This window comes from Pholcus phalangioides, unplaced genomic scaffold, assembly GCF_987345545.1.
Source record: "Pholcus phalangioides strain wild (caught in Gottingen) unplaced genomic scaffold, Ppha-v1.0 ptg000004l_1, whole genome shotgun sequence".
NCBI lineage: Eukaryota > Metazoa > Arthropoda > Arachnida > Araneae > Pholcidae > Pholcus > Pholcus phalangioides.
The window spans coordinates 41,622,760-41,766,938 of NW_028301597.1; the positions used below are offsets into that span (position 1 = coordinate 41,622,760).

Sequence of the window (144,179 nt, forward strand, 5' to 3'; positions counted from 1 at the left end):
CACGATTTATTAATATCTGAGCAACAAGTGTTTCCACTAATGTCATGTTGGAGGATGTAGAGCCTACATTGGCAAACAGATTGCATAAAAAAGTATTCCGTAGCACTTTTCCGCACTTCAACATTCTGCATAATCGCTTGGTAGCGAAACACTCCAAGTGTTTGAGTGAAACTTTCCGTTAAGGGGCTATTCAAGTACTACCTCAGCAGATTTTTAGTGATTTTTGACCCCCCTCCCCCCCTTTTCAGCAAAATTTCGTCAGCAGCTTAGAATATTCCATATCTTCAAAAAAGAGTGGTTGATGACATAAGCCAGCGGTTCTCACTAGGTACTCCGCGACCACAATAGGAAAATTTAAAAAATATTAAATTAAAAAAAAATATATTTTTAAATAGTAAAAATAAATAAGTGACCTTAATGAATAATTAAAAATGGGCCTACGAGCCATAGAATTTTTTTGCCAAAAAGGGCTCCACGAGTCAAAAAGGTTGAGAACCGCTGACATTAGCAACCTTCAACCCCCCCTAGAAGTTCAGCAGAGGAATATGGACGAGGTGCATGCGTGGTTTAGTAGTTTATCGCCACGAGCTATTTACGTAAGAAAACTGAGTAGTTTATAACTAGCTCACTAGTGGTTGTGCCTAGATGTATGTTTGATATGCTCATGCGAGTTATATGGTCCGCGATGTATATTTCCACTTGTGGGCCTCTGTGGTGTGCTGCTACTTTTCCAGCGGCGGTCGTTCAGTCGAATATTCTTGGAATATGAACTGGACCGTCGTTTGTTTCGCCAGATCTTGGGCAGTTATTGCAGCCGTGCAAAATTTTCGGAATTTTCTTCAATATTGAGACGGGATTTAATCCATCTCGGAATAAAAGACGCATACGCTGACATGTTCAGAAATAGATCGTTTTCATACGATATAAAAAAACAAGATGTAACATTATAAAAAAATAATAATACTATAAATGACAAGACAGACGAGAGAATACCAATTTTTTTTTATTAATTTTCATTTGATGTTCAGAAATACGACTAGGATTATCATTACCAAATAAGGCACACTAAACGCTCAAAAAAAGTGAGCTTCATTTTTCTTTTCTTTAAATTGTCGCGCAGTACCAAAGTTGCAGGTAGAAATACATAGGGAATTTCGAATTATAAATTTAGATCAATCTCATCTTATAGATCATTCAAAATGATAAAAATGGCAAGGGAAGATATTTCTACCTGCAACTTAACCGGTCCGCGCATCAATAGGAATAGTAAAGTGGAATGCTGCTCTCGAAAGCTCGAACACATACAACGAAAAATAAACATCAAAATATATGTAAAAACTGAAATCACGTGAAATTTAACATAAAAATGTAAAAAATAATAATAACCCCCTCATATCATTGCATTTTTTGCCCCCGTCACAAAACCACTTTATGGCAGTCATAACAGAAATTAATAGGAAATAAACCAGTACAGTTGCTAGCAAAAAAAGTAAAAAGGAAAAAAAAAAATCAATTTCATACACTGCTGCCATCTTGATTACACACAACTAAGTACCCAAAAAATTCCACAGGAACAAAAGATTTCAGCAACATAAAAACTGATCACTATCCATACATTCATTATTCCTTCTGCGAAAATATTATTCACAAAATGATTTCTTTTAACGCCATTTTTCTTTCACGATTTGGAAGCATAGAAAAATAAACTGTCGTGGTAGGATATAATAGCAAACGAGACGCACGTCCATATATATAATAACATATATATAACAATATTAAGTACTTTTTTTCTTCTGTTTTATCCTATAAAGTCCATACATGATTTGATTCTCAGTAGAATCATTTTGAACTTTTCTAAAATGTCCTTCATAATTCTCGGTGCCATCATATCCTGGAAAAAAGGCATGGAATGTGTCGAAAAAGACCCTTTTTTTTGGCAACATTTATAAGATAGGTAATTCCGTTTCCGCCACATACAGTGTGTTTTTCCCCCTCTCGATTTCCTCTTCCCATTTTAATTTTATACAGGGAAAACAAAATTAATCTTAAGGCACTTTTGATTTGATTCTCGCATCCGAAAAAAAAATAATAATACACACACGCTTGCATACAGGCTCATCCGCACACACTCACACACACAAAAAATCAGCTTTTCCCTGATTCTTATCTCTGGTCTCAGGCAGTGATCTCACACGATCAGAAAAATGGAGAAATAAGGAAGGATAGAGACATTTGGATGAGAGAAGCCAGGCTCACACACGCACGCACACACACACTTAATACGCATAAAAGCAAGACACACTGACACGGTTCTGTGATGAATAATGAGAAGATAACTGTCTGAGCAACAAAACAATACTGTTAAATATCTTATCAATGATCATTTGGTCATCAATACTGAATAAATAAAATATTTTCTAAGGATTCATGCACGTATTATGATACATTTATACTGATTTGTTCTGAAGAAAACGCCGTTGAGAGATGTTTAAAAACTTCAAAACTCAATTATATGATAGTTTAATGATTGATAAGTATTAAAAATTATATAAACGGTCTATGTTGTGTATAAAAAGAATACTCTGGAAGTGTGTGACTGGCTTTAACTCTCTCATGAAAGACAAAATTTGGGCAAAAAAAAAACACTGTCCTGGTGTGTTGAAAGGCTTCACCAATATATATATAAATTTTTCCAAGTTTATGAGATGAATGTTATCTTCCCGTGATTCCATGATTGAAATTTCAACCCGAAGCGCTAAGAGATCACAATGTTTGCCGCTTTCGCAGCGTCGTAGTTTTCAAACGTCCATTTCTGACGTTCTTCTCCCGTACAGTCCTCCATGAGCAAACGTTGCTTGTCTAGGGATATTGCTAGGCACCTTCGGCTACTGCCATGTTGCAATGAATGCGTCTGTAATCAAAAATAATATTATGCCAGTGAGTTCCATGCTAGGATTTTTCACTAGGCAAATAACATGTCAAATTCGGATTTATTGAAATTACATACATTTGGATCGTATAGCCATAACTGATTCCCTTTGGATCCATGACACGGATATAATATCACGTCTTGTCCGGCGTAATCTAGACAGGCTTCATCTCGTCGAATCTCGCCATCTTTGGTAAGCATCCAGAACTATGAGGAAAAAAGGAAACCAAAACATGCTATGAATTGATTGTTTCTTAAAATGTCCCGAGTCACGTCCCATTTACAAACGTTTAAATGACAAACTTCCGTTCAATAACGTAAGAAATCAATGTTCGTTGCTCGTCTACCACCATAAAGGCTAGTATAACATCAGCATGTTTGATCCTGGGGTTAGCAAAGAAAATTTTTTTTTACTCCTATCACATTTGGTGACCACCGATGATGGCGCCATCTCAATACAGTGTGCCCTTGCGAAATGCCTCATCTGTGCTCAAGAGAACGGAAGTATAGCATGGCTTTCTCTTGATAGTTTTTTCGACCTAACTCGATCGGTAGTAAATTGTATGACGATATGACCGGAAATGATGCGCGAATGAAAGAGACGGAGAATTTATGCATGAATCGAAAGGTTTGGCACCTTTAGGGCGGTATTCACAGACATGGTTTGAACTATAGTCACAATTTTTGGATGGGTGATCGACACGGATTGGTTAAAAACCTGAATTTAACCAATCTGTGTCGATCTCCTATCCGAAAATTGTGACTATACTTTAAACCATGTCGGTGAATACCACCCTTAGCGGATTGGCTTATGAAGACAATTCTTACCTTACTTGTCCGTTTCCGATCTCGAATTGACGCCTAACTGGCGCGATTATGATGACGGATGATGGGCTAGAACGGTTCCTGCTCGTAAATCAGAAAAGTCGTGGTGGTGGTCGTATTTGCACTTCTTATGAAATTTATATTAAATTACTGGCTCAGGATTGCAAAAAATGTCAAAAAATAGGCTTCCACAAAACTACGCTTTTTAAAACTTCGTGATGGTTACGAGGTAAGTAGAAGAGAAAAATGAAATTGGTTTGCAATTTTTTTTGGAAAATAATAACAGTGATAATTGATTTTTGAAGAACTCGAGTGTCCCGGCTATTATCCAATACTGTATGCCTTCATTCTAAACTCATTTACCATCCAAAGCATGCAAACTGACATGGTCAATATACAGAGTACTAACTTTTCACCTTATTAAACAACTTAAAAGCAATTTCGGTCGTGCAAACTACCTTACTGACTACAAAATTCTGCTTAAATTTAAAAGGACTCTCATGCAAATTCGTTTTGGTGCAAATAGGTCGTTCATAAATGGGAAAGACCTTGAAATCAACTCGCAGATATCTTGTGCATATTGTAACTCTAATGAACTTGAGACCTGGCTCACGTACTAATGGTATTCTAGGCCTACAATTCATTTACATGCAAATATTTCGGCACACCCAGGTATGCAATCTTTTTCTCAAAAATTGTGAACAAAATCAAAATCGCCTATTCCATTTGCTGTCTGATATAATTTCCTTTAGAGATCTTTTTGTGGATTTGAATCTCTCCGCATGATAAATATATATATTTACTTATTTACTAACATGTTGCAATAAATATAGTTTAAATAATAAAGACAACCATAAGTATTGCTTATGGGCATTGTATAATATTTTATCATGTGTATATATTGTTTGCAATTTTTGTTAATTGCATTTTTAATTGGGTTGCTATATTTTTCAAATATATTACATCGATATTTTTATGGGCATCTTTTTCTCAGCCACCTCGTTGGGCATTTTGCCTGTTGTGGCATTGTATTGGTATTTGTATTGTATTTATGGTTAGTAAAATATCTCGCAAACAGATGAGTAAAAAAAAAACTAATTAAATTAAACTAAAGTTATGAAAACTAATTTATTGTGTGCTTTTCATAAAATGATTATTTGTAATTTGCTCTTGTACTATCCTTGTCGTACTTTATTTGTTATTGTTGCCACCCATTACAGAGGCTTTTTTCCTAAATCAGTAAAACTTATGAATAAACGAATAGTGGTTGTATTTGTAAGTCAAGGAATTCATATAGAAAGATGCAATGAGAAAAGTTTACCTGATTCCCTCCTTGCTGATGACAAGGATAAAGACCGATGGGTTTATGGAGATCATCCTTCCTTGCAGGACTGTCTATACAAGTATCGCTTCCTAATCCTAGATTACGAATCTGCAAGAAAACCGAGTTTATATCATTTTTTTCGGTGAAAGAATAAAATTCAGTTCAATCAAATGAAAAAAAAAATGAAAATACAATAACTCTTTCAGACCATGAATGCACAAATATGCAGGTTGCTTCCCCCACTGTAGAAATTTAGTTTTTACCTCAAGGACTTGACTTTTAAAGGACCAAGTTTAGAGTTAGAAATATGGTGAATATAATCTTTGGGGGATTTCATCAGAGGGAAGCACTTAAAATTGAACTATCGGAGACAAGATGACTTCGAGGAGAAAAGATCTCCGTAAAAAGTGATTTATTACATAAAATTTAGAAATAAAATTCTGTAAAAAATTTTTTGTGAAGATGAATATACCTTGCAATACCTTGGCTAAACAAATTAAAAATTTGAAGGAAAAAAAAAAGATTTTTTGACATTTACATGTTTAATATATTTGAGTATGGAAAATACAAAAACATCTTGAAAATTCTAAAAAAAAAAAATGAATACTAGAGTACGAAAGATAAAGTAAAAGTGTGATTAATTGCACAAATGAATGAATTTCACAAAATTGCTTTCCAATTTTCTACTTTTAACTGATATTTGAAATGTAATCCGGAAAACACATAGATCTGGTTTATTTTGAAATTTCCTACATGAAGGCTAGACAGATAGACAGCATTAAAATTAATGCATATGCCAGTATTGTGGTCTAGTTCTCATGTTCGGACAAAAATAAAAGTCATTGGAATCATCGTATCTTCAAATACGAGAAAACGGTACATATCGAATGTCCAAAAGCATTAGCTTGGAAAATCCAAATTATGCATAAGCCATTCCAAACCGTGTTTCACTCGATGCTTTTCGATTAATGTGGATCCTATTACTTGCTTACCTATCGTCATTATAATCGATCGAATTATTGAAAAAAAAAAAACGACTTACTTCTCCCGAAGCTATAGCATCTCCAGGAATAAACTGTTCAGGATAAACATTCCTCAGGTACCAGTCGAAAGATTTACAGTTTAGTTTGCGTCGCAGTTCCTTCCTAGCTTCTACGTCACCGAAGTCGCCCTGGAAAGCAAACAAAAAAAAAAGGATCAGATCGGGACGCTATACTCACATTAGATTTCGTATCTGTCCTTATTTCATTCGACAAATGATAGAGAAGCAGCATCAAGCACTGCAGTTGAATATTTCTCAATTCCGTAGAAGAATGAGCACGAATATACGATTAAGTAGTAGTAGTTGAATGTTTTCTCTATGACCATAAGCGCGACAGAGTATACAAACGTGGATGTTCAGTCTGTCTGATGCAACTAATTAACCTTATGTGCACATTTTTTAATTAATTTCAATTGAATTAGTTCATACTAGAATATGTGTTCTGGGTGTACGTGTGGCCCTGACGTATTCATATAGTCAGAATTATGCCTTTTTTCATGTTTTACTGGTGATGCCATTTTCACTTCAAAATGTAGAAAATAGGTGGCAAGTATCTACATTTACATGTTATATTATTATAGTGTTGAACGTCTGTCTGCCAATCAGTTTGATACTGTGTAACTCTGCTCAAGAAAGGCGAGCCACTGGCCAACAGCTCGTACTGGGAAACCTAGAAGCGCGAAATAACTTCTGAAATTCTGAAACAAATAGTATACATACAGGGTTAACGTGACATGTTTTGCCAAACGAAAAGGAGGAAATAGACGAACCCAAGTTTGGCATACATCCCTACCAACTATGTTTTATCTCGAACCGTTTCCAAGTTATGGTGGATAATCGATATCGGAAAAAAATGCTCCAAGTCCGAAATAACCCGGATTAGTGAAGTTCTTAAAAAATCTACACACAAGCTAAGCACAAATTTGGAACAACAAGAAAACATCCTCTAAACTGATACCAATTTCACTGAAATATCTAGATTTAATGGCGAGCTACAAGGGCTAGAAGTTTGGCAAAATTGAAAATCGAATTGTCGCCATACTTTTTAATCGCCAATTCCTCAAACGCCCATCTAGCAAAAATCTAGCAAATTCACCAAAAACTTGTCCATTCAACCAGCTTTCAAAAGACCCTACTGTAAACCATATCGGTGTTCTGGTTCAAGAAAAAAGTAGCCTTTTGTTCGCAATACATCACTGAAATCGGCGATTGGCGAAGTAGACATTCAAGGAAAATTCGAAATTGGCGAGTACAAATTTCGGTGACAATTTGATTTTGCAGAAAAAAAGTCCTATAAGGTGGAATTACCTCCATGAAAATGATATCTGAGCTTTCTCGCTTCCGATACTCACCAAGTCGTTTCCTATCCTCTTGTAATAATACTGTTTATAATCGTCAAGCCAAACTTCCGCCAGTCTAATTGAGTTACGTTTCAACACGTTGACGTCTGACCTCCACTTGTAAGGACTTCGCTTGCGGAATATATGGCCGACATGAGAACATGGGACTATCTCGAGTGTACCACCACACATCCAGGTCTAAAAAAATAATGAAACGAAAAGAAATACGAATTTAATTACGAAATTAAATTCAAATCAGACTCATCATTGTAATACAACGATTTAAATATTCCATGGGTTGAGTAGACATTTAAATTGCTTTTTTACTTTTTCTGAGAGGCTTTCAGGCGATTCAAAGGTCTGCACAAAACTGTATATTAATTCTAGACATGGGTATTCCGAGTTATTTATGTACATCAAAAGTATCCAATACTATATATTTCAATGTCATACCATAAAATGGAAGATATTTAAATTTCTAGGAAAAATATAATTTCTTTGACTCCAACTTCATTATCCTCACAAACTTCACTCGAAAATGACAGAAAAATGAGCAATCTATAACCTAGAAATCACCAAAATCCACAGACTAGAATATTTATTTTAATGAAACATGCATGGAAGCACGAATCTTTCACACGTAGCTCAAATTCAATATTTCATAAAATGTCCATCAGAATGACTGGAAATTCTCATGTCCACATTCCATGCCTAAGATGCATTCTTATGGTATGGTTATAATATGGATTCGCCCGATTTTTTCCTAGCCGGCGTTGTTCAAACTTGAACGTATTGATGTTTAGGAAAGGAAAATTCATCTCTGACCTCACGGGGACTCGAACCCCTGTTGCTCATATGCCGGATGAGTGCTGCTGTGAAAGCAGATATCAGCTGAATATTCTATTAAAATATTCAACCTCTGAGCTATAAAAGCAGATAGAATACTCAACACTCGCCGTCGTCCATCACACGTAGCAATTTAGCATGTATACATGCTTCTAGGAGGGAATGTTCTATCAGCTTTCATAGCTTAGAGGTAGAGCACTCGTTCGGCATACGAGAGACGGGTCAGAGTCCACGTGAGGGCAAAAATCAATTTTGCTTTTCTAAACATCAATATCTCTTCAGACAGCCAGTTTAATGTATATACAGTGTATTGCCATTGGATTTGCCATTCATCTTTCACAGTTTCTCCTGGGCCCGTAACCTAATTGTTGGAATTAGGAAGAGAGATTTTTCCGAAAATTAAACTAATCACCATGGAATACGGAATATAAATTTAAATATCTAAACAGACGATGAAATTCAGAGAATACACACCGCATTTACTAAATATAAAGAGAAAGTATAAAAAAATCTAAACTCGGGATCAGTTGAAACAACAAGAACTTTTAACTGAGCTCGAGGCGGGAAAACTGCAAGTGGAAGATCTACGAAGAAGAGATAGATGACGTGGAAAAACAAACAAGAAATTTATATCTAAGAAATAGCGTTTTCTCACTTTGAACGAGAGTTCGAGGTTTTCTCCACCCCAGATGTCAAATCCACTGTCATATGTTCCTAATCTTTCGAAAAACTTTCTGTCGATCGCAAAAAGACCTCCGGCCATCGTTGGTGACCTGAGGGAGTAGTACAAAAACACATATATACATTAACAAAAATACTTCTTCACAAAAGACATGCCTCAACGAAAAGAATCAATTTTATCTGATAAAGAATGAGAAAATATGGTTTCTACAAATTCCAAGAGCAACCAGTTGGTCTCTTATAATATAGATTGCTTCGAAATAATTCGAGTCCGAATCACGCATCACAAAAAAAGATATCTCCATGGATTACAATCATTGAAAGGAATTTTTCCTATCATCAAAATCAATGGAAAATTGACAATGTCCCGTATTTACGCTATTTCAGATCCCAGTTTAGCTTATACAAATACAAATACCACGCCACAACAGGCAAATTGCCCAACGAGGTGGCTGACTTAAGAACATCATGGATCCCCGAGCCAATTGTCCTAATACGCTAAACATTGTTTGCGTTACTGACATGAATTGAAGACAAAACTTGTGATGGATTTTAACTATTTATATCCTACATTATGAAAAGTATAACAAGAAAAAAAATTAAAAATATGAATGTAATGATTAGTTATCATGTAAATCTGGTAGGTCATTTTAGTTCTAATTAAAGACAAAAAAAAATTTGGCGCAGTTTGACCAAATTGTTTCTTGCACCAATAAATCCAAAATTCAATCCAAAGACGACAAAAAAACAACGTTTTTGAAACAATTAGTTCAAAAGAAATTATCTAGACTGGTAAAATACCGTCGGGGTATAAAGGGTTAAACAAAGCATTTTTGAAACATCTTATAGAGCATCATTTGTACTGACCATGTACCACACATGCCCCTCGTCCATATTCCCCTGTGGAACCTCTACCGAATTGGTACATGTTGGAATGTGTGTGTACGTGTAGCGAACCTGACGTGAAGATTGTTTCGTTCCTGTTTAATGCTTATTCTGTGTAGTGCTTCCATCTGCCATCAATTTTTCCAACTATAAGTGAAGTGTAATATTTCAATAATTGCATTGTAGTAAGCCTCTTGCTCACTGGGGCGAGACTTTAACAGGGAGATCGACTACAGTGCTTACGGAAAGAACACTCGTAATCTGCTTGCATTACAGTGCTTATTGAAGAACTGAAGTGTTCAATGATTTTATTGGAGTTTCTAACCACGACGTATTAATCGTTATCGCGGAATTCCGAGATAAAAGGTTCCATTCAAGTGACATTCAAAAATTAGTGCTCAAGGTTAACGTTAAACTTTCCTGCTTTACATTCATTTCTTATGCAATTTTTTTAGCCCCATAAACTTGTAGTGTTTATACCCTAATTCAAGGCGTGGATGCAAGACTGTATCATATTTAAAAATGTCTCTTTGCAGAGAGCAAGTAGTCCTACTACACGATTCTGACATAACATGGAAATTCAAACACTTACCACTTTTACTTCAAATTATGGAACTAAGCACTAGCAAGTGCACGAAACAAGCAAAAGTCGGACAAAATACATACGTTTAGGACACACATATATATACACATACACCCACACAGCACGTTCCGACATGTACCGATTCGTTAGAAATTCCGTAGAGGAATGTGGACGAGGTGCATGTTCGATATAGTATTATCTATACCCAATTACCTCTCACAAACCAGTTCTAAAGTTTATATTATACTTGGTAATATACATGTATAAGCATAATGGCATCTCTCTATGTTGTAAACTAAATATTCATGAAGGACCATGCGTTCATAATTGTTTGCGGTTCCGCAAGCAATGAATGACATTGTATACTCAGGACAAGCTATTTCACGCTTCTATAACATATTCAGTACAGCTGAAAATTCAGAAATTCACAGCTTCGACATTTAACAATATTTCTAATATGTTCTACACCAGTGATGGCTTCACGGTGCCGTACAAACAAAAGATTTATGATGTAGCGGACTAAATTGAGCAGTTATAATTCCATGTACAATTTGGACAATTTAAAATAAAAATGTATTCAATCGGGTTTATTGGCTACTTGACGATGCTTTTGTTTAATTTGTCTCATTCAACCAGATTGCTCTAAGTCGAAATAAACTTCAATTAATCTAATTGAAGAATATCTCAGATATTTGACATGAATGTCGCTCTCCACTTGTTAATACAAGATATACAGTTGACTGGATGTTGTGAAGATATTTATTATTTTAGATGTTAATTTTTTAAGGAAGGAAAAAACTCATCTCTGCCTCTACCGGGAGTCGAACCCGGGTCCCTCGATTGCCGGACGAGTGCTCTGAACCACTAAGCTACAGAGGAGATTTTTTTTTTTTCCGTCCATGAGCTATTAGCTGATCGGTTTCACCGTCCATTGCACGGTTCCGTTCGGCATATATACGCTCTAGCGAAGGAAAATCTCTATCTCCTCTGTAGCTTAGTGGCCAGAGCACTCGTCCGGCAATCGAGGGACCCGGGTTCGACTTCCGGTAGAGGCAGAGATGAGTTTTTTCCTTCCTTAAAAAATTAACATCTAAAATAATAAATATCTTCACAACATCCAGTCAACTGTACATCTTGTATCTCAGATATTGTTGGTCATTGGCATATTTTCAGCCTTGAATAATCAAAAGGATTGAATTACTCTTAGTAATATAGGTCATCACGACAAACAGCTTGTGATCTCGATCCTTTTGTCAGTGTTTCCTACCCTTCAGTCATGGCCTACCTGTCTCAAGCCTGGCCCATTAATCAATCACAAATATTTGCTTCCATAATATTCGCCTTTCCCTATTGCAAAGAAGCAGCTACGACATATGCTAACTGCATACTGGTCCAGCAAGGCCTATAATGCCCTTTTTTCGAATATTTGTCAAGAACAGAACCAGTGCTATTACAGAACACTCTTCGTGTTGCGACTGTTGGTGTTCTCCGACCAACGTGTGGCAGACGGAACGGAAGGTCGGCGGCACCTTTGACGTAAGCTGGAAGGTTCTCGACCAGCCTTCCAATACCTTCCAGCCGCCAACATTTGACGATCATTACCAATGGTGGAGCGGTAGCATTACTTGCCCTTGGAACGTATTGGGCCGCGAGTGTAGGCATAGTAAAAGTCACGTGTAAATGTACCACGCTAGGAAAATATATGGTTAACAACAGCTATAATGGAACTACCAGCTATTTTTTTTTTTTTTTTCAAAGCGTCTGTTGTACACTTGTTTACTCTGTAAATTTTGCGTAACATGTCATTACCAGACCATTAATAAGAGTCACAAATGACTAAATCCTTCACGCTAAGCAAAACGGGAAAATCTCGTAATCTGTTGCTGCGAATCGAAATGATTCTACGATTAAAGAAAAAATTCGCGTAATTGCTGCTGAAAAATAATATAACAAATATACACGGAAAATATATGCGTGTGTAAAAGTGGAATTACTAAACTGAGCGACATGAAAATCAATTTTAAATACAAAACAAAAACGATACTCAAAAAAATTGATACTCATTTTCACGGAGCGATAGTCTTAATCGAGTGCTTGTTTGGCCATTACTTGGAAGCACCTTTCTGTAGATTTTATTTTCATTTTCAATTTCCAGGTTCCAAGAGAAATCACGAATTTCCAATATTAATCCCCAGGAGAATTTTTTCTACGAATATTTTCCCATGAAATTTTTTTCTTCTCGTCCATTGAAAGAAAATTAAAGCCATTCCCGGAAAAAAAAAAAAAGTATAGTTTCAAATTTCTTCAAAAAAAGCCGAAATTAGTTTCGTTTATATGAGAGTTTCGTCCGTGATCATGGCAAAAACAGTGTATTAAGGATGAATATAAGCAAGGGGGAAAAAACTAATCTATTCGTGTACGAAGGGGAAAAAAAGGAATTAAAAATGAAACATGTTCTAGTTGGATTCGAATACGGCTATTGGTACAGATTGGTATGTGATGAGTACGAAAAACGAAATCCTATCCGAAAAGTTTCCATATTTGAAATGCCGAAGAGGGGGGGGGGGAGGGAGCTTATCTTTTATTTTGATCTTTAAATTAAAAGATAACTATATTTTTGTTTTCAGTTAGCTATCCAGATTCGTGTAAATCCATATGTAAGCTTTGACTCTTGGGGTGGATTCACATCTACAGACACTCACCGTGTCGTTGTATTTATACATCATATGAAAACGATCAATTTCTTAACATGTCGTATGCGTCTCTTATTCCGAGATGGATTAAATCAACACCTCCTATAGATAGACGGCCTCCGCACGGGTTTCCATAAATGTCATTCAGACTACCCAGCAAGTGTGTCACGTTTTGAAACACGGCATCCTATTTCGTTTCTTCTTATTTTGGCATAGAATCTTCCCGATTGGCTCACAAATACTGCATAGTGATTGGATGCAGAGCATAGAAATCACCAATTCTGAGTCCGATCATTTCTTTCCCGCACAACGATGATACTGGCAGGAGCAGGGAATTTTTCTCCCTGAATATTCCGGGGGAAAATGGACTACTTACTCACTTCACAAGCACCGTGTAGAGGCCTTCTATCTAGGAATAGTATAGAGTGTGTATGTGAATAGTTTTCTAAGCTACGCTATTCCAAAGTGCAAAATGAATCACCACAAAGGATCCCAGGAATGAGCTCTCCTCTTCCTCTCTCTTTCCGGGGCCAGATGCCAGTTGAATTGAAGGTTCCAGTCGAAACCTCCAACATGAACACCTTCGGCGTCTTTATAGTGATATTCGAAAGTCTCGTCGTCTATCACATCGATCACAGGGCAAACTACTGTCGTCCAGTTGTTGTGTATCCTCTGCAAGAGCGGCTCTAACCACCCTGAAATGAGAAAAAAATATTAAAAAAATAAGTAAATACAATTTTCAGTGTGTGAATCAATGTGTGTGTGTGTGTGAAATCGATAGTTTATTATTTTTTCACAAATTATTAATCTGTCATACTCCAGAGAAAGCATGCTGCTGGTAATGACGTATGTCGAATGAATAATTTTTGATCTGGTTAGTTTGACAAAAGTGATTGAAATTTGCAGCCTCAAGGAAAATACACTGTGAACGAGAAAAATTAAATTATAGCATGATTGCATCATTTGAAATATTTTACACGAGTGAAAATTGTTTTTAAGACGAGTTTTGAGCGGTTTTTCCCCTTTTTTGAACTTTTTTTCTATTTGACTCACGAAAACGGAAAACCCCACGTACAATAATCACGTACGGACAGTAAGATACGGTAAGTTGAATAATGAATATCCCTAAAAGGTTCAAGGACGACAGAAAAACAACACACACACTAGCAACTTTTTTTTAATATTTCACAGTAAAGAGGAAGCGCTGCGTTTTCATTCAGTCTCGAGTAAAAAAGATTGTTTCCAACTAACATTTATCGTACATAAAAACGTCAAGCCTTTTACCTACAATATTCACCTCCTTAGAGACTTAACGTGTCATAATCTATCAGTGGGTACAGTTCATTCGACACATATTTTCCCTGGGAAAATCATGCAGCCTGCATATTACTACTAGACAACCAATAATAATTTAATTAGCACGGAAGAGTAGATGACTGCCTAATAATACTCAAACATCGTCAACGAATAAGGCAAATACCAGGAAATACTAAAAAAATTCCTTATGCATTTCGACACGCTATGGGTGCCGTCTTCAGAGGATAAGAATATCACGCTGACCGAGTTCCCCCACTTGGATTGAATAACAAATCTTCAATCTCGAAAAAAACATACGTCTGTTCAAGTCAAACCTCGTCATTCTTGCCACGACGTTCGACTTGAATTTGTTTTTTTTTTTGGTTCCGCTAAGCAACCGAGATTGAAGATTCGGTGCTCAATCCAAGTGGGGGAACTCGGGTGCAGCGCGATATTATCCTCTGAATACAACCCATATCGTGTCGAAATGCATAAGAATTTTTTTGTTTTTAGTATTTCCTGGTTTTAGTATGCCTTATTCGTTACGATTTTTCAGTATGCAATTTGTAGTCCGCATAAGACTACTAACGCCAACCAGATACTTGAAGCCAATAAGATATGCTACTTTACCTCACCCAACTCGGGTCATATCGCCATGTGGCAATTTCCTAAAGATAGAGTTGGATGGGAAATTGAAGTCGCCATCTATCGGTGGTCACTCCAGGCTCGGTAGGTTAAGAATTATTTTTGCTTTCTCCAGTTCGAACCCGTTCACCCTGATTTCGCAATGAAGACGAGTATCTTGCCATTGCACCACACGGACGGTAAAAAAGCAGTCGTTACATATGGGGGTTCGAACCATCAGCCTTCGGAAAGACAGTCTTATTTATATCCTGACCATTGCATCACGAGCCGAGAAAAATATGAAACGCTTCACAATGAGCAATATCAATATACTGACACTCGCTTTCTCGAGGAAGACTTCGTGGTAAATCCCTTCAGTGGCGGATAGGTAAGGGGCCGTTCAAGTATTAGGTAAACAAATTTTTAGCCATTTTTGACCCCCTCCTCAGCAAAAGTCAGCAAAACGCTGACCCCCTCCCCTGGTCAGCAAAATTTCGTCATCAGCTCTGCCCCTTTGAATCCTAACTCATGTTTTCATAAAGGGTGGTTGATGACGTAAGCATTATCCAAACCCCCCTCCCCCCCTTGTCATCAAAAGTCAACAAATCGGAAACCCCCTCTCCCCCATCGATGATGACGTAATGCTCGAACGGCCCCTAATGATCAGGACTGCACATGGTTTGAAAGAAAAGAATAGGAAGAACGCGCATAAAGCCATCTCGCAAAAATTTCACTCCAGATTCACGAACGGACGTCACTAGCAGCCTTCTTCAGTGGGAACGAATGTATTTAACTTCTGCATTGTGAGAATATAGGTTATGTTTTGAACGCCCGTCACAGCATAACATCCGTAAAATGAATCCGACATTGTGTGCTGCCTATACATAAATCATGTGTTCCGTGAGTGCTTTTTCGGGTTTTTTGACCAAACGCCATGGAACCTCTAAAAATCCCGGAGAGCTTTCATACAAGAACATTTTCTTGCTACTGATACCCACAAAGCTGTTCTTTATATTGAATTTTAACGACATCGTGTCTTCAACAAAAAAAATCAGCCGACTGATAGAATAACATAAATCAGGGACAGAAACGATGTTCATTAGTTTTTAAGCAGTATTTTTTAAAGCTTTCCCTCCGATTTTTAAATTCAAATACCTCATTCGAATATTGCAGTTGGACACGGGAATTTTGTTTTCTTGTTGGCCTCAGGACAGGCAGGGCAACCATTTTCTAATTGGAAGTTAGAGAACAGGGAGGCCGCATCAAAATTTCAATTTTGTAGAGAGTTCTTTTATTGACAATTTTTTTTTTTCATTTGAGCGACAGTAAAAATCATGGGCGACATCATTTGAAATTTTTTTTTCCCATTCGAAATTTGTCTCTATAACACCAACAGTACAGGAAATAGGCATTGGACAACCACAAAAATAGTGGACACCCTGTATATGTAAGAAACATCACCGAACTGGAACTTCTGCTGTCGCTTAGGGTCCGTTCAAGTATTACGTAAGCAAATTTTCTGCCATTTTTGACCCTCCCCCCCCCCCAGTCAGCAAAATTTCGTCAGCACTGCCTCCTAACACATATTGGTGGGATCAGAAACGTATTCGGGAGGGCTCATAGGAGGGGGGAGGTGCCTCTCCTAGACGAAAAAAAATTATATGTTACTATAATCGATTTTTGATTTCCAATGCTATTTGAGGGGTAAGAACTCAGAATTTCTGTAAGAAATTCATTGCGACCCACCCTTTAAGCCATATATGATAAACCCTTGATCCACGGACCAAATGTGGCCCTGAAGGTTATCTGATGTGGCTTGTCCCCTCAAACCCAATTTTGTAAAAATTAACTAAGCGGTACATTTACAGATCGCTTAAATGGCCCGTGGTGCAATTCCAGAGCATTTAAGTGGCCCGTGGCGCAATTCCAGAGCATTCAAGTGGCCCGTGGCACATTTACAGATCACTGAGTAGGCCCGTGGCACATTCATGCGAGTCGATCTCTGCTTTAAAAAGTCTCGCCACAGAGAGCAACAGACCTGTAGTAGGCAACTCTCTGAGATCGGAGAGATGCCCACCTCATCCTTTGCAAAAGAGTGGAAACTGTCCCAGGATGGTCTATCTGGGCAGTCCGCGGTCATGTCTGTCTGCAGTAGGGTCCCTATGTTGGGATCTTTCGCTGCTCCACCCCCGAGGTTTGAGTGTCCACGGGCAAATCTATTATGAATTTGCAGTGTGAAAAAGAAAATGAGAGAATAATCTAGGGCTTCCATGCTGGAGTCCCGCTGCACTCCCCCCCCCCACCTCCCCAATTAGGACCATCAGTTGCATAAGGGCTTCCACGATAAAACGTGGCACAATAATTTATGACAACAAATATGCTTTTCTAGAGTTGCTGTTCAAGTCGACTTTCATTTTGCTCTTGGGCCATGATGCTTTTGAAACGACAGTAGAGAAACCTTTTTATTCAAATATTAGTGTGAATTACGTAGAAATGCCTCGTTATCATTAACGGTTCAGCAGAATTGCCTAATAACTATCAAGGGTTCAGCGAAAAACTTTACATTGGCAAACCCTGACATAAATCAAATACGTGAATGTTACAGCTTGTTTTAGGAATGACTCCTAACTTTGAAATCACATAACTTGAAACAGTGATAGATAAAAAGAAGAAACTAGTGATACGTTTAATGCACAGGCCTTTCTTTTTTCTTTCAAACCGAGCGCAACTCATGTCTATCTCCATCTATGGGCGATTTACTACCTAGTGAGTTGTGCCGGAAGTGTAACTGTGTATACCTAACAGTCTGGCACTTGCATCTTGAAGCTGGGAACCACAGAAAACCAATTTCAGGTGACTGCCACTGTGGCGACGGTGACGTTCGAACCCGGGACCTCGAGACGCGAGTCCGTCACTATGACCACTCGACAACTACAGCGGCTAATGGGCCGGCCTGAAATTTTATATACACCGGTTCGGGAAATTATTTTTTATTCATAAAATGGTGCCACAATTGTTTTATCTCAATTCTTTCTGTGGCGCCATTGATAAGTCGTTATTTACAGTAATCGTTCTTTCTGAAAAGCTTAGGGAAGTCTTTCTGAAACACCCTGTAGGTAGATACGAATGTAATTAATGCTTTCCGATTCTCGCATTGACATAATATACGAGGTCTTACCATAAGCACATTCGCAGTGTGAATCTAGATAAGTCAACACAGCTCCCTTTGCAACGGAAGCTCCAAGCAGCCGGGCTCGGATCAGGCCTTCTCTTCTCTTAGCACGGACGATCCGCACTTTCTCCAAATGCAAAATGTAATCATCAAGCTGTTGTCCTAAATGAGCTGCAAAAAAAAAGAAGAAAATATATAAAAATATATGTATAATTATAACAAACAAGTTAATTTTCTTCCCTACACGCTTTGCAGAATGAGTTATAACTTTTAGTTCACTTACGCAACTGATATTGAGAGAAAAACGTCCGTTTTAATAATTCTGAGAAAATAGTACGTGCTAATTACATTACTCGGCCATGAACTAGTACTAGAATTAATAAATACGCCACTTTCCAAATAAATCATAAATAGTTAAAAATTTAACACTTACTTCAACTGAGTGAAATAAATTTAACACCTGATGAGCAACAAAATCTTAACTATTTAATCATAATAGAGTTTTCTCGAGAGACGTTAAATTAGAAAACCGTAATTTCTGAAATTCTAGCCTTGTTTTTAACGCACCCTAGATTTATGGTCTGAAATGTATTCCCATAATTGGTAGTTTGGCGGTAAGTTAACACATGCGTTCAAGTAACTTTTTCCACTATTTTCAGGTTAACCTTAAATGAGAGTAGCTAAGTTAGATGCTGGAGTTCGGGAGAAGATCGATCGATCGTGGACTACTCATGCGTGGTGTGGTACGCAGCGCTCTTTGCTCACCCCCTTCAGGTCTTTCATGTCCAGACGAAAAATGATCACCCAGGACACCCACCTCCATGAAAAGTGTTATTGTCAGGAAGTGGGGTTCCGAAATTATTTACGCTGTAGAAAGTCATTTGTTATTAACTTGGAAACTTTAAGGGTGGAAAGTTATGTTGTGTGCAGTCACGAGGTGGGACGCGTACGGGGTGTACCTGCAGTATATTGACATACGCAGTTGAGCAGAAAAATTAAATGACGAGGCTTTTGCTCTGTATGACTTCCCGATACGAATTTCGATCATCGGTGGTCGAGAAATTGATAGTTTCACTGGGAGGACATTCCTTTTTACTTGTCTACGTGGTTGAAAAAAAAAAACCTTTTAGTGGAATTGCGTATCAATAAAATGGAATGGTGAATTATAAATGCCCAAGTGATATTTTTTACTCAAATATTTCGTGTATATTTATTATAGATTGGCAATGTAGAAAAAAACTAGGGTTTGGCAGAAAATGAAAAAATAGGTTATTCCGAAAGTGTTATTCTCAAGAGAGAAATTTAAAACTTTAAAACTAAATACAGTAAATAATCACGAATTCTAAAAATATATAACGGAAAATATATGATCTTTCCCCATATACATCAACATACATTTATGGCTTTGACCAGAATGGTGGTTTTATAATTTTGTGACGTTCCTTGGAAGTTTAGGGGAGACCCAATTATTTGTTTTGGTTAATAAAAGCCGTAAAAATATCCATAATGGTACTAGAATATAGTGTAGTTCTTTCCTGCTTTTTATTGAATTTCTTATCTCTGTAATTGTAACACGCATAGAAAGGTGTGAATGAGTTAACATTCATTCTGTTAACATTAAAACTGTTCAAATTTTTGTCTTTCGAAAATGTTAAAATTTCTTTCTTTACCATCTAAACAGTTTGGTAAATTCTACAGAAGATCCGCCCAGAAGAGCATCTATTTTTTACTTCAGAAAATGAAGTTTTCTTCTATACAAATGCTTGTAAAAAAGGAACTCTTATTGTTCGAAATTATATCCTATCCATCGCTGCCCGGGTTTTCTCTTTATACTGATAGCATCGAAGCAGTGAAAAATCATTCCAGAAGTATATACATGTCTGAAACGCATTGTTACAGAACCACGGTAACCAAAGTAAACATTCCAAAAAACATTGCTGAAGCCCAAGAACCATTGTTGTCCGACAGTTTTTGCCCATTTCAGATACTCGCTTAGAACTTTTTAAGCAACCAATCGTTCAAGTCTGTTTTTATTCTTATCGTTCAAGCTGTTTGGTATACGCGCACAATTCAGCACCGATCGATCTAAAATTGTATATTTGCACACAGAGAGAAAAATAAATTTTATATATACATATATAAATATAAAATCAATAACATTATTTTTGAGGGAATTTTTTCCCATTTTTTTATGTATGTAAGAAAAGCCAACCATACAAGACTGATATAATTGTAAATAAGGTAATGAAATAACTTTCTCATTCAAGCACTCATCAATATTGCCCCTATGTGCGTGATGCGTAGCGCAATCCGTATTTTCACACGAAAATGTCAATGAAAATAGTTGTGAATAAGATATCAAAATTATGTCTTGCAATTTCAGCTTTTATGTATTTGAAAAAGGTAATGTTTTTAAAACATGCGTATTCGTAGTTTTGCATTTGCATATCAACATGTTTTTTATGTAATGTTACACAATTTTAAAATCGATTCGATTCATATACTGAGTTTTGAATTGCATATAAACATAATGATGAACATTTACTAATAATTGCATGTCAAAATTCCTTTAATACTACTTGTGGATCTTAAAAATTGTCGCATCTTGTATAAATGTATTGCGTTTCGGACAAAAAGTCATGTTTCGGCAAAATTGGTTCCACTGAAAAATCTGTTTACTGAGGAAACTGCCAGAATAACCATCGATATTAGTGCTTTTTAGAAAGCATGTCAGATGTTGTAGTTGAAAATTTTCATATCATTTCAATGCTTTATGTGTGATCTGAAGGAATGATTTTCAGGTTCCATAAAAATTATTGGTGAGATAGTTTTTATTCAAGTGCGTCTTAGGATGGGAGTCTAAAAGGAGGGATGTGTGACAGGGATTTATGCGTTCTTATAAGATAATTTTCGTAAATACATGAGATTGTTTAAAAACATCAGAAGAACGTGTGTATTATAATACCTAACCGAATTTTGAATATCTTTCTGTATCATATTTCTTTTTGCCAGGAAACAAATAACAGATTATTTTACGTATGAAAAAGCACACGGCCTACTCACATTTATACAAATACAAAGGCCAAAACAGGCAAATTGCCCAGTGACCTGGATGAAAAAATTATTCCCATAAAAATTATGGATGTTGAATATAACCCATATTACAGAAATTCAATATAAAAGCATACAGAACGGAAAAAAAACACTTAGTAATATATAATATGTAAGTAGTCCATGAAAAAGGTTATGTGGTCGTCTCATCTAAGTATGGATAGCTTCTCGATTTTTCCCACTATATCTGCCGTACTCCTTTTTAAAGGTATCAATTGTTGCAATTCATGACCTTCAGAAGTAAGTTGCTATTCTATTTATTTACAACCCTATTAAAGAAAAACAACCTTGGACACCACAAACTAGAATTTTCCTTTACTAAACGATGCTGGTGTCCCCTTGTCGAAGCAGTTGATTCACGGTGTATTACATATCCATGTCACATGGCCACAATAATAAACACTATATATGTGTAACATTCGAAAGTTGTTCGTTTCAAAATGATATTCGCTACATGACCTTTACTTGTAAAATATCCTTCGCTTATACATAACACCGAACGCTTATCAAACTACCACTTACCCATGTCTGAGAAATCGTCGACGAGGATAATCTCTTCCAGCAGATTAGGAGGCGATCTATCGATAATACTATGAACAGTCCTTAACAAAACACTCCAAGCTTCGTTATGAAAACAAACTATAACACTAGTTGATGGGAGCTCCTTGAAGTACTTCTCGTCTTGGCAACTAATATAAAAGCATGAAAATAAATTATTCAGCAAGTCATCGAAACAATTTATTTGTTATACATTCTTTATACATTATTCCTTCGTTTCGTTTCGTTTTTAGTAAAATCCTAATGAATGCATTAGACCGTTAATGTAGATTCAATGTTCTGAGATATCTAATGTATTATAAACATTGCAAACTCGTATTTCAAACGTATGCATTGCGATTTTAAAAGCATTCTTAATCCTCATATAAATAAATTATGATTTCTTATTTGAATGAATATTAATAAATAGAAATTTACCAGAAACACACAGATAGTATAAACTTCTAGAATTGCTTTTATTTTCTGCAATTATCTTATCAAGACTCCATCTAGTATACAACCAACTCCGGTCATATCACCATCGCTATTTACTATCAACAAAATTGGGTTGCAATTCTTTTTATCTACGGTATGCAACTCCGCCCGAGTGGCGGAATTACATTATACATTCGGCAGTCAATTTTTTCTAGACGATATGCCATGGCTATTGTCGGTGAATTGAGCCCGAGTGGCACAGTGGTAAGATATTTGTTTACCATCACAAAGGCCGATGTCAGGTCCACGGGCTCCATCCCGGGGAAGTGCATAGATAACAATTTCTTTCCCTACCGAACCAAATGTGGCCACTGATAGATGGGGGCCCTTCATTTCCAACTCAACTCGATCGGTAGTAAATTTTTCTATGGCTATCTGACCGGAATCGGTATGCGTTTGAGTTGTAGTATACAACTCTGATACTAGGATATTTTTACCCCTTTTTAATTCCATGGGGGGCAACGCCTGTTTATGTGTCGTATTTTACTTTTTCTTTATGCGACGGTGCCGGGTATTAGTGGTTGTATTAGGTTATAGAGAAAATTATCTACAGATTAGCGCTTGAGAGAAATTATGTATTGTTGGTGTAGTGTGAGCAGTTCCAAACATGCATTTATGAGGAAAAGTGCCTAAAATTTGTATGCTTCAGAAAACTATTCGAAATCGTTTGCAGCTATGGTGCTATCGTGATTCGAGAATTAACTCAGTATATTACTGAATACGTAGTGCTCATTAAAACTCAGCAATTGTCAAATTTTAATCAACATTGCATTTCAGAATTCATGAATCTCATGCTAGCAGGTGACTAAAACTCAGTAAACATTTCAAAACCAGAACCTCACTGAATGATAGTAAACGACGAAGTACTTTCAGATGATTGTTCAAAAAGAGCTGTAACTATGAAGTCAGAACATCCAAAGACCTGACCATGTTGACTCAGCGATTCCGTCTACGATATACCATACCATGGCTTTAAGTTTTGCTAACACATGACGGTCAACGCGTAGAATAATTGCGATGGACATTGTTTTGAGCAAACACTTGGGAAGTCAACACCACCCGAGAAGCGTTTCTGAAGCCATTTACGTTGCATGGAAATCTTTGAATGTGATTTGGAGCAATCGCAAACACATATAGTCATAAGTCAGTGGACACCTTGGAGCTTAGCTATTTTTTCGGATTTCTCAAGAAATACTGGACGAATCGCTCTAACTTCGGATAAGTAAACGTAATATACTTTTACTCACACTTTCCAGTGCAGATTTGATCGCAAATGTTTTAAGGCAGCGAAAACAAATTAAAGAAATGAATGTTTCCGATCAACCGTCTCATAAAATGATGCGATAGATATGTTATAAACTTCCACAGAATATTTTACTTGATTTGTGCATAACTTATATGATTTTTGCGAAAATATCTCGTTTATTCGTGAAGATATGTTTCCTATGAAATTAAAATTTCATTGCATGTTTTGGGCACTTGCGGAGTTTTCAACAATGTTTTACAAAATTTAGAGAAAATTTGGCAATATAAACGAGACGAAGTCAACAAATTTAAAATGGGACGTTCTTAAACTACATATGAACCTCGTCCACACTCCTATGCAGAACCTCTAACGGATTGGTACATGCTGGGATGTGCGTGTACGTGTTATAAACCTGACTTGAAAACGACGTTGTAACGTCCCTCTCCTTGTAAAGTTTCTGTGCAATGTTTCTTGTGTGTGGTGCCGCCATCTGCCATCAGCTTTTTAACTATGAGTGAAGTGTAGTAAGGAAATAATCAAATGACAGAAAGTAATCGAAATATAAATTTGTACAAAGTCTCTTATTGGTTACTATCAGCAAATAACTCAAAGTACAGCTAAGAGCATCGCCGATATTTTTCTGAATTTTTTCGATATTCAACGTGAGTATTTATATAAGTTGCACAATAAACCTGGCAACAAAATTATGAAAAATCACAGTTCTTGCTCATGCGTGATTAGAAATCATTCACATAAAATTACACATCTTATCGAATATTGAATTGTCACACTTTAAATTCCTGTACCCTACGTTTCACTAAACTATCAAAATCTTTATGCACGTTTCGTACATACAGGGTGATTCAGAAAAGATGGGAAAAACTTTAAGAGGTGATAGCACACACACCAATAAAAATAATTTTCATCAAAGAATGCATGGTCTGACATGAAACGCAAACGTGCTAACGCGTTTTGAAACGGCCGCTCCGCAAACGTAAAACAACATTCCTGTTGAAATTTTATGGGCAGAAAAAGAACATCACGCATGCAAATGTAACCTGGGGAAGAAAAAACCGTATGCAAATCTGCGTCAGTGAATAAAATGCGCGGACGCCAGCCCTGTGTAATTATTCTCGTCTAACAGTTGTAACATACGGGATAATAGTGCACTTTAGTAATACTGAAAAAAGCAGAAATGCGTTTCATTTGCGGAGCTGCAAGCGAAAGTACCACAGAGGCAGCACGAATGCTCGGTGTGCGTTTTCCCCACAGGCGGTTGCCCAATCCGAAAACATTTGGGCGCTTGCATCGGCAGCTGTACGAAACAGGATCCTCTCTTGCTTCCGGGTCTCATGCAGGTCGTACAAGGACTGCCAGAACAGCAGGCGTGGAAGACACGATTTTGGAGATGGTGGCAGATCAGCCAACTACAAGCACACGAGCTCTCGGGCTGAGCCTTGGTGCAACCATTCACGACATCTTGCGCCCTGTAGCACGCTTGCATTTCATTTTAGACCATGCATTCTTTGATGAAAATTGTTTGTTTTTGTGTGTACTTACCACCTCTTAAAGTTTTTCCCATCTTTTCTGAATCACCCTGTATATGTGTAGATAGATCTCTAGTAACACCAGAGCATAATCAAAATGAAATAATCGTCATATATAATGCGTGCGAATAATATCACAATGCATCGGGTGAAATACAATAATGCGGTAAATGAGTTCACACATCGTGCCACTATTGCGCAAACACTTCTGTCCATCTCAGGTAGATTAATGAACTAACGTTATATAATATAGAACACCAAAAATAGAAAATAATCATTTTTATTCCTTTAGTACAAAGCCCTATATCAATAGAAACAAGAGAATGAAATATATTAACACGTGCCTCTTTTCCATTCGTGTAAGTCATAAATGGATTTTTGATGGCATTTAGAAATTAACAGGCGAGGAGAGAAAAAAATAATGAAGTACCCAGACTATTTCCATCATCGAATGAATAAAGATGACGATTCCCAGACCATTTTGCTTTTAATAATCACGTTATTCCAATCAATTAACTAATGTACGAAATATCAAAAATGCTATTAATACATTATGTAATCATTGCGATTTCTTTTTTCTCTTGTATCTCTCACGCGCTTATGAAGAAATGATTTTTGTTCATTTTTTTTCTCTTTTTTTAGGAATGAAATGCATCCATTTTCTTTCATATTACATGGAAAAAAGAGCAGAACCATTTATTTTTGGATGACAGTATTCAGAAGGAGGGGAAAAAAAATGGCAGAGAAGAGAGAAAGAAAGAATCTTTTACTAATTAGCATCAGATTATGAGCTTCTTCCTATTCATTACACGTTGGAGTGATGAAGAATAATCCTCATTCGAGAATAGAAGTTCGGGGGGGTTTGAAGTGATCAATTAAAACGAGGAAGAACTTAATTACCGAAATATCACGAACTCGACGAAGGCCTTGCCTATTACCGTCAGTTTGGTTACTCTCTTATGGAAAGGAAAGCTCACTACGCCACTGGATAAGGGGGAGGGGGGGAGTCAGGAGGGGTAACGAGAAGATGGCGGTGGTTTCGGTGAAATTCGAAGACAAGCTGTCAACGAACATGAAGATGGCGCGGTACTTGTAAGCGTGTGACAAGTATTCGGTCACGAATCTTGCCGGAGCGTGTATGTGCGCTGCCTGTGTTCAATTACACATAGGTGGTGACACGGGTTCAAGTGTCATCTTACAGGGATACTGTGAATGGAAGAGGACACTGGTTGTTTCATTAAAGTTTTCGGATTAGTGAAATACGTTAAGAGAGGAAAAGTGCTCGTAAGTATCCACGCGAATGCCTGGATTAAGAAACCCGACTTAAGTATCGGGTTTTCCGGACTTTTATTTTTCTTCATTAAATGCATAACTGGTGGGAAAAAACAAACCAAAATCTGAATTTCTTGGAGTGAATTATCGACAGCTGCGTATCATATGCAGAGCTTATGAGGAAGGGAATACAGACGGTGTCGGTTAATCGGATATCAACGATTCCAGCACACAATATCCGACTAAGCGGAGCATCCGATTATTCGGTAAACATAATTCAATCGATATTATACAACATTAATATAGTTCGTATGTTGAAAACAGATTAAGGATCGGTATTAATAAACCTTCTAGAATAAATTAGACATCAGAAACGAAACGAAAATTATATTCGATTGCAATGATCACAATAACTAACATTTTCACTTTTCATTAGGAAAGTTAGCATCCTCTGTTGGCTTAACAGAGAAAAAAAAAAATTAAATGTACGCATTAAAGACAACTTTAATAGTTTGAGTAAAGTATTTTGACAACTAATACCAGTACTCCTAGTGTAGATGGATCTATAATTTATCTATAAAATGTGGCGAAGGTATTATCGGATGATATCAATGATATCGTCGTCAAGAAAGCATCATTGTTTTATCGAGTATATCATTGTAGCGAGGTCACACTGCATGTCAGACTAACATCCCTTCCCTATTCTCTTCACTGCAGAGCTTAACCGAGAACTCCAAACACACAATACTCATGGGACATTTTGATTATTGCTGTGGCATTTCTTTGAAAGTAAATAAAATACCTTAGTTATATCGTTTTTAGGAGAGGGTATTACACAACCTTGTCTTCCCGCGCCTTCCTATGGGGAAAATGTCCTGCTTCTATAAAGTCCAAAAAGGCCGAAGACTGCCCAGACAGGGACTATGGGTTTATTTTGGATTTTTACAGGGTGAGGAAGAAACAAAGATTTCGTCAGAGGCGTGAGAGGAGACATCTGAAAAAACAAGTCTAAAAGCCGAAACTCACTACACTGACGTGACGTGATAATCACGTCACGTCAGTGTAGTGAGTTTCGGCTTTAAGTCACATAGAAAGGTGCAAACAGGGAGAAAACGCGCGCGCGCACACACACCATCATCATCAACTATTTTCAATCCAGTGCTGAATAAAGGTCTCTAAATTTTTCCATATCGAGTGTCTGATGCTTCAGCCATCCAGTTGACTCCAGCCACTTCCTGATCTCGTCAATCCATTTTGCGTGGGGACGTGTTCTCGGACGTTTTTTGGCAGCCTGGTCCAACCCAGAGATCGAAGGAATCGAATTGGAGTCCTCATAATGAAGCAATTAATGGGTCTTCTAGTTAACAAGTAAATACTATTCAACATCCCACACACACATTAGTCAGAGGAAAAAGAGTAAAATTGGACGAGTCTACTTTCTCCAGAAAAAACCGGCTGTGAAAGAGTTTCAAGCAACATTTAAATATTCTCTCACTTTAGACACCTTAATGTTTTTCCTCAAATTCTGTGGATATTTTAATACAATTTGACGAGGGATTTTAGGATCTCACAGTTCCTGGTTTTTTTCCTTTAATAACATGCAAATTTTTTTAAAACAAAAAAAATTACGGTACAAAATATGCGAATATTTTAAGTCATTTCGAAGACAAATCATCTGAAATAATAATAATCTATAGAGAAATCAATCGATATATACAGATAAGAATGACGATAAAAAAAGTATCATGCGGGTTATACCGTATTATCACAATTTTGACCCCGCAAAAATCTATTGTGACACTGCTGGTAGTATTATAAAGCAAATGTGTTCTGAGGGTCTGTGCGACTTGGTGGCCGCATTGGACAACGAATTGGAGATTGTGCACCATCATGTAACACCAGTGCTGAGAGAAACTCCCAGAGCAAAGTTTCAAGACATTTTAACAAGTGAGGTATTTGAAAAAAAAAAAGTACTTAAAAAAAAAATTTAATTTCTATACGGTCGTCTTGTGCTATAACTGACAATTATAAATTTATTGCTGCCTCTGCTGAGGCTAACAGAAAAAAATCTATGCTTCCAAGTCCAATATTCGTTAATATATTTAAATTCAAAAACCGGGGAAAGGTTCTGAAAGAACAACAAAAACTAACGAACCTTTCTCCCATTTATGCTGCCCTTTCCCAACTTTCCTCCACTATTTGAATACCTCAACTAATTGCACTCAGAAACATTGATTTTCTTCCCCTTGGCGTCCGGAGAAACGGGGCAACAACTTTCCAATCGAAAGTTGAAGAACAAGGGAACAGTATAAAAATTTAGATTATTTTTACTTTGTTACACTCTGCATTAAAATCTCTCAAAACTGGTACACGGTAATTTTTGAACGCTTTTGAGAACATTTTCTAAATTGAAACTACAAATCTGCGACAGACGGTTGATGAGATTGAGGCCGCATTAGCACTCACAAGACACCCTGTATAATGCCTAGCAGTGATTTATATATTAAATTACTTGAGAATACATCTTTATCAAGTAAAACAAAAATTTGAGCTCGGAAAATTTTACAGAGAAAGAGAATTGAAAAAAAAAAGTTTTTGGAAAGCTTGCGTGCACCAACCCCTTAAGGATAATTTTGAAAGCAGCATAGATATTGCTTCAGGATAAGTGATAGTGGGAATCCAGATGTCTGAACAGCTCTAATACTCATATTTACTAATTATTACTCCAATACTCAGTTTACTCACCCTTTCGGTCGCACGTCAGGCAAACTCCTGTGCAACGATATGAGGTCGCTGATATACTGGTTGAAAGCGTTCTTCTCAAACCCTTGCTTCACTAACCTCTGCTGTTCCTCGGTGAGATTGCCCAACTTGTAGCCTTTACCCATCTCACCGGGCCCGTCATTGTTTCTCGGTGGCTGCAGCACAGCTGCCTGTTCTTGATCAAGTTGGTTGAGAATTCGGTTGCTGTCTTCGTGCGACTGTCGGGGCTGCCGACCAGCGGCGACGCCTTCCTTACCAGCTGCCTGGACGGCAGCGACAGCAGCAGCGTTGAGGGCAACTTCTAGCTGGGGTTCCTTAGGATCGTTTTGTTGTTGTTGTTCCACTTTTTCCATTTGCAGCCTCTCGTTGTAAGTGAATAACATGGACAAGGCAAACCACGTGAGAGGTACGAGGAGCAGCGCTTTCAGGAGCAGGGAGCGTCGCCTCGGTAAGGATAACAACATCCTGATGAAAACACTTGGAAGACTTCAATTTTAAGCTAACCTGGAAAGAAAAAACGTTTGTTTTTATAAAAGTGACCGCACATACAAAATTGAGGTCAAAAATAAATTGAGTATTGATGAAGCATTCATACTCTGGGTAAATAATTTCAACAAGCAGGCAAAATATGTTCAGTATCGCGAGTGTTTATTTTTAATGCTTTTCCTCCCACTCTGTGTTCGTTTTATCCAAACAAGGATTAATTCCGGCCATCATCAACAAATTACAGTCGTTTCCGAATAGCGTTTACTTCCTATCTTTGACACAGCATATTATCAAGGATATCACATTCTGTGGTACACACAGCGTTCGCGCAGTCAATCGCCATTGCCGCAAATAGAATGATTCGGATAACGAATTATTAAATAATAATAATTCTTCAGAAAATGATATTATTTCCGATTTGAGGCCATTTTGAAATTTGTGCGACAAGATCAATTTCTCTTCGTGATTAATAACAATGGCAATAAGAACCCTAGGTAGACTTATGTTTATGCGATCGTCTCGACGCAATCTCTTGCACAAGTTGGAGCGGTTGGTATCAGAGCTGGACAAATCACCGAAAATTTGCATGCCCGACCGGGTATGCATCTTGAAATAGATGCCCGAATCAATATTTCACACGAGTATATATTTCATATTTGTACTTTGAATTATAAATACGAAAAACTTTAAGCTGCCACTTATTGAGTAAAACAGAAGCTGTTATAGTTCTTAAAATTAAATGGTTTTGGGTCTAAAATCAATGTGCACAAAACAATGACCACTATATGGTCCGAAACTATATTTTACTATTGCTTTTCTGCATACTGATGTAAATTTTATGCGCGAAAATACTGGTTACTATATATATATATTGATATTTAAAAAATATGATAAACGGCTAATAGAAAAAAACGTATTAACCGATATTTTGGCATGAAATTTGAACCAGTATGTACCATACAGACAATATAAAGTATAACACACTTTGTTCGTTTTCATGCTGCATTCTCGTTTGAAGTCCACAACAAACTTCACTTAAGAAATTATAGCATAGTTTATCACCACCTTGATAAGTGACAGCAGAACTCCATCTGTTTTTTATGGATATTTTTGCGTAGGGTAGAAATACTGCAATAACATTATTTTACAATTTTGCAATCCCTTTTTCATCCCCTTCGGATACTTAATATACTTTATGATAGGTTCATGAAAAATATATTTTTATATTTTTTTAATATAAACTAGTATTTTCTCGTCTTTCGTGAATACCATCAGGATAAAGCGGAACTTCGGTTAACGAGTTTAATTTGTTCCGTTGTAGTACATGAAGGATTATTACTGCATCGAGATAACTTATTAGGACCGTGAACATATATCAAAGTACGGTGATTACACATTTGCATCACAGTCACCGCAGAAAGCATTTCTGAGGACTTCCGCGCATGTGTAAAGGGGCACTTGCATCATCGATGAATAAAAAATAAAGAAATGAAAGTGTTTCATGTTTTTGTTACTTTCCATATGCTTGCGTCGGGCAAGTGGTTGAAAAAAAAAAATGTCCTTTTGAATTTTTACGTCCGTTTATGCCCGGCAAAACATCGTCCAGCCCGGTTTTGGTACATCTGTTCATGATTCGGACGAGTACTGATCTGTTACAAAGCTACTAAATCCCAGAATATCCTTTAGTACGCTAGGTTGAAAGTGTTATTAAGGTAACCGTGCGTCAAAATCCACTGCACATACATCCCATGATTTTTTTTTTTTAAATCTAATTTCGCGAGTTCATTCTGAAGAAAATTGAATTCGGAAATTTCTGTAGAGGGCATTAGTAATTTGTTTACATCGCATCGAAAAATGAAAAACGAATTCAAAAATAACGTTAAGAAATGTTCGGACAAAAACCTTCTTCTCTTACGCAAACTTGAAATTAAAAACGAAACTCACAACCTGAAAACTTTTCATTCAGGAGCGATTTCCTGTCTCACACGCGCAAAAATTAATGTACCTCACACGATATTCTGACTAACTCATGCATCTCGATTCCCTTAATCATGGAGATCTTTACTCATTCGTAAGGGACAAAGAAAAAAAAAAGAATATTTTTATTTATCGACTTTTCGCCTCAAGAGAAGCTCACGAAACTCGCACGCAGTAATTTCAGCTCCGGGCAAAAGGTGACGAACGAAACAAATCATTTTCACTGGCGAAGTAAAACAGTCAGTCCTGTTGATTTATGTATACACCTACGAAAATGTAAGCATTCAATTTTCATACATTTTCGACCGAAAGAAAAGAGAAAATTCGCTCCTTGGGAGAAAACAAAAGCGCGTGATGTATGCCTCTGTCCAGATACAAAAGACGAAAAAGTGTTTTGTGTGTGTCATTCTCTCTCATCGATTCCGACCCAGGGACCCGCGGCAATTAATCCTTGTCGACTGTGAATCTACCCAAACCACCGGCGTAAGCATCGGAAATCAATAATGGCCCAGGGGCTTTGTTGTTCTGTATTTTGTCGCGAGGCTCGAACTTCCACGGGAATGAGGTATGTGCTTTCCACAACTGCTACACATGTACACGCACACATTTTCTCCCCCTCCCCCATTCATCTACCAATACAATACTATTAATACAACTTATATTGAAGTTCTGGTTCAGACTTTCGTACGACGAGAACATTACAAAAGGCCCTTGTCACTGAATAATCGATGGCGAAAAACTAGAAAAGGTAACCTTTTCTTTTCTGTGTCTTCCTATGACCTTTACCCTTATGAAATCATACGCTAAATATGGATTTGAAAATATTTAGGACGTATAACTTCATTAGAATCCACGGCTTTCTTTCAAGTTATCTAGGAATCGGAGAGAAACTTTTTATGAGGGCAAATCCGGAGACAAGATTTAATGTACAGGGTGTCTAATAAATTCGTAAATAAGACACTTCATAGAAATTGAAGGAGTTACTATACTTGAATGCGGTTTGCATAAAAGTTATTCTCACGAAAGTGAAATATTTTTCGTACATAAAAAAAAAGTTCAAATTTGTGTCCATAGAGGACGGTACACAAAAGCATATCGCTGGAAATATGCAAATCAGAGCCCTATAAAATGCAGGGTCCACGATCAACAGCTAACGTCTGAATTTTCTTGTTACTGGTGCTTGCATAAGGTTTCCAATGAGTTGTTGACATTGGTCTATAAAGAAATATTGGTGAAGTTATTTTACCTGAGCCACGAATCACCGACTGAATGAATGAATGAATGCCAGAACTTTGCCACTGGACTTATACCGTTGTCGAGATCTCTTCCAGCCCAGCTTCGTGGCAGAGTCTGGAACACTTTATTTAGTGTCAAAAAAACAAAAACATACACACTTTTTTACAACATATTTTCCCCGGACAATTGTGTACTGTCGCGATTAACAAATTTTGTGGTGATTACAGACGAGATGGGATGGGTTTAGTTAAGATGAATGTACACATATTAAGGTGGAGGTATGTTTTAAAAGCATTTGAGCGCCCCTCCCCCCCATGCCATCTCATCTGTTATCTTACACTTGTCATATTATATACGCAGAATACAAAAAGAAAAAGAAATGAGAATCTTATTGTGAAATAATATATATATATATATATATCCATCGGAGCGAGTCATCTCGCTTAACACCTTATTGGTGGGCAAATGGGTTTGATAAGTTGCGACTAGAAGCCAGCATCAGTTTTATTGGGTTGAGTTCACTCGCTCCGGCGGATTTAATGGAAATATACAAAATAGAAGTATTGTGTGGGGGAATATATACAATTAGGGAGCACCCGTGGCATCTCGCTTAGCACCTTCTTCGGTGAGCAACATGAATACGACAATACGAGTACGCACGTGTGTTGTGGACATGAAATGCATGGACAACTTGAATAGAGGAAAGAGAAATACACACATTTATATACGTATATATAACTGCCAGGTCGAGTCGTCTCGTCCTAAACCTATTTTGGTGAGCAATGTGGGATTGGTTTAAATGAGGGATTGTCTGGAGAGAGCCTTAGCTAAGGATCAGCTTCGGTCTTTGTTGACTCGCTCTGGCTGGTTATATTTATATTCAAGAAAATGAATATATATATAAAATATATAAACTACATGTAATGGTTATTATGAAACCATTCGTGTCGTCCCGCCTAGCACACTAGCTAGAATAGCGGCATGAAGGACACTTGTGGTTATCACATTTACATCATTACGACTGGAATCCTATCAATCACCGACTGGAATGTTTTGGACACGGATGTCGAAGAAAGTTTCAGGTTCAATCACGTCGATAGGGAATGTGATTAGCACCGTATATTGACACTAAAATTCTTTTAACCTAAAAAAATCTCCCTTTCGTGAAAATAACTTTTTTGTAAATCGCATTCAAATGCACCATTTGCTTCAATTTTCATGAATTTAACTTTACAAATGGGACATACACTTATGGGACAGCCTATAGATATGACAACGTTTCTGAATACGGACTTGATAAATCGGCTGGATCAAAATTATGACAAAATTATTTAACTTATACCAGTAATAGTCTTATGGGTTCACAGGAAAAAAATAGGCCTTCACGACCCAGAGTGACTATAGTTTATCTTAAAAAAATTTGGGAAAATTACTATCCTAAAGACAGAACATCGCTAATTGCCTCGAAAAAGCAATTTTAGGCAGAATCAAAATTATTACAAATAATAATCACCAGAAATGTATGGCCTTGGTGGCCATATTTCATTAAATAAAAATACGATGCGTCAAAAAGTTACTCCAGTAAAATATCAATTATTGCAGAAACTGCTAAAAATGCACGAATGGGTAGAAAATAAATTTCATTGTGAATCGAATTGTATTACAATATTACAAATACATACAAATACAACGCCACAACAGGCAAACTGCCCAACGAGGTGGCTGACTTAAGAACATCATGGATCCCCGAGCCATTTTTTGGAGGCCCTACCTACTACTGCTACACCATACAGGCACCCCACTATTTGCAAAATAAACGAATTTGGCTCGCCAGCAAAAGCGAAATATAAGTACAATCAATTACAAAGTAGTGTAGAATCGTCAGATAATGTAGCGACGCAAAGAAAAAGAAATGTAATGATAATCCTTTAGTCATGGGAAATGATTACGAATACATTTAATCGACAAAAAAAAACTTGTTGCGAGTGATTTGCTGACATAAAAGTAGCACAAAATAACAATAACGAATAGTTTAATAGACGATGCGTAGAGATGATTGTTTTACGATGTAACTGTGTCAGAAAAATTATTGTAATAATATGGTTGTGTGTTTTTGACTAGATGAATCCGTATTCATTTGTTTCCAGTGACTTACTGTGTTATTAGTATGCGTTTCCTCTGCTCCTTATATAGTGTCTATTCCTCATACTTATATGATGCTCTAACACAGGGATCTTCGACTTTTCATGAATATAGAGGGACAAATTAGAACTTATCAAAGTCCGCGGGCAACAAATTTTGTTGTGGTATTCACAACTGTAAAAAATGGTATATAGATTCAAAACATATATGTACACAGATTCAAAGTGTTCTAACACAACTGCCAGGTTTAAAAATGTGGGATAAGTCGAAAAGCTACAGATACTTAGATAAGACAATTTTTTTTATGGCAGTGATATATATTTTTCATATATGACCCAATATGATATTTTTCTTTCTTGATATATGTTCTCATATTGGGTTGCTGCATTTTGGTTATATTTGGAATCCATATTATTTATGGGCATTATTTTTCGGCAACCTCGGTGGGCATTTTACCTGTTGCGGCGTTAGTGTTTGTATAAAGACTTAGACCTGGAATACACATACTAATAAGTTGTACGAAACCACGCTACTTTCTAACAAACAGGGCCAATAAGAGAGATAAATGGTTTTTTCTCAGCCTCAGATATCACGGAAACATTTCATTTTCTGGTTATTATGATGAGGTAAACTCGGAAAGAAAAATCATCTTGCCCGGTATGCAAGAGTTCCTGGGTTCGATATTTCTGTAACCGATATTTCTCTATGAACCTTCCAATACGATACAAATATTTACTCTAATTGTGAAAACATGCACGTGTCTCGTAGCTATCCGCAATCGGTCGGGACATACAAATCTGCGCAAACCGTGAATGTGAAACAATTTCCGTGTGAGGGTGGTGGTACATAGAAATAAAGCAATAAATAAATACATATAAAAAAAGCGACCACATGTCGTGACAGAAAAGACGTAGCGTGACATAAGTGCACGGGACCCGCTTGCGTCCGTGTACGTGATGCGATATTCGGTCACGGGAAACTGGAAACGATATGTTTATGGCCACCTTCCGAAATGACTGGGTTTTGACTTTACCCCGTTGCGTTTCTAAAACCCATAAATCAGCTCGAGACAGAATCGGAAATGAGATTGAATGAATATACGTATATACTTAAGGTTGAAAGAAAAAAAAAATCAGTTCGATGTTTTCGTTCGAGTCGATGCTCGCTAACATATTACAAACTGCTAGGACACGCTGTCATGACATAAAAATTCTGCGCGGCGTAACTCATACACACCATCAGAAATCAAATGTGGAGTTTCTTTTTTTTTTTATGATCATTATTCCCGTTGAGTTTGCTTGCATCCGAACAACACCAGCACGCAACGATGGGTGGCAGAAAATATTACGTATTCAGAAATCATACGAAGTATTGAATAAGAATGGGTTGTTGCTGTCGTAAGGGGTTCATTGGTTCACAGATTTTTACTCGCCAATGACCGCTAATGTCAACACAGGCCCATGGATTGAAATGGATTTGAGGTGTAAGGATTATATTTGCTATGTAAATATCAAAATGAAAATTGTTAAATAATCAACTGTCCATTGAATTTTTAACAGTTGACTAGCCGCCAGAGGCCGCTTTCCGCAGAATCCGTCTATTAAGTGCTATTCGTCGGTGGAGGCGCGGCAATATTTGATATAACGTGTAGAACTCAGATGCGTCATTCATGTTGCAAGGGATTGTGTACTTGTTAAAGCAAAATAAAAATTGGACTTTTGAGAAGTGTCCGTCTAAAAAGTAATCACAAAGTTGTTGTCCTGTCTGTACTGAGAGAAAAAAATCCACGTATCTATAAGGGACTTTCATTTCATTTGAAATGGATTAAATTTGCCAAATTTGAATTTAAAAACCGGAGGAAAGTTGGGAAAGAACTGCAAAAACTGAGGTATATAACGCTTCTTACCCTTATTGACGTAAAAACAAAATCTTTTCAGTGCTACACCGCTTTTCACCCATCCGAGAAAACACTTGTTTTAGGTGAATTACTATACTCAACCACACATGCAGCTCGAACACATTCCTGCGCCGAATTTCCAACGAATCGGTACATGCCAGAATATGTATTGAGTGTATATAAAAAAAACAATGTTTTATATGTGTAGCCTCAAATGTATTCATTTTGTTCGAGTCGTGCTTGTTTCGTTTTGTAGCTGCAATCTTTCTTAAATTTTCCAAAATGACGATGCTTGAATTTTCATTTCATTTGGACTATGGCATTTCATGACCATGGCATATGATTATGCCATCATATATCTACCTGCTCTCTACGGAGACACTTTTCCAAATGAGGGGACCGGCTTCCACTCGCGCCTCGATGTTGGAAAAGTAACTTCAGCCGCCCACCACTTCGACGCAACGGGGCTATAATCTGAGTCCAGCACGATGCTCACATCGTTGCACAGCGGCTCGCGCCGATATAAATATACCCCAAATATTACTCTGAAATAGCCATGTACCACATCACCAAATGTAATAACATTTATTCAGCTAATGGATCAGTCTATAATACCCGATTCATTCCCTCAGCTTAATAGTGGTTCTACTGTAATTCCAGCTCGGAAAAGGAAATCGAATGACCGGCATTGAACGATTGGCTTGGTGGTACATAAGGTATACAGTTCAAATCCACACTTTTATTCATTTCGGTTTCGCCCCATTGACACTGTTAACTAACGTTTGAGGTCAGTTGGACCAGAATATTGAAGAGAATTAAAATCGATTGTACATCCTCATAACCATAAATTCAAATCTGACACATCTTTGGGATCATCGACGATCATCAAAATGTTGCTGCGATGTGCCAAGTGAGACTCTGAACCATTGCCAATGACGGCCAAATTAAATAGTAAAACGGAACCAAAAACATGAAAAAGAAACCTATTGTTGGAAGTGTTCAGGAGCCATTCAAGTATCACGTATGCATCGATGCGGGGGGGGGGCAGTTTCCGATTTCCTGATTTTTGTGGTCCTGATAGTTGTGGGCACTTGAAGTAACACACCCCCCCCCCCCAATTGATAAATGCCCTACAGAGCCACTTTAGTGATTTCTAAATGTTCACGGATCCAAGTGATCTGGAAATGTGTCCGGGCTGCTTAAGTGCTCTGGAACTGTACCACGCATCACTAAAGTGATCCGTAATTATAAGCCGCAGATCACTTAAAATAATCTAAGAATGTGCCGCGGGTAACTTGAGTGATGTAGAACCGCACTGGGGGCCGCTTAAGTGCTCTAAAACTATGCCTCATGCCCCTCAAGAGATCTCTAAATGTGTCACGGATCACTTAAATGTTCTGGAATTGTAGCACGGGACACTTAAGCGATCTGTAAATGTGCCGCTTAGTTCATTTTTACAAAATTAGGTTTGAGGAGGGCAGGCCGCATCAGATAACCCCCCCAGGGCCATATTTGGTCCGGGAGCCAAAGGCCTTTATGCGATTTATCATTATATGGCTTAGAGGGTGGGTCGCAAAGAATTTATAAGAGACAAATTTTGAAATTGATAACATCTAAAAGGTATTTTCTTCCCAAATTTCAATTTAAAAAAAATTATGCCTTATGCACAAACCCCCGTGAACGTCTCACGTACGATCGCACCAATATGTGTTAGGGTTCAGAGCTGATGACAAAATTTTGCTGACACGGGAGGAGGGGCTCAAAAATGGCTAAAAATTTGCTTACGTAATACTTGAACGGCCCCTTAGCAAGAGGTTTTATTTTCCTTTTCGGAAATTATGTCCCCCTTCATTTCTATTTTCTGAGATTGATGAGCTATTTAAAGGGCGTAAAAACGGTCCCGAACACGTACATGACCTTTAAGTATCAAATAAAGGCCGCCCCCGAAATAAGGATTAGAAGGGTAATGCTGGTGGCGATGTCAAATTAGTATAACTTTGGACATTGGGTCTAACGTTATTTATTAGTAACCATAAGGGTGGTGCATTGTATCTACGCTGTAATCATGGAGAATATCGCGAATTTCCGGCGCTCGGCGTTAACTAAATCGGTTGGCTGCATAGGAGGGGGTTCCGAACAACGACTGATGATGAATTCAGGCCGTTCGGCTCTGGCTGTGGCGTCTGGCCAGAAATCCGGGAGGAATATTATATTATATGCGTTATGCTAAGAAATCGTCGCGTCCAATACCAAGGATATAATAGATTCCTATCATAAGGATAATTTAATAACACAATAATATATACAATGAAGTATCGTATTCGTTAGTGTCTTTAACATTGTGCACTGCCTTGCCAAATAAATATCGCGTTCACCTCTTTATTCGACCCCCGGAAAGCCGCCCTTACCAGACCCGGGGCAAAAATAATGGCTTCTCCCGAGACGTCTTGATAATTTCAACCCCCCCCCCCCTTTTAGTCCCGAATTCGGTTGGAGAAGGGAATCGGAAATTCAGAAAATGAAATTCATAGGAATAAATAATTCACCAGAAACTGATGAAAATTCAGAATAAATGAAATAAATTATTTTATAATCAGAATAAATGAAAGAAATAATTACAGAAATGGATGAAAATTCAGAAAACTCCAGAATTCATCATGATAGGAATTATTACTATAAGTGCGGGGCCTGATGCGACCACGCCTGTCGCACACCCCCCTAAAGCAGCTCCGGACCCCCCTCCCCCACATTTTTTTTTTTAAATAACGTGATGCTCACGTATTCCCAAGGGATCAGCATGATCCGTCCAGGGAATTTGTCACAATTAATTACAACATTCATCCGCAATTACATTGCCTTTATGACGTCACGCAATATCGCGACCGCCAATTTTAACTTAATTTGCGTCGTTTTTTAGCAAAATCCTTGATAGAACCGGGAAGAAATGACTGGTTCATATTAGACTGGACATCTTTGTCTCAAGTGTCTTACAAAGAAGTGCCTCTTTTTTCATTTTAAAATCAGGGATGTTCGCACATTTTATAGTTCGCCGCTGTGGTGGTCGAGTGGTTATAGTGACGGACTCGCGATGCGAGGATCCGGGTTCGAACCCCACAGTGGTGGTCGGCTGAAGTTGGTTTTCTGTGGTTCCCAACTTCAAGGCGCAAATGCGAGCCGATCTCCCCGTTAAAAAGTCTCGCCACAGAGAGCAACAGCCCTACAACGAAAAATCATTCAATCATAACACTTCACTCATAGTTTGAAAAACTGGTGGCAGATGGCAGCACTACACATAACAAGCATTACAGAGAAACAAAAAAAAACTTCACGTCAGGTTTCACTACACGTACACGCACATTCCCGCATGTACCGATTCGTTGGGGGTTCCGCGGGGGGTTGTGGGCGGGGTGCATGTGTAGTGTAGCAGTAGTAGGTAGGGCTCGTAGGTAGGGTGAAAAAAGGGCTCGGGGATCCATGATGTTCTTAAGTCAGCCACCTCGTTGGGCAATTTGCCTGTTGTGGTGTTGTATTTGTATCACTTTGTATAGAAGTTTCAAAATGAGTTACAAACATTGTCTACAGTGCACAATGAAGCAGTGTTACGGAGTATGAGAAATAGGCTATAAAGTGTCCTTTGCAAGCAGTTGTGATCACATCGCAATTGGTTCCAAATGTGCAGCCTGCGCAGCACAGAGATGGCGCAAACGATCACTACTGAACGGTACGTTGCAGTTTTAGAGCAATTTGTCGCCTGGGTTGAAGGATCGACGAATCAGAGTTCAGGATGGAGCCAAACTACACGGTACCATAACGGTTTTTGCCTTTCTTGAGGAATACTTCGGAGATAGAATATTTCACATTTATTGCAGCGGGCATGGATTTTCCTCCAAACTAACCCGATCTCATCCCCCTCCGAATACTTTCTGTGGTTCAAATGGAAGGACACTGTTTTCCGGAAGCAATCCTACAGCACTAAGCGAGCTTCAAGATTCCGTCCGAGTCATGTGTGTCCATTTTCGTTGAAACACTACAGAGGGAGCGTCTGAAAAGTTCATTGTTCATTTGCGCCCTCTCTGTGCTGCGACAGGGTCACATTTTGAATCGAATGTGTCTTTGCAACGATCGCTTGCAAAAGATCACTTGCTTTATTCTATCGAGCACCGTTCCTGAGTTATTTCATTTTAAAATCAGAGTCCTTTTTGTCACACCCTGTATATATAAACAGTAAAACAAAGACCACCAGAAAAAAAAATATATAATACAGTCATTACAAATATAAGTTATCCGACGTGGTCGACGAGTTTTCCCCGACGTTTCACCAGCTCGGGTGTCAACATCAGGAGTAATGCCGAAAACAGATTTCATCAATTCCGGGGCATTTTATTCTTCTCTCACAACTAAGAATCACAAAATAAGAATCCTTATTTGATACAAACTACGTTCAACTTATAGCTATGCAATATGCTCTCAGTTACAGATTGAAAATAAACGATATCCTTTCTATCTAATATACTTACGCGTACTTAAGAAGCCATTAAGCATATCTTATAGAAAACGTTAATAGAGTTCCAGAGAACTTCCGTTGTGCAATGATCGACGAGGGGTTAAAAAAATAAATTGAAAACTTATCGAAACTGGGGGGAAGAGGAGGAAAAAAAAAATACACGAAACAAATTGATATATTTTTTATTTTAAGATTCCCGTAATCTACTTTTGGTAAGAAATACACATATATATCTACCGTATGATACTAAAAGATCTTCGAAGTTATACCAAATGGCATTCTTCCAGCAACGAGAATGGGGAGGAAAAAATTGGATTTGGTTCCAGAGGAGGGAGGAAAAAAAAAAAAGGAAACCTCTCCCGATATTCTCAAAAGTTTCTTTTATCCATCTTCCTGAATCAAGTGCATTTTATCACTTATCTCGACCGTATGTTCTTAGATAATAACGAAAAATGTTCCCAGGACTTGCCGGTATCAGAGGTAAAAGAAAAAATAGAAATGTGGGGAATTCAGGAAAAAAAATTAGAGGGTGGGGGGAGGGGAGAATAGTTCGAACTCTGAAAAGATAGTAATCTCTGAAAGCCAAAAAAAAAAAAAAAGAAGCAAGCAAGACAAGTGTTCGGCGTGAAGGGTGTGCACTTAGCTGATTACAAAAGGATGACCTGGCGCAGGACAAAAGCTTGGAAGCAGTTCTCATTAAAGAAAGTTCCTTCCCGATTCCTCTTTTGCTTCTTGCACAGTCTGTCCAAAATGGAGAAGAACAAAAAAAAAGGGGGAATGAAGAAAAGATGAAAGAATGAGGAAACCCCATTGCCATCACCAAGCTCTTATAACTTCAGGAGAATCAGGAACCCAAAAGTAAAAAGGCTTCAATCAAATCAAAGGTCTTCGGAATATAATTGGCCTCTAGGGATGTCCGATTTTTTTTTCTGGCCTTTCTTTCTGTCTTGTCACGATCTCGAGTGGGTTCCAGGCAGTAAGATTTGCTGAAACGAAATCAGAAACGACAGCTTTTTTGATCAAGTTAAGAGAGGGGAACGGAATGTTTCCACATTGCTTGTGACGGTTTTTTTCCGAACTTTCATCTGGAGATGAAAGAACTATGGAAAAAAAATTATATAAGAAATGACGTTTTTTTCCTTTTCGGTTCTTCTTTGAATTCCAACTGCTTGGTGGTTTTTTTTTTTATAGGATGGGCTGGGTCGATTTTGAGATTTCAAATGATATATTTGTTGTAAACGAGCATAGACGTTGCTGAATGAGAGACGGACTCAAATAGTATCTGAAGAAAATATTTGGAATTCTGTTCTGATTCAACTATCTTACGGTAAAACTTCTCGATAACAAACACCCACGGGACCAAACATTTTGTCCGCTAACGGGGAGCGTTCGCTATAGAGGAGGTTCTACCATATACACTAGAACCTCGTTTATAAGACACTATATTTTTCTTCGGTCGCAATTGGTTTCCATTACTGTGCAAAAGTGATACACCAATAATTATCGAGATGGTTGGTGATTATGCCTAAAGAAAATTTGATTAAATTTCACTGCGTTTTATCACTTTTACTGGAGATTATGTGTAATTCCCATATAATCTATAACCTTTTTCTTCTCTTCATTAAACCAATAAATAATTTAAGGGTTATCCGTGAATGCATCTAATAAAAATTCATCTCGGGAATTTCTAACGAATCTGTTACATGCAGTCTCTAGATCAGTGGTTCGTAACCATTTTTAGACCATGCCCCACAGAGGCATTTCTAACCTCCCGATGTTCCCCCGTACTTTTTTCTATAATTAAACTCATAAATTGACGTATAGATGGTTCGAAATTATGTTCTTTCATTATTTCTCAATTTTCTGAAATGTTTGCTTGCACATCTGAGTTTTATTGCTATCTAAATATTTCACAAAAGAAAATTTTGTTTTACTTGCACAGAGCGGGAGGCACGTCTCCGACTATTTGCGCAGCCAACATGTTAAGTAGCCGTAGTAGTAATTTTTTCACGGCTTTAACTAGTGAATTTCATACGGACCGAATTCATTGCTTTCATCTTCGTCCATGCAGATGACTACCTTCCAGGCATATTCGCTCAGTCTTAGAGATCTGATAATCGCATGCTTTCTGAATCGATTTTATTTCTCGTACAACCATTTCTTCAAGGAAAGTTTTATATATGTTACGGTAAATATGATAACCCGGTGATTGTACATAATAACCGCTTCATACTTGCTAATCGTCTTCGTAAGTTTCATAAATTTATCACTTTTTTACCGGTGTGGATATGCATAATTACTTAAGCGTTACTGTAAAAAAAGTTATAACTTTTACTGGTGGTTATGCATAATAACCAAGTGTCGTTCGTAAAATTTATAAATACGTACTTGAATTTTATCGCCTTTACTTGCGGTTATGCATAATACTAGTCTAATTGGTGAATTTGTTAAATATTAAAAAAAAAATCCAAATGAGAGGTATATGCGTGAGATTTTACTGCAGGTTGACAGTCCTCGTTATAAAGTGATAATCTTTATAATACACTCAAATATACGGGATGTTACTAAACATTGGAACCGGACACGGTTATAGTCCTAAAGGTGGGGCAACTTCTAAGCATTTGAAAAGCAATCAAACTAAGAAAAAAAAAACACGGAGAGTAAATAACACCAACCAATCTCTCATAGAAAATGCATTTCACAAATCGAAATTTATAATCTGTTTTAAAACATTTCACCACCAGAGTCTTAATTATGGATAGCACAATAGGAAAAATTCGGGAAAAAAATCATAATAGATCCATATAAGTTCATACCATATCCATTATTTAAATTTCCATTAAAAACGATTATATTTATACATATTATTTTGAAATTATTCAAGAAAAATATTTTAAAAGCTATTTAAAAACCCGCTTAGATAACAATGGCCCAGTCATTTGCGTAAGAAAAATAGAGCCGATTCCACACGGAGAAAAAAAAAACTTTCTCAAAACTAAAAAGAAAAGCTACCCCATAAAACACTTTCCATCTTCACACAAATAAGGTAAAAAAATATATATATATATTTCAGGATAAAATATATATTTTTTCTCCAGAAAAGTAAAGCGTTTGCTTATCGAAAAAGGATAAGAAGATATGACGAAACGAGCCGAAAAGGGTAAAAAGGGAAAATAAAATAACCGTAAGGAGGTAAAAAAAAAATATATTGAACGTTAATTTAAACCCATTTCAGTGGAAAATGTGTGAAAACAAGCTTTTCCCGATAGCTAGTAAAAAAGTCAATAAAACTGGTCCGAAAGTGCTTAGGCTTAATTTCTTGCTCAATATTCCCCGCCTTAATTACCTAATCGATATAAAATCCCTCTTATATCGATTCCGGGGAGGAAAAAAAAAAAAGGAAGAGATGCTTCCTATTTTTTTTTTTTTTTTCCTTTTTGATCCTGTCCCGTTCAATGGAGCAGCATCTCCGTGGGGTTCCACAAGTGAACACACAATGATGTTCCAAATACGAGAGATCAGGTGGAAGAAAGAAAAGAGAAAACGTCGAAGAAATGGAAAACACAGAGTAAAGAATCATGGCAAAGAAAATAAGGGTTTTTATGTGCGAAAAAATAAATAAAAATACTTACATAAGATAGAAACAAAGGGAATTGGATGGGGAAAGGGAAAGCGAAAAAATAACTTTCCTTTTATGCCTTTAGCTACGGTATGTCGTTTGTTTTCTGAAGGAGTGTTCCGGTAGATACCGAATAAAGGTATTACTTTGTATCTGGAATAATACATGTATCGATATAACTATATATTCTGCATGAGGTAAAATGACACTTTAATGAATGTATTTTTAAATTAGTTTTTATCAGATTGGGGGAATATTCCAACAATTAAATCTGATGTTAAATATGGAAAAGTAAATGTGTTTTCTTTACTGAACTTCTATAAACTAAATGAAATGAGCCGCGTAATTTCAAAACCAGATGAATAATTTTTTTATATTTTCAGATTGTGGCATTTATTTCTAGTTTCTGTGCAGATCTATCAGCAGGCGAAGTAATAATATTGAAAATGTATATACATTAAAAAGCTATGTGTCATTGATTTTGCAGTGTGAAAGTAGCGGTTGGTTGCGAAACCAGATAAGGAAAGAATCAGTTTCAAAAGCAGATGGATCAAAATGCGCGTTGGCATAGATAAATCCAGTTTTTTTTTTCCCTTCGGAGTAATTTCAATGTTCCCACAACAATTTCATTGAATGATATATCAATTGCATCATATATATTTCATTGAATACGTTTTAAAACAGATATTTGCTGTTGCAAAAAGACACTACGTTCTGTACTTACAACTACCTTTCAGTGGCGAACTAGTTAACCATTTAGATGCATTAATCCCCCCCCCCCACCTGTAAGACAGAATATCTTTTTATAATCAAGTAGGCTTCCTTCCGATTTTCAGGAAGGGGTTATTCAAGTACAGTATTACGTCAGCATCGAGGGGGGGGGGAGGGTTTTCGGATTTGCTGTCTTTTGATGACAAGGGGAAAGGGTTGAAGGTTGCTTACGTCATCAACCACCCTTTTTGAAGATATGAAATATTCTAAGCTGCTGACGAAATTTTGCTGACAAGGGGGGGGGGGTCAAAAATGGCTAAAAATCTGCTTACGTAATACTTGAATGACCCCCAAGTGCGAAGTAAGGGAGGTATAGAAAAGTGTTCGATTGAGAAATCTGGGCATGTCAAAACTGAAATAAGAGATTTTTCAAATAGGCGAGATATCTCGTCAATGCCAATTAAAAGGTTAATGAATGAGTTCTAATTAATGAAGAAAAAATAATTCAAGTGACTCACTCATCCCAGATTTCCCCTGCCTTATCAAATCACTGAATTTTGTTTTTTCAAACATTACAAAATGTCTGGACTTATCAATGCTACAATAGGAGGCAAGAGATTTTCCGAGATCTCGTCAATGCCGCCAAAATGGTTAAATATGTTGCGTTAATTATCATCATCTGTGTATAATTCATTATTTATAATCATCATCTGTGTATAATTCATTATTTATAATCATCATCTGTGTATTATTCATTTATAATCATCATCTGTGTATTATTCATTTATAATCATCATCTGTGTATAATTCATTAATTATAATCATCATCTGTGTATAATTCATTAATTATAATCATCATCTGTGTATAGTCATTTATCTATTAATTTCATTCGAAATTGATAGATTGCAGCTTCCAAAACGCGTGACTCTAGTGATAAAAGTTTCTTAGGCATGTCTAATCCATAACAGAAATGTGATCTAATTCACCAAACATCAACTCTGGCCATATAGCTATATTGCAATTTACTGCCATTTACGAGATGAGTTGGAAATGAAGGCGCTGTCTATCGGTGGTCTCACCTCAAGTTCGTTAGGGAATATATCTTATCTATATCGGGACCGTGACGGCAATCTTCACGGTGGTAGACGAGCATCTTACCACCACACCACTCGCTGTGATCTGGCTCCACCTCTTTCTTCTTACGGGATCACGGAAAATTCCCGACTACATTTTAGGTACGGGATCCCTTTAGAGGATACCCTATTGGTACGTCTGGGAACACCAGAAAAGTTCCAAAGATTAATTACTTCTAAATTTCCAAACGGGTGGACATTCATATCATTTCGATAACTTATTTCCAGATATACGGACGATCGATGTGCCCTTTAAATTCCTAGTTTTAGATTGACGGAAATTCTATGAAATCGACTTTCCATAAACAGACTCCGTCTAAATTGCACTCAAGGAAAACGGACAGTTTTCAATCTATATTATAATATGCCACCAGGTAAAGTGATAATAGCATCGAAATAAAGGAGCCTGACGATCACCAACGTCGTATAAATTAAGGCACCGGCCACATTACGAGCAGTTTCGCGTATCGCCAGTATTCCGCCGCGGTGGACCCGTCGGTCAGAACCATTTGATGAGTTCCATTTCCCGGACAGGCGATGGCGAGTTCGTTATTTCAGTCCAGTGATTCCCCTCGGTTCGTGTTTTCCCGTATTCTCCCCCCGCCCTTAACTGCAGGCACTTCGCAAGAGATATATTTCCTATCTCTGTTCCAGTCTTTCCTCTCTTATCCATAATCCGAGTCTATAGGCGTACATTTATTTGCTAGGCCATATAGGAAATCACTGCGCGTCTCCTTCCTTTTCTACCTTCTTTCTCTCCATGAACTCTTTTACGATACATAAATATAAGTGTGTATAGATAGATCAGTAAGATATGAGATGATACCCGAGCTTCTTGTTCCCTTCGGACGTTCAAAGTAAGCTAATCCTATCAACGGTGAAGAAATCAGCTCGGTGGAATGAATGCGATCGTCGGAATTGGCGGATGGAAATGGAATATTATGGATGATGCATTTATTATGCGATTATTCTTTTTATTTTCCTGATCGAAGCAAGTATATCGCCATTAACCCAGACTGTTATCTGCGATATCTCAGTTCAGTAAAACGTGTCAGATGTATGAAAAATCTCACCCCTTCTGTTCTAATTACATAAATTAGCGTTAGAATTGAAAAATGAAAGCCACTGGTCCCACGGACCAGGTGAATATGAGAACCTTTTGGTCCGCAGACATCATGACTGGTTCGCTAAACAAAATATGTCCGAAATATTAATTAATTTTCCTAAATTTATTAGCACTTAGATGAATGATATGCCCCCAGGAGGGTGCAAAATGCCATAAAAAATTGCATCACTCGCGATCAGTGTATCGCCCGCAGAAAAGGGGGGGGGGGAGAAGTCCGATTGTTTAATCAGTGGTCTCGGGCCACCAATGATTTCGAACGCTGCATAAATACAAAAACAAAATAAATAAATCGGCTCAGTTCCATATACACAGAGGCAGATTTGTGGAATTGCAACATGTGAGCTACACAAGGGGGTTTCTTAACCTATGGGTCCTAACCCATATTTTAGTCGCACGGGCTTCTGAGAATGGTCGTAAAAATCACCCAGTGATTATTAAGCTATGAGTCAAGACCGAAAGTGATTCGTTTATTCTCACGGGGTTCTGAGATGGGTCGTACCAATACACACATAGCCAGAGATTCTTGAGCTCACGGCCTAAATTTGATTCACAGAAGGTTCCGAGACGGGTCGTCCAAAAACTACAACCAGAGATTCTCAAGAAACAAGTCACGATCCAAATTGGCTTCACAGGGAGTTCCGAGATAGGTTGTACAAATCCACTTACAGTTATAAATAAACGTATTACGTAGTGTTTTTACTGATTTTGGGTAGCGGCTGGAAAAAAGTTAAGAACCCCTGGACTACACAAATATGCAGCCTTTCTCTCATTTTACTGTAATATTTTTTTACCATGTATTACTCAAATTTACCGCATTAAAATGCAACTCAGCGCAACCCTCTCCTGCCCCCCCCCCCCACCTCGTCTTCGCTCCTGAAAATAGTTACATATCGATTTTGAAGAATTTTGACGAACAACAATTGGATGCAATCAAATACTTGCCATGAAACTGCTTTATTTCAATTCAAGTGAGCATATTTGATCGATAGAAATACAGGAAATTGGGGTCAATTAATATGGGTCATCGCCAATTCCCGCCAAAAATATTGCCACGATTGTCAGCAAAGTTTCCTAATATTTCTTGTCAAATACGGTGTGCTACAGCAAGTCTGCAGCGACTGAAATTGTATATATATTCCGCAAGAAAAAAAATTATGAAAATGGCAAATATGTGAGATTGCTATAACCAATATGACTATAAATATTAGTGCGTGAATTATGTAAATTACTTTCACCTCCGATTCTAGTAGGGATTACGAATTACAATAAGTTTCGTTGGAAAAACAGACGTATTTATAAAAGAAAAAGTCTGAAATGCAAAATTACGGAGAAATACGCGAATGTTTCGTGCGTGGATAATATAAATAAGCAAGTCAGAACGTCCCACACTTATATTATGTTTTTTCTCATTCGATAAATATCCAATACAATAAAAGAAACATTTACATTCTGTGGAAAAAAACACCATTAAAACGGAATTAGAAACAAAAAATTCGTTATATTCGAGGTCATTGAATTTTCATCGACTTTCGTAAGTAAGGTTCATTAACATTATCCTCTATGGGAATATACAGGGTGTCCTGTAAGTGCCAGATGACCTTTATCTCATCAACCGTCCCGCTTAGAGTGCCCCCCCCCCCCCAATGTAAATGATGTTCAGCAGGCATTCAATAATTACCGTGTCAGTTTTGAGAGCGAAAATTTTCATACGTCCCCTTGTGCTATAACTTCCATTTAGAAAGTTATTGCCGTATCTCTCCTGACGCCAACAAAAAAAAAAATCCATGTTTTTAAGTGCCATATTCTCAGAGATATTCGAATTCGAAAAACGAAGGAAATTTGGGAACGAGCAGCGTTAAATGCGGGTGAAGCGGTTTTCTCGTATTTAACGCTGCTCTTTCCCAAATTCCCTCCATTTTTAGAATTTGAGCATCTATGAATATTGCACATAGCAACATGGATCTTTTTGTTGGCATCAGGAGAGACACGGCAACAACTTTCTAATTGAAGTTAGAACACGGGGGGAAGTATAAAAACTTAGATTTTTGTTATTTTGTTACACACTGTATTTTCACTCTCAAAACTGGTTCAGGGTAATTTTTTAACCCCTATTCAACATTTTTAAAACTGTAATCATAACTGTACGACGGACGGTTGATGAGAAAGAGGCCGTGTTGGCACTTACAGGACACCTTGTATAGAATTCATATCAATAATTATTGACGTTACAGCCGAAATCGTCAAAAGAATTTGACTGCATCTCAGTTCAGTAAAACATGCGAGGTGTAGGGAAAAAAAGCTTACAACTTCTGCTGTAAGTACATAAATAAAAATCAAATCAGCTAACCGCCATGCTGTGCACACAAAGGCGGATTTATATCCTGGCTGCCAGTCAGACGCACAAATTTTGCCACCCTTCTCCTGTTCTATAATCATCTCCTGTAAATACGCCTCTAAGATGCTATTCTTGTCACTCACATGGTTTCACGCTTTATTGGTCTCTTTTTTTGTTCAGTCACTGACCCCATCCCACTGTTGTTTAGTTCACATGCTTGGAAAATCCTTAGTTTACTATCGATCACTTTTTGACCAAGTCGTTCATTTGCTTCCGAATTGTTTCGATCACACACACATGCCTTTAATTTATTTTGGTCACCCGCATGCTTTTACATTTTTGTCCCGAAATCTAGGTTGATAACTGATCTGCTGCCTTGAGCACTTTGTCACATACTTTCAAGCTCTCTGACTAACTCGTTTAATCACTGACTGGCCTAATCGCTAGCAGAGGCGAATTTATGGTTTCATAAGCCAGTCGCAAAAAAAATTTCACCCTCCTCTCAGTGTATTAATTTTTTTTGGCCACTCACTACTACAAATTTGCAGCCCCCCGAACTTGCCGTCATAGGCTATAACTCGCCAAGTTCCTCCTGTAATTACGCATCTGCATATACACCGTAAATTATTTCGACAGTAGTTGAAAATGATGCAATTGCACGAGATAGCTTTATCACAAAATGCTATAAAACTTATTTGCACGTAATTAATGTCTGTGAATGGTTAGTACATATATCCGATCGGGGATTGGATACAGTGACACAAAAGGACCCTTATTAAATGTTTTGTTACGAATTGTTTACACAGCTGTCTTTACATTTGCATATTGGTTTTCAGTTCGCGACTATGTAAAAAAACAAAAACGCAAGGTAAGCGATACGTTTGCGTGACCGGCAAAAAAAGGAAGAAAAAAAATACTAATTAACAAACGTGCATAGTTTCTCTGGACACATTATTTGCACGCTACCTCTTCAAATGCAACTTTAATTGCAGGTTTGGCAATGGAATTGGCGAACACGAAAAATAAAAGAAACATGAAAGCTGATTACACCCACCAAGAAGTCAATGACGACAACGAGAGAAGAAAGTGTCAGTGTTAATATGATTAATTTTTTATACCTTTCCACGCACTTGACATTTTTGTCCCTGATTTTCAGTTATTCATAATTATATCAAGAATTTGATTTTCTAAGTGACAGTCAACCAAGTGTACAGATATTTATGTAAATTGAAGAATGACAAGCAAAGAACATCAATATAATGGGCAGGGAAGCTTTCACATCAGATTTGAATGAAAATTGAAATCTTTCAGTCCCTACTTTGGACCGATTTGAATGAAAATTTCGCTGAAATATCGAAATTCAAAAGCCTTGGCAATCGTTTTTCTTTATCGAACCTATGCGGAAATAATCGCCAAAAGTCGGGGGGGGGGGGAAGAAAGTAATTTCAATTATCGATACCACGGATTTCCATCGAAACGTTAGGACCGTTTACAAATAAGCCGGGATTACACTATTAAAAAGTTCGATAAATGATCTTTTACAAAACTGGAAAAAAACCAATCAACCAGTATGCCTTCTGATTGCATTCGCTCGAATGTAACCGATACGCTTATCGGTGTATTTTTCAAATTTTATAAGAAAAACTTTTCTAAAACTTCTATTGTGTGTAATCCCGACCCAATTCTTATATCTTTGTCAATTATCACTTGACGGAGGTGAATGTGTATAGAGGAGCTTATTTTCAAAATGGAACATTTCCAATTTTGGCAAATTTACAATAGAAATGGAAAAAAAAAACGTTTGTTTTACAAAAGTCGAAAATAGCTCAACGTGTAGCATTTGGGAATGAAAGTAGAATATATAAATAAAATACTGTAACGAATCTATTTTATTCAGTATGAACCAAACCTGTATTAAAGATTGACTTGATTAATCTTGAGCCGCTTTCATATGGACATTTTTACTAACTCTCTGTGGCATTACACCATTTAATGCGTTTTGTTTGTTTATACGGTGTTCAGCGGTGGTGAGAAGAGAAAATCTATCTCACCGCATTCCTTGTATAAGCCTCGGCCAACCAATATTGAAAATCTATCTTCCAAGAGAAGAGCGTGAGTTGGAATGTTGCTTCCGACCTGGAAGGTTGTAGGGTTTGTGTGAGTGTGCTTTGAAATAAAGCCCTCTTCGTTAAGTTCCGTAGTTTCGGGAGTTAATTAGAAACCCAATATCAAATGTCTAGGAATAATCCGCCACCTCACGGAAAAGAGACGCACCTCCACCCAACGCCGGTTCAAATACTACGTTTCTTGACCATCATTCAGGACAATTGTCCATGTATAAATTTTGGAAATATTCCGTTTCGAAATAAAATTAATTGAAATTTCACCTTTCGATTGAATTTGGAAATTTTCAATTCTGAAAAAATTGGAAATTTCTATGTCAGCTGCTGATTTCGAAAATTTTTACTAGCCCAGGATGGTGTCATTGCACTGCCCTCGCGTCAGTTACATAAGGAACACGATCAGTCTAGAGCGGAATCCCCCATAACGGACACTCCCGTTATATTGCAGACATCTCCATTGTCGGACGCAATTTTGAATTGCATCGACGAGACAACACATCTTTTTATCCATCGATCCCATGGGTGTCAGTTCTCAAAGATTAAAAATATAGAAGTGTATGAAAAGAGGTGGATGTGTTGCCTTTTTATAGACATTACTAATTTCACACATTGTAATTTCAACCAAAAATATTAGCGGTTGAATAAACACCGTTGCATGATCCGACAGAACAAATCCCAAACATTCAGAAAGCGGAAATGTTCCCTTTTGAAAATAAGCTCCTCATATAAGAAGTGAATTCCCCCCGTTGTTTTTGCTAATCATTTTCCATATTTTCTTGGAAACAATATAAATTTTCATTTGTTCCACCTTTGTATATAAGAACGCACCCCTGTGCAGTCATTTAGTAGAGTTCAATGATTATAACTGCAGGTGTTATAGCATATCCGGTCCAAAAAGTTAAATTTTATCACTTATTTCACGGAATAATTTCGCATTATAATATTATGTATACAGTATGGAAGCAATTATCAATGTAGAACTGCAGAATCGTATATCGTCGAAACTGTTTCACGTCTAGACACGATCACTGTTTATTTTCCTAAATATTACCATACATAGCAACACTGGTGGCTTCTATAGGCAATAGATTCCTATTGATGCTTTGATTTCCGTGTCTGTAGTGAACAAGAGCGATTGTGAAATGTACCATTCAGTCCCTGCATTTGTCATCACTTCAATCTCTGTCGGCAGACAATTGTTTCAGTTCTCCCAGAGAGAATTGTGTTTCGATTTTTGAAAAAAGAAAATTAAATTCTGATGAAACAAAAACAAACCAAATTCTGTTTGGATCCTGATGAAAATAATATTCTGTTTGATTCTGACAGTAAAGACAATCAATTTCATGCTGGCAAAATAAAGATATTTCTGTTCGGATTCTCGCCATAAAAATATTGATCACTTTCGATTCTCAACTTTTGGTGACAGAATAATTCTTCAATGCTTGAACCAAATCTGCGTTTCTTCAATTCTGAACAAATGAACGTCTTATTTTTGAAGTATTTTCAAAAATACTTGAAATTTCACACATAAACGTTTTTTCTTGACTTCAAGTAAAAACATCCTGCATTATTAGGCGGAAATAACACATCATGCACATCGTTTGATATTACTTGGTTATGTTTTTCATGCCAACATCAAAAAACTTCCGCATCGATATCACCACCATTTTCACGATCGTTGATAATTCCGATATAGCGGATTTTTATAAGTTATGGAATTCTTACCGATTTCATTTCTCCCTAAACTTCGATTCACAACATGTTTTTGTTGCATGTAAAAAACAAGATCCCTGATCTTTAAAAGTGATTTTAGCCGGAAAAAAACGCAGTTTATGTTTTTGTTTCATCGTGACGTAGATTCCGTTTCTTTATCGTATTTGCCCAGCGGTTCTTGGCAACATCCGCCGCGAATGAATCTCTGAAGGCGTTTAACCTTTTCTTATAAAGATAATTTTTTTGTGCGTGTTTTTTCCACGATCCGACAGTCATTATTACCTATAGCGTAAGGTCAATATTCGTGATCACATACTTACCGTGACTGCAGAAAAATTGCGATTGGGGACGTAAGCAAATACCGATGTGTAATCCTGTTCAAATTATTCTTTAGTGGAATTTCTCTAGGAAAATTCCACCGAAATATTTTTTATTGCTCTCAGTGAAAACACCGCGTTATTTAACTTTAAATACGTGTGAAGGACAGTGATAAATTCTGATGGGATCGGCTTTTTTTTTTATGTGCAATGTCGTAATTGACGTTCCGAAAAATAGCAGCTGTTAAATACCGCATGAGGAAAAATTACCAGTATTGCATAGCAGTTAATCAATATGAATACAAATCATTTCAGAAGATCAGACATCAGCAATTCCGTATGCTCAAGAATTTAACAACGAAATTTTAATATTAAATTAGATTGGAACCTAGCGCCTGGGGCTATTCCAGCTCCTCGCCCTAATAAGTTTTGCTTGGGGGGGGGGGGGTTCAGCCCTCTATCCCCCAATATACAATGAAAAGCACTCCACCCCTCCTGCGTACAGGTCAGAGTCCCGCATATATGGGACGACTGACAACTTTTAACAAATCCTTCCCCCCTCCTCAAAATTTATTTTCTTCCTCTCGGCCGGAGGCCAAAAATTGCCGAACGGTGCCAGTATGAATCCTTTAAGCGGCAATGACGAAACATCTCGCCTCCATAAAAGCCTTTTATTTCAGCATTGACAAGCCAAGGTGTTATGTAAAGCTGATTTGTCGATGACAATTTTTTCTTTGTACCCCTTAGTTTGAAATGCTCAAAATCGGAAGAAAACCTACTTAATTAAAAAAAGGTATGACATTTTGAAAGAGGGTTTAATGAATTCTAATTGCCGGTAAAAGGGTTATGAACATCTTTCATATTCGATACAATCCTTGAAAAATGAAAATGCAGATTATACGTCTCTCTTAAGGGATATAGTGAATCCTATCCATCTTTCGTGTTTATCTTCTTGTTTTCACATAAAAACGCTCGTTTTATCACCTTTTTGAGCGAGTTTTTTGGTTATGTTTTACTTTAAAATTGTGTACATGCATCGACAGAACCTGATTTTATGTTCAATATGTTGCACATAGACATATAAATATGAAGGCTCAGGGTAATGCCATCGCAATAATTCATGAATATACAATCGATGAATGAGGGAAGCCTTGAATTTCGTACTTATGACACGTCCAGCAAAACATAGCCTTCCCTTCCGATTTTTAATTCATTCTTTATGCTTTTGCTACAAATTAAAATCGAAACTCATCCGCTGGTTCAATAAATGCAGTCTAATGAAAAATCGAAACCAAAAACGCGATACTTGCTCCGCTACATTTTATGATATTAAATATATGATTTTATTTTCCTTGATTCAAAAAAGATGGCTTCCAGGTGTAACCTGGAATAAATTGTGAACTTTTGAAGTTTGGAAAATAAATCATTTTTTCAATCTCCACGTAGAACCAAGAAATCGTTGGTGGAGCACGGTTTGGGCACATCGGCCGTAGAGTATGGTTAATCAAGCAAGTTTTAACGGCATTCCCTAATTATTCCCACCCATTTACAAGCCTTGCCAACACGGATTCAAGTCAAACATTACGCAGATGTAGATACTATGAATAACTCGGTCACAAATGGTGTGAAGCTAGAGATTTTCTTAAGCATTGCGTAAAACTATGCGTGCATATGCTATCATTTTCGGTGGCATTTATTAGTGTGTAAATAGCACTGGAGGGCATAGCGCATGGGCGAAATTGTGTATGAATATTTGTTTTCATATACTCTGTGAAATTCACGTTACCTAAAAAATATTCCTTGCGCATACAGTTAAAATCCATAACGTTCATCGAGATGGAGCTAATGTTGGTTTCGTGCTACTCGAAACGTAATTGAGCTTTTCTGAATTACACCCGAGTGCATTTGTTATAACTGTACGAAAACAATAAAGATTTACAGTCGAATTTAACGAATCGAATTCTAATCTCGCGATATGCAAGAGACGTAGAGAGTTGTGCGTGTGTGAAGGAGGATTCGAGCTTTACGGTGTGGTGGTTACGGAGCTCTACACCTCAGCGTGCTGTGCCATAAAGGGCGTTAAAGTGCCTGGTGAAAACGTGCCGTTAACACAGCCGCATAATTGTCGACATTTATGTTACGGCTGTACATGAACCTCCCTATCTCTCTTTCGCCCCCGTTCGTTCTCGCCTTAATTTGATAGCAATTACGGATCTTGTCGGGAACGTCGGTTTTATCTTCCCACTAATTTGTCGGTTGGAAATCAGACGGACTGTAAACGAGACGGCGACTGATAACAGAGGTATGGCAAGTTTAAAGGCTGATTAACTATTCCGGAACTGAATGTTGGAACTTCAAATAATACGGAGCTTTAAACAAGAACGCAGACAACGAAGATTTCTGATTACGAGCTTAGCGATATTTTCGCACGTCGGGAAGACTTCTTAATCATGATTTGATACGAGATGATTGAAATATTGAAGGATCGGAACATGATATTGCTCTTAGATAGAGAAGCGTATTACGAGCAAAGCCATGCTCGTTCTATCTAACCGACATACTACACCACTTAAAATGTCAATTGCACTTGATATTCACATATATGCTATCTCAGACATTTACAGATCTACAAAAAGTTTGATTTGAAAGTATACTCTTTTACTACTAGAAATTAGACACTTCCTGTTTTCGGAGATGCACAACATAGAAAACTACTTTGATGAGTAATTTTTCGATCAAACGTTGTTTTAGATTCTGCTTGATTTAGCAACCATCGAACGTCAAACACCTCGCATAAATGGAATTATTTAGAGAAAGATGCATTTTCTACTTATTAATATAAGATAGGTTTTTGGAAAAATTCATAGATTTTTGAAGAATCAATATTTGTAAAAAAGTAGTCAGTTTTTCATTTCCTCTCATTTTTTCATCACGCAAAACATTAATAGTGAATCGAAAAAGTCTTATGGTTTTTGGCTTAGTGCCGTCAATTACGCTGCAATTAAACAGGTTATATGAGTAATAAATGAAGGTAACTGGCATAAAGTTGCAGATATTTTCCTTTCTCTCAATGATCCGTGATTGAGATAGTTATTTGTTCGTCGATGTTGCAGATGTTCCGAGATTTTTTATTGCAAGCATTACTTAGGCAAGTTGCCCACTGGACTGATACGATAGGCGATACAACCTGCAACTCGAAACGGAATGGTTAAAAGGCATGAAATCAAGGTACTTAACCAAACCATGCCGAGTCCAAATTTGATCACTATTTCCAAAACAAAAGCGTCGAGAATAAATATATTTTTACACATTTAAATTCGGCTATAACGACATCAGTAATAACATCAATGATTGGTGGTTCCGAACGATTTCCATAGACGATAATATTAATGGACCTTGTTATAACGTCGAGGGGAATTCAACAGCTTGGAATATTACGATAAGTATTTGATTAATGTATTAATCATAATTAGGTGGATATGGCACGTATACAGAAATTTTCCTAATTTTACCCTTTCCGACTTTCCTTTGTAGAAATTAAATATATTTTCAACGACAAACGTACTCTACTTCATAACCTTTTTCTAAAATCAGGGATAAAGATAGGTAAAATAGTTTATAAATTATATTATAGTTATGAATATAAATAGGTTAAAATCAATCTCATTATATCTGATAAGTTAAATATTTATCCCGGGAAATACATTTTAAGCAGACTTGCTGTATAGCACTGCATTTCTCGCCAAGACTTATTTCTAAAAGTACAATTGACAATTTTGCCGACATTTGGATCATGTCCCGTATTTTTCCTGACCAAAATTTGCTTACCTTAATCAGGGCTAGACAAATCCTAGTTGCCCGGTCGTCATTGCGACTAAAAAATAGGTATTTACGCCTAAAATATAGTTTGCAGAGTTACTAAATTATCGGCTGAGAGCAGCAGAATGTTTGGAATTTCTGGCAACATATCTGCCAACATGTAAGAGGGTCACCGCGCGCTGAAAGAATCAAAAGAAGCCTTATTTGGATCTTTTTCTCAAAGTAAAAACTTTTTACTAGCACATGTTTTTTTTTTTTTCTTTTTCTGGCGTCTAGATTTTTTTGCGATTTGTCCAGCCCTGACCCTAATCTCGCAATAAAACTTCATACAATATTTAATTGCATCCGATTATATTTCCCATGCCTAAAAACCAACTTGAAAACGTCAATCTTGGTTGAAAGACATCGATTATAACGTCGAAATTTCGCAGAATCTTTGATGTCGTTATAACCAAGTATGACTGTACATTATATAAGTTTAAATCCATATAAGTTAATACGATAAAATCCCTACTTATAGCGCGAATATGCAAGTTGTCAACAAGTTGAGGCCAAACTGAAATCATCTTTTTCCGAATGGTTCTTTTCAATCATATCCTAACCTTAATTAATCTAATTACCGTCATCCAAACTTCAAACGAACAGGAAAGAAATAGCTAACATTTTATGGTTAATGACTACGAATCCATAATATATTACTTTGGAAAGAATCCTCAATATATTTCTATCGATTTCTCTTTCTCGGATACATTTAAATTTTTAAAACTCTACTTTTCATACATATCGTTTAAAAAAAAATGGCTTTTGATAACGGGCATTCATTAGTTCATAACTCGGACTTCAATCTCTTTTATTAAAGCATTCCACTATTGGAAACAGTTTACATCATTGATAAGGTGCATGAAAAAATAGCAAAAGTAGAGGAAGATGGTTCAATATCCCGAGTTGATGACGGTCCTTTTTTTGGGAAAAAGAGAGATATTTTCGTTCAACGACGACAGGAAAGCCATTGCTTTTCCATCAACATTCCTCTCGGTAAGAAAAAGTATTTCATCATTAGGTGAGCCTTCTGTCTCTATCCGAGAGAAGGATATACATCCCTTAAATATAGTACCATAAAAGAAAAAAAAAAAACATATTACGGACATCTCTAGATGATGACACCAGAGACATTCCGATTCGAAACAAACGGTGTAAAACGACGGACCATGCAATTTTCCTCGAGTTTCCTTTTTTTTTTTTCCTCGGAGAAACGTGTCCTTTTTCAGAAAAGAAGTTGCAAAGTCAATTATTACGCTTAAAGCGTTCCATATCAAAAAAAGAATGGGACTTTTCCGTGACAATCCACGTGAAAAATGTGATTCTCGGTCGAAGAATAATTTAAGAGCCGCGTTGAAACAATGACATCACACTCGTTGAACGATGTGTCCTTTATTTTTTTTAAACAAATATATAAGATTTCAGTCACATCGCTGAAAGTTCTTTTCCGTGAGGAAACAGGCAGGAGAAGAAAAAAAAAAACTACATCCAAGGAGGCTAATGTCTGACAAGACAAATGGTTCCGTTTTCCCCAGAGCTTTTCCTTTTTCCATATTGGACTCGTCGGGATGCGGTCAAGACAAAGAGGGGAGTCGAGCATCGGAATGATTTATCCGTAAAGGAAATATGAAGTGTCATTGTACACACTGGGGTATATCAACGGGAGTTTTCCCTCGCTTTACCAAATGTCTTATTGCGAAATCATCTGATCAATATACCCACTGGAATGAATACGTGGAAAGTTAATGGCACAGGAAGCATCTGCGATCTCCCGCTGAAATTTATTGAGTTGCGTCTGAAACCAAGGCGTCTGAAACGAATCCATCTGGACGCCGACCACGTCTATTCCACATAGAAAACATTTCACAGAACTTAATTCTGTATTTTCTCGAATGAAGTGTTTATTTCTTTATTAACGAAGTTATTGCAGTCTCCACGTTTGCAGGTGATAGACATCTCATCTGGTTACCACTTGACGTGGCATCATATTGACTTAAAAACAAAAGCTGTTCCTTTCAACTGTTATGGAAGAAAACTAAAGAGCTTTATTCTCAGGTAGAATTTTTGAAAATTTCATTATGCAGAGTAATGTTTATTCTAGTCTTGAAACCGAATATTTTTTGTCTACACAATGGGTTGAATAATTAAAGAGAATACTTTTTCCTAGAATTCAAGTACAATCTAACATTACAATGTTGTTTCTGCTATGATGTAAAATATTGAATCGGTAGGATTGACGAATTGAATTCGTCTAAAACGTCAGAACTGTGGCTAAAACAGATTTTTTCAGTATTAAAATGAGATATTGTCTGTCTAGGACTGAAGTGAAACATTTAAGATTAAAGTGAAACATTTGGGATTAAAGTGAAACATTTGGGATTAAAGTGAAACATTTGGGATTAAAGTGAAACATTTGGGATTAAAGTGAAACATTTGGGATTAAAGTGAAACATTTGGGATTAAAGTGAAACATTTGGGATTAAAGTGAAACATTTGGGATTAAAGTAAAGTATTGTTTCTGTCGAAGCTGAAGCACAAACATTCGGTTGTTCAAACATTGAAATAATATTCCGTTATAGGAAGAAAATGAAAATCGATATTTTTATTGCCAGAATCCAAATAGAATATTGTTATTGTCATATGTCTAATATAGAAATCTAGAATACTGTTATTGCTAGAACCAATAAAAAAAAACAAAACAGAATGCGGCTTCTGTCAGAACTGAAGCAACTGCCTGCCAACATGAATAACTGCAATCAGGTAAATTAATGAAATATAAGAATTACCGATAAAGAAATTAAAATATTGGTAGTTATTCCCGCAATAATAGTAACTACATTCAAAGAAACCTTCTGATTGAACGACTCCATCTTTAGTTCATCAATATACCTATATTTACGAACATTTCAATACACTGAATCCACACGATACAGGTGGTTGTTTATCCTGAACATTTTTAATTTTGGGACATCACGTGATATAATTAGGATACTTAATCATTAAACAAATTGCAATCATCACATTGGATAATCCGCATAATAAATTTTCACCCGCTTTCTATTTACTAATACCGTTGTCTCCATTCACGCGAATATAATCATCAGAAATAATTACAATTTAAAACTTTTTCGAACCACCATTTAAAGGATAATGAATAACCCTCATTTATCGAGAAATTCTATTCAAAATAAATCACTACACGCAACTCACTTAAACGGTTACATTATGGCACTTAAGGTAATTTTAATTACAATAACCATAAATTTGAAGTGAGAAGAAAAAAAAAATTGAAAAAAAAAAATCCGTGCTAATAATTCCCACGGGTAAATAATCGAAAGGAGGGTGGGTATACATATCCCCCCCCCCTGGGAATACAAATACATAACATAACCCGTCGGTAAAGTTTGTTTAAATGCTTGTCTCAATCTTCAAAAAGACCTTATATCTTGGTTACGGGGCATCGCTTTTCATGGGATCCAACAGCTGCGTTATTCGTGTTAAGCATCCGCATCCATAAACGAAACGAACCGTACCGAAAACCCGCCTAAAAGATAAGAAATTTTTCCTCATTACACACACATATACATGGGAAAAAGAGATGGAAGGGTATGATGATGGAGGAAAGAGAGAGATAATATAGAGAAGGCATAGGATTCTTATAAATATATGGCACAAGGAACAGCATCTTCTCTCGGAAAAGCCCCTTCCCTCACTCCTTTTTAACGCTTGCTACTGCTGCCGCGATCAATAAGATGGGAATTCGGCGCGTCCTCCGCCTCTTCAAGTACTACGTACTGTGTATTGCGTTTCAAAAGGAGAGATTTTTTCGCAGAAAATGCTTCAGTCGTCGTTATACGGTTGTTGATTTTGTGAGAGCACATTCTTCTCTTAGATAGCACACACTCCTATTCCCTCTCTGCACCACTTTCCAAAAGGATACAGAGTATTACGGTATTATAGACTTTTACTTATGCAACGAGTTTTGTTTGCAGTGGAGTTAAAGGAAAGCGTGAAATATTTGTATGTTTGCGCTAAAAATATTTTATAGACTGGAAAGATTTTTACGGAAATTCACTCGGATAAGACCCCTTTTGGATTTATCGGATACGATTAGCTTCAAATTCATTTTAAAAGAGCATAAGGGGAAAGAATAATCTTTAAAATATGAATTTTTAAAGATTTTGTTATGTGCAAAAGGATTAACCTAAAATGTAAATGCTTTTGCATATGTGACTGTAATTAATTTTAGATATTTTTGCATTCCCTTTGCTTTTATTTATGAACTTGTATAAAGAATATGTAGAAAAGTACTATTGATGCGGAATACATAGGGGACGGAGAGAGATACCGCTATGCAACTTGGGTAATTTCTATAGTAAATTGAGTATGTCCGATTAGATGCAAAGCTGAGCGGTGCATACGAAAATATTTATGGTAGAAGGGTATACATTTAAAATTTGGGTACTGTCAACCCCCATCCAACAAAAAGTTTATCTTTGTTATACTGAAGCTCTCTCCACAATATTTATATGGAAATTCATAGATGTTTTTTTTAGTAATTTCATTTAGTTTTTGCTACTTTTAAAATACTAAACACAAAAATTTGAAAGTGGCGAAAATCTAGAATTTCCATTATCAGTTTTTCGGTGAATTTTGATTCGTATTGTGATGTATAAGGGCGCGGTAACCCCATGTAGATAAGATACCCGCCTGGAGTATCAAAGGATGTTTAGAGGTATTACGCGTTCGATAACCGGTTCGTCCTTGTCAGAAGCTTTCCTGACGGCGATAACAAAAAGGATACCGTGCGGGATCGGCAATAAATTGTAGGTCCCGGTCTGAGGTCTCGAGTACAGAAAATGACCATGGTGACAAAATTGTTTGATGGATAATATCTGTTATTGATAGGATGGGACGCATAACTTATTCTTGTGATCGGTTGACGTATACAAATTATTGAGTTATATACATTCTTGTGAATTACTTTATGCGCTCCTCTTTGTTTTCGCAACATTTTGAAAATTGCATGGCTGCAGCCTTTTTCATTCGCAAGTTATTGCAGGTCAGAATGATTTCTCTTTGCAACATGTATAATAATATATTGTAGTAACATCTGGTACAGCATCAAAATTTATTAAGATTAAAGTTTCATTAAAATTAAAGATTCAGTGATTGAGATATATTAGGCATGATGTATTATGTATAGTAGCATGCCGCCTTTAAAATTTGATTAAAGATCGAAATACATAACGTAGAAAAATGCTAATCCTCAGCCCCTCGAGTAAATTATTATAAAAGTTTGAAAAAATTATAATATTATGATCAAACCATCTTATCAACGATATTCCTCTTTATGACACAAAAATTAGCGAATAAAATTTCAATCTGAATAATTAACGATCATATTTGTCAGAAATAAAATTCAATTATATAAACATTACAGTAAATTCAATATTTGTGATAAATGACATTAGTTTTTATGTAGAAACTAAGTATAGTATAAAATTATACCAATTTAATGACTAAAATCAGAACCAACATTCAACTATAAGTATAACGTAATACAGAAATTACGATCACAAATATGTACATTTTTGTTTATAAAATTAAATATAAGAATCAACAAATAAATTTCTTTAGAAAATGACAGAAAAACAAATTTCTATACGAGAAAAATTGGTAGATTGAAGCAATTATAAAAATTGAAAAAAAAAATAGGTGAAGCAGAAAAAAAAAGGATGAATTATATAAAAATAAGTGAACGAAATGCAGAAAACATAATGGAAGAAACTAAAAAAATATGTAATGAATGGATTAAGTTAAATTAAATGAATCAAAATATACTAAACGCATATCAAATTTTTTAACCTATTTTGTATTCTTTTGTGTCATCAAAGCTGCCACAATTCGAAACATTTGACTATTATATTCGAGAAATAATTGAATAATGATTCTTTTAAACAAATTTTTCAATTACTTTGTTTCTCTTCCTAAAATATTTTTATCGAGTTGCTGAAAAAACAAATTAGACAATTTTAAAGACACTAAAACAAATTTTTAATCAATTCAAACATCGTTCATCGCCGCTTAAGAAAAACTCCGATTGTATTCGATCGACTGATTAATTAATCTCGTTCCATTATTTATCATATGAATTTCCATAAGGAATCGACATTACTTGCATATACGTGACAAAATTAATGTAAAAAAAAGTAAATTGGGAAAAAGAATCAAGTTGGATTCAACTACAGAATTGTCATGGGATGTAACAAGAAAAGTACTGACACACACACGTGCCTTTTTATATAATTACCGGAATAGACATGAAAGGCCGGGAAACAAAGGCAAACAGATGTGGGATATTCAAATTGATGTAAGATATGAATTATTCATACACAGCGTATTTCTATTTTTATTGTAGTAAATACTGAAAAAAAAGGAAGGGACTCTGGCCTTACACCTGAGAATACACAGCTGTTGTTTTAGTTGATTCCGGAAAGAAATGGTGGTCCTTTTTTTTTTAAGGAATATTTCTATTTCTTTCTGGATAAACTCAGAAATGAATGTTGAATGAATGAATTTCTTAAATATATATAAAAAAGGCAAATGAGGGATGAATCGTAGTTAGAAAAGAAACACAATAAACAACACGCAGCCAAATTTTCCCTACAATATACATATGAACAATTCATGAGTTCAAGATTAGCATGGGGAAAAAAATCTGGAGAAACGTGAAGATGAATACTGAATGAAATGCTAATCACTTTTTTTTCCCCCTGTACGTGAGCGAAAGCATTTTACCGTAAACGTTTAAGGAAAATATGTGGAGACATACTGAGGAAATTATGTACAAACTCTGGAAATTAAATCTGGATATACTTCAGTGATTCCTCATGTTTCCAAATAGATCGTGCGTTTTTCATGAAAAACACAAATCGTTTTCAGATATATTTGTACATAGTTTTGGGTGCTAGAGTTTCATTTTGCGTCGTCATTTTTGAATAAACTGAAGCTATGTCTGTGTAGATTTATAACATTACTATAAGTGTAATACTCGGGGTTTTCTTCAATTATTGGGTGGATTAAAAAAGTGACAAATTATAAAATGAATAAATTATTGAACATTATACTGGCAGCATTAAAGAAGTGACAAACCATTGTAAAGACATATGCATGTCTGAAACACATTACTTTGATTACCGTGGTTCCCTTGCGAACATTCAGAAAGTGGTTGTTGAGACACGGAAACAATTGTAGTCCGACGGCTTTCCGCCCATTTGCCCTGCTCCGAAAAACTTCCAAAGCAGCCTATAGTTCAATCCGGGCTCTGTTTGGTATATATGCAAAATTTAGCGTAGATAGATCTAAAATTGTAGATTTGTACAGAGAAAACACACAATATCAATTTTATATATAAAGATGTTCACATGACAGTCTAATTTATCTCGATCATTTAATGATTCTCAATAAATGCTTGTTTTCACCATTTGGATTTCTTAATATCATTATCAAGTAATTTTCCAGGAGTTGCATTTCCATTCTTTAGTTTCATTGATGCATTTTCCAGTTTGTGTGGTTGCGGTTTTCAAACTTGGAGCAACTAATGCGAGCCAGTCTCTCACTTATGAAAGTCTCTCCGCAGAGAGTAGGCAGACTTTCAACACGATACTTACATAAAATGAAAATGCAAACATATAACCGACGTTGGGAAGGAGTGCGCCACTTTTCCGTGAGGTGGCGGAATATTCCTAGACACTTGATATTGGAGGGGTTTCCAATTAACGCACGAAACAACGGAACTTAACGAAGACTTCATTTCAAAGCACACTCAAAACAGACAACCTTCCAGGAAGGAAACCACATTTCAACTTACGTTCTCTTCACTTGGAAGATAGATTTTTCTTTCATGACCTTCTTTTAACAACGTACAAACAACACATTATGTGGTATAAGGCCACAGAGAGTTAGTAAAAATGTCCATACTGAATAAAATAGATTCGTTACAAACATATATTTGCCATTTCCACTATAATATTTAAATGTTAGGACCACGCAAAAACAATATAGCACCTTCAGCATGTATTGATTCGTTAGAAATTCAGCAGAGATGGTGTAACACGTGCATGTGCGGTGAGTAGTTTGTATGTTTAAGATTTTTTTTTATAGAGACTACGTAACACACAAAGTATGAGTGAAAATGTGGAAAGTAGAATGTTTCTCAACATTATATAATTTTATAGCGTATGAGAATGTAACTTGAAAAATATAATATAGTGGATAGACTGCTATTACTCAAGCATGCACCTCGTATGCATTTTTATGCGGAATTTCTAATTGGTGCATTTCGAATTGCACGTTCTACGTGTATGTGTGGCCCTGATCGTATTTATGTGTCAAAGTTGTGCATGTTTCGCAGATGTTTAATAAAATATATTTTGTTCATTCGTTTTGAAAAGTATTTCCTTGGTCAGAGTCAAAGCTCAGTATTACTTATAAGTTCTGCCTTTCTTCTCGTCCAAGCGGATGCACATCCGAATATATAAAGAGACGTCACTCGTTTTGTGGGCTCGAAACCCAATCTGTATCCGAGATAAAACATCGCTTTAGCAGAATGAGAAGAAACAGGGAAAGATTCTCTTGAACAACATACATGACGTTGACACATGATATCAGCCAAAATTGCCCTGAGTTTTCGCTCCAGAAGTAAGTTTCTGCCCTCGCAGAAGGGAGGGGGCGCCAAGTATAGATCCCGTGAGGACATGTCTATTACGGTACGAACAAATTTCAATCCTTAACTAACAACATAATAGAACTCAAATCCCGTGTAACTTGGCATGTGTCTTTTTCCGTCTATGAAGTATATTTTCTTCCGATTTTCAGTAGGTGCAAAGTGAACGGGGAAATGCGTTGCATTGAGAAATCAGCTTTACAAAATAACCTGGCTTGTCATCGCTAAAATTGAAGTTTTAATAAGGTGACATCAATGCCGCCAAGAGGGTTCTGCGCAATCATAACATTTTGGGAGCACAGCTCTACGCTTATTGCTAATTGTTCGATCAATAAAATTTGGATACTTTCTCCCTTGTCAAGAAGGGAAGCGTCTAAATGCATCGAGATAAATGCACACCCATCTTTGAATGGTTTCTTTCAGACAGACAATAAAATAAGCAACATTGAGTTCATTTCATGGTGTTTTTTGCCTTTAGTGCTTCCCCTATGTATCGAAAAGAAAAACTAGGCTCTGAAAATAATTAGTATCGCCAGCAATTTGAAGCAATTGCTCAACTTAGCATCCTAGCATTTCCAGTCGTAGAAATGCAAATGAAGGAGAATTAACCAGAAAGAGAGAGAAAAAAAAATTGAGGAAAAGAGATAAGGAATAGGAGATGAGGGGGCAAAAAAAGGAAACTAAATTTGTGCCCGAACTTGATGAAGATGAGAAGGAACAGCTGGATAATGTTCCGACAGAAACGCGTACATGATTCGCACTCATTTAGGTCCAGTCTCGACACGAGAATCGATAAAACTACTCGCATTCGAAGAAATTAAGCATGTAATGCAATTAGCAGGAAGCTAAATTATGCAGATTATGTCGGCTCGTTGAAGATGTGATCAAACTGCCAATTATCGCGGACAGAGAAGGGGAAAAGGAATTAGAAATTTTATGCCGAGTTGTTTCCCCCCATCAAACCATCAGTAAATGCCTTGTTTTCACAAGTTTCGGAAATACAGGTTATTTGACCGAACAATTCCATTCGAGAAAATGTTTACTTCGTTGAAATTCTTCTATTTCACCGGTATCAAGACATTTACGACATTCCTTAAGGAATCATCTTCCCGAATCATGTTGAAATAAAGTAAAATAATCATGTATTGTTTCGTTTCAATCATTCCACAACACTCCCACAATTTTTTTATACACAAGATAGCAAAACTAAAATTTAAAACTAATTTAGAACCGCTCTACTCCTATCTTACTTAAAGGCATTTAAAGTGGAAATTGTTGTGTTAAGCACACACACAAAGCTAGTAGGTGGCTTGAGTTCTTTGTTGTCATAGAACCTAGTTTTATTTATCTTCAATCGATACGAAATCCACCAAACGAGGAATTTTTAAACATAGATTTTATAATATGCCTGATATTCGAGTTTGTGCAATGTTCGTTCATGGAATTAAATATGTTACTAAATGAAAATATTCGTTAAATGATGACGCATGCAAACGTTGATGGTTCGAGTTATTGTAAATTGTTGAGGATTTTTCTAGACCAGGGGTTTTCAACGTAGAGTTGCTCACAGAACCCTTGTTGGTTACAAGGCAGTGGAATCCTCAATAATGAGGCTATTCTGCAGAACCAATTTTTGAATATTCATCCAAAAAAAAAAATTGTCTCCACTGCCGTCTACAGCATCGTAGCATCAGGGCAAATTATAGAGAACGTAAGCACCACCTCTTGATCAGTGGCCTAGGCAGGATCGAGAAAAAATTGGGTGGGGGGCATGCAGAGTGTTACCTGAGAGCCTACCAAAAATCTCAGCTCAGGGGTCCTACTACAGAATGGTTGGGGGCATCGGTCTCTGTGCCTGATTGAGCTCATGGTTGGAGACCTGCCATCCTATTGGGAGGCATATTACCGAATCAAGAGCTCTGATTATAACCATCACCAGAGATTCCGTGCAAGAACCCTGGCATGTGCTTAAAATAATCATTATGCTAATCATCGAATCATAGGGTGTTTATCCGAGTTGTCGGATTTTTTACACTATAAATTAGGCTCCATTAACGATCTAAGTCTACGGGGCCTGGCTCCAGGATGTGGAGGGTCATGATGAGATCCGAAATGCTCGCGGGAAAAGGAAAAATTTTATTCCTACATGAAATGCGCCCTCTAACTTTGTTTTCTTCCAGATTTGGGGATATTTTCTTTTATTTTACCTGCACTGACGTGATCCACTGCGGATAATGAATTAGTTTTCTAGTCTTAGCTGGTGCCTTTTCCTTTTGTCCATAACCAACAAACGGGTAGATAAAATTTTATCAACGTTAAAGGAGAGACAAGCCTTTCAGAAAATAACTAATGTATTGTATTGGGAAACATTATTAAACTGAAACCGGTTCTGCCACCTATCAAACAAAAAAACACGGCTGTTTGTGTAGAATTGGGCGATTTATTTTTCATTAATGCTCCGCATCGAAAATACATAGAATGATGCACTTATCACCACCAACAACAGAAAATCTGATAAATGCAGAGAAAATCTTCAGGAGACTCTAAAGGAGGTTGAAGACTGGTGTGAGGATAATGCTGTCGAGCTTAATCATTCCAAGTGTCAGTTCATCTGGATAACAAGAAGAACCAAATTCACTAGAGCAGCAATCTGCCTGGGCAGAGAAGCCATAAGACCTGTGAAGGAAGTGAACTATTTGGGATGTATTCTAAACCAATCATTATACTTCGTTCCGCAAATAAATAACGTAAGAACTAAGGCTACCCAAACCATGGGAATGATGTCACGCATTACATTTCCAAGTGCAAGACTAACTCTTAAAAACAAAGTCATATTGTTTAAATCAATCATTAGACCTATCATGACATTTGCTTTTTACCCATTTGTTGGTTATTCGGAAATATAACTAAAAAATGCACCATTTTTTCATGGTTAATAAGTTTACAACATATGAACGTTCAGAGTCTGAGAATGGCTAAGAATGAGAGCACTTCCGTGTACATTGTTTTTGAAAAAAAAAAATCCTATGAGGTAGAATGATATTTTTTTCATTCCTCACAGATATCGAAATTCTGCGCGTAGAGAAACGGGTCTGTGGAAATGAAATTGAAGAGTGTCCGCTACATGAAAGAAGTGATTCCTTGGTACCACCGCAACAAAATAACTTCATTCATCTCAGGATTTTTCTTTCCCCCATTTCAGCCTCATTTTTCCACGAAATCCGAGCACTTGACAAGGACCACATAATCCCCCCCCCCGGATTTATCGTCTTGTGGCCAATACAAATTATTTTGCCACTATTCATTCACTCATTCTAGTTTGGTTTTTTTTGACTACTCATTCCTCCAAATTAGCTGCCCTGGATTATGGTGGCGAGATGTCTCGGTTTTTCGATATTTTTCGGGACACAAGGTAATAAATAAAATAATTTATTATTTGACTTATATTTTTCCATGTTAATATTCTAAGTAACCAAAAGACGCTGAATCCATTTTGAACCACAGAAGCCCGTTTACATGAGCAGTATTGTGGTATGAATAAAATAATTTGGTGAATATAAACCTGCGCGGCACTGTGATTATAGATATTAAAGAAACCAGACATGGCCTCGGCTTTGCTGCGATATGGGATATAAGCCCGTTATCTCATAAGGATGGGATAGTCTTTTCTAGGAAAAGAGTTTTCAGCGTTAATCTAATGATTTCTTCTGCTGTGAAAGTTCGCACTAAAAATATTTGGAGTCCTTGGAACGAATTAATCAATTTTACAGTGAAAGTGTCCGTATGTCACCATCTTTCGGTCACTGATATGCTTTCACACCCTCTAGGTCACTGTTTTCGATCCTTACCAGGTTATTCTTTTAATCACTCACATACTTGCACATTGTTTTGGTCACTCACATGCTTCCACTGTCTCTAAATTAGTGGTCCGAGTAATCTGAATATGTTCTAAGTGTGACACTATCTCGTTAAAAATCAAAACAAAGAAGAGCTTTGCGCATATCAGCAACACCAAAGTTTTCTTCTTTGAAACCTCTCCGGGATTTTTAAGAGTTCCGTGTTGTTTGATCATGCGGAACCCCAAAGAAACTCACGGAACACCAGTTGGAAACCCTGTTCTAGGCTGTAGTTTTCCATAATCCAACATTGGGATCGAAACCAGACGGTCGAATTAATGTTAAACACACTCAAACCTAAAAAAAGTATTTTTTTAAAAAGTCGAAACGTTGTAAACTCATTATTGGATCCGGCGCAGATATAAATGAACTCTATAATATTATTTTTGGATAATATCGCAGATGCAAACGAAGCGTTGTTTCAAAAAAGACATTTTCTGGGTTTTATGCCCGGATTTTATAACTCGGAAAGGAAAGTCACCTGGTCTCCACCGGGACTTGAACCTAGGCCCGCTTGCATACTAGACAAGTATGCTACCATCTACACCACTAAAGACACGAGCCTGCCTTCCTTATTTCACGCACTGCGAGCACCTCACGCCGCAGTTGAGTGAATGAAGGAAGGAAAATATATCCCGAAAATACATGTGTCTTTGACATATTGGGCTGAGAAGCCCATTATTTTCATTTTTCGGTTATGCCACACATACAAACGAAACACGATATCCTCATTTTTAATGAGCAGATGCAGTTGGATCATGCCACAAATTTAAACAATGATTATAGCATTAATGTTTAGATCATCTCGTAGATGCAGACGAGAGATCTTGTATTCTAACTTTCCAGGCCATTTCACAAACGTAGACAAAGCATCTCATTCCTGGGAAAACGACCGTAGACCAGCTACCCAGATGAGCATTAATACATTCAAAAAATTATATGTTCTATTGAAAACAATATCAAGGTTACTCCAAGCATCTATTAAATAGCGATTACGCTACGTAATCCTCGATCAGAGACATTAGTACAGACGAATATCACAAACACTAAAAATAAATACCAGATCGCGAGAAAAAAAAATCTTGAAATGATTGAAAACGGTATAAGAAAGAGAGTAAAAACTAATCATGGGCTGAAGGATAACAGTTATTGAGCTCATGGAAGATACGTACAAGGAAAAAGAGAACTTCCGATGTACTTTGAGGAAGAAAATACAGGTAAGAAAAAGACCAGGAAGAAACTTCAAGATTCACTTTACCAGAGTGTAAAAGGTGAAGTTTTCAAGACCGAACGTAGCGTGCATGACAAGAGAAAAAAAAAAAACAAGTTGCGAAAGTTGGCACGTCAAGTCTTCCTTTTCCGCTTCCAGGCATGGAAAAAGTTCAAGAAGAGAGAGAGAGAGAGACTCGATTTGCCAGGGTTGCCGGCCAATCACAAAAGATAAACAAGGTTCCAGGGTCATGGGCAAACTTGATTGAGAATAATTAGATAATTACACATAAACTTCTATCGATCATATAATTAAACGCGAGAATTGACTCGTCGAAGTTTCAAAACACAATTCGTTTAGAATCTTCCGTCCATTAATAACGCCGAGCTCAAGTAAGAACTCATAACTTAAGAGGAAAAATTTCGCAATTGGTTTCCCGTTAACGTGTGATTGATGATCGGGACGCGCGCGTTGATACAAAAGCGTCACCAAATATAAAAGCGAAATATTTTTAGATTTTCTTTTCAGAGATATACCGAGAACTATGATAGTTCTAGAGAGAAATTAGACTGTAATAAAAGAAATGCAATACTCGAGAAATGAAGATAAGCGCGAGAGAAGCGTGTATTTTTTTTCCTTTAAGAAAAGAGCCAACTCACCAAATTGTAACAAGCCGGAAAGTAAGATAAGTGTTTTATCTCGGAGTGAAACGATTTCCCGGTAAATACAGATAACGAGACGTAAGGAGTGACAAATGACAGTGTATCTTTTGTACATATGCATTTTCACTATCTTCAATACCGTTACGACGAAAGAAACTGTCGAGATGATTTCAACCTATTTTAGCATTTATTGTGCCGTCCCGAAAAGTTTTGAGAGTTTTCCTTTTCCCGTTTTCGGGTTATTAAGTTTGAAACTTTAGCTGTGAATGCGCTTTATTTCCCCCCCCCCCAATTCAACTTGAAACTATTAGTTAGGTACAATAAAATTTCAAAAATTGCTTCCTTCTTGCATTATCTGGTCTTAAAGTTAAAAAATTCGTTTAAGTGGCTTTTAAACCGACTAAGTAAATGATTTTCCTCGAAGTATGTCAGTGTGGGATCTTCTACTACTAAACCGAACATTCTTCTCGTAAACCAGACATCTTCACCACGGTGCTTGCTACCTGAAGCATCCAGAGTGCTCGATGCTCGCGAGCACTTGGTCAACGTTCCAATTGAACACTTTGTGCTGATTGCATTCAAGGACTGAAAACCATACTGATTTCATGCATCCGTATGTCAACCTTGCCGTAAGCGTGCTCATCTTTTGATGATGGGTAAAAGCAGCGCTCGCGACTGCAAAAAAGGTTGAAGATCTCTGCCGTACACAGTTCTTTGCGGAATTTCTAACGAATCGGTGCATTCGCAGAAAACCAAATTCAGCCGGCAAATACTGTGCCATCAACAGGGTTCGAAGCTGGTCCTTACAGTGAGATATATTAAAATGCAGGTCGAACTTGGTTTTTCTTTTCGAAATCTGAAATCACTGGAAAAAAGTTCGAATTATCTGAAAATTTAATTACCTAATTAATCTATGCTGGATCTGTTAAATAACTACTACTACACCACATACGCACCTCATCCACATCCCTCTGCAGAATTTCTAATGGATTGGTGCATGTTCGAATGTGCGCGTGTGTGTGTTGTGAACCTAACGTGAAGTGCGTTACTGTGTAATGTTTGTTATGTGTAGTGCTGCCATCGATTTTTCTAAATATGAGTGAAATGCAGTGATTGAATAAGAGTTCCGTTGTAGGCCTGTTGCTCTCTGTGGCGAGACTTTTTTTAAGGAGATCGGTTCGCATTTGAGCCTGTAAAATGACTACAAGTTGCAACTTAATCATCAACGTTCACGTAGGATAATAATCAGCATCCATTACAATTTTATCGTCAATTGCGAAACTGTTTCCCAAATTTTAATAATTTATAGTTATAAAATATAAATTTGATCTTAGCTGCTACATTATTCCACTGTTCTAGAATGACTATCACTGCAGAATGTCTTAACGCGCTCTAAACGCAATTTACGGAAACAGTTCATGCGATCATCTGTTACAAAACTATTTTTTAAATGTTGCTAATCATTCTTGTTTACTGTCAAGGAAATATATTTTCATCAACGCATTACATTCTGAATCGGGTGCACCTGGATCTCGTAGGTTGAAAAAAATTAATGAACATCAGTGAATATTGATCCACGCATATATTTGCACGGACTTTAGAGAAATTTTTAAAATCGTATCTGTCTCGCAACTTCAAATGCATAATTTCATGTCTTCGGTTTTGCATTTGCGGCATCGTCATCCGCTCGAAACTCATTTTCTACACGGAAATACCCGGTTTAGAAACTATACGAACAGCTTCAATGAGTCATTTCCTCAAACTTCATAAATATTTCTAAAAGTTTCAGGAAACGTCCCAACATTGCATTTATTAAAAATATCAAGTGAGTAAAATTAAAATTGTTATCAGTCATATTGAGACACCTGTAAGAATAAAATAAAAACACCGATGAATGATAATCACTGATATAGTTTAAAAAAAATCTGTGTGTGTTTGTGACACAAACACACTGAACATTTCAGAACACTTTTCCATTTTTGTTAAAATGTTAGTTTTTTTTACGATATAAATGTATAGGAGCTGAAGTAAACACCTTCAAAGCAGTCCTGGATTTGTTAAGACTACTATAATCTGCAGGGCGTTTCTACCAACAGAACATATATCAACCTATAGAAAGAACACCACCTATATATCCAACACCACTTGCCTTCTATAGGTGGTGTTGGTTATACACGACGACGGGAATCAAGGATGTTCAAAGATTAGGAGAGTGGGGGGCACTTTGATGATTTGAAAACGTGATTCGGGCTACTTAAGTCATCTGCAACGGCGCTTACTTAAGCCACCTGCAGAATGCTGCGGGTCACTTAAATGATCTAGAACTGCTCCGCGGGTCACATGAGTTATCTGAGAATATCGCTTATGCCACTAAGAGATCTATAAATATACCACGGGACGCTTAAGTGCACTGGAACTGTGCCGCTGTGATCTGTAACTATTCTGCAGTCACTTGAGTGATCTTGGGCTGTGGCATGGATCACTTAATGAGAAACGTGTCACATGTCGCTAAAATGTTCAGGAACTGCGCCGAGGTGATCTGCAAATGTGTTGTGGGTCACTTGAGTGATCTATAGATGTGTCACCGGTCACTCTAGTGATCTAGGAATGTGATGCTTACAAAATTATGTTTCACATCGCGGACCACATCGGATAACTCCAAGAGCCACATATGGAACTGTCATGAATTCAGCATGTATGATGCAAATCATTGCTATAAAAATAATAAAAACTTACATTGGATCAGCAAAACTTCAGAAAATGTATTTTTCCGATCTGAAAGTCTTTTTCATGTGCAGAAATAAAATAATTCACACGAAGAATTTGGGGAACTTTTCCAATTTGTCTTCCATCTCAAGGAAAAATCAGTGTAACGAGAGTTCGATTAACAGATACACGTATCCTTAAAGAAAATACAGATGCAATCCCTTCATTTCGGCGCAACGTATGGAGAAACAGGTGGATGAATCCCTAGAAAGTCTATTGTTAATGACGGTTAATGTCGAAACTATCCTCCGGAAACCTCAATTCATCATGAATTTACTAACAGATATTAATTCAATTGGTATAATGCGTTTATAATTTAGGGAGGATTACATTACAGAGATATAAATGGCGTGGCCCCCCATTCACATACATAATTTCTTTGTCATAGTCAACGGCTTGAGAGAATTTGTTGCTCATGCTAATAGTTATGGCACGGAAAATAATTTCCATATTTCCGTGGAATTGTACTCCAAGGCAAAAGGAAGATCGATGCGTACGACGTTTTCGTGGCTGTTGATGTAAACGGGGGGGGGGGGCAAAACGAGGTATAGCTCCCGTCATCCTTTGTCCTCTCCTACCACCAACAAATTACCATACTAAAGCCCACCATCACACACAAACACACAACTTCAACTATTCAAGGGAACCGTGGAATATATTAAAGTAAATAAACTGCCGGTGGAAAAGGACGGAGGGAACGAGAGTAAATCCACTATATTCCCGACCATAAACTACTTCCCCCCTATTTAATCGCAACTTCCGCTGGTGGGGTATAATGGTAAGGGCACGAATTAATTCCAATAAATCCGTACGGGGTCCCGGTGACACGAACGGGGCCAAACTGACAACAAATAACCTGTGGGAAAAGAGACAGAGGGTGTCGGAATGGGTGAAAGGGCTTTTGCGTCATAACAGGATCAATGAATCATTTGAATATCTTTTAACGACCGGTATTTGCATGAAATTTAAATATTGAATCGAGAGAGAGAGATTCTCTGCGCTTTCGGGCCGTGGCGTTAACTAAAGTCTCATGGAAATGAAGACAACACTGGTTTGTGCGTATTAATTTCGCGCCAGTACGTAAGGACGTATGTTAGAGATATGGTATTGTTAGGATAATTATAGCGAGTGCTGGATGTAAATTCTGTGTTTTAAGAATACATAATAGTCTTCATTTGAAAATCAGTGAACTCTGGATCCCTTAGAATACATACAAAATAAGTTTAGGTTAATAGTTGATAGTTAGTTTTAGCGGCCATTCATTTGGTGAAAATTGTTCGGGTTCGAAAACAGTCGTCCGTTTCAGTTAAGACTTTGGGTTTGAGACCCAGTTTTATGAATTCTCCTGATGATGCCAAGCACTTGTTGGGGGGCACGTTGAGAACTCAAACGCACGATGGTCTTCGATCCCGAACGAACAATTTTAATTAAGTTTAGGTTATTATTGTCTTCGAACAATTTTTCGAACTATGAGAGACGTGCAATCTATATATATAAAATTACAAGATATACAGAAGACTGGATGTTGTGAAGATATTTATTATTTGAGATGTTAATTTTTTAAGGAAGGAAAAAACTCATCTCTGCCTCTACCGGGAGTCGAACCCGGGTCCCTCGATTGCCGGACGAGTGCTCTGACCACTAAGCTACAGAGGAGATAGAGATTTTCCTTCGCTAGAGCGTATATATGCCGAACGGAACCGTGCAATGGACGGTGAAACCGATCAGGTAATAGCTCATGGACGACGAGCCACCAGAGGGCTATATATATATGACATGAATGTCGCTCTCCACTTGTTAATACAAGATATACAGAAGACTGGATGTTGTGAAGATATTTATTATTTGAGATGTTAATTCGGCAATCGAGGGACCCGGGTTCGACTCCCGGTAGAGGCAGAGATGAGTTTTTTCCTTCCTTAAAAAAAAAAAAAAATTAACATCTCAAATAATAAATATCTTCACAACATCCAGTCTTCTGTATATCTTGTATTAACAAGTGGAGAGCGACATTCATGTCATATATATAAAATTGATTTTCTGTCTGTCTGTGTGTGTGTATATTCTCTATACAAATCTACAATTTTAGATCGATCGTCGCCAAATTTTGCATATATACCAAATGGGACCCGACTTGAACGATAGGCTACTTTAAAATTTCGTCAGCCCAGGGCAAATGCCCCAAATGGGCAAAAAACTGTCCGGCAACAATGGTTTTTGGGCCTCAACAATCACTTTCCGAACGTTTACTTTGGTTACCGTGGTTCCCTAGCAATGCGTTTCAGACGTGTATATGCCTTTACAACGGTTTGTCACTTCTTTAATCCTGTTAGTATATGTATAATAGTTTATGCCTTTATAATGGTTTGCCATATTTTCAATATACTCTCAGTAATGAGGCTTTTTGAATAGACGTCATAATCATCATCAGCATCGCTTCGAGAGTCAGGAAAAGGGTGATCCTCATAGAAATCAGTGCTAAAATTGTCAATTTTACTGTAGAAATGCGGAAATTAGTGGGATTTTCCGCCCCATCAATAATTTTAAAAATTGTATTTTATCCTCGATTTTTGAAATATTGAGTTCGCTTAGAGATATACGAAGCCCAGGAGATTAAATATGAAGTAATTAGTCAAACCTATACTTTTGAGTTGGATATTCGAGCAATATCATTGATTTCATTTATATCTTCTCAAGTATGAAAATTAATGCCTCCATATTGTCTCTTTTGATATTTATTTGCATAAATTCATGTGGGTTAGGATATTTTAAAATTAGTTATGAGCCCGTGAAAAGTGCATCGAAAAAATTCCACAGCTTTAACTAAGGATTTTTGGAAGCTCGAACAGACAGATGGATAACTTGAAGTTCAGGGGGGGGGGGGTCGAAATACCTAGCGCCCCTTAAAAAAAGAAAAATATATATTCATTTCTACCTTTCTGTGTAAATCTAGATTTGTTTATTTCATGAGTCGCGCAGGTCGCTATATTGGTTAACTTGGACACGGTTTGTATGTCCCTGAAAAAAAAGAGAGGGAGATATCACGTGATCCAAAAAAGCCTCATTGAAGAAAACCCGGGCAGCGCCGGGTACTATAGCTAGTAATTGAATAAAAATGTAAACAAAACACTCCAAATGACGTCTAATTATAAAGGTGTGTCTACTTTCACGTAGTAGGCACACATCGTCCTTTGACTATTTTGCTGAGACTTTCCATCCATGTGTTGGGATGTATCGAAATATTTCATTTGCGAGCCAAGCAAACGTCAAACTTGGGAGGACCACGGACGGAAGAAACACTTGAGTTCAGACAGACGTACGCAGAGAGGGGCGCTGGGGGGTAGCCCGTGTTTTCTTCTAAGATAATCAAATATTATTTTTAATTTGAAAGAAATACACGCTATCTAAATCAATTTTAGTTTAAAAGATTTTTGAAGGTCAATACGGGAAAATGCTCAGGAAGAAATTATTTGTGCCACCAGAGCAAAAGTCAATCCTAAGCAGCCGTCTTGAACATGCTGCTCGCGAACACCATGGTGGCCACGAAGTGCCAAGAGTGCTCAATTCTCGTGATATCCGATTTAGTGAGCACTGGTTCAACGCTTTAATTAAAAGCCCTGCAAAAATATCTCTCCCCCCCCCCCTCAATTAATGCAGACTTCAGGCATAAGTCTATCAAAGTTGCCGTAGAGGGATGTTTTCCGTTTGGTAATGTTATAGGCATTGCTCGCACGTCGAGAAAGATTGAAGATCCCCCGCTCCTGAGTTTAGTCTTTTTGAATTTTGTACGGCGAAGGCTGAGGTGCTGCGATCGCAGGAAGATTTGCGGAGAGAGGGGGCAAAAACATGTCCAGGGAATTTATTGCTCTACGATAGAAGTACGAGTGATATATGGACGTACCTTTTATAAGAAAGCAGGTTGGGGCAACAGTGCTTGGCTATAGCGGTAATATTAACGTCACACTCGCGAGTCAGTCAGCGGTTTCGAGGCCTGGTGTGTATTTTTTCACACTTTGGACATTTTATGCACATGGTCACTTATTATACTGACAGCAAGTTTGGCTATGATTGAGTGAGTATTTTAATCTATGTGATTGGTCAAATCGAATGTTTTTTCAACTACTATATGTCAGTCAATCAATTCATGAAATGTGAATAAAAAAACCGTATGGTTCACCATCACAAGTTATTTGAAATAGCTATTGAAAATTGTGACATCTTATCTAAAAACACTAATTTTCCATGATATTTGATAGATTGGATTTAGCTCCGACTAAGTTGTTGAAAAATAATGAAATAAATCTAATGGAATGTGCAAAAAGATTTCAAAAGATGGTATCCGTTATCTAAGGAACGCTAGTTGACAGTGTCGTCTTAACGCATGCCCCCCGGAGCCCTCACAAAAATGAGATACGGTTGAAATTTTAAAGGATTTACCAGGTAGGGCCTCCGAAAAATCACTTGGCCCAGGGAACCACGATACTCTTAAGAAGGCCCTGCTAGTTGACTACAAATGTAACATAAGATGTCGCTGGTGCCGTTCAACTCATGTCAGGACTAGTCTGACATACCTCACTATATGTTCTCCTGCCCAGAGAAAAGTAGCAAGGCATTAATTCAAGAAAACAGTTGAATTCACTCAGAACACCATGGCACCGACGTGATTTCGAAACTAGCAAATCGCGATACTGTCACTAAGCCATCATTATTTCACCGACTTCAGGCAACCCAACGACTTCAGGTAACGGAAACGGCGAGACCCAATTTTAGATTATCTACCTCATTTCATCTTCACCGTCTAAATTCATCATATGTGCTTTGAGGTACATGTGCAAAAGCATCTGGCAAGTCCTGAAGGGAGAATCCAGGGACGGGATCACACGATCTGTCAAAACTCTCATGTTTCATATATTTTTCTCTAAAAATAATCAATTCTGCATTTTTGTTCAGCATGAATGGCGGATTGTTTGTACATTATAAGTACTAGTACGGCCTCAAAAAAAAGTCTTTTTTTTGGGATTCCATTAAGTGAAGAAAAAATGTATTATTTTCTTATTAGCCTTAAGTAAGAACTTTTAAATTTTTTATTCTCCTCGATCGCTCTATCAATTATTAATGACCTTTTAATACACATATCATATTCAACCACCTTTGAAACCCCATAACAGACCATAATTAGCTGATATCTGCGATTAAATGATTACCATATCTTAACACTTATATGTAACCCCCTGATGTTTTTGACTTAAAATTCGGAAAAAAAAAAGAAAGATGACGGTATATCTATAATATTATCCATGTATAAGAAACCCCTCGGTTTCGGAACCCAATTTTTGGCAGAAAGGGATTCCTTACACACGTTAAAATGCGATAAATATTTTATTAGATGCAGTTGAATGCCATGCATGAAAACAGTTAACGCGGGTATAGCATTTTCTGAAATATTATTATAATAAGCTTTTTCATAGACAAAATTACACAAACTTGTCACATTATCAAAAGCTACCTTACGTTATTGTAGATGACTTTCACGACTTGCGGCTAAAGACAATCTGAATTTCAATATCCACTCGATATATTTTTTATAGTATCCGTATTTACTGTTGGAAAATTTCACAGACATGGAGATTACTGCTAGGATTATAAGCAAACAAGTGAAACGAAACTTGTGACACATAACTTGAGACATGGTAAGAATCAGTATGTATTTATCCAGATATTAGATGAAATTTAATTAGGAAATAAATAGAAATTTAATCAAGATCCTTTTAATCTAAGATAAATTTAATTTAAAAATTAAATCCTAGACAGAGAATAAATCGCATGAATACAATTTTCAAAATTATATTTATTACAACATCATAACGCATTTCATAACAAAGAACGTGGTACATTCTTCAACATTATGGAAATGCTCTCAGTCGCATCCAATATGTAAAGATAGATTATTAGAAAATGTTTCAAGAGCAAAATTCAATAAATTGATACTGACGAAATTTTCGAAAGTCTAGCGTAAAAGTATTAAAGTATTGTATATTACCCATTTTATTACCTTCCTACATACTATGAAATGCCTCTATAGTAGCATGAAAATAATTTTATATTTTAGTTGCAAGAAAGTGCAGTAGAGTATATAAGATCCTAGCAACGAAGCATACACGGAAAAACGAATAAAGCTCGTCTGAAAAGGAAAGAAGAAAGCCTCGGAGAGAACCGATGTGGTGGCGGCATTACACCAACTCATTCTCCTCAGATCGATAGTAAAAAGCCGCTTTCAGACTTTACAAGATCTCTGAATTGATCTCAAGGGCGCAATTACATCCTATACAGCCTCAAGAATTTCGGTAATGCGTATATATTGGTTCCATGAGACACTGGATGTAAACAAATTTATATGGAAGCCTAAAACTGCATTGTCTTATTTCCACGAATGTGGGGGGGGGGGGTATTCCAAATTTGTGTGGACGAATATGGAATACTAAACGTTGTTGTAGCCTTCAGTTGATGAAAAAATTAATCGCACGTTATTAAAATATTCCTTTATATATTTCATTACTTCATAACATGGTAAAAGAATATTCACATACCGAGAACATGTACGAACTCCTACGTAACGAAATTACTCTCGTGTTCGGTATGCTTCCCATAGCGTTGATACATAGCATCTGTGAATCCTGTACAACAACACTTTCCTCTGATTCCCCCCCCTTAATATCGTTGTAAATAATGTTGTATACATGTCGTATGTTGTAAATATGTTGTATCCCCTTAATATGCATGTATACAGCTTCTTTCCCTTTATGGAGTTTTAATGGAGATTGTTTTTCCATTATTAGGTAAACTGATTTCGCTATTTTCGATGGTCATACTCTATGCACTTTTGTTAAATAGAGGTATAGTCTGCCCCGCTATCGGATATCTACGATTCCAGCACACAATACCCGATTAAGCGAGGAACAAGTCATTTCATAACGTTAGTATAGTTGGTGCAGTATATTCAAAACTGATGAAGGATCAATGCTAATAAAGGCTCCCGAATAAATATATACGCGTATATTTAATTACAATGATGAATATCAATACTTAAGATTTTTTTTGTTTCATTAGAAAAGTCAGCGCCCCTTTTGGCTCAACAGAAAACAAAATAAAAATAAATAAATGTACGTATTGAAGACTGCTTGAATACTTAGAGGCCAGTGCCTACTTCCAAATATTATTTTTTAATCTTTACACTCAGAAAAATATTTTCCATTATAATTCCAAATGCTTTATTTAATAAAAACGTTAGGTTTATCGTGGTTGTGATGTGTATTAACACTTGTGAAGTGTGTGAAGTGTGATATTTGATTAAGCGGGGAACATTGTCTCTATGGGATAAATTTTGGTGCCAGAGGATTTTATCCGTTTAACCTTATCTGTCAACCGATTAAGCGTGCCGACTCTATCCTCGTATTTTTCAAAACTATATATACTACATCACGAACGTCATCAAAGAGATAGTCATATCGAACATTTGAAAACAAATGAGGTCTTTAAGAGAATTTATACATGAACAGAATAAATTGTATTATTTAAGTGAAATGCATCAAGTTAGAAAATAATAAAGTTTTAATAACTAATAGCATGTAAACACTCGTGAAAAAAATTCTCCAATATCAAGGGCAATATCGTCAAACGAACGCTTACTTGGTGCATTTCATTGCAAAAAAAAAACGAGGCAGGGCAGAGCAAACACCTTCTATAGCAGAAAGCCTCTGCTGCGAAGCATTGTTACTGAAGTCGGTGATTTCATCTGTAGCCACTGGATATAGCAGTCCGACGTATGCGAAATCTATACTTTGTTTAGTAGTATATTTATTCAATGACTATATGTGAAATGGATGGCTTCACGCAGAGGCTTTCTGCAATAGGTATTGGCAGAGTCGAGTTCAGACGTTGTATTGGATTTAATGAACTTCGTGTGTCCTTATATTGGGTGAAAAGATTACATGGAATGAATAGAGGAAAAAACATTAGGACTTGTACATTATGATAGACCGGTCGCACGAAAACATAGTCGTGTTAACGAGCATCTATTGCGTAACATCACAGAAAGCATGAAATGTTGAGAAAAATTGTACCTTGTCACAGATTAACATGCACCGAATTTCGATAACATGGCTATGCTATGTTTTACTATGTCAATCCAAGTAATTTTACTTATTGGCGGACGCCAGTTGGCTAGATGTCCCACTTTGATAACGAATAAATAATGTCAAGACTACAGTTGACGCTCGTTATGACGGATCTGCGCTATAGCAACTATACCGTCGCAACAACCAGTACGAAAAAACTCCCAAACGTTCCCCTTTAACGACTATCTTCTATCTTTTCCTTCCAATATAACGTTCACTTTTGACGGAAAGATGGGAGTTGGTTATAACAAGCGTGGACTGAATATTGGCATATACAATCACAATGAAACATCTAATTTCCGCTGTAGAAATATTTTTCGAAAAATAAAAATATTTTGAAGCCTGCACATTGTGACTTAGAAATCTGCTGTTACTCTAATTTCAATTAATTTTAAATTAAAAATTCAATTTCGCTCAAACCATTCACGTAACGTACAGAAAACTCATATTCCTCAAGCTAGATGTATCCTATAAAATACAAAAACTAATTAAAAAAACTAAAATGAACACGGACAATTCGTTAATATAATTTTTAAAATTTTAATCCAATTATTGTAATAATTAAATTTTCTTTCTTGCTATTGAATTCTTCGTGTTTGATTAAATTATAATTGTTTCGAGCAAATTTTCATTCACAATACAATCTCATTTGAATACTTATAATTGCATCGTTACGATTTCAATGTTCATTATTATATATTTTTTTGTTCTCTTATGAAAAAGCTTCAGTTTTCAGTCTTCCTTTTTTCTGTAAAAGTTCTCAGCGCACATTAATCATAGTTCACTCTGACAACCATCTCATGTGTTCTAATGTTTCAGTAGCGTAAAATGGGGAGGGAGGGAGGAGAAAAACTGGTAGAAAATGACTTTCGTTGGACAGAAAAGTAGAAGAAAAAAAAAGAAACCGACACTGCCTACTCTACTTCCAGGGAAAAATAATGAAAAAAAAGAGGAATTCCGGGAAAAAATATATTCATAAGACAGGAAGAGATTCTTTCCCAGTATTATAGAGAAGGGAAAAGTGAAAATACTAGGGAATCTCCATCATATATCTTGTTCTGAGAAAAATAAGGAAAAACTAAAAGTTAAAAATCTTTAGAAAAATATCGAAAAAAAAGGAAAAAAAAAAATCAGTGCCAGGAAAATAAAATTCCATTTTTAAGAGTTTTTTTTTTCCTACCGATTTCCTAATTATGTTAAGCTTCCTGATTATTCAAGAGAGACTTGGACATTAAACATGGGGGAAAAAAATAGTTTGTTGCTGTGTTGGTAAAAAGAGGATTTAATTCCGTGATTCTATTTGATTGAAGTTTTTTTTCGAATTTTTTTTCGTTATTTTCATTAATTTTCACACAACATGCAACTGAGAGAGAGAGAAACTAATCAAAATTCTTTGGATGAAAAAAAACGAAAATATTAGTTCTTTTTTTCTACGAAATAAAAACTCAATGTTTCGTGAAAATTTCAGAAGTAAAGAAAAAAATGAATATATGATGCTTTTTGAAGAAGCAATTTTATCGTAATTGGCTTTTATGGAAATCGATTAACACGAATGGGAAGTAAATATTGATATTTTTTTGTGAATATTATGGAAAAATCCTCGTTCGCATTATTCAGCTATTCAGAGGAAAATATTTTTCTTCTGTAAAAATGCATCTTTTTTTTTTTTTTTAATGCAAAATTAGTAATTTGGGGATGGTAATACGGGGATGATATTTTTAAGGTGTTTTGTATGGATATCATTTTTTTTGTGAAACAATAATTTGTATATTTTTAGTGTAAATTTATAATTGGGTGATGGAAAATACTTTATAGCTAGGGTTGCCATCTAACAACTCTTATTTATGGGACAATACAGTTTTATCATTTTTTGGTATTCCATCGTTTTCATAAAGATTCCTTCAATAAAAACGCCTCTGTCAATAATTGGTATAACTTTATGTAAATAAAATATTTAACTTCGCATATTTGTCATGGTCAACATACATTTGGTTATGATTAGCAAATCCGGCAATGTTTAGTAGTTTTGATAAAAGTGGTATTTTTCGCAATGATCTGAAAATTCTTTCGAAAATCATTTCATTTGAGATGAATTATGCCAGTTACCAAAAATCACCTATAACGAGATACTTATACGTATAACAACACGAAAAAAAAAAAAACCTCAGGCATTCCATCACTTTCAATTCAAAATATGGAATTCAGAAGGCAGTACTAAAATACTACCAACACATAATTCTGACAATATAAATAAGTCAGAGAATGACACAAATATACACGCACAACACGCTCCGGCCAGCAGCAAATAGTTAGAAATTGATGCGAGGAATGTTTACACGGTGCATGTATATAGTTTAGTGGTTTCCAAAGATACCTGAGCTCATGGATGATGCTTGCGTAGTTAATTTTCCTACAAAATGTCCGTTAGCTCATGAAATCCTAATCCTCACGCCACCATTTCAATTTCATATAAATTTAAAGCAATTACTCCCAATTAATTCTGATTTTTGAATCTTTTGATTTGCATGTTTTTGAAATGAAGGAATATTCCCTTCGTTATGAATTATATCTACTGCTCTTTTCCTTACACAAACATCGCAATAATCAAACTCAATATCCTTTTCCTTATCACATAATATTCGATTCAAAAACATGATTTTAAAATTGCTATGCGGAGAGCAATAAAAAAGACGCCAAAAAACTCTGAGGAAAACCTAAAGGGAATGAAAATCCACTTCTGTATTTAGGAATACTGTATGAATCAAATATATCGACGATAAAGAGAATGCGACGTAAAAAATGTCTTTGTTCCGATCTCTAGCATCTCTTAGACGAGATATCTCGTCTTAATGAGGGCGGCTCCTAAATCAAGAAATATTCATGACGATATATAACGCTGTAAAATTGCTACGATGCCAAAAAATGTCTGGTTTCATGGAAAGTAATCAGAGGTTTGAATATCCAATCACCAAATTGTTAGATTCATGGTAAAGGATCTTTTTTAAATAATCGTTTGTCAGACGGAAGCATAATCAAATAACGACTTCAAATGCCGGAAAATTATTATTAGTAAACAGTTCCAATTGAATACATATTCGTACTCAGAATTCTAACTATTCAATATAAATGCATTTCCTCAACGTTATAATGCCGTAAATGTGTATTTGCAGATACAAAAACTTTTCTAATCAAAATACGAGTTGTATAAAAACTTCAATACAATTATCCAAAAATTGAAACAAATAAAAACAGTTCTGAAATTACTTCCAAGACTTTTATTAGAAATTAAGATGAAGGGGTAAAAGAAATAACTTTTCAATTAAAATTTCAATTAAAGTTAAAAAGTAATCATCGAGTCTAGAATCCACCTCCACATATTCTTTTGGAATTTAAGGAATCCATCCCAATTCCCCCCACCCAGATCTTTCAAAACAAGGAAAAATGCTTAAAATCTCGTTAAAAGTGGGGGGAAAAGTGAAAAATTTTTTTTTCTTTCACCATTTTCCTTTTCTAAAAAGGGGAAAAAAGTGGGAAAATTAAATGGGAAAAGTTATTTTCTTCTGTTATGGGCAAGAGAGAGAAAGGGTGTAATAAGGATAAGTTTTCAAAAGAATAACCATCGGGGAATACTTAGCACAGAGAAGCGAATATTCATTAAGACTGCAGCCGCTTCCGATCATTTACGATATCGGGTTATCGGTTAGCGGAATTATAAAAAAAAAATACTTAAAAATTCCTGGAAAGAGATAGCCGTAGGAATTATATTGAAAAAAAATATCGCGATGGACCTTCCCATTTTCTTATGTTTTTTCGTACTTTTATTGCATTCACTTTAGAATTGAACGATATTTTCGAATACAAGAGGGGAAAAAATTTCTATTTTTTATTTAAATAATTATTTTCTTTTGTATGATCGATACAGGGTTGTATAGTTTTATCAAGGAATCATTCTCATTTTTTCAACATGGTCAAAAGCTCTAAAACACTATGCTTTAGTGCAGGGATTTTCAACGCGAGGCCCTCAAAGCTTTTCACAGAGGATCTCTAACGAAAAGGATTATATTGTTGCAGAATTCATAGGAATGCTCGAAAAAACGAACCTCAATGGAAAAAGCAATTTCAAATTTACTTTTAGTAAATATTTCAGAAATAATGCGAAATAATTTCACAATTGATGAAAGTAATGATTTCAGAATTGTTGAAAGGAATGATTTCGTAAATAAACTTCTGAACTAAATTCAAAGAGAAAAAAAGGGAGTACGTAATTTGCGAATTCATAACTTATACAAAAAACTTAGAACTTAGAATTAATGAAATAATGTTTCCATCACTTAAACATTTTTCAGATAGTATTGAAAATTATTTTTAGAAATAATGGGAAATATTTTTGGAATTATTGAAATGAGTGATTTCGGAATTAAAGAATGGAATGATTTCATATAACTGTACAAAAGGAATTCGCGACTCATGAAAAATTCATATTTGATAAAAAAAATATACTTTAAGAAAATAGTTTTTCTATTTGAAATTCTGAAACTATCAGAAGTCCCAATGCAAATACCTTCAGAATTTCTAATGGAAATGATTTCAGAATTATCTAATGGAAATGATTTCAGAATTTCTAATGGAAATTATTTCTGAATTTCTAATGGAAATTATTTCAGAAATTCTAGTAGTCATATTTTTTCCAGAATTTTTACTAGAAATATTTTCAGAACTAATGAAAGATATATTTTTAGAATTATTGAAAAATACTATGCTAAGCCGATGCAGTGTTGTCCATATTTTTCTTATTTTATTTTATTTTTTTTTTTTTGAATTTTCAAACAAAATACATCATTAACACTTCACACGTGATAAAAAAAAGCACGAGATCAATTTAATTGAATACAAATTTATTCAAAAATTAGGAAATGGTTCAGTCCATAAAACGAGGCGGTAAATCTGAACTAAATTAATACATACTTCATTGAAATAAAAATATATCAATTTTTAAAATAATTAGATAAAACAAAAGGATTGAAATTTCACTCATTTTTTGAAAAACAAAAAAAAACTAAATGGTTTCTTTATTTTAAACCAACTTTTATTGAATTACGAAATTATATTGATTTCATTTCATCTGCGCAAGGTAATAATGCATTCGTTTTCTTAAATGTCTGAAAATTAACAAAAAAAAAAATAGTATTGCAGAAATTATCGACTAAAAAAGAACAAGACAGATATGCAACACATTTTTTCAGAATAGCATATACAGGGTGGGCAAAAAGTCCGTAGAAACTTTAGAAATGAATAAAAACCGGAAAAATAACCGAAATAAAAAAAACGGTTTGCAGGGTTATCATCGCAATGTCACGGGATTTTTTTTAAGACAAATAAAACAGCCGACAGGTGACGCTGGTACGATCGACTTCGGTGGAAATATGCAAATGAGACTGTTATAAGAACTTAATCCACAATCAGTTCACCGTTGTAAACCGTATACGTGGACCTGCTGCACTCTGCCGTTGCTGGATTTGTGACTCGCCTGCAATGTGCAATCCCCTGCGTTGGTGGTGGTCACGTGGAACACATACTGCTGTAATAAACGATTTCGAGGCATTCTGTTCGTTATTTGCGTATCTTTTCTTTGACTTGTGTACGTCAGCGCCAACTAGCGGGGGTTTTTTTTGTTATTTTTTACCGTTCTTGGAAAAATTCCCATGACCAAGCGATGCTAACACTCCAAACCATTTTTTATTTCGGTTATTTTTCCGGCTTTTATGAATTTTTAAAGTTTCTACGGACTTTTTTTCCCCACTCTGAACAAGACGATTCAATAATTCCCGTAAAAAATCCCCATTTCTATGTACCGAGATATTTGGATATAAAAAAAAAAAAACGGAGGGAATTTGTTAAAGAACAGCGTGAACCAACTACCAACGTTCCTTCCCTACGCTGTTCGTTCCCAACTTTTCTCCCATTTTTGAATTCAAATACCACGACGAATATTGCACTTTGAAATGTGCAATATTTTTGTTGGCATCAGGAGAGACAATGTGACATTTCTTGAATTGTGTTTTTTAGGACAGGGCGCTTGTATAAAAAGTTCATTTTCATATTTTAATAACTATACAATTCCTTACAACATTAATGGCTCATATATACGCGTTTTACACGTTATTTGGATACTTTCTTCTAGTTGAATCACGCCGCTTGGATGAACGGTTCTACAGAAAAATTCAAAAAGGGAAATTATGGAATCATCCTGCATAATCCGTAATACGTGCGAAAATTTGAAATAAATCAATGTTTAAAATATATCTTTAAATGATATATTTCTACTAGAGCACAGGTTTTTGAAGCGTTCGACCATTTTAAGTGTCATAAGACCTCTTGAAAGAGAGTACAATATTTATGTCAGTAGGAAAAAAAATAATGAACACCCCCCCCCCCCCCACAATGAAGACCTCTATAGATAAAATTACGTGTTTTAGGTCATTTAGTGGTAAAAGAGGGCAAATCCGAGATTCTCCCAAGACGGACCTCAAATATTTCTTTTCTTAGACATACGACCGTCTTTGTGTTCATGGTATTACTTTGGAACCGCCTAGGAAAACTTATAAATTTAATGCATTGTTACAAAATCAGTACACTTTTTGTGTAATACGAGGCTCCTGTCAGGGAAGTCGAGAATATTGTGAAAAGATTCTATATGGTGTTGGTATTCGTTTTGAGACGCGATTCAACGCCCTAGGTCCGGTTTTTTTTATTTGAAAATTGCAACTTCCTTGACGAGACTTCCACTATATTAACCTGTAGAGCCGAACAATGCACCTATTTCCTTTGGCCTGAAAAATTATCCGTGTGATTTCTAATACTAAAAAACTGTCATCTGGTATATACTCAAGTCATCCACCCTTATAGAGCATGAGAGAATTGTCAAATTGTTAGATATGAGAGTCTATACAAATACAACGCCACAACCGGCAAAATACCAAAAGATGTGGCTGAGAAAATGTTGTTTGCCCATAACAAATACAAATACACAAATACAAATACAACGCCACAACAGGCAAAATGCCCAACGAGGTGGCTGATAAAAAGATGCCCATAAAAATATGGTTGTCATATGTTTCAAAAATACAGCAACCCAATTAAAAATGCAATTAACACGAATTACAAACAATATATACACCTGATAAAATATTATACGATGCCCATAAAGATTACTTATGGTTGTCTTATTCTAAGAATGGATAGCTTCTCGATTTACCCCAACATGTTTATCGTATTTCTTTTTAAACGTGTCAATTTTGTTACAATTTACTACCTCCGGGGGTAAGCTATTCCATTTATTAACAACCCTATTGGAGAAAAATTCCCTGCGACACCATAACCTTGCATTGTCCCTCACCAATCGATACTGGTGTCCCCTTGTAAAAGCAGTCGATTGGCGGTGTACTAAAAGTTCATGGTCCATCCTATCCATCCCATTGAAAATTTTGAACACTTCGATCATATCTCCTCGACACCTGCGTTCATCCAATGTAAACATATTCAAAAAATGAAGTCTTTCTTCATAACTCAAGCCCTGTGTGCCAATAAGGACACGCGTAGCTCTTCTCTGCACCCCTTCAACCAAGTCTATGTCCCTCTGTAGGTATGGTCTCCAAAACCTTACAGCATACTCCAGTCCAGGACGAACTAAGCCTCGAAAAAGAGGAAGAATGACTTTAGGAGAACGCGAAGAGACCTTTTTGAAAATGAGACCAAGCATTCTATTCGATTTTTTGACAACCGCTGAACAATGTTCAGAAAACTTAAGTCGCTCGTCAATGAGAATTCCCAAATCGGTGACTCTAGTTGCATCCGGGATAGTGACACCATTCAACTCGTAAGAGAACCGTGGGTTGTTCGAACCAAAATGAGCGACCATGCACTTATCTACGCTAAACGTCATGCTCCATTCATTTGCCCATGCTGCAATCTTGTTTAAGTTGGTCTGGAGCAACTCCCTATCGCTTTCATTCCCGATTACCCCCATTAGCTTCACATCATCTGCGAATTTGCTAGTAATTCCATCGATACCCTGATCGAGTTTATCGATAAAAAGTGAAAAAAGTATGGGGCCAAGGACACTTCCCTGAGGAACTCCACTTGTGACGTCTGTCCAACCAGAGAATTCCCCGTTCACCATAACTCGTTGCGACCTATCTCTTAACCACGATTCTATCCAATTCAGCAAGTTGCCCCCTATTCCAATCTCGTGTAAACGCTTCAAGAGTTTGCCATGTTGGACCCGATCGAATGCCTTCTGGAAATCAAGGTAAACAACGTCGACATTTTTGCTCTTACCCAAAGCCTTAGTCACGTAATCATAGAAGCAAAGGAGGTTAGTTACACATGACTTCCCCTTCCTGAACCCATGCTGATTATCCGACAATACATTATTCTCGTCTATCCACTTCACAAACTGCCTTTTGATGATAATTTCCAAAATTTTCGAGAGGGAGCTCGTCAAACTCACTGGACGATAATTAGACACCACTTCTCTACTACCCTTCTTAAATATCGGAACAACGTTAGCCAGTTTCCAATCTCTCGGGACGATACCCTCAGCAACACTACTCCTGTATATCTGTGCGACTGGCCCCAACAATTCATTAGCACCTTCCCTGAGAACCCTGGGATAGATATCATCTGGTCCTGGTGCTTTGCTTGCACATACATTTCTTAGAAGATTTAGGACCTCCACGTCTTCCACTTGAATATCGTTGAGCGTTTTATTACCCCAAACATGGGGATTAACAAATATGGATGTCACCTAGTTTTAAAATACAGCAACTCACTTAAAAATGCAACTGCATTGTCTAGCTACATAAAAACAAGTAGTGCGTATTCATATTTAAACAAAGGTATAAATGCACAATTAAGGGTGAAACATAAAAGTAAAACTAAACACACAAAAAAAAAAAAAAAAAAAAAAAAAATCAACAAAACACAAAATTGTCGGATATTTATTTAAATTTTTTAAATTCTAATAAGAAAATCAATTAAAAACTTTTAAAATGTAAAGCTCAAAATTGAAACAGAAATCAAAATACATTCGAGATCGGTTATAAAAGTCTTTCTCCTCTCCAATAAACTTTGTGAGAGGCTTAGCTCCCCTCTCCCAACAATTTAATTCATTGATACACAATGTAATTTTACTCTACAGATTATTTCCCTCATGTGGAGGATCAGCTACTATGCCCAAAGATGCAAAACCGAACATAAACACATTGAATAGAAAGTCACCAAATAATTTTTTTTTTAAGAACGCCTACCATACTAAATATAGGTTTGGCAGCCTACAAGACCATCATTCATAAGAAAACGATTGTTAAAAAGTTCGAGAGTATTTGATTGAAAAATAGAAAACAAAGATACTTTTTTTTTAAAATCGTCCACGTGTCACTCCTTATACCATGGCGTGCCGTGGCTGTCCTTGTTGTATTCAAAAACGGGCGGCGTGTAACTGAAAATGAAGACTTCTATTTACAAAATCAAGGTCTAACAACCCGGTTAATCTTTATTTGATTTATACATTTAATGTACAAACTGTCTTCATAAACATGGGCCTCGGAATTAACGACATCATTTCGTGGAATATTCAATGTCGTTATAACTGTATTTGACGAAATGCCATAGTTCAGGGGTGGCCAACTTCTTTCTGTTCGCTGACCAACATAATAGTCAGCTATAGCGTCGTGGACAGCATCATTTGTGCAACTTCGGTGTATAAGCCGCTCCATTATTAATTGAATGAACTAGTTATTACATTAATTTCGTCACTATTAATAAGCAGTTTGTTAATCAAAAAATCTGCTGTTGGAACCGATGATTCAAATCATGATCGCAAATTTAATTTTTTCAAGGTACTTTTACTTTGTCGGGGGCCGCACAAAATCACTTCACGGGCCACATGCGGCCCAGCTGTTGACCACCCCGGCCATAGTTCATTGGCAAAAAAATAAACCGCGATAGATGAGATATAAATCAACATAATGATTATGATTACGTGTTTTTTTTTCTTCTTTAATCGGGTGAAAACGAAACTAAACCAAATTCGGAAAATTCATGTAATTAAAGAAGAGCAGCGTATGCATATTACATAGAACTGATTATTTTATGCCTGGATGAACATAGAGACGTTTTTGACAACCTGATGGAGAAATCATAGCATCAAACCGGAACGTTCGGCATCTCATAAATCAATCGACGACCCGTGAAGATGAATATTTCGCTTTTTTTGACGTGATTTGACCAATTATGTCACGTGCGTTAACTTCGTTATCAACAACACCATCATGGGTCATGATTTTTCTCCGAAGAAAACTTCCACGTTCCACTTTTCCACCTCGTTGAGTACGACTCGCGAAGTGAAAGTTTTGCTCCGGAATAGCCAACGACATTCTCCGTTATTGTCGAGAAACACATTGAGGACCATAGGGTGAATGGAAGGAAAACTTCCATAACATCATAAATCCTTGTTATCGCTTACTGATACGTGAATATTTCTCATATACATGCCAGTGAAAATTTCATACCGTATGAGACTTCACAGGGTAAAATAGGTCAATCTCATACTCATCGGAAATGGCTAGCAGATAACGTCCTTGTCCTAAATTTATTTGTTGTAGTAATTCGTCCTATTATCAAAGATTCTCTCTCATCAGAACATTTGCGATTTCTTTCCCATGCGAGTTATTAAAATGGGAAATCTTATTCTTTCTGAATGTAAATGAAATTTTCATATTTCCTTTTCATTCCAGAGCAATTATATTTTTAATATTAGAGTCACAACGAGTCCTTATTCCATATGGAAAATCCATTCTTTGAACGAACGGTGTGCGTCCATGCCACATTTTTATGAAATAAACGAGCAGGGTATTTAAAAAAATCACATCAATATATATTTCATGTAGAAAAATAAATTAAAGCTCAATTCAAATAATTACTCTGTATAGCAAACAGCTGAAGAAAAACCCGAGATGTTTTCTTCTTTATACGGTAATACCTGTCAGGTTGATATCCTAAGCTCAACAATTTTTCCAAGAAAAGCTATACCTTTTTTGAGCTGGCCACTTACTTGATTTGAACAAAGAATTGGTGCACCGTAAGTGTCAACAAACTTAGGTTTAAATTTATTTAGATTGTACATTCATCTCGCTTTTGGTCCTAGATTTTAACTATTCGCTTGGCGAATTCTATCTTGTTTTTTGAGATGACAGGCGATTTGCCAAATTGCTATGAGCTGATTCATCGTAGCTAGAAGTCTTGAGCTGTTGCTGTCAGTAAAATTGCCAGCCGTGCATCTTCTAACATTGAAAGTCAATAATTCTGTACAAAACTAGTAATATTCACCAATCAACGACTCATTCAATTACATTATGTGAAACAGGTTTTCAGCGAAATTTAAAAATTACATGAAGGATAAAAAAGACGATATTTGATATAGTTCAAGTTTGACGAATTGAAGTTTGGTAAATTGTTTTGGGTTGAATCAAAATGAAAAATTCCATATTTCCCTATATATCCACAGGACTTTGTGTAGGTATGTTCATAATTACACGGCACAATTATCTTCCCTAATATTATGTTCACCAGCCCTTGTTTTTAGGAGAAAAAAAGAACTTTTGAACGTCCATTTTGCTTCCAAATCGTATTAAATCAACGAACGGACCATGTTTTTTGAAATTATGCAGCAATCGATTTCAAAATGATGAAAAAAAAAACCCCTTCAGTTACAAGAATTTCCTGTATGACAAAAAGCAAAAGAAAAGCCTAATAAACTGATCTTGATCTGCAAGTCATTTACCATGATTCCATCTCGATCAAAGTAATGAGGCAATTAATATCGTTGCCTATTTTGCATATTACGATGATTGGCGACAGTAACTAGATGCCCTCGTATATCAAGAAAATATACGGTCAGTCATTTATCTATTTTTTACGAGCATAGAATCCCATTCAACTCCACCAATATACAACACGCAGCAGCCGTTTAAATTGCATTGTGCAAAAACAGATTTGCAAGTAAAATTTTCTAAAGTTAAATTAACGATAGAAAGAGGATAATATAGGCTGAATTAACTCATAAAAAACCGAATTGAAATTTAATACGAAATATTTTTGAATTAAATCATAATAGCTTAATAAAACGAGATGTTGATGAAAATGCATAAAATGCAGTCAAGAGAATGTTTCTAATACATGTTTTATATCCTATCCTTTTAGTTGAATAAAAACGTTTCCCTTAAAAAGAAAAAAAAAGTTTTTAAAAAAATGCATACACGTCATAAAAAGACTTTCACAGTACGACCTCTTTCCTTGAGGCTGTTGATATCTCAGGAAATTAGATACCGCTTCACAGTCATACCGATGATGCATTTATGGCTACTTTTTCCCCCCAAGTAAGGAGAAAAAAAAAATATTTACTCCATCCAAAACCATCATGAAAGGATGCTTTTCTTCTCTTTCAAAAACCACTTCCAGCAGATGACGGAGAAACGCGTTTCACAGAGGTTCTAAAAATAAAAACCTACATTAAATCCCACTAAAAAAAAAGGGAGTTCGTGGATCTGGTCTCTTCAAAAATAAGATTTTTTCCCCTCTTTTACTATATAAAAAAAAAATGAAAAAAAAATCTAATTTTTCCCTCTCACAACACAATCCTAAAATGAGAAGAAAAATAAGAAAAACAAATCTGCTAGACCTTCTAGACCAGAACAGAGATGATTAGTTATAAAAATGACGTGTTCGAAGGAAAAAGTAACTTGTTATTTCTTTAAGAGGAGGAATGAATCTCATGAATTTAAAAGGGGAAAGCATTCTCGTTATCGAAAGCTGTATTATGTATTCGGTGGTTTGTTATTTCGTTTTATTTGAATATTTTTATTATATATATATGTTTTTTTTTTTTTTTTTGGATATAACAACGACAATGTTGAAACTACATTCGATTTCGCTCTCGCGACTCCCACCATTTCCCCCGATACGGAGAGAACTTCTTTCTACTTTAATGGGATTTGCATAATTTCTAAAAAATAAAAACACGTGTATAAGGACAATGTCGTATTTTATAGAAATCGAAATGGAGTAAAATTCTCATGGAATGGTTTCATTTCATGTTACTCTCAACACAAATGTAACAATATTTTTCTTTGAAGTGGGGAGAGGAAAAAAGGTTTTGTTTTTCTGTCTGATTTAGTGGATTTTAAGATGTCTACTGCTATCGATTTTGTATGAAGCTTGTAATGGCGAGAAAAAAAAACCACTGAATTTAGGAAAGGAAACTTTTTTTTTTTTTCTTCTCGAGGAAAACTCGGAAAGAAGTCACTTTTTTTCCTCCGAAGGGAATCGAACCCAGTCTTCTTGCAAACGAAAAAAGAACGCATTTAGAGAAAGTTGTACTCTCCGCTTGTTAATAAAAGATATGCAGGAAAACTGACTAATTTTGTAGAGATAATGATTTTTAGAAAAATTTCATGTCTGCCCTTACCGGGACTCGAACCGTCACCGATCATGCACGGTACCTTTCAGCATGTATACGTGCTTCATTGGTTAAATATTCTATCTGAAATTATAGCTTAGCTCGTAGAGCACTCGACAGACATTCCAGGGACCCGGGTTTGAGTCCCGGTAGGGGGCAGAGATGAAATTTCTTCCAAAAAAAATCAGTATCTCTACAAAGTTAGCCAGTTTTTCTGTTTATCTTGAAGAATGGTCGCGTCTCCAGTGGTGTAAGTGGGTAGCATGCCCTGTTTACAAGAGGAGTGGGTTTGATTCCCCCTTCCGAGGCAAAATGAATTTCATTTCCGAGTTCACTTCGGCATAATATCCAGAAGAAAAAATGTATTTACTTCATCTGTTCGGCTGAAAAACATCTCACTATTGCCAAATTTAGTTCTTTTTTTTTTTTGTTTTTGTTTTTTCGTGGAGAAAAATTGAAGAAAAAACAGGAATTATTAGAGAAAAATTTTGAGCTCAAATTATTTATTTGATGTATCAGGACATGTTTTTCTGTTTTGATTGGACACTAACGTTTTTATCACTTGAAGCGGTGTTGAAATCCGATATAAATATATTTTGTGATTGCTTAAATAATCTTATTCTTTCGATATGATCTGGAGATTTCCGGAATCGGTTCTCGGTATTTTTTAGAAAAAATATTAATCTTTAGGAACTTATTTCTCCCCATCGCACACACACACACAGGAAAATACATAAATCGAAAGAACTTCAGGGATGCATTTTCTTAATCACTATTTACATTATATTTCATACCGATATTTCTTCTATTAAAAACCAGATTCCCTCAATCTATTTCTTTTGTTCTTTTCATAGGAATATTTGTTAGCGATATTTTGTTCTACTATTCAATTCAAATTGTATTAAAAATCGGTTTAAACTAGATTATACCAATATTATTATTCAAATTACCTTCGTTATAATATGGTAATAACTTGTATATTGAATGCTTTATACGATAGAAAATAAACGGCTTCTTATAGGAATTAAAAATAACGAAAAACTCCAGATGTAGGTAGTTTCAAATTCCGCATTAAAAAAAAAAAAACAAAACGTCATTCACTTCGTTATAATGTGCGGAAATCAGTTATAACAAAAATATCTTATTGTAATAGAATATATACAAAGTTTATCACGGAGAGTCCGGAAAATCAAACGTTATACATCCAAATCAAAAATATGAAAAATGAATAGGAAATCGCAAGGTGATTCAGCTGCGATATATTTTTGAGGGCAACAAGCTCAATTTTTTTTAAGAATGAAAGCTATCACAGCTGAATTTGCTCACATAATTAAATAATAGCCATATATAATTAACATTAAATATATGCATTTTTATATTTACATACAGGAATACATAAAAAAATTTAAATTAGAAACAAAGTAGTAATTTTTATAAAGAAAATTAGAACATTCTTCGTCTAACGAAATGAATTTACTCATTAGAATTTCCGAAGCAAAATTCAGCTATCGATCGTTGAAATTTGGGATTTTGGTAGCTTTCAAACGAGTAATGAATAAACATCTACAACAAAGGAAATTGTTGCAAAAAATCGGCAAAAATAAAGGTGTCACACCGTTGATATATCGGCGAATATTTTCTTCAAAGGATACGACATAAAAGTAGTAAAGACATATCTTTCGCTAATTGATATTCCAACATTTTAGAAAGACGTATAAAAATTTAAAATTTCATATCTTGGCCTCTTTTATTGAATGCGAAACTATCGCATCTAAACTTCCATTTTTGGTAATAATTTTCTTTCATATTCCATTTCAATTATAGAGAGTCAACATTAGAACTTTTGCACACACTCTTCACAGAGCTTTTTAAAGTATACATAGGAATGGGGACGATACTCCTTCTAAACTCCTCATGGTAAGTAAAGCTTCTTCTCAAAACATTGCAAGCAATCGCTTTATCGAAGCTTTAACTCCGGAGTTCGATACTCGCAACTATAACTAAATACTGTATACACCATTCTATTGGTATTGCACACTGTTTGAATCCTATATGCAGACTATCTTAAGAAAGGAATCAAAGATGCCGGAACCTATAATATTGAGAAACTACTGACTTACCTCTCAAAGAGTCTTATAGATTTATTTCCGGCTCAGCAATTTTTTTTTGAAATATTCTATTCCGAAGTATATTTATTTATTTTTTCTGTTTTAAATTCGACGATTCACAAAGGAAATCCATGCAGTAAAGAAAAAATATGTATAAAAATGAAAGCTTTTCGTTGGAAGTCGCGCTGAATTTTTTTGTCAAGAGAGAGATACATTTCTGCTCAAAAGATGAATGGAAATTCGAACAGGTGTTGTTGCAGTTGTCCTTCGAAAACTTACGAACAAATCGTATTCTTTGTTTCAGCATGTACCATCATGGATTGCAAAATATATGGTGTGTTGGAAGTTTTTTTTTGCGAAATCCGTATTGTGAGGATTATGGAAATACATCCTGTGAAAAGTTTCTTTTATGCACTAGGTGTATTACGAGTAACAAAAAGCTTACATCGATTCTTGATTCGCCCAAGATTTTGTTTGAGAGGTGGGAAAAACTTCTATAGAAATATCACGTATAGTCGTCGTCTTAATATTTTAGACTATTTTACTTTATTTGGAAGTATACAAGTACTTTGTGTATGTAATTACTTCATTTTCCTGCTCGTAACTTGCGGATTATACGTGAAAAACATTGCAATATTTCGGTGCGGAATGTTTACTTCTCCAAATTGGTTTTTTATGAGTATTTCAGTTTTTTTAAATATCTTTACTGATTTATAGATCACATACAAGCAGGTAATTTTTTTTTTTTTTTTTACAAAAAAGACAAGAAATCCTCTAATTCCTTAAGATTTCATTATTTATCACTAAATTTTACTCATGCTGGTTATCCGTCGCTGCGGATTATGCAATTTCATTTCTCTTCAAAGTAGCAAAATATGTCTCAGGAAATGCAATGTCTCTATTTGATATGTATCAGAAAAGAGAAAAAAATGTTTTCTACACTGTTAACTAAAAAAAAAAAGAAAGTATTTTAAAAAAATATTTTCCTCTCAATAGCTTAGTAATACAAATGTGAATTTTTCCATAATATTCATAAAAAAAAATCAATATTTACTTCCCATTCGTGTTAATCGATTTCCATAAAAGCCAATTACGATAAAATTGCTTCTTCAAAAAGCATCATATATTCATTTTTTTCTTTACTTCTGAAATTTTCACGAAACATTGAGTTTTTATTTCGTAGAAAAAAAGAACTAATATTTTCGTTTTTTTTCATCCAAAGAATTTTGATTAGTTTCTTTCTCTCTCAGTTGCATGTTGTGTGAAAATTAATGAAAATAACGAAAAAAAATTCGAAAAAAAACTTCAATCAAATAGAATCACGGAATTAAATCCTCTTTTTACCATCACAGCAACAAACTATTTTTTTTCCATGTTTAATGTCCAAGTCTCTCTTGAATAATCAGGAAGCTTAACATAATTAGGAAATCGGTAGGAAAAAAAAAACTCTTAAAAATGGAATTTTATTTTCTCTCATGGCACTGATTTTAAAAATTTTGTTTTTTGATAGATATTTTTTTTTCTAAAGATTTTTAACTTCTTTTAGTTTTTCCCTATTTTTCTCAGAACAAGATATATGATGGAGATTCCCTAGCATTTTCACTTCTCTGTAATACTGGAAAAGAATCTCTTCCTGTCTTATGAATATATTTTTTCCCGGAATTCCTCTTTTTTTTCATTATTTTTCCCTGGAAGTAGAGTAGGCAGTGTCGGTTTCTTTTCTTCTACTTTTCTCTCCAACGAACGGAAAGTCATTTTCTACCAGTTTTTCTCCTCCCTCCTTCCATTTTACGCTACTGAAACATTAGAACACATGAGGTGGTTGTCAGAGTGAACTATGATTAATGTGCGCTGAGAACTTTTACAAAAAAAAAGGAAAATTGAAGCTTTTTCGTGAGAACAAAAAATATATAATAATGAACATCGAAATCGGAAGCGAAAAAGATCTGCAATTATAAGTATTCAAATGAGATTCTGTATTGTGGATAAAAATTTGTTCGAAACAATTATAATTTAATCAAACGCAAGGAATTCAATAGCAAGAAAGAAAATTTAATTATTACAATAATAGGATTAGAATTTTAAAAATTATATTTTAATGAATTGTCCGCGTCCTTTTCGTTTTTTCAATTACTTTTTGGAGTTTATAGCATACATCTAGCATGAGTTTTCGGTATGTTACTTGAATGGTTTGGGGAAATTCGCTATTTTAGTTCATCCACAATTAACTAATATTAGAGTAACCGGATTCCCTGCTTACAATGTGCAGGCTTCAGATTTTTTTCTTACTTTTCGAAAAACATTTCTCCAGCGAAAATTAGTGCTAGTCCTTAGAATTAAATGCAGTCCATGCTTGTTATAACGAACTCCCATCGTTCCGTCGAACGTGGACATTATATTGAAAAAAAAGATACAAGATAGTCGTTAAAGGAGAACGTTTGGGAGTTGTTGCAACAAGATAGTTGCTATAGCGCAAATCCGTTATAACAAATACAAATACGACGCCACAACAGGCAAATTGCCCAACGAGGTGGCTGACTTAGAACATCATGGATCCCCGAGCCATTTTTTGGAGGCCCTACCTACTACTGCTACACCACACATGCACCCCCCCCTCCCCGCGGAACCCCCCAACGAACCGGTACATGCGGGAATGTGCGTGTACGTGTGGTGCAACCTGACGTAAAGTTTGTTTTTGTGTAATGCTTGTTATGTGTAGTGCTGTCATCTGCCCCCAGTTTTTCTAACTATGAGTGAAGTGTTATGGTTGAATGATTTACCGTTGTAGGACTGTTGCTCTCTGTGGCGAGACTTTTTAACGGGGAGATCGGCTCGCATTTGCGCCTTGAAGTTGGGAACCACAGAAAACCAACTTCAGCCAACCACCACTGTGGGGTTCGAACCCGGATCCTCGCATCACGAGTCCGGCACTATAACCACTCGACCACCACAGCGGCAACGAGTTAAAATTGTTAACTAAAAAAAAGGAAAAAAAAATTCAAATGGGACCGACTCGCATTCACTAGCATTCGTGTAAAATAAATGAAAATTACTGTCGTAATGAATGGCTGTTTTATAGTTCACAATATTTCTCCCATCCCTAACGGAAAAAAAATCTAGCGAAACAAAAACAAGCGTATGAATTTGAATTCGAATAGCAAGAGATGCATACCGTATATTGATCAATGCAATAATGATAGCTAAAGTGAAGTATTTCAATGAGACTGACAAGCAGACTTATCACATGAGTGGAATGAGATCGATCAATGTCAAATGGAAAGCGAATCGAATGATCAATCACCGATGTCATTTTCGAGTGATTTCACTTCACTGATCGGAGAATTTGATGATTAAGACGCTAAGATATCCCGAAACACATGAAATTCTTCAAGAACATTCTGTTGCAGGGGAATTTACAGGAACTCGGGATGTCTGTAACGAAAGTGGTTTCACGGGAATTTTCTATCTTTTCTAAAAATAGTTATAAAACACCGATTATTTACACTCTAATTCATGCGTGTAATAAAGTAAAATATTTACGTAATTCTTTAGATACTTTGTCTGTTCCTGACTTGATCTAAAGAAAAAATGTGTAATGTTAGATTTCAAACAAATTGGAGAGACCTCAATGGTAACGAGTCTCTCTTAATAACGACTGCCACACAAAAATGCGTTGGTACCAGTGATAGTGTGTAGCTGCCCATAATTCAATTGGTTTGATGACATAACATGCATCCACATGCACACTCTTTCTCATCACTCTAACCCTGCTCAATAACGTTCAAGTCTGGTATTCTAGGTGACCAATTCATCAGATGGAGCTTTGGTTCCCGAAGTCTATAAGGGTTGGCGTTTTACGGCCCGTCTACCGACTGAATAATCTTATTCAGCTGGATTGTATACCGAGACTATGTCAGTCCTTCATAATAACTCACGACACGACTGAACCATCTCTTACCATGCAATGCGAAGTGCCTTTTGTCATTCACTCTATTACTTGGCCTTCTCCACCATCCGTGTTAGTCACATGAAAAGTAACAAAAAATTTTCGATCTGCGAAAAATCATGTATTGCAATGGTTTAGGGATTGAATGGATCACGAAGCCGGCTCTAATATTTATCCACCAATAAAAGCTCTGAAGCTTCTAGGGTATCTAAGGCCGGTATTACACTATAAAAGTTTGGTAAAAGTAATTTTATAAAACTTGAAAAATGCAGCCAATAAGTTCATCGGTTGCATTTTCTAGAATGTAACCAATAACCTTATTGGTTAGATTTTTCAAGTTTTATAAAAGGGATTTTACCAAACGTTTATAGTGTAATACTGGCCTAAATCAGGCTACGTTTATTCTGTTGTTAAAAGTAGCGTCTTGCTACTGTCTATAATGCATATATTTATGCATATACAGGGTGGTTACTATTGACTTAACAATAATTACAGGCATGATTGTTTGTGGAAAAGTATGGGAAAGTATTAAGTTTTTTTCGATTTGACAAATAATTTTGCAGTTATAACGCATTAAAGATTAATGACGTTACTTCCGAATCCTGCCAGATTCACCGAACGTGCAGCAAACTTATAACTTGGCGTTTTTAAGCTGATAGCAATGCTACGCTAGAACCCTGGGCGCAATCAATAAATCTAAATCTGTGCAAACCAGCTTTTGTCCTTGTCCTTTCTCTGAAAAAAATTCACTTAACAGTGAAAGAAAAAAAAAAAAAAAATCACATTTTGTCAAAAATGTGTTGATTCTGGGAAAACAAATTTTCAACAGTTTAGCTAACGCTTTAGAAATCTGGTGATAAATTTGCCAATATAATGGGGCGAAGGTAACAAGTAATAACAAGGTAAACATCACGAAGAAGAAAGAGCGCCAATCGTGAAAGAAAATAACTGAGCTTGGCTTCTAACAGGGATGAATATTTCAGTTTTCATTTAGCTGTTTCCCCATGCAACTGGTTATGTGGTGAAGTTTATTTCGTTGGATATTTGGCGCATAACTAACCGTTAGAGAACTGACGTCACAAAATATCACAGAACGTTATAACTCCCTTAATGTTCATCCGATCCTGAAATGGAAAACGTTTTTCCACATTAGTTTTTCGTAAGAAACCGCGAGAGATTATTTGGCGGCCCACATTATCCATCCTGTATTTATCTAAGTACAAGAAAGTGACAACATTTTCTCCATGGGCACTGACATGGATTAATAGCATTAACAGATTTGCATCATTGCCTATCATTAATTTCAGATCGTTTCAGCACTACAAATAATAATTTAGCAAAAATATCACAGATATTAAACTTGTTTGAATACTTCTGATTATAGATTGACCATATTCCCTCGAAAAGAATACGGGGAATATTGGATTCGCAAATAGGGGAAAATACAGGGCATTGCCCCAATTCAAACTGTTGCCAAATCATGACGAAATCGCAAATTGTAAAAAAAAAACTGACAAAAACTTTCTAAAATACCAAAAAGTAGCTATTTTAAAGAAATTCCCAGGTTTGAAAATATTTTCAGAACAAGTTAGATTCGGGCAATTGGAGAATTCCGAATATTTTGTTTTCTCATTAGTTAATTCAGATTGTTTTCCATCTCGTTCACTCAACCTCGTCTCTTCAAGTGAAGGAAACACACTACCACCAGAACATTTCGGTGAAAATCATAGGCTATGCAAACGTTTTATTTAAAAAAAAATCAAAGTGTTACTTTCAACGTGCAAGATGTTGTCTGTTGAATGACTTTGATCGTTCACAGCTGCCTGCCAAATGGGGAAAGCAGAAAGTGTTTTGCTTTCAATAAATGAGAATACTCTGCATGGTTTATTTTATATTGAGAAATACCGCATCACTTAATATTTAAAAATGCTTCAACTCGATCTTTATCGATGTACAATGCAACAACATAGGAGAAACGGAAATTAATGTAATGTTAAACAGGTCTGACCGATTTCAAAGTTGATAATTCCAAATAAATATGCTGTATATAGAAATGTCCTCTCCACTTGTTAATACAGGATTCATTGAAAGACTGGTTATTTGTGGAGATGAAGATTACAAGAAAAATTCTTCACTGTTCATAGCTTAGATGGTAGAGACCAGGGTTCGTGTCCCTGTGAGGGCAGTGATGAATTTTTCTTCCTTTCTTGTAATCTTCTCTCTCTCTCATCTCCACAAATAACCAGTCTTTCAATGAATCTTGTAATTGACGCTGTGTCGGAATAAATACAAAATCTGTCTGGGGTGTTATACCAATACATATAATATTCAGAGAAAATACAGGTATATATCTCCGAAAATGTCAACTCGACAACCCAAGTTTGAGTTTTGAAATATACCTGTACCAAAGTTTTTGATGAAAATAACAAATGCAAGAAATCCAACTAAAAACAGATCATTTTTGCAAAAAATGTCGTGACGGCTAAACAAAAAGAAGAAAAAACCGGGAATGTCCCGGGAAATAGGGTCACCATACCTTTAATTTATACGTAACCAAATGTCACGAGATCAACTGAAAGAGAAGGTGTTTAATAATCTATTCATCACTATCCTATTGATGATTGCACAAACAATTATTTTTGCTGAGATAGAACATTTCCTGGGTAGGTTTCAAGAAAACAGGAATTATGGGAAAAAAATAATACATAATGGGAGGAAAAAAAAACCGCATCATTCGTTTGGAAGTGGGCCAGTGGCACGATCTTTGGGAGGTGAAAAGATTCTCCTTTGAAGCGAAAACAAGTCTCGAACATTTATTTAATAAAGAAAAGATAAGAAATGAAATAAAATAAAAGTAGAAAAACTCAGAAAAAAGATAAATAATGATGATTCGAAGTCACAGCAGGGACGTTGATAAGAGAGCTTTAAGAGAAATCCCAGAGAAGAAAACACTCAGGATCAAAGGCCGTGGCAGGGTCATTCCGAGGAAGCGCTCGTCCAGGGGCATCACCATCATCATCGCCACGGATATTAGCATATATTTTAAATCACGTGTTGCAATACTGGTAATACGGGAATTATGTAATGTTTTGAGGACGTCTGGCGATTAGTGTTCCACTTAGTTTGGAAACAAAACGGGTCGATAAAAATAACACCGTTTCACAAAAGCTTGTCTTCATTTTTCTCTCGCGGTTGTTTTCTTTGGGTGGAGAACACCGGTGAAATGATTTTGGCGGTTTACATTGGGTATATCATGAATAAGATATCTATATATAGCATGGGAAAACAGCAGAGATGTCTGAAATATAGAGTTCGAAAATAGAAGGTTCTGAATGCCACGGTTTTTGAAGGATCTGAGTGGTTTCCGTGATTTCAGACACGGACTGATTATTTATCTCGGGAATTTAATTCAGAGTGAATTCGGAAATTGAATTAGAGGATCAAATGGATTTTTCAAATGAATTTATATGCGAGATGATTCATGAAGATACCTCCCAACCCTCTTTTTACTCTTCAAACATCCATACGATATAGCTAAAAAGACAAAACAGAAATAACAATTTGTTGAAAATCTCGCATCATCCAGTTACTTTCAGCAAATAACGCAATTACGGCTCACTCTATCACCGATATCTTTTTGCATTTTCAAGACATTGAATTTTTGTGTTGTGCTTTATATATGGGGGGTCACCAAATTGTGAAAAAATAAAATGAATATTTCCTGCGTACGATTGATTAAAAATCATTCATTTGAAATGATGATATATATCTCACTGAATATTTGAATATCACATTAAATTTTTTTTAGAGTCTGTCTATGAATAGTGTCAAATTTTCTGTAAGTTTCGTAGAAATTGGTTGCAATCTTTGTATGTTATAAGAAAAAAGATGCGATAGAAAGAATATTGTTATTTTTATGAAAAGAACATATCTTTTGAGAATACACATGCTATTTTCACAAAAATGCATACAGCTATTGCACAAAGCTGTTAAAATATTTTGCAAGAGCTACTAGTTATTTGAAGCTTTTTTATTACAAAATTGATCAAAAATATTTTTTAGTTAATTTTCTGATGGCCCCTAAATGCAATCATAATTAAATATTCACTGGGAATTGTGAATACTAACATAGGATTTGCCAATGACCAAATTTCAGGAGGATTCATCTGGTATTTTTCCTGGAGATTCGATAAAATGTCTAAATTAAAAAATTAAACACGGAATTTTGGTTATACGAATTGCATGGGTAACTGGACATATGGAGTTTTACTGGTGTAGTACTCAGATATTCCATTCATGTTTCAAGTTATAAACCAGATTATTATCAAAATAAAATATTTTTATACCATCTCGGGTGGCCGACAACCCAGTTAGAGAGTTACCCTGATTCCAACTAAAAAAAATCCCACGTTTCCAAGTGCGATGTTCACTGAGACATTCGAATTCGAAAAACGGAGGACAAAAAGTTGGGAAAAAACAGCATTAGGTGCGGGTAAAACAGTTTATCCGCGTTTAATGTTGATTCTCTCTAAATTTCCTCGGGGGACGGTATATATATTTTTTTATATTTTCATAACTACAAAACCTTGCAACATGAATGACGTATCTGAGTACGACACGTTATTCAAGTACTTTTCTAATTAGAAGTATGCGTCTAGGGTCAACAGTTCGGCAGTAAAACGACACGCTATACAGTGTGCAGGGGTAACAGGGTATTAAGTAGAGGACGTTTCATCTAAAAAGGACTAATCTTTTTCTCGGTATAATTTTTTGAGAGCTGATGAAATTTTACGTGATCAGAAACTTATAAAATCACACCAAATTGAGCAAATCTGATATAAAATTCAAGAAAACTATTCAACCTTGTCACACGCAAAAAAAACAAGGTTTTATCTATTAATAGATAACAGTAAAATAAAGAAAAACTCATATTTACCCTCAAATTCGCAATTGTAACTAATTACAAAAATCAGCTGTAACTAATTAAATTCCTGTGTTGATACATCGTTTCAATTAATATAGTGACGGTCGATCTTTTATGCATGCTGAACGAGATCACACAAGGAGTTCAAGTCCTTGATGTGATCTCGTAGAAATGTATTGCTTTCCTTCAATAGTATTGCAAAATATCATCAAAATAACGTACTTAAACCTCTTCCGATGCGAAATTGCGAGACATCGTAATGAATTAATTTCACACTCTGGGCCTCCACAATGTTCTTACCGCGAATTTACACTGAAAATTGAGTCGGCAGCTTTACCATGCCTATATTATAATTCACATACCAGTATTCCATCCACGAAAATTGTGTGATAGATCGACTACCCATATATTTTGATGGTTGTTTAATACCGATCACGTAAACATTCAACGTGTTGTAAACGACGAACGTATTCTGCAGTGGAATGTATGAGTTCAGTCATCTTTTTGATTGACACACCTGCAAGGAGATGTTTAAAAAGCTGGAAGAATACGCGCCAACGTAGTATTTTCGCTTTGACACGCATTTAAGTCGTTTTATGTCTCATTTCAGGATTACTTTTTTAGATGCAAATTTATACAGTTATAATCTTTTATTCCGTGCTTGGAAAATGACGAAAGCATTGCACGACAACATAAAACTCAAATGGGATATAATACATAGAAACGAGAAAAATATAAATTATATTTTCTTTTGTTTCGCAGCTTGTCTAATAAATAACAAAAATGTAAGAAACCAGGACCGTTTAAAAACGTACAAGAAACATTCATTGCAATGAAATACAGTAAAATTTGACGAGCAGATGAAATTTTATGGAGATGCCTTGGCGATCTGAAATTCCCCCTACAATGTTCAGTCCCTCTTTTATATATTGGTTACCTGCAGAACTGGCATGATACAATCGAACTGGGTTAAATTAAAGTCCAAAATCATTGGAAATGAATTCGAATTATCCAATCAATTTTATCTGGATCTGTGAAACTACAAATTGCAACTTAATCATCAACATCCACAAAAGATAATTGTCAATTACTAAAATTTTATCATCAATTACGAAAATATTTCCTAAATTTCAATAATTTGTGATTGTAATAATTGATCTTAGCTGCTACATTATTCCGCTGCTCTGAAATCAGCATCACTGCAGAATTTCTTGCCCATGCTCAAAGCTTGATTTGCGGAACCATGATCATACGATAACAAACTGCTTCTCAAATTTTGCTTATCATTTTTATGCTATCAAGGGAATGGACCTTCATTAACGTATTACAATTTGTACTTCCCGGCACTTTTCTATACTCTCCATGACGATAGAAGGATTTAGAATGATACACCTTGATTCACAAGGTTGAAAAGCATGCTCGGTATCAAGTAATGCACATTCTCTATGCACTCCAGTTGAACAATGCTAAAATTAGCACTCAATTATCGAAGAAAGAGAAACAAATTTATGTGCCCCCAAAGATTTGTTGTTTAACTTAGTCGATGAAAACAAAATATGACTTCTTGTAGATTATTTTCGAACTAAATGTTCTCATACAAAAACCATAATATTTTACCCTAACTTCGAAGTATAAACAAAATCGGGTTAAAAGAGAAATTTCATCATTGCATTTGTATGAATTCCCTTTCTTTTAGTTTCCTAATAAGTTCGAATTATTCAAAATTCGCATTAGCCACGTTCGAACTGACCAAGTTCTACTGTACTATCATGGCTCAGCTATGCTCTAGGCTGGGACTTTTAGTGAACTATTCTATAGTGAATTTACATTGTGAAAGACAGGAAATGCTGAGAATTATTTGGGTCCCCTGGCTAGAGCCCAGTTAGACCCACCTTAAGTAAAGCTATATATGGTAAACTCTTAAATTTTAATGTTATGTAAGTATCATGTAGTACGTAAACTTTCTCTCAACGGAGGAACGTCTTCTGAAACACTGCTTGCAGTATCCCTAGAAAGTAAGTATCCCCCAGTAAATGAAGAAAACCCGGGCAGTGCTAGCTATTTTTACTATTATAACGTAAAAATTGTGAAATCATAATCAAAGCATAAAATCAAGGATAAAGTTAAAACCTCTTAACATGGCCAGTTTATGTCAGCTACCAAAATACCGATAAAAAACATCGCACAAAAAATTGTTATTGCAGTGTTATCAGTTTTTTACCTCGGGGAGAATCGATGTTTATTTTTTTCTCGCACGTGCAGAACAAAATAGATAAGTGTTTCGGAAAAAATATTTATAAATCTGGTCATTCATTATTATGATCATATCCATATGATCTGCTAGTACGCATTATTAACGAGCGACATCGAAACGATATAGTCGATCAAATTTAAATGAAGATAATGTTTGAAAAATTTAATAAAATCACTTCTATTTACCCCTCCCCCCCAATGTCATTAAACACATACCAATATCTTCACATATGTGAATCCTCATATTACATGAAATAGTATCCTAAATAGGATGCCTTATAATTATTATTATAACGCGAATATAATTTCTAATTAAACTTAAAATGGCATAATTGCATTAAAAAGTGCAAACAAAGTCACTTTATAAGAGTGAATTACCATAATATGACGTCATTAGCATGCCAATATGCTTTCAAGAATTCCAACGAGTACTAAAGGCACCATTGAAGAACACGCAGTATTCAAATCAAGAGACTACCTGGATGTTATATCGAGGTGTGAACTCGGGAATGAAAGTTTGTTGTCTCCAACACAGGAACTGAAACACGGACCTCAGAGAAATGATTTTTCTTCGCTTAAAGCACGATCACTAGCGTGACTTGCTGAGCAAAGACATTGCAACATCACTTAACTTCAGCAATTGACCTCCAAGTGGCGGCAGTAGAGATTAATGAGTTTTTCAATGTTCACTGGACATCGGAACATGCACAGTATCGGGATATAAATTTTTTTTAAATAATTTTCACTCAAATTTTTGTATGAAATGAACATTTTTAAGAACTAAAAGGTTTAGTGATTTTTTTTAAATTTGTTTACAGTCAAGTGCGATTTTTTTAGTGATTTGTCAAAAATGAAATTTTCAGAAATTTATTCCGATTTTCCGATTTTTTTTCTGACCAAGAGTGGAAATAATTTTTTTTTTTCAAAATAGAAAAAAAAATTCCCAATTTTTTTTGCCACATGGTACATGAGGTTTCTCAAACTAATAATTATTATTTTGACAATTACTTGAAGTAAGGTAATTTCCGTTAATTAGAAAGTTAATTTATTAGAAATTTACATTAATTACAAAGAAAAGCATGCTAAGTAGAGGTCCAACTTTTTGAGAGAAACTTCAAAAATGTTACTTTAGTAGCCAATCATTACATGCAGGCTATAAAAAAATTGTGCGATTTGGTCGCGAATGGTAATACGTCAAAAATGGGTCAAGGGAAGAAACGTCATGTGTTTTATAATATGGTCAGTGCTCTTGCCCGGTTTGCAAAAGAGGGTCTAGGTACAATTCCAAGGTGGAGACAACAAACTGCCTTTCCCAAGTTCAACTCGGCATATTACCCAGAAAATCTCGATTCAATAAATCTTGGCCGACAAAATAAAAATCATTCATCTCTAAGGCCGGGATTACACTATAAAAGTTTGATGAAATTCCTTTTATAAAATTTGAAAAATCCTACAAATAAGATCATTGGTTGCATTTTATAGAATGTAACCAATAATGATCTTATATATATATAGGTTAGATTTTTCAAGTTTTATAAAACGGATTTTATCGATCTTTTATAGTGTAATACCGAATACCGGCCTTAAATACAGTAGCATCTCACACGTCATACATAATGTACAATGATAATATGTAACATAAATAGACCCATCAGTGTACCGAGAATGAATCAAAACATCAATAACATTGAAATTCAAACCAGGAAGTAGTAAACTACCAAATAAAATAAAAAAATTACATGCATTGTAGAGCTCGGAACAATGAAAAAACAACGCTAAACAAACATGTAGCGTTCCCACCGTGAAATTGATAAAAATTGAAAGAGAAAAATAAAATTAACAAGCACATGAACTTCAAGACACCGCAAGAACATGATATCAAACTCGGCAGTAAAAATAGAAAAATAAATAAATACTGAAACATAAGACGAACTTCCTACAAAATTCAAAAAACGAAGGATCAGATCACTTTTGAGACGATTTCCCAACTTGCTCGAGTTCAAGGACCGGTTAAACGAGCACATTTTTTTTTTCTCCCTTCTTATACGGAGTCCTTGGTTGTGTTGTGCTTTTCTTTTTTACGTCATCTTGAAGATGGAGCAAGTTTAGGGTCCATTACCTTCCGTGAGAGAATGTTTGAATTCCCGTTTCGTATGCCAAGAGATCATATCATTATGCGCGACCATGAGGCAATGGCAATTGTTAGCCTAAACAAAGACGTGACACTACTTGGAGACAAGTGATTCTTGAGAAGCAATTCACGAGCCCTTGAAAATTCCGACTCACTTCAATTAAGTATCACTTCCGGACAATAAATGTAGAAATGACCATTATTTGGATGAAAAAAATGGGAGTGTTAATAACCAACTTTCTGGCTAAAAAATCCCCGGAACCTTCTTGACGTTGTACCTTTGGAGAGAGAGATCTTCGCAAATACCTACAGAATTGTCGTGCGTACGTAGCCACGGCCAGACTAACACTACTACTACTACCACTTATCCGTGCATGCACCTCGTGCGAACGAATTGGCACATGCCGGAATATGTGTGAACGTGTTGTGAAGTTTGTTTCTGTGTAATGCTTGTTATGTGTAGTGTTTTTCCTAACCAATTAGTGAAGTGTGATAATTTATTAATTGCGCCGTTGTAGACCTGTTGCTCTCCGTGGCGAGGCTTTTTTAAGGAGAGATCGGCTCTCAGATTTGCGCCTCGAAGTTGGGAACATGAAAACCAACTTCAGCTGAGCACCACTGTGGTAACGATATGGTTCAAACCCTTGTCGCTCCGATGAGAGTCCGTCGCTATGACTATTCGACGACCTCAGTTGATTTTCTCTCAATATATGGATAACATAAAGGCACAACTGTTGATGAATCCATATATGTTACGGTAATTGTGATAATTCGATCATTAATTAATTATGCATACCAAGCAGTATGGCAAGTTTGATGAATTTATCACTTTTATCAATGAATATGGATAATACCGAAGCGTCGTTGGTAAATTTGATAACTAAAAATGATTTCTTCCGGTTATTACGCAAAATAACCAAATGTCTATGGAAAATTTTGTAAATGCTTGGCATTCATCACCTTTATCTGTGATTATACATAATACTCTAGTATGATTGGTGAATGTGACAGATAAGGAAAAAAAAATTCCGAATGAGTCTGGTATGTGTGCTATAGTCGGACTCCGATACAACAGATTTTACTATCGTATCCCGATATAATTACACATCTAAGAATTAAGGTGCATAGTATATATTATATATCAAGTAGTGTCATATAATGTAGAATGACAATATCTAACATAAACAGGCCCATTAGTGTACTGAGGATGCATCGTGTTTACCAATGACGCGACACTTGGGTATCATGCACAATCACCGTTAAAAGTGATAAAAATTAGATTAGGGAAATTTACCAAAGCGCGCGGTGATTATGAACAATAACAGTTATGTATAATAACCGGATTTATCATATTTACTGTAACATATATCAGCTACGCTTGTGCAAACTCTCCGTGCGTTCATTACATAGACCAGTGTTTCTCAAAGTGCGAGTCGCGGCTCCTAGGAGCGTCATGATGAGGTGGTGATATTCCTTTGTGTTCCTATTTATGCTTTGAAGTGGTGCTTTTATAATTGTAAATACCTACTGAACAATTGTGGGAAGCCGCAGATAATCATGAATAGGGTAAGAGAGCTGCGGATGACAAAAGTTTGAGATCTACTGGCATAGAGCACTGTTTCCCGCCGTTTCTGATGCCGCGGACCCCATGTGGTGAACGTGAATGAACAGCGGAACCCCTAGGTTGACGTTCAATTCTCAACGGTCAGAAGGGTACTTTCGACGCCCTGCCCCTCACATAAAATCCAAACTGTCTTGTTTTATAATCTACTTTTATCACAAAAGCCAAATTATAATTTCAACAGAAAACGTGTCACTCATACAATGGTAAATGGAACGACCCCCGGGAATCCACGATACACAGCTTGAAAACCACGTACGTCGACAGTATGTCTACAATTCCTGGGGTTACGAAAATTTCTGGTACCTGATGAGAATTTTCCACGGCGTTCTATAACATTCCTAAGACATTTATGTCGTGTGTGGGATGAAAACAAAATGTTCGTCTATAGATATTGTACATATGGGAACATTTTTTTTAACCAAAATTTAACTACCATTGTTAACATAATCAAAAAGATTGGTAAAATTAGTTTCAGAGAAGTGGTTCTGGAGAGGTCATTCCCGATCCCTCGAAAGTCTTGACTTTTAATCATCACTTCCTAACAATGAATGTAGAAATGATCATTTGACAAAGACGTACAGAAAATATAAGAATGCTTTGAAAACTCACTTTCTGGCTCAGAGTTACCCGGAATCGTATTTTCTTGACGGTCACAAATGTCTACGGGACTATTTTGCGTGTGGAGTCACGACCAGACAAACACTGCCAACCTGAGCCGATTCCGTCTCAATATATGGATACCATGACGTCACAACTGATCAAAGAAATGATCGCGAATGGTACGCCTACGCTTATACAAATTTCGTGAGTTCATTACGTAGACCATCTGTCTACCAATCCTGAGGTTACATTTCTTTTTTTTTTTTGAAGCCGGTTGAGAATTTTTCAGTTTTCTCGCAAATTATACACACATTTATATCGTGTTCTGGATCAAAAAAGTTTTTCGTTTACAGTCAACCTCTTCACACCTGAGCCAAAACTGACCATTAAAATATTTTTCCTGATTGATTCGTGTTTATTGTATGTCGAAATCCCCTTTAAGAAAGAAAATATAGTAATTATATAATTAATTTGAGTTAGTACCTTTACGATCTGAGTTAGGTTCCACGCGTACTTCAGGTCTTAACACATACAGTCTCTCGGCTCCTTTTAAACAGATAAAATTCTCCGGCACGAAAATGTATCCCATAGACACAATTTAAAATACTCCGCTTTACAAATACAAAGCCATAACAGGCAAACTAAATATTATAAATTCCACACTTCCTCGCTTAATCGAATACTATTACGCTACACATCAGCTGTTAATACACACCAACCATTATAAACTTTATTCTTCTTTTCCATGAAGCATTTGAAATTAATGGAAACGATTAAAAAAGAAAAAAAATTGAGAGGGTAGGTAATTCAAATACTTGTTTTTTTTTTCATTTCGAAAATTTATTTTATTTTTGTTCTCTGTTGGTCCAATAGAGGGCGCTAACTTTCCTAATAAAAAGTGAAAATTTTAGTTATTGTGGTCATCGTAATTGAATATAATTTCCATTTCATATTTGATGTCTGATTTATTCCAGAAACTTTATTAATATTGATCATTCAACCGTTTTAAATATGCAAACTATATCTAATGTTGTAAAATGGTAATTGAATTACTCTACACATAATCGGATGCCTTGCTTAATAGGATATCGGGCTGGAGTCGCTGATATCCGATTAAGCGGGACCGACTGTATATGTACCTCTGGAGTGAAGAAAATATTACAGCTGTGAATTTTTATTTTTTTTTAACAAGAGTTAACAATTGTTAACCAAAACAAAGATGTGAAACTATTTCGATAGAAGTGATTATTGAGAGTCAATTTACGAGCTCTTAAAAACTTCGAATTTTAAGAATTACTTCTCAACAGCGATTAGCAATCAGGGTAAAGCAGGTGGACCTGGTACCCGAGCGCTAGACTAGTTGGGGCACCGAGTTTACTCTTTAACCCCCTTGACAGTGCAATTTTTTACAGAAAAATGCGCCGAAAATGGAAAACTTTTCTTGTTGGTGCGCATTATATCAATAAGAAAGATAAGCGAACTCAATTGAGGCTTCATGGAAAAGAAAACTTTTTTTTCTTTTCACTAATATAATCCTCAAATCACAAATATAAATTTTTTCTGTTGCCCGAACTAGACCCGGGTGTCACTGTCAAGGGGTTAACTGTTCCTTCTTTATTATACGGGGGATCGCAAAATTGCGTGCTTGCTTGCCCCGGGCGACAAAATACACAGTTGTGTCCCTAGAAAGAATGATAAATGTTGGTTGTTTGATAAAGACATGCACAGAAATTATAATTAAGAAAACTCACTTTCTGACCAGAAATGCCTCGGAATTGTAGCTTTTCGATGGACAGAAATATCTGCAGAACTATCGTGCGTTCAGAGTCACGACCAGACTAACACTGCCGACTTCTGCCGATTCTTTCTCAATATATGGGTATGATGACGTCACAAGTGATCAGAGCAATGAACATGAATGCATATATCACCTACGCTTCCACAAATCCCGTGCGTTCATTACGTAGACTGTCTGGCTTCACATCCTAAGGTTACGTCAATTTCTGAAACGGGTTGAGAATTTTCCACGGCATTCTGGAAAATTCCATAGACATTCATGTTGTGTCTGGGATCAAAATCATTTTTCGCGTATGGATATGCACAAATGAGAAATTCTGCGTTTTTACTTAGCCGTTCAAGATGGCCCAGAAATTTAAATGCAAAGGTCCTATTCGCGGTATTTATTTTACATCGGACTTTGCGCAGCTCTGCTGAAAATTATTTATTTTTCAATTAGTATTCTAAAATTGTTAAAAATATTTTATGTCAGTAAAATTTCTACTTTATAGAGAAAATTTTTAATGTGATTATTTTTTTAAATTATCAGGCGGGTAACAAATTTTACTGCTTGTGACGTACCACGTACTAAGAAGCACGCAAAGGGGTTAAACGCGCGCACACACATTCTGAAGGTAAAATGCCATTTAAGTTTTTAAAAACTCACTTTTCATAGGTTCCTCTAACACCAAATCTGTTGAAGTTACACAAAACAAAAATTTACTTTAAAAAAGTAGGCATCGTGTATATATATATATATATATATATATAATTCTAATATAAATGTAACAGTTCTAGTACGAGTAATTTTTTTTCCAATTCTAATAAACTTCTAATAAATATACAAATTAAAAACTAAAGGGAAATATTATATATTCCATAATTTTTATATACATAAAGCATTCTAATACATAAAATTAAATGTATAATGAATGTATAAATGTAAATTTTTAACTCTAATAACTACACGAAATATAAATTTACTTAAAACATTATGTAGCCTGCCATATAATTATAACAAAAATTTAAAAAAATTTAATTTAATTTTTTTTAATTATAACATTATTATTTCACGATATAAATTCATTCAAAAATTGCGTATCGTAATTTACAAATTAAATAAGAACTAACTCCAAAAGGTCACACAAAATATGAATGGAATGAAATATTACGATGAATTTATGTATGATATAGTTCTAATATAAATGAAGAATCTAGTAATTACGCAAAATAAAAATTGATGTAAAAGTTACGTATAATTTTAATTACAAAAATTAAAATAAATAAAAAATTTAATCACACAAAACAAATTTACTTAAAATATTGCGTCGTATAATTCTAATATAAATGGAAATTCTAATAATTAAAAAATAGCATAATATTCAAACAAAAAATTATTTAAAATTACATATTATAATTCCAATATAGATAAAAGAATTCTAATAACTACACCGAATAAAATTTTGAATTGGAAAAAAATTTTTACTCAATTCTAATAAATATAGCATATACGTATGAAATATAATTACATGAAATATAAATTGATTCAAAAATTGCTTGTCTCACTATACATTTCACAAAAAATTTAAGAGGAGACTCGTTATATTCATGTCGGACGTAAATGCTGCTTAACCGTACAATGCACCTCGAACAGATTCCTCTGCGAAATTTCTAATGAATCATTGTAAATGTAGGAAATTCTAATCTGAGTATTTGCAGCCCCTAACGTTTTTATGTTGTTAGAATTGTGCTTGTTTCGTGTTCTCACCGGCGCTACCATCTGTCTCACATATCGTGAACTGAAGTTGGTAAATGCTTGAATGTTACTTGCTATGCGAATACTATGTATATTGCCAAGTGTTCAACAATATGCATCTAGTGGCGCGATTCACGCATTCAATTTTACTCCTCTGAATTTCGTTGAGGAGTGAAAATACTCTTTTAAGTTTTAGGTAATTCCTTCAGTACTCATTTCTCACTGATAAAAGAGCCACTTCAAAGAATAAATACTATACTTTCAAGTTGCTAAAACAGATCTTTTTACGAAAATATCCCTTAAAATTTTGGAGAAGAGTGAAATTACTCTACAAAACTATTTTTTCGGGTCAGTCTGATACTGCCCTGCTATAAAATTTACATTTTCTTCATGAAAATTATAACATGCACATACGGAGTTAAAATTTGTAAAATATTGTAATGACGATCTCCGAGCCATACTGTACCCGTTCCGGGGAACCAGTGCAAGTTAATGCATTTTGCATGTGTGTCTATCTACATCTAATCAGCGTACCTGGTGGCCCAGCAATAGGTTGTACATATATTTAATATTTTAAATAAATCATACCGATTCCAAATAATCGAATAAATTCCAAATGAGGTCATATTTTTCGAATAAATATGGTTGCCGTATTTTATGGTGCTGGTGGCTTACACGGTAATTGGAGGTTTACCATCTACCCAAGTAACGGGAACTGGTGCAGTTAAAAGGGACTTAATTACCCGGTAATAGGTAGAATAGGGTTGACCTGTGGAGATATTGCCCTTTCCAAATACATTCTTTTGGTTAGCGGAAGTGCTCAGAGCGCTAGACTCATAGATTTTATAACCTAACAGAGCAGGCAATGGTCAGTCTCTTTCCAACTGGATAGTTATACATCAAACATGAAATTTCTCATTCAACCATTACTTATTTATGTCTCCCAGTAAACAAATATTTTCTTACGCGGCTAAAATTTCTAAAAAAACCTTTTTGTAGAATACCAACATCGATATAGTTTAAATGAAAGCATATATTTTTGTGTATTGTCTCTACACCATAAAACTTATTTTCTATCTGCCTGTGTGTTGTGTGTATGTTATCTCTAAATCTACAATTTTAGACCAATCTTCGTCAAATTTTGCATTTATACGAAACAATGCTCGTCTCATGAGCGGAGATACGGGGTGCATTGTCCCCCCCATTAAAGGTGGAGTCGACTGATCTAATGTATGTGTCTATATGAATTATCATCGTGCGTACCCCCACCCCCAGACTTTCAAGTTCATCTCCGCTTATGGCCCGTCTTAAACAATAGGCTTCTCAAAGTTCATCAAAAATGGCAAATGCCCGAAATGGGCAAAACCACTGTCAAAAAACAATGGTTCGTGCGCCTAAATAATGGCTTTCAGAATATTTATTTTAATTTCCAAACAATGCATAACATATATGGTTACTATTTTACAATAGTTTGTAACTTCTTCAATGCTTCCAATATAAGGAGAAAACCCAGCCAGTGACGGGTATGCTTGCTAGTGTTGAATAAAATCCAAACACTGATAATCATTGTTAAGGAGGGAGTAAAGAAGATATTTTCCAGAGCTTAAAATATAGACTCTCAAGATTTATTTCTCTGAAACTAGCGTCACATCTTTGTTAACGATAACAACGATTGCTATTAGTTTGTGGTACCTGAATAATAATAGCGCAGAAAAAAACATAAAAGTACTAAGAAGCTTAGCATAAATACTTGCTAATTTGCAATAAAAAAATATCTTATCCGAATAATAAAGTTGTTTTCATCCACATAATGGTCAGTCTCTTCCCTCAACGGATCAATCATGATCAGAAATTTAAAAAAAAAAATCAATTTCAATTGGAAACTCCACGCAAACTAATGACAGCATGGATTTCAATCGAATGAAAACTCAAAATGCAATCATGAATTTTGAACATTAAAAACAATCGGATATAAGAACTTCACCTGTTCTTAAAAATAATGGATACAATTACGTGATAAATGCATAATCATAAACGAAATAGCAGAAACTTGACATGGATTAGCTACTATATCAACTAGCTAGTTTTTAATCAACCAGAACGTATCGCTCCCGAAAAACAAATAGTATTTACGACCATACTATTACGATGTATTACGACTACATTTGTCAATCTATCCACTGGATATCATACATCTACATACATTGGTAAATTCATACCAATGGCATAATGGATGCCAATCAAATTTCAGATGGGGTTTTTTTTTTAAACTTAAAATTTACCAAATTATTTATCGTTAGAGGATAAACTATTGAACACAACAGTATCAACTAATGAATTCCCAAGCAATAATTTACACCATTGCAATACCACACTATAACTCTAATCACATACACACACGCACAAAAGCCATAATTATTTCCATTCCAATACCGTAACAATAACCAAGCAATAATTATTTCCCCATTGCAATACCGTATAATAACCATGATCCTTATCAATAAATAAGCAGCACGGCAGAATGATATGGACTAACGGTTTCTCAAACAAAATTTATATTAATTTATACTGCAATATCCTAATTATATTCATGGTTGTTGGCACATCATCGATTTCACGAAAAAAAATCTACCCAATAAGAAATCTTATTGAAAATATTATCAACATTAATTTTACACTTTCCATAGACACAATTATTGATCACACGATCTATATCATATAATTAGCAATAATTCTGTACTCACCTACCCTCGAACACAAGTATCCTAAAACGATCCTATACCTTCCGTACGAGCTATAATATATTTGTATATAATAAAATATACTGTTTATTTTTCCTATCTCCTCTCGTTCTCTTTCTTCCGCTCTTCCTTGCAATAAAGACGTCCACTTTTGCGCTGTGTTTGTGTTTTATATTCAGACTAAAAAAAAAAAAAAGCAAAAACAAACAACAACTACGGCTAACTTAATAGTTTAATAGTATCCGTGGTCGGTTCTAATGTCAGTGACATACTCAGTTATTTTTCATTAACGCCCCACGGCTGCTGATCGCTGACTGATCTTCGTCGTGCGTGTGTGTGTGTAGTGTTTAGGGTCTCGGTATCTCTCTGCGTGTTGTCGCTCGCCACACAGCCAACAGCTACCGGCAGCAGCACCAACGAGTTGCGAGATTTTCACGCTCGCAGCGCCACTAGAGAGATTCTCCATCATTATTTTTTTTTTTTAGTTTTAGTTTTTTATATTCTTATGTATTTATTTTATTTTTGTGTGTTTTGATTTCCTATTATATATATATTTTTTTCTTATAGAGACGCTCTAAACTTTAGTAGAAATGGACGGAATGGAACAAGAGCGTTGAACTGAGGGGAAAGGTGTTGTCGATTCGTTCGGAGGATGAATTCAGAGAGAAAAGGAATGTTGCGTGTGGGTACCTTTTATATATAGTTTTGTGTGTCTAGATATTTAACTCTTAACTGAGTAGCTTTGGATGTATGCAAAGGGCCTTATAGACGTTCATTACTGCAGCCAGTTTGAAGATAAAAATTCAGAATCGACTTTACACATGAACTGAGGTCATTTTCTTTCCATTTTATAATTTGAATTTTGTGGTGCATGTCCCAATTAACAACAAAAACGCTTCCTTTGTTCCAGAGCATGTGCGGCTGTAATTTCGCTAATTTGTTTAAGCGCTTTGCTTTCCTTTTTTGTTTTTTTACCTTTAAGTGAGCATCCCGACTATTTCTTGTTACTATAGCGTGAGTCACAAGGAAGGTAATTAAATGTTCGGAATGTAATATTGATTCAATATATATCATTTTTGTGAGTGATTTTTCAGGCTATTTACGGCAACTTTTTGGCCCTGTATAGGTTGACAATTTGAGATCGATTTTTTAAAATACTTTTTCAGTCTTTCTATACGTCTATCAACTATGAAATACGTGTATGAACTATGAAAAACTTATGAGCTCGAAAAAAAAAATTGCGCATTTAAGGGGGTCCTTTTAACAATAGTGAAAATTTGCACTTTAGTACAGTGGTTGATAAACTTTTTTCCATCCCCTCTCCAATTTAATACGATTTACCTCCCCGCACCCTCTTTGATAATGTGTTTCCTATTTCAGTAAATGCAGTTTCCTTTATAACTAATCTCATTAATTAGTTCTTATATAAAAACTGTTTTATATATTATTGAATTCCTTTTTTGACTATGGTTATTCTGGGTAGTTTCGGCTTTTTTAAATTTGTCGGAAAATTAAAAAAAAAGTATAATACATATATTTTTTTTTACTTCGATTTTTGAAATGTGAGACAAAAATATTGTGCTACATGTGAATTGATCTTTGATAAATCGTTCTTCATTCATGAATTTCAGTCGAACAACAAGATGCATATGAGGGGTGTTAAAGTCAGATTGGTATATAAGTCACATTTTCAACAATTCAGGCTGAAGTCCAAAAATAGAATCTACAACTCCAAACTCTTGGAAGAAAAAAATAATCTAAGTTCCAGCTTAAATAGTTCACAATTCCAAATTGTGAAATCACAAATAAGTTGACAAGGGAGAAAACCTACGACATCCCACTTCTACCTTTTTTTTCTCCAAAAATCAGAATTTATCGACTTACACCACTGTGATTTTAACCGCATCATATATTGTTTGTCACTTGATTAAATTTTTTATGCTTTTCCTGAGAGTCATGCTCACGACAGGATCAAATGCAAGCTCGGCATGCTAACAACACTAAATACGAATGTAAACTAACAGCAAAAAAAATTTGGTATAAATAGTATTGTTCCCTCAATAAAAATGAAAAATATGTATGATCGTGAACCGGAAAATAAACTTTTGCGGTAGGATTTATAATTTTTAAAGACTTGAAAAAATTCAATTTTCCTCATCATTTCAATATTTCTTAGTAATCAGTCGTGCTATGTGATGTGTAAAACATTTTACGGTGTTTCCTCAATTTCACACCCCCACAAAAATGATTTGCCGCACCCCAGAATAAAAATCATTGTTTTAATAGAAATATCATTAAAATATTATATAATTTAACCATTAATTTATTTGCCCCATAAGAACAAAAAAATACCCGATAAATTTCTTCTAGTGGAATATCGACTTAAAATATGGGAATTTTTTTTGTTTTTTCCGGACGACTTGGCGATATAGTTGTTGTGTAGTATGGCTTGTTTACCTGCGTAAACCGGTTTACACGGGTTTTTTTTCTGTAATATTGTTGCTCTGAAAAGTATCGTCATCAATTTAGTCTGTGTCACAAATGAACTGTAAAAAAACTGATAGTAATAGTGATGCCTTTTTGGCTGAGACTGAAGAGGTTGCGGAATCGTTTCTAGGACCTATTGTGTGTGTGGTCTGTGACGTAATAGCCATTATCAGCTGTTGTTTCTCTTCCCTCCTCTTTTTGTGGATACTCATTGGTTTGGCATTTTTTGTCCAAGGCCGCTTTATGATTGTTTCTATTTTTATGTGTTCGAGATTTTTGTTTGTTTTATTCTTTGAGACTTCTGTTATGTCGAAAAAATAGGCAGTTCTTAAAAAATGATTCGATAAAATAATAGCTATTCATGTCAGATGGAGACAGACTTAAACTTTTACATAACGGTCACATAACGGTTGAACCATATGATTATAATCAGTCGGGAAAATTCTAAATTTCTCTATACACGTTGGTATTTTTAATATATATTCGTATTTTATTATTGTCTGAACGGTAAAAAAATTATTCTGTACGCACAATCATGCTTACAAAATTTAAATCTCAGACAAATGTGAAATATAACTACAGCTGGGCCCGCCTAGGCGGATAATGGTTACCTTTCTTAAACGGACAATATCCAGCGGCAATAAAATTTCTCCCTTAGAGACAATGTCAAAGTTCCCCCGCTTAATATGATAATTTCACCGACTTTTCCCCGCTTAATCGAATATTACGCTTCACATGTCAACTATTAATATACATCAACCAGTATACATATAAAGTTTTTATTAAATCAACATTTCAAATTAATGGAAAATATGTCACTAATTTTTTGTTTCAATGCGTTAAGTTGTTTTCAATGAGTATACAGGACGTCCATGATTAAAAGACCCTATTTTCAAGTAGCCTACAGGCGAAACCAGTCATTAGAAAATTGTGAAATTTTATGCATGACTTCATGTAGTGATGGGAATTTGTTTCATGGGGAAAAAAATTAGTTGCACATGTCGCCATGAGAGGGCGTTTTATTAAGAAATGGCACATTTAGGCAAACGTTTACAATTTTAACAATTGTTAAACACTTTTACAATTGTTACTGCAACAAAACATCCTCCACATGATGGCTATCATTTTGATATACCATGTGAAATCGCAAGATGACATGTTCCACAACTAACCGAAGTGTGAGCGGGAAAATGTTCAGCACGTGGCGTTTCAAATGCCCCAAAGCCAAAAATCGCATGGATTAAGGCCGGGGGATCAGGGAGGCCATAGATTAGGGAAGTGTCGGCTGATGATACGTTCTTCTGCAAAATGTGTTTTAAGAACATTCTTAACATGCACTGCAATGTATGGAGAAATTCCGCCTTGCATAAAGACTGTGTCTGCACTGCCCATGGGCGGAGATGTGGGAGGGCGTGGGGGGCAATTCCCCCCCCCCAGCGTCAAATGTGGAGTCGACTGATGTAATGTATATATGCATATTTTTTACATCATATGAATTGACATCATCATCATCGTGCCCCCCCCCCCAAGAAGAATGTTTCTAGGTATTATAACAGCTCCTGCGTGACACCACATGAATTTATATGCTTACTACAGGTGTTCAAAGGGAAACGCCCTCTGGTGGGTGCAACTAATCCCCCCGACACAAATCCCTATCTCTTCATGAAGCCATTCACATAATTTCACACTTTTCTGATAACTGGTTTCGCCTGTAAGCTACTTCAAAATAGGGTCTTTTAATTATGGACTGTCTGTATTTAATTATTTTATTTTTGTTCTCTGTTTAGCCAATAGAGGGCGGTAACTTTCCTAATGAAAAGTAAAAATCGCAAGTATTGTGAGCATTGTAATATAATTTACATTTCATTTTTGATGCGTCATTTGTTTCGAGAAGCTTTATTGATATTGATTCTCTAACAGTTTTCAATATACAAACTGTATTAACGTAGTAAAATGACAATTGAATTGTTCCCCGTATAATCGGATACTGTGTGCTGGAATCGATGATATCTGGTTGAGCGGGGCCGACTGTATATGAGCAGCCTATTTATAAAACTTTTTCCACTTTTGCTAAAATCGCAATAGAAGTAAAAAATGCCTTCTGTAAAAAAAAAAAGTTTGATTTACAAGAGTAGAAAATAGTCCAACAGGAAGTATGTAGGAATGGTAGAATAGTGTTCAAATATATTCTTATATATATGTTCTTGGTCAACAGTCAAGAGGGTTGTCTAGGTTTGAATTTTGGAAATGTTCCGTTTTGAATGAAAATTAATGAAAGTGTTAAATTTTGATTAAAATTTGATATGGTCACACTAGTCTGAAAAGGTGGAAATTTCTACGTCACCCGTTGATTCCCTCTCGCCATTAACATAAGAATCACGATCATTCTACAGTGGAACCTCCCACAACGGACCCTTCGGTTAACGGAAGCCTCCACTGGCGATCACACTTTTGAATTACATCGACGGGACTCAACGTATCTTGCTATCTATAAACGGGTAGTCCTCGTTAGTTGGAAAAATCTTCAGTCCCATGGGTGTCCGTTACCGAGAGGTCCGTTATAAAGAGTTGAAAAATTTCGAAGTATTTGAAAAATGTGAATATATTTCAATTTGATAGAAACTACTATCCATTTTACATTGTAATTTCTACCGCAAATATTACCGTTTCAATAATAGCGGTTGCATAATCTGAAAGACCTTATCTGAAAGACAGAGATTTCTAAACCATTGTAAAGTGCACTTCAGAAAAGAAGTGGAAATATTCCCTTTCAAAAATAAGCTCATCATACAATTATAGGTATTTCATAGATACAGGGTGTTAGAGATAACTCCCTTACTACGAAATGACATAACTTGGAGACAGTTATCGATAGAAAGACGGAAAAAAGTAGTTTGTTCATAGGCAGGCATGGAGTTTTAAATGCGCCGGTTTGTGAAATAAGTTTTGACCAATAAATGTCACCATAGTCCTTTAAACGCCTCGGCAGAAATCCCAAACCTCTACCAAATGTCACTTCTATTTCAATGAAGTATACTTTCTTCCGATTTCCAGCAGGCACAAAGTAAGAGAAAAAAGTGTTCATTGAGAAATCAACTTTACAAAATAACTGGAATTTTCAATGCTAAAATAAGACGTTTTTAAGGAGACTATATACTCGTCAATGAAGCTTAAAGAGTTTAATTAACAGTTGGTGATAAATATTTTTCTCAGGACAAATGGTTCGAATCACATCACGATATATTTGAAATGGTCGCCTTGCCTGGCAAAACCATGTCAAAAAGTGTGGAGTTTGAAGCTACTTTTTTCCACTAATATTTTATAAATCATAATTTTGATGAAAAATTAGTCATTTCTTGGTTTCTAGGGCGACGTGATGGGAAGACTCGGCATAACGATCCCAAAATTGAATATTCCATCACATAATGGACACGAAAGCCTCTATTCATTAATTAATATTATTAAACAAATAATATTTAATCTAGGATAAATAAATCAATATATGAAAATTGGAATAAATGATGGTAACTGATAAATGATATGATAACTTGGACAAATAAATAAATATGGAACATTGAACAACAATAAAATTATAACATGTCCTAAAAAAGTCCACGTTGAAAAATTCGTTGATATATTATATTCAGTTTTCGATTTCGTTGATCATACTTTGAAATATCGATTATATTCGAAAAATAGATCACATTATTATCATCAATGGAAATTAACTTTAATTTTCGTTTTTATGATGAAATATTTGAAAAATTTCACGAATTAAATCAGTGTTTTTATTCATTTTTTGGAGATTCGTGTAGTTTGAAAAGTTACTGTAATGCGCATAGTAAAAAGTGAGTATACTGTTTGTGATTCAAAAAACAAGATATATATTTGTTACTGTTTTAAGGTGAAAACATACATTATATACACAGCTCAAAACAATTAGGGGAGCACATGGTTTTAACAAAATTACGCAAAGATGTATACCGATGAGTAACATAAATGAATCATCCATAATTTAAAGCCTAGCAGGAAACGGAAGAAGAAAACTTCATATGCAAATCAAAATTCATGACGTCAAAAACCAGAAAAAGGAGTTAAGGGCAGAAATTGGGATGTTGCAGAAACGTCTGTTTTACTGCCGTAACTGTGAAATTCGATTGCGCAGTATTTTTTTTTGAGACAAGGTGACTTGAGGATGTCTCAACAACGTGATTTACCGGAATCCATGGCATGGCGTGTTATAGGCAGACTGGAATCCGGGAAAACACCACGTAGAGTCGCGGACGCTGTTGGAGTCGCCAGAAGTGTTGTTGCAAGGCTGTGGAATCGATTCCAAGAAACAGGAAATGTTAGACGTCGACCAGGGCAAGGTCGGCCACGTGCCACTACAGCAACTGATGACCGGTATATACGGTTAACAGCCCGTCGAAACAGAACAAAGAATGCTACGCAGCTGCAAAGACGGTTGCTCTTGGGAACAGGACGAAGGGTGTCCAGCCAAACGGTACGTAATCGGCTTCATGAGGGAGGGCTCTATGCACGTAGGCCAATGGTCTGCATTCCGTTGACCCCACGCCACCGTGCGGCCTGAAGAAGATGGGCTGCTGAATATCGAGATTGGGAGCAACATGATTGGAGCCAAGTGCGGTTTACAGACGAGTCCCGATTCAGTCTGGAGTGTGACACCCGACGTGTTCTGGTATGGAGGGACAGGGGCACTCGAAATAACCCCGCATTCGTTCGTGAAAGGTCACAATACAGACGAGCTGGTTGGATGGTATGGGGTGGAATCAGCATAGGCGGACGTACGGACCTGCATATCATTCGGAATGGCACTTTGACGGCCCGAAGGTATGCAGACGAGATACTGCGAGCTCATGTCATCCCTTACGCTGGAGCCATTGGAGATTCCTTTGTTTTCCAGGATGATAATGCCCGACCGCATAGAGCTCGTCTGATGGAGAACATGCTTGAAGCTGAAACAATACAGGGTATGGAATGGCCAGCGTGCTCTCCTGACCTGAATCCAATCGAGCATGTTTGGGACATGCTCGGACGACGCATTGCTGCGCGACCAAGGCCGCCTGTTAGTGTCCGAGACTTGCAGATTGCACTTCTTGAGGAGTGGAACAGTATTCCCCAAAGTCTGATCGATAACCTCATCGCATCCATGGCAAACAGGTGTGCAGCAGTCTTAGCTGTTCGAGGAGACCACACGCCCTATTAAAACTCATGCATCATGTCTAAACAGTACTTTTTTTTATAGTTTACATGTAACCAAATTGTTGCCCTAAATCATCGTTTTATGTTTTTTCCATATTTTCAAAGAATTAAAGCTTAATTCCAAATTTTTTTACGTCTTTTTTCTGTATTGCGCATTGATACGCGTGTACTATCCATTGTATGCCAATACGTGGCTGTCTCGCACGGTTTGCTTCACTTGTTTGCTTGCTCCCCTAATTGTTTTGAGCAGTGTATTATGAAAAAGGTTCTCTTATGACTTAGTAGTTACAAAAATTTTACATGGTAATAAAATTAATAATTATTCAGAACATGCCCACAAACGCGGCTTTTTAAAAAAAAAAAAAAAACATTATTCAAGTTATTCAATTAGGCGATCCAATAGGCGATGCAAACTATTATTTTAACATTTTGGAGAAGCAAGGTTTTTTTTTTATTTACATTTCTCGTCACTTTAATTATTTTACTTTATTCACCAATCGCTGTGAAAGGCCTCGCAAAGCTTTTACTCCACAGTAAAAAAATGTAATTATTAGAAAAAAATCATGTGCAAATTTTTTAATTGAAGAAAAATTTGCTTTTGTTGATGCTGTGCTGTGTGTCTGTATTTTCAATTTCTTTTTATACATTTTTATTGATTTAACGTCTTGTTTATTTACATTTCTCGTCACACAAATTAAGAATTTTGCCTTTTTGTGTTGTATGTGTTTCTTTGTTTATTACTAGCGCATTATTGTTTTCTTATTTTACTTTAATAATTTTGCCTTTTTTACGTGATGTACGTAATTGTCTTTTTTCTCAATGTTTTTGTTTATATATCGTAGTTTATATATTTTATTATTTAATTATCACGTAAGTTTCTTATCATCTGTAAAGCCTCATTAGCCTCTGGATGGTAAAATATGTTTTTCATTGATTAATTTAAACCTTTCTATGTGTGAAAATGAATAAAATCGATTTGTTTTGAAATATTTCCCACACATAGTATTAAGTGGATATACTGTATACATATCTAGAATTTTGTTTCAGACCTAAAAATACGATAAAATGAGAGCATGTGTATTGAATGATTACATTTAAAAAGGCTCATGATGAATATTTATTACATATGTACTTGAACAAAGAAAATATAGGCTATATATATTTCGATATCGCTTATAAAACAAGTTACGATGCAATATACTTTCTTTCGTATTACATACTTGATATTCAGTGCGATGTCGTGGTGGGTTGGTAAGTTGTGAAGTCAAAGAAATGGAAAGGTCTCAAACCCACCCACAGAATAACTTTTTTTTTTCGGTCACCTCGTTGGGCATTTTGCCTGTTGTGGCCTTTGCACTTGTATACATAATGTTTTTTACAAAGGCTTTTAACAGCTGGCTGGTGAGAAGATATATTTTTGGAAAGAGAGAAAATTAAACTGCCCCTACGGGGATTCGAACCCACGTCCTTTCACTTTCCGGATGAACGCACTGGACTACAGAGGCAACGAATATCTCGATCTTTCCTTTGAGCTCGTGTGCACTGAACGGGACCGTACATGGACAGTCGGACACAATCCAGGCCAAAGCTCACAATTGCTGACGATGCCCACCAGATGGCGACTTATCCGAGTATGACGTCACTCTCTGCTATCCATACAAACGTTTTCAAACAGCTAAACCTGTTAAATCATCCTCGTATAATTGTTTTTATTATTACCGTTCTTTGATATCCTACACAATCACTTTTCAGCATCTTATCACTTAAACCTATCTATCTCGAAACTGAAGGTAACGAAAACAAAATTCGAGATACAGTGAAAGTGAGTTTTCGTGATATAGAGTTTTTTTTCAGTAAGAAAAGAAAAAACACGCCAAAAATTGATAAAAATTCGACTGTAAACTAAAATAATCCGTACTACATACTAATGAAATATTATTGGTTATGTTACACAATCAATATTCCATCACACTATAATCTTTTTTTGTTCAATTCAATTATATTTACTTACCTTAATTAAAGTAATCTGTAAGCTTAGATTGATGCATATTTTTTGCTCTTTGAGCCATCGCAACTTCATCAGTGCTAGTAAGAACTGCAAATATTTCAGGCTCTACCTTCTCAAGTTTTCTGCAGAAAATGGCGCAGCGCTTTTACAGCATGCGTTCAACATTTGTCGCTGTTATTTTTTTCTGATACTTCTTGAGCGTCTTCTGCTGTATTTTCGTCACGTGAGACGGCCACACATTCAGCAATAATTTCGGTATCAGTTGAGGTTTTGCAAAAGTTTGTAGTGAACTTTATATTTGCACAAAAAAACGGAAAATGAAATTTCTAGGTTCAAGTGTTTTTTAGTGATAATCTAATGTCCTGAAATTTCATCTTAAACATTGTTCTGAGAATAGTTAAAATTCGATGAGAGACCAGATCTGATTCCTCATTACTGAGATGACTGATTCCAATCCCGCAGCTTTCTTTAAGCAATTTTGAAATGTCTGTTAGCTGGCATTTGGACATTTGCCATGTTGAACAAGTCATCCACATGGCATCTACCTGCTGTCAATAATATTATCCTCCAATCATTGACGAAATTCATCAACACAATAGGAATAATATTTTCTAACCAGTTTCTTGCACCTCCGGAAAAAAGCCAGATTTTTGCAAAGGTAAAGGAATTTCTGTTTTCTTTTTTACTGCCATTGAGTTTAGCCTTTTATACAGGGTTTACTGAAAATTCCCCGTCAGGAATTTACCGTCATACAATTCAGCTGTAAGAAAGTTCACCGTCCGGAAAATTCATCGTTGGCAAAATTCATTGTCAACGGTTGGATATGATTCAGTGAACCAATAAGTGAGCGAGGAATGACCGAGTAAGTCAGTCAATGATGCAGTAGTTGAGTAGTTGGTGATTGAGGGACAGTGGTTATTGTTGGTGAGTGAGGGAGCAAACTAAAGTGACTGAGCGAGTGACAGAGTGAGTGGCATAGAGATAGAGTAAGCGACCTACTAGGTGAGTGGGCGTCATGGTGGCGACAGACTGAGTGACCTTGTGAGTAAGTGCGTGACCCGTTGATTAAGTGCATGACAGAATGAGCAACCTAGTTAGTGAGTGAGCGGCCTAGTTACTTATTGAGCGAGTCAAAGGGTGAGCAACCAGGTGATGAGTGTGTGCCCAAGTAGCGCAGTGATAAGATGCTCGTCTTCCACTATCAAGGTCCCCGGATTCTAATCCAGGCAAAGAACATCAGGAATAAGTTCGTTATCTACCGAGCCTGCGGCGGCCACCGATAGAGTGTTCCTTTATTTTTCACCCAACTCCACTGCTTGGAAACTGCCGTATGGCAATATGTGATCAGAGTTGGTGTGCGGTGCAGTAGGTGATTGAGTGTATAACATACTCATATCGAACTGATGTCGGTGATTTTTCCTAGCCGTGAATTGCATGATGGGAAATTGTTTTCGGTGAATTTTCCGGACACGTCTAGATAGAGTTTTTCGAAAATTGCTCCGAGACAGAGGAGAAACTGCTTTGACTTAGTACAGTAAATGCAATTACTGTTTAATTTTTCGAGGCAGAGAGTTTTGACTGTACAAAGAAAATGCGTATACATCTTGGATATTGCTTATTAAACGAGTTACGATGCAGTGTGATGCGATATGCTACCTTCCGTACTGCATATTTTATATTCGGCAATATACATTGTGGTTTCTATTATTCCCTTTCTTTGTTAACCTACACAATCACATTTTAGTGTGTTATTATTTTTATATTACCATGTGAAACATGATTTTTTTTCTTGAAATATCAGTACTTAGTAATGATATTAACTAACAGTATAATACAGGGTATAATACAACAGGGATAATACAGGGTAGACAAAAAGGCCGTAGAAACTTTAAAAATGAATAAATACCGGAAAAATAACAAAAGTAAAAAACGGTTTGCAGGGTTAGCATCGCTAGGCTAGGCCACGGGAATTTTTGTAAGACAGGAAAAAACAGCCGATAGGTAGCGCTAGTACGAGTGTCTTCGGTGGAAATATGCAAATGAGACGGTTATAAGAACTTGCGCTCCTAATCCACAGCCAGTTCACCGTTGTAAACCGTGCATGTGGACCTGCTGCACTCTGTCACTGCTGGATTTGTGACTCGCCAGCAATGTGTTATCCCTATGTTGGTGGTGGTCATGTGGACACACACTGCTGTAATGAACGATTTGGAAGTATTCTGTTTGTTATTTGCGTATATTTTATTTGACTTGTATTCGCCAGCGCCATCTATCGGTTGTTTTGGAGTTATTTTTTCCTGCCAAAGAAATTCCCGTGACCTAGCGCTGTAAACACTGCAAACCATTTTTTATTTCTATTATTTTTCCGTTTTTTATGAATTTTTCATACGGACTTTTTGTCCACCCTGTATAATAGACGAACTGCTTATCCCGTAATATAGTGATACAATTCCCGTAGAATGCCATGCCCATGAGCGAAATTTCGTTACTGAAATCAACAGGAGAGCAACAAGAGATTGGTTTATTGGTAAACAGAGCATTTACTAACCCTTAGGATACGAAATAATGATTCTCTTGCTATCGCTAAAATTATCATGTAGAAAAGTGTACTTATTTATGCTAGTAAAAGAACGTGAAACAATTTTATAGTCACTTTTAGTTTACAAACCAAACTAAATGCACAGAGTTTATTTCCTTTCCGCAGTAATACTTGAATCTTCCGGTAATGGAATGATTCAAATTTTGAAATTACTGAAAAATCAAATAATTCAACTTATCGAATCGTAATTATGCGAATATGAATATAATTTTAGCAGATTTATATTGATATTCAGTAGAGATTTCCATACATCAGTAAAAAAAATTATTACTTGAATAAAAAGCTTCAAGAGGGAACTTTAAAATTTTAATAATGCCCTGTGGATATTTGGGTGAATGTGAATATACATTTTGATAATTAATATGTTTATAATTTGAAAAGAATGAATGAATTGCTTTTCACTTCTCACTGTGCAAGTCTCAGTAGAAAGTATTATTTGGATGTGAGTTAGGTGATAATACTGTTGTGTAGGTGTGAGAAATGCAGTGGAAGTGGATGTGCATAATACTGTATCTATTCAAATACAAATACATGAAGGCAACTTATCCAACAAAATTCCATGAAGGCAACTTATCCAACGAAATACAGGTAGATCGAAAATAAATGAGTACATAAAGTTAAACAGAAATTACGGAAATTTATCAAATAAGAGTATGAGATCAAATAGATTAAGTCATCAAATAGACCAAGCAAATACAGTGATCAAATAGATTAAAATCAAGAAAAAATGATATAACTTAGCTAAAAGTTAAACTATTCTTTCCATAAAAATAAAGTTGTCATCAATAAGGATGGCTATATTTTCTGTTTTTCGCCACGTAAGTGCCAGTTCTCTTTATAAACTATTTCCGAGTTCACACGACTACCGATTGTAAGCTGTTCCATGTATCACAACCCTGTTGCAAAGAAGAATTATCTAAAGATGACAATCTCTACGCCTAAATACCTTCATCTCAGATTTTGAAATTTTAGTTGGATCAAGCATCATTTCGAATACTTCCATTAACCGTCACACGTTCTTGACATAAATCTACCGAATAGAAGAAGTGCCGGAAGTTTCGGCACTAAAAATGGTAGGAATAGGCAAAAAGGCACTAAAAATGCCTAAAATAGGCCCTAAAAAAGACATTTAAAATTTATGGAAGGAAGGAAAAATAAATAAAATGAAGGTGTTGAGGGTCCAAAAACTAGCTGCAAAATTGGTTGCAATTAATCCGTCTACTTTTTTACTATTGTTACTTGTTACTATAGTTTATAATAACTGCATTATTATATAAGTAAGATTGATTTCGAGAACAAACCAAAATCTTAGTAGCCCTTCAGGATTACATAAATTCTAGGGCTACTATCACCAGACGCAGAGCCCGTATAGAAAATGATCTTTGTGTGTCCTAGTTGCGAATGATTCTTTGTTTATTTGTTGTATTATTTATGGAATAATAATTATCATTTTTTTAATAATTTATTAAAATAATTTATAAAATAATTAATTAAAATTATAATTTTTTTAAATAATTTATTAAAATAATTTATAATTTATAAAATAATTAATTAAAATTATCATTTTTGTTCTAATAATAATTATCATTTTTGTTCTAATATTAATTATCATTTTTGTTCTAATATTAATTATCATTTTTGTTCTAATATTAGTTATCATTTTTTCTAATAATGATTATTAGTAATTTTTAATTAACTAACTTGTTCTACCGTTGTAAAAAAATTCAACTTTTATTCATATTGCCACATATGCGGGACTCCTACAAGCGCGGGACCCTGTGTGGCCGCATCTGTCGCACATTCTGGTCAATTTAATCGAGTAATATGTATGTTTGCGAAATAAACAGTCATGGCTTTTTGCAGTGCATTTACGGTAAAAATAAATAAAAACAACATGAGGCCCCAGAGCCCTGCCTGCTCCTACACCACCTTGTGTGAGCCATGGCGTTATCCGATCACCTCTTGATGGCAGATGGAAGCGCTGCACGAGCAACAATCACTACACAGAAACAAACTTCGTGTCAGGATCACAACACATACCCACACACATTCTAACATGTACCAATGCGCTAGAAATTCCGTAGAGGAACGTGAACCAGGTGCATATATGGTTTAGTGGTAGTAGTTCGATGCCTCAGCAAGACATGTTATGTGGAGCATGGTGAGGAACTAATTTCTAATATAGTATTTTCCTCTGCGTCTCTAACATGGGTTGCGTTTATATGAAACAAAATCATTCACGTCTAACGACAACTGGTGAAGGCAAAGTTAATGTGCATGACAAGACTGAGATCCCATCTCTCAGATCACTTATTCGCGTTCAAGTGGGACTGTGGGGGGGGGGGGGTTCTAATACTGAAGTTAGAAAATGATTTTAAAAAATTAAATTATTTTGTTGCAATGCTCAAAATATCCAAGTTTTACAGATTATGGCCTCTGAAATTTACTAATAAAGCTTGTCAAAATATTCATTTATGGGAGGAAAAGGTAAAGATAAGGCATTTTTTTAACAAAAAGTTTGAAAATAGGCAAAAAAAGCCATTCTGCCTCAATTTCCGGTCTGGGCTCCACTAATTAAGAACCCATGCAACATAATAGAGTGGACACTGAAGAGTTCTTCCCTGAACTTACATTTTTGTTGATTCATTAAAATCTTAGTGCAGAACCTGCTAAAAAAAGAGGCTATCAGTGACCTCACATAAAATTAAGCCACAATGTATTCTTGCTGTGTGTAATCCATTGTTAAATGCGACCCAAGAGTGTACGTGTTTTAAAGTGTCCGACAAAAATCTCTCTTTTTTTGCCTTTTAACGAAGCGGTGTGTGTGTGTGTGTGTGTTTGTAAAAGACAATTCAAGAAAACACTTAATATGAGCTTTTTCAGCATTTGTTAGCGGTGACTGGGTGGTCGTAAAGGCATTATGCTGGACTTTTATCGTGATGGGCTGAAGTTGGTTCCCGACTTCGAGGCACGAATGCGAGCCATTCTACTATTTGGAAGAACCTCCCCCCTCAGAGAGCAGGCAGACACTCAACACGATTCTTACACAGCATAAAAATTCAGAAATTTGTGATTTTTATTTCAAAAAATGATATGATATATGGTTGTATGTCAAAATATGTATGGCAACCCAGTATTATAAGGAAGAAGCATATCCCGACTATAGGGTTCCTTCAAACCTCAGGTGAACTGAACTCATCCGCCATATTTGAACGAAAGTACGAAGTAATTATCCCGTTGATCATCCATCTTAGTTTTTTCTTTTTCTTTTTATTCTATTGGACGCGTTTTTATGTGGCAAAACCAGTTTTTATTGAAAGCTAGAAGACAACGAGTCCGTCCCTTTTTCTAGGCACACAAGTACCGATTTATTAGAAATTCCCCAGAGGAATGTTTACGACTTACATGTGTGATTTAGTAGTAGTAGTGAGGCACTGTGAGACACTTCTTTAGAATCCGAGTGTCGTGGTGATAAGATGATAGTGTACCATGGTTAAGGCTGCCATCACGACCCCAAGTTCAAAACGGGGGAAGATGATAGATAAGATATTCTCCCTGATTATTTAGCTTGATGCGACCACCGATAGATGACGCCTTCCTTTTTGACCAAACTAATTAATGGCAGTAAATGGCAATATAGTGATACGGCCAGAATTGATGTTTGGTGCAGTATATATATTATAACACGTAAAAATGAACTGCCCAATGTTTATCACAAATTGCGATTTTGTTTTATTATATCCATCAAATACGTTTTATAGATCCATTGAGAAAGCCCTTCGGTAATAGAAATTTGAATCTAGTTAAAAGAAAGAAACTGATCTCAAGAACTAAAGGAAAGAGCTTTTTCTTATCGTCATGCATTTCCTTGACTATAGGAAGGCCACCCATTACAAAAACAGCTCCACACGTATATGGATCACAGGGAATAGGCTATGGACTGATAACGACATTAAATATGTAAATGTTTGTGTCAACTAGGTAAGAGGGGGAAGAGAGCACTTTCTAGGCTTCTACAGAGTTTTGCAGCCCTGATGACGATAACTTACGGACGGAAAAATAAGTTTGGTTGAACCTTAGCTTCAGAATGCTCAAAAAAATTCCAACGGGGGGAAAAAAAATCAATAATATTATCCGAATTCCCGATAACTATAAACGAATTTTTCCCATGTTATGATATTGATCCATGCGGTCCTTTCAAAAGTTATAACAGTACCCAAATGATAACATTATCAATGATTTTAATAACGTATGTATCACATATTTAGATACCGTATTTCAATAACTTCGAAATATCATAACTTGAATATAATCAGCGGAAATATTTGTCGAACGAAATTTAAGTCGACATTAACATCGGGAAAAAGCACAACAACTATTATATTGCGGTTTACTAAAGTGTGGAATTCTATTTTATTTTCATTAATGAAAGAAATATAGAAACAAAACCACGGGAAAAAAAGAAAAAAAAAAGCCTCTCTCTCCGTAATCATATTATATTGGTATCTAAACCGGAAAAAAAGGAGGAAGGGCAATGGCAGCAAACCAGGAAAGCTTGTTATCGAACCGGATGAACGATAATAAGTGAAGTTTCTAAAAATTGCCGCAGAGATTCGATGCTTGGGAGAACCTTTGGTAAATAGGCGGCGATAAAATTTTCTGGATACTTTTTACTGGATATGGTGGTTCGTTCGTTTCTTTTTTTACTGAAAAAAGATTCTATTATCTCTTTTCACACGCGAGCGATATACAGAATATATTCCATAGTGAGGAAATAATTAATTGCTATAAAACTGTTGACAGAAATAAAATTCGCGATAAAAGTGAGCGAAAGTTACGATTACGAGACTTTTCTTTGTAATGCTGCAAAATGAAATCTAAAACTTATTTACTATGCTATTATAATAAACCTTTATTCTAAACCTTCGGAATATCCCTAGAGTATATACCTATTGTATATGTTTATAAGATTGATGTAGGATATTTTTGCATTTCTATATGTATTTACATAATAGTTTGAGTCGATTATGTTATCACTGAAATTTTCTAAATAAATTTCGGAACAATAATGGCGATAATGATATTCTTAAGAAGACACCAACGAATAAGGTAAATACACGAAAATAAAAAGTCCTAATGCATTTCAACACCAATGGGTGTCGTCTTCAGAGGAAAATTTAACCACTAGTCACACGCTGACCGAGTTTCCCACTTGGGTTGAATATCAAATCTCAACGCTCGGTTGCTCAGCGGAAGAAGTAGGTCTGTTCACTTCAAACGTCGTGGTCAGAATGAAGCTGTGAGCCTGCGTGAGATACGAATACAGCGTCCTGATTGGACACTTGCGGAATAGTGCTATCCGATTGGTCTATTCGAATTTTCTTTTAATTCCCGCTCGAAATGAATATAAGCCATGGTGTTACGATCGGGGGTGTAGATTTATTATCGTTAACAAGTGTATTTTTGAAGGCCCGAATATATGTGCCTTCGTAGAAATCTAGATCAACTGTGGACTTGACTTTGTGAAAAACTCTCGCTTTTTGAAATTTGAATCTATGGCCTTCTTGCCAACAGTGAGTGGCGATGTTCGATTTTTCACATTCCTGATTCTTAATACAGCGAGCGTGTTCATTTAATCTTGCTTTTATGGGTCTCCTTGTCTGTCCTATATAACCAAGAGAGCATTGTGTATTCTTCGGTAAAGCATCTTTAATGGGCATGAAACCAAAGTTTTTAGTGGGGTAAAACTTTGAAACCACTAAAAACGATTTCTGTACATTTCACCTAAGGCCCCTTTCACACGGAGTGGATGCGGATCCCGTGTTCATTTCAAACGAGCACTAAAGATGCGGGCGAAACGCCCCTCAATTTTGAAAATTGTGCATAAAAACTATTTTGTTTCAAATATTTTTAATTATTTTTGCTCCTCAATTTTTAATTATTTTTAATTATTTTTTGTTCTCATAGCCTAGAGCCATTCTCTGGTGGTTTAATCTAGAACCCATGGAATATGGGTATAAAGATGCCTTCAGTTCGGTCGTCACAAGCAGTGTGGGACGGGAGAAAATATCTTAAAGTATTCTCTCTCTCTCTCTCTCTCTCTCTCTCTCTCTCTCTGTGTGTGTGTGTGTGTGTCTCTCTCAAAAGATTTTGAAAAAAATCTAAGATCTGTGATTTTGGAAAATATGGAAGAAAATATCCAAAAACATCCAATGATGTTCCAAAAACAATAAATAAAATTCAGGATAAAATATCAAAGACTTTGCAAGTAGAAAAATGGGCAGGGGTAGAGACTTTCAAAAGTGGACCGCATCCACTTCGTGTAAAACGGGCCTAATTAATTGAAAAATTCGAATCATGAAATAAAATCAGAGAAATATAGCAAAACATTATATGATTATTAATTAATTACATCAATACAAGATTTACAGAAGACTGGATGTTGTTCGGCATATATACGCTCTAGCGAAGGGAAATCTCTATCTCCTCTGTAGCTTAGTGGTCAGAGCACTCGTCCGGCAATCGAGGGACCCGGGTTCGACTCCCGGTAGAGGCAGAGATGAGTTTTTTCCTTCCTTAAAAAATTAACATTTCAAATAACAAATATCTTCACAACATCCAGTCTTCTGTAAATCTTGTATTAACAAGTGGAGAGCGACATTCATGTCATAATTACACCAGCCCTGATCTGCTGAGTATCTAAGAGAAACCAATATGTGCACATTTCTTTCTTTTTTTTGTGTTAATTATACAGGGTGATTCAGAAAAGATGGGAAAAACTTTAAGAGGTAGGAGTGCACACAAAAACAAACAATTTTCATCAAAGAAATGTATATGTCAAACATAAAAACTTGATCTGTTGCCAAGTATATACAAATCATTTTACCCTGGACGGATCGTATCTTCTCTCCCTTGAGTGTAATGTCTAGAAAGTAATATGTGTTTTATATCTGTGCTAACTGCGATGTGTTTGTGTTAAATAAATTTCAATTTCAAATTACTGTCGTTGATTATTTTGCCTTATAATTTAGCAGAGTGCGAGAGAGACATCTCGGAACATTACTTTTATTAGTATAATTCTACCCTATAAATTACCTTAATAATCTTAGAGTGAAAATTCAGTAATTTCATTTTTATAATGTATATGGACTTATTCCCGAAGCCTCACGGGTTGCCAATTTCATTTGATCTAATTGAGAATGCTCCGATATAACAAGTTTAGCTACTACCTAGCAAGAGCGCTATATTTTGAATCACGGCATCCTGTTTCGTTTCTCCTTATTTTGGCGAAGAATCTTCCTGATTGGCTCACAAATACCGCATAGTGATTGGATGTGGTGGCATAGAAATCGTCAATTCTGAGCCGGATAATTTTTTTTTGCACAACGATGATACTGGCACCAGGAAGAATGTTTTTTCTGAATATTTTAAGGGAAAACGGACAACTGACGTCACAAGCAGCGTGCGGAGGCCTTCTATCTCTAACAGGTGCTGAGTGGTCTAGTGCATTCAACCGGCAAGTAAAAACACAGGGATTCGATCAGCACCTCCTAGAGATAGAAGGCCTCCGCACGCTGCTTGTGACGTCAGTAAGTAGTCCATTCTACACGAGAATATTCAGGAAAAAATATTCCCCGCTCCACCAGTGACAAGGTGTCAATGACCAGGAAGACGAGACAGTAAAGCCATCAAGTGTGAGAAGATAACAAAAAATAAAAGAGGAGCTGGTGGGGCTCTGTGAACCAACTACACCGACGTGTGCAACTGACGCTTTGAAACCCAATACATGATTCCAGATTTTATCAAGACTTTTTATTCGCGACATCGACGATTTATTTAACTATTAAAGATTTTTTGTGATTGTAAATTTTTTATTTATATGTAAAAAAAAAGTAGTAAAATTTCCAGATACACCCATCCTTCGGGACTGCTTCGATATATCTTTGGGACGTGAAGCTTGGTGTGTTCGGTCCATCAATCAATCAAAGACATAGGGCTTCGATATTTCGAATCGAAAATGGCAAATGCTTGAATTTTCATGTTATAAGAGTATCGTGTAGAAGATTACTCTGCTGCGGAGAAACTTTTTCAATGGGAGACCAAGCTGACCATCACTGTTCCACGAACAGGATTCGGGATCCTCGCAATGAGAGTCAGGAACGATAGCCACACGACCGCACATCGGCTCTGAATTCAAAACCGAAAATTTACCGCCTTCAGGGGATTAAAGTGCATCACGTATTAACGTGCTTTACGCATTTTTTCTGTGTTGAAATATTCAGTCGGTTCAATGTCATATTCTACTTTAAGGAGTAGTTACATATACTTTAATAATATTTTTAAAAATCCGTCAGTACCAATCACGACAGCAGGAAATGTACAATTCCTCTCATGTAGATGTTATTCGATGTTTAAACTACTGAAATTAAATTACAAATCGTGCTTTTGGGATCGATTTCTATTTTAAAAATGGATCCTCTTCTCGAAAAGCAAATCATTAGCACACGACAACACCCGCTTATTTAGTTGCCATCTTATTTTTAAGCCTCGGGTGAAAGATAATTTCTATTGATTCAGCCGTTTTCGTTCTGAGCAAACTCTATTCATAATTCCAGAAAAACATTTAATTTTTTTCATTTATCGTAGGTGGAAGTCCTTCAGGGGATACTCGCGAATACTTTTCTTCTGGAAGATACGAATCTACTTGAAATTATTTTTAGCTCCATCATCGAAATTAATCTTTTTCATCGAATCAATTTTTTAAAATATTCTTTAAAGAATCATTATTTGAATGAAAGAAGAGTTAGTTCGAATTAAAACAATTTTTATCAAATTAGGATTCGTAAGTAATCTATAAATTAACACACACATTTGAATACATAATAAAATGGCAACTGGTGATTGTGAATAGACCACAAGTATAAAAAAATTCACATTATTAAAAGTAGAATAAAAAGAAAAGTCTAATGATTAAAATGAAAATGTAAATTTATTGATAACAATAAATATCTGTCATGTGAATTATTTGTTAGGTAATTTAGTTCTAATTGAAGACAAAATGCAAAACAGATTTTTGTTCCCAAGCGATTTTTTAAAATTAAAAAAAAAAAAACAAAAAAAAACGAGATTTTGGGGTTCCGAAAATCCTTATTTGTGTGAAGAGAAACCACTGCATTCGTCTAAAGTTACTGCATGGGCTGCGGTATGCGCCAGAGGCATTATCGGCCCCTTCTTCGTGCGAGAAACGATTACTACTGAATGTTACGTTACAATTTTGGAACAATTTGTCAGCACACGTGGCAGGATGAGGATTTTCGGAACCCCAAAATCTCCAGTTTTGTTTTCTTTTTTTTAAATTTTAAAAAATTAAAAAGAACAACTGAATTTTCGAAATTTCTGTACAACATTCTTACAGTTTTGCTAATAAACGTACCGTTTACCGCACAATTTTATTGATCTTTGTTGTAGAGATATTTAATTTTGAAATAAGGGCATATTCGCTGATCACCCTGTATATATAAATTGATAACCCTTATCAATTTAATATATAGTTATCAATTTAAAAACCGTGATTTATTTTTGAAAAAAACAATAAAATAAGAAATCAAAATCTTTGAGAAACAGAATCATATTACTCAAAATAAATATTCTATTTTTAAAAAATTGTTACATGATCAAAAATTATTAGATATGAAACAAGAAATCCCAAAAACAAAACAGACCATTTTAATAGTTTAATATCATGATATAAATAATGCATAAGATATAATCTTTATATAATACACAATTCTTTGATTCACTTTTACTAAAACATGAATATATTTAATTCTTATTTAATCAGTGCAATGCCATTCTCCCATTTCAAAATATCTTAATGATTTACTGACATTATTTCTCTCTCGATAATAAAACTTTTCCAATATAAAATGGGGGAAAAAATCTAAATAATCACTGAAAACCGGTTCGATTCCTCTTCAAAATAAAATGCGAATTAATTAAAAAATTTAAATAACAATGTTTAATATCAGAGAAAAGCAAATGATAATATCAGAAAAAAGTATAATTTTCACATGGACAAGCAATTGAATATAAATTAATATGTTTGATTCAAATTTCTTACTGTGATATTTTTTAATATTCGCAAATGTATAAAATTTGACGAATTTATCAGCAAAAAGGAAGGAATTTTTCCCATTATTTTAACTTTCACATAAAATATACATAAAGGGCAGAAATAAAAGGGGAAGGAATTATTGAAGTATTATATATAAATTAAGATACACTTTCACTACATAATAAAAGGATGACCAGTATTTATGATCAGATCACAAGCATGGAAAACACTTTAGTAATGAATTCAGAAATTTATTGGATAAAATTTCAATAAAATAAAAAGGAATTGAATCATTTTCAAAATATGGTAGAAATAAATAAATCTTAAAAATATATTGTGAAATTGTCGTAAACTCCCTAGTGACCAATAAATATTCGTGAAAATCACTAAGATCGTTGTAATTCTTTAATAATTTACGAACGATATAAATGATATAACGCCTACATTCATTTTGAAAATAAAATAAATTTTATATTCATTTGACTCGCTTTATTATAATTTTTTTTTTCACTCAAAATATTTACTGGCATTATTTCCTCTCGAGAATG

General features: G+C 35.8%; 1 protein-coding gene across 4 annotated transcripts; it reads right to left on the bottom strand.

Annotated features, from left to right (window-relative positions):
- Positions 1-987: 987 nt before the first annotated feature.
- LOC149087597 (putative polypeptide N-acetylgalactosaminyltransferase 9) lies at positions 988-121,596 on the bottom strand. Of its 4 annotated transcripts, none has more exons than XM_089231524.1 (11): positions 121,204-121,596; positions 29,194-29,715; positions 21,874-22,040; positions 18,247-18,411; positions 13,630-13,843; positions 8,962-9,079; positions 7,473-7,658; positions 6,121-6,249; positions 5,076-5,186; positions 3,008-3,136; positions 988-2,911 (listed from the first exon to the last, which is right to left on the bottom strand). In XM_089231524.1, exons 2-11 carry the CDS (start codon positions 29,673-29,675, stop codon positions 2,756-2,758), a joined length of 1,857 nt encoding a protein of 618 aa, XP_089087650.1. In that variant the 5' UTR covers positions 29,676-29,715; positions 121,204-121,596; the 3' UTR covers positions 988-2,755. The 4 variants fall into 4 exon arrangements, with proteins under 4 accessions (XP_089087650.1, XP_089087651.1, XP_089087652.1 ...); XM_089231525.1 differs by having other exon boundaries at positions 121,208-121,584; XM_089231526.1 differs by lacking the exon at positions 121,204-121,596 and adding an exon at positions 116,679-116,771.
- Between the last annotated feature and the right edge of the window lie 22,583 nt (positions 121,597-144,179).

Excerpts from the sequence above, each read along its gene's own strand:
- LOC149087597 (XM_089231524.1), bottom strand. The coding sequence starts at position 29,675 with ATGTTGTTATCCTTACCGAGGCGACGCTCCCTGCTCCTGAAAGCGCTG. Across the intron at positions 18,412-21,873 it reads CGACGATTTCTCAGACATGG|CTCATTTAGGACAACAGCTT; the intron begins GTAAGTGGTAGT and ends TTTTTTTTGCAG. Across the intron at positions 13,844-18,246 it reads ACACTGCGAATGTGCTTATG|GGTGGTTAGAGCCGCTCTTG; the intron begins GTAAGACCTCGT and ends TTCTCATTTCAG.